This window comes from Thalassophryne amazonica, chromosome 8 (assembly GCF_902500255.1).
Source record: "Thalassophryne amazonica chromosome 8, fThaAma1.1, whole genome shotgun sequence".
Taxonomy (NCBI): Eukaryota; Metazoa; Chordata; class Actinopteri; order Batrachoidiformes; family Batrachoididae; genus Thalassophryne; species Thalassophryne amazonica.
In genome coordinates, this window is record NC_047110.1 from 62334478 (window position 1) to 62478656 (window position 144179).

Below are 144179 nucleotides of genomic sequence, written 5' to 3' on the forward strand. Positions count from 1 at the left end.
GGGAGTCCTTGTTAGGAGTTCTTTGAGAGGACTTTGAGATACACAGAGCAAACGGGCCCTGATTTCTAAAAAAAAAAACAAAAAACAAGATTGACAATTGACAATACTGATCGTACATTTTTTAAATGAAGATGTGTTGTATATTGTCTTTAAATGTATAATTTTGATGATGTTTTGGAAACGATGGTGAAAATTTGATCAAATTAAACTACAAAATAAGTTAACATTAAACAATGGAAATACTGTATATCTCAAGTTTATACTGTGGCATAGCGTTTCCACAGTATAAAAAAATTAGTATCACTTAAAACTTTCATGTAAAAATGTTGTGAGATAAGAGGTTTATTTAAATGATAGCATAAGCTGGTCACAGCATAGGCAATAGTTACATATTTCTGATGAAGTTCATGTCTACACACGTAAATATTAATAAAGACTCACAACCACTTACCTTAGTTTTCATATTTCTGTCATTTTAAGTACTGATAATATTTGGAACCGTGTGAAAGTAAATTATGAGATGTCAGGACAAGATTATTGTAAGAAACAAATGGTCATAAAATTACGTGAAAATATATCCCATTCATATTTATAACTGTCTCTTTCCTATGCACTGAGGTACAACCCAAATTCCAATGAAGTTGGGATGTTGTGTAAAATGTAAAAAATAGAATACAATGATTTGCAAATCCTCTTCAACCTATACTCAATTGAATACACCACAAAGACAAGATATTTAATGTTCAAACTGATAGACTTTATTGCTTTTGTTGCCTGCAACATGTTTCAAAAAAGCTGGGACAGTGGTATGTTTATCACTGTGTTACATCACCTTTCCTTCTAACAACACTCAATAAGCATTTGGGAACTAAGTACACTAACTGTTGAAGCTTTGCAGGTGGAATTCTTTAGTATTCTTGTTTGATGTACAACTTCAGTTGTTCAACAGTCCGGGGTCTCCGTTCTCATATTTTGCGCTTCATAATACGCCACACATTTTCAATGGGGGACAGGTCTGGACTGCAGGCAGGCCAGTCTAGTACCCGCACTCTTTTACTACGATGCCACACTGTTGTAATACGTGCAGAATGTGGCTTGGCATTGTCTTGCTGAAATAAGCAGGGACGTCCCTGAAAAAGACGTTGCTTGGATGGCAGCATGTGTTGCTCCAAAACCTGGATGTAACTTTCAGCATTGATGGTGCCATCACAGATGTGTAAGTTACCCATGCCATAGGCACTAACACACCCCCATACCATCACAGATGCTGGGTTTTGAACTTTGTGCTCGTAACAATCTCTTTTTTTCCGGAGGACACGACGTCCATGATTTCCAAAAACAATTTGAAATGTGGACTCATCAGAGCACAGCTCACTTTCCCACTTTGCATCTGTCCATTTCAAATGAGCTCAGTCCAGAGAAGGCAGCAACGTTTCTGAATGTTGTTGATGTATGGCTTTCGCTTTGCATGGTAGAGTTTTAACTTGCACTTGTAGATGTAGCGGTGAACTGTGTTAACTAAAAATGGTTTTCTGAAGTGTTCCTGAGTCCACGAGGTAAGATCCTTTATGCAATGATGTCGGTTGTTAATGCAGTGCCACCTGAGGTATCGAAAGTCACAGGCATTCAGTGTTGGTTTTCGGCCTTGCCGCTTGCGTGTAGAAAGTTCTCCAGATTCTAAATGTCTAAATGTTGTGCAGCAAACCTTAAACAAGCTTCAATATACTTTTTCTTCAGTAATGGAGTCTTGCATGGTGAGTGTGCACACAGGCCGTGACATTTCAGTGCATTACTTATTGTTTTCTTTGAAACAATTGTTCAGTTGCTCTCCACAAGCGGTCCTTGGCTCTTGGACAACTCTTCTAATAATTCTATTCACTCTGTCAGAAACCTTGTGAGGAGCACCTGGTCTTGGCCGGTTTATGGTGAAATGATGTTCTTTCTGTAAAGGATTGCTCCAGAGGCAGTTCGTCTTTTATGGCTTTTACTCGTTGTAACTCGACACACTAAACAGCACAGCACACTCGCACACAATGATGAAGCACCTCGCGTGTTTCACCGTAACTTTCCCTCGATTACCGTACATGACACAGTACATGCGCAGGCACATCTGTTACCGTACATGACACAGTACATGACATCTCCCCCTTCAAAATGGATTATTCCCCTTAAAACAAACAACCCGTTGCTTACTTGTATTTGGAACAAATCCCATTACATTTACTGTAAATCATTTAAAATCGATATTAACCCATTTATATAACTTCTGCTACAAATTCAACTCAGCAAGAACTTGGATCAGCATTCACAACAATAATGCCATTTCAATACAAATTTTCTCTTTTTTTTTCTCACATTCCACATTCTCTCTTTTTTCACACATTTCACATTCTCCTTTTTCCTCTTTTTTTTTATAACCCCCCCAAAGGCCATAGGTTCGGTCTACAGGTCAAGCCTGTTGACTGGTTTGCACACCCGTCCAGATCTGGTCACAGTCTGACCGGGCATAAGGCTTGCAGGTGGAGCCACACACTGACTGGTGGGAACTGTCTCTGTCATGTCAGAGTGTGTGTCTGTCTCTGTATTCTCGCTGGTTGCTGGTCGGGAAGACTGGGAAACCGGCTCAGGTTGAAGATGGCGGCGATTTTGCCGAAGCTCAGCTCCCTGCTGTGTCTTGATGATGACTGATCTCGGAGTGGTGCTTTCTCTTGAAACCACTGCTGACCGTGACCATGATTTCTCATGGTCCAACTTGGACCTCACCACATTGCCTGGCTGCAGGACAGGTAAGGGTCAGGCTCCATGGCGGCAATTGTAGTAGTAGGCCTGCTTGGCCTTCTCTCGATCGTCCTTCTCCTTCACTGCTGCTCTGCTCCGCCACTGTGGTTGAAGATTCTTCTCCAGGATAGGGAGCGTTGTCCTGAATTTTCTCCCCATTAACAGCTCTGCAGGACTGTAGCCGGTCGAGGAGCACGGAGTGGACCTGTAGATCATCAGGGCCAGCACTGGATTCGCTTGTTTGAGGATCTTCTTGGCTGTTTGCACGGCCCTCTCTGCATGCCCATTGCCCTGTGGGTGATGTGGGCTGGACGTGCAGTGTCTGAAGTCAAATTGCTTCGCGAACTCCTGAAACTCAGCACTAGAAAACTGCGGCCCATTATCAGTCACTACTTCGTCTGGGATGCCAAACCTGGCAAAGACTGCCTTCAACTTAAGTATTGCATGTGTACTGGTTGTGGATGGCATGTGCAGTATTTCTATGAATCTGGAGTAATAGTCTGAGACAACCAGGTAGTTCTGGTGATTGTACTCACATAAATCCATTGCGATTCTCTTCCACAGACGACCTGGAAGTGGTGTAGAGATGAGTGTCTCTTTTTGTTGTGTTCTCTTCTGTTCAAAGCACACCTGGCAAGAGAACACTAGGCCGCTTATCTCTGTAGCGAGGCTGGGCCACCACACTGATGAGTAGGCTCTTTCCATACATTTAGTCAGTCCTTGGTGCCCCTCGTGAATTTTCTGGAGAAAGAATCTCTTTTCTCATCAGCTGCGGGACCATGATCCTGCTTCCCCTGAGGACCAGGCCATCGTGCTCTGACAGTTCTGCTTTGACCTGCATGTACTGTCTTATACCCACAGGCACCTTGCAGCTGTGTTCTGGCCATCCTGCCCGTATGAACTTGATGAGTGACTGCAGTTCAGCATCATCTGCAGTTGCCAGCTTGATCTCATCCATCTTGCTCTGACTAGCAGGGATTGCCCCCACTATATTAGCATAACATGCCACATCACTCTGAGTGTCCGGCTCAGTACATGTGGACAGCGGGCTACGTGAGAGAGTGTCTGCGACGATCAGAGTTTTCCCAGGAGCATACTCTGCCACGGGGCTGCATCTCATCAGCCTCATTAGAAGACGCTGACACCGCAAAGGTACGTTGTCCAGGCTGCAGCTGTTTATGAGCGGCACAAGTGGCTTGTGGTTGGGGATGTACCTTCCGAGGTAATTCACCATGCCCAGGATCCTCTTCAGTTCTGGCAAATTTGTTGGTGGTGGCAGCTGTTGTATAGCCCCGATTTTGTCTGGGTCGGGCCGAATTCCATCCTTGTCAATGAAATGCCCGAGGAAGCGCAACTGGTGATGTCTGATGGAACACTTGTCGCGGTTGAGCTTCAACCCAGCTATCTCGATGCGCTGCATGACCTCCAGACGCTGGTCGTGTTCACTCACTGTGGCCCCGTAGACGAGCACATCGTCCATGAAGATCTCCACTCCTTCCAGCCCCTCCACTGTCTCCATCATCTTCCTCTGAAAAATCTCGGGAGCGCTGGTTATCCCGAACGGCAGCCTCTTAAAGTGGAATCTGCCGAACGGGGTGATAAAGGTCGTGAGCTTGCAGCTGTCTGGGTGTAGTGGGATTTGGAAGAACCCACTGGCTGCATCGAGCATCGAGAAGACAGTGGCACCACTCAGCTTAGCTATAATTTCATCTGTGGTAGGTAAGATGTACTGTTCTCTCTTAACTGCTTCGTTCAGTCTTTTGAGGTCTACACAGATACGCGCTTTACCTGTGCTTTTCTTTAAGACTGGCACCATGGATGCACACCAGTCGGTAGGCTGCGTCACCCTCTCGATGATGCCGGTCCTCTCCATCTGCTCAAGTTCCTCTTTGACTTTCTGGAGCATGGGAATTGGCACGCGTCTGGCTGCGTGAACGGCGTACGGTTGAGCATTGTCTTTCAGCTGTATTCTTACAGGTTCAGTCTTAAGAGTACCATGCTCACCAAATGCCTGCAGGTGTCCCGTGTTGCACACCGCTTCCTCCACTGTCTTCACCAGGTTCATCTTTACAGACAGTGATCTGCTGAGGAGGTTGCTGACTGTGCGGCCACGAACGACGTATGCTGTGAGTGGGTGTCTCTTTCCTTTGTAAGCCACAGTGCTCTGGAACTGTTCTATGCACTGCAACTCACCTCCTGGGCTATCCAATTGGATGTCTGCAGGCTCAAGTGGTGTTTTGAGTCTGAGTGAGTGGTAGGTTTCCTCACAGATGATGGTCACGTCGGCCCCCGTGTCGATCTTGAACTCAGCTGGAGTGGAGCCTACGCGCAGTTTGACTGTCCATTGCTCTGATGATCCCACAACTGCTTTGCTCACTGCCCCAAGGAAATACGACGGTTGCTGCTGCTGCTGCTCCGTGACCTCGCTTACAGCCCTCCTGCTCTTGCACACTTTGCTCCAATGCCCCAATTTGTTACACAAGTTGCATGTGGATTCCTGCGCAGGGCAGTTCTCGTCTCTGCTATGACGCATTTTCCCGCATTTTCCACATTTGCCATCTCCGTTATGTCCGCTATTCCCCCTTTTTTGCTTTCTTCGGAATTTCACGTTTTTGTTGAATTTGTTATTCCCTTCATGCACGAGTCCAGTTTCTGCTCCTTGTATGCTAACGTGAGGCGATCTCCTCAGACTGTCTAACGGTTTCGATCGCCACTGCTAGGGTCAGTTGCTGCTTTAGCTGAAGCTGTTTTGAGACGTCCTTCTCCAGTATTCCAACGACAATTCGGTCGCGAATGTTCTCTTCCCTGCTCGCGCTGAAATCACAGTGTTCTGCCAGTTCATACAAAGCCCTAATAAAAGTCTCTGCTTTTTCACCAGGTCTTTGAACGCGTTGGTGGAAACAGGCCCGCTCGTGAATTACATTCCTGCGCGGCACAAAGTACTCGTCAAACTTAGCCAGCATGCAATCGAAGTCCTCGTCATCTTCATCTTCCCCAAACGTGAACGAATGAAACACGTTCTCAGCCTGGCTTCCCATAGCATAGATCAGGCTGCTCACCTGCACGGCGCCATCTTCATTGCTAAGTTTGGTAGCAGTTCTGAATCTCACAAAACGTTGCTTCCAGTCAGGCCACTCGGCAGGTTTGTCGAATGAAAAGTTCATCGGGGGGTTGAATTTCGCCATGACTCTCCGGTTTGCACTTCTGACACCATGTAAAGGATTGCTCCAGAGGCAGTTCGTCTTTTATGGCTTTTACTCGTTGTAACTCGACACACTAAACAGCACAGCACACTCGCACACAATGATGAAGCACCTCGCGTGTTTCACCGTAACTTTCCCTCGATTACCGTACATGACACAGTACATGACACTTTCCACTTTCGGATCATGGCCCCACAGTGTTAACTGGACCATTCACAAATTTAGAAACCTTCTGTAGCCAATACCATCAGTATGTTTTGCAACAACATGGTTGCAAAGATCTTGAGAGAGCTCTTTGCTTTTTACCCATCATGAGATGTTTCTTGTGTGACACCTTGAAAATGAGACACCTTTTTATAGGCCATCAGTTGGAACTGAACCACCTGATATTAATTTTCACTGACAAGGGTAGGGATGGGTATCGAGAACCGGTTCCTTTCGGGTACCCTTAAGAAATTATTTGATCCACCGACATCAATAAACTTTTTGCTTAACAATTCCCTTATCGGTCCTTCAGAGTGGCTGTTGTTTTGGGGGGTGTTTGTCAGGAAAATAATAATTTCTCTACATTGATTACAGACCTGCAGCGGGTCTGTAATCAACTTTTCTGCAGCGCGGCTTTGCTTTGAACCTTGAACCAATCGAAGCAGTGATTCGCAGATTGAAGCAGTGCTTCGATCTACGATTCGTGGATTCATTGTTTTATTTTGCTTTATCCTAATTTTTCCCTGCTAAAACCCTGAATAGAATATGTCTGTGAGTAATATTTAATATTTTTATGTTAAACCGACCTGTTATGGTCTGAACGGGGCCGATGCTAACGCATTAGCATGTCTATGGCATTTTCAATGTTAATTTTAGCATTAAGCTGTTCGCATCTCAGCACCTTTGTGTCGATTTGTTTTCTGTATAATTAATGGCTCAGCGTTTGTTGTCGTAAAAGAGTCAAATTATAATTTTTTTAATTTATTTTTATTCCTATATTAATAATAATCGCAACAACAATAATAGTCTACATAATAGACAATAATAGTCAATAATAATATACTAATAATGTTACAATACAATTTTAGAGAAAGAGACAAAAAGAACCTAATGAAACAAAACACAACAGAAAAGATAAAACCATCTAACAATGAAAATAAATAAATACATATAGAAATAAATAAGTGTTTCCCGTATTAGCCATTCCTGCTTCAGTCTCCTAACTCTTTTAGTTGGGGGGCACAGGGGAGATCCGTCCTCCAGGGCCGAAGGCAGCTTTTCCTCCGGGGTTAATGCCCTCAAACATTCCACGCTGCCATTGTGTGGTGCAGCACAAATGAAATGGGCAGTATTGTGCTGAAGAGTTGCTGCTTTAATTATAAACTGTACTGTATACAGCATGAGCCCTGCTACCTGCCCGATCGCTGTCACCAAAACTTCTCTACAGACATACACACATACATGCATCCCATCTGCTCTGCCGAGTCCTGCTCTCAGTGGCACGCGCCACGGTCACGCGCTCTCTCACTCGCGTTCACACACACACTCACTGAGCTAAACACAACACATTAGACACATCCCACAACACTACCCCGACCATGGACTAGCAATTAGCAATAATTCCATTCCATATTATAAAGAAAAGTTACCACACAAACTCTGTTAATGTAGGCCTAAAAATGTGAAGAGATAGCTGTGTCCAACCAGTACATTCTAATGTAAATATTAAAGTAGATAGGTTTAACTGTAAGCACAAGTGTCTAAGCAGTGATAAATTTTAGCTCATTATGCAGTGAACAAGTGAGTAGGAATATATCGAAAAATGCAATGACCTTATTAGAAAAAGAGTACATTACACATTAAGCTACATCTCTACGATGATGGGGAATATCTGACTGGTCTTATAATCACAGTACATTCAAATGTCACAAACTGCAAAAATATAAAACATTGTCACTTCAGCTTTTTTTTTTAACAATGAAAAAGTGCTTTGTAGCAAAAATGCAAAACATTGTAAACAAGACTAGAGTCTCAATAAAACTATAACGTCCCTAGTGCAAATATTAACTTCAAAAGTGACTTACTCAGTGACCCAGTCCCCATACCGATTTGGTCTCCTGCACTGACAATCAGGATGTGACACGGGCTGACTCTGGTGGTCCGGCTCCTCCACTGCACCCCCACCATGGTCAAATATCACATGGGAAGGAGTGGATGGAAGGAACCCGATGACATTGGAGTCCTTGGCAGGTGGAGTAGATGGCTGGGAGCTGCTGGGGCCATCACTGGAGGCAGTAGAGTAGAGGCGGTGCAGGCCGAGGTCCTGGAATGCTGGGTCTTCGTCCAAGGCTGGTGGCTGGACCTCAGAAGGTGTCCAGTTCTGGGCTTGGTCCAGTACCCAGGTGTTGTCCAGGGGCTCAAGGTTGTGGTAGTGTTTCAGTTGGTCATGGTGGATGACTTTGACTTTGGATCTTGGGCTCTTTTGGATCTGTAGACCAGATCGTCCAGCTGTCCCATGAAAAAGAAAGGTCCTTCATAGGAGGGGAGAAACTTTTTGACTTTGTTTCTGACATGACGAGTTCCTTTGATCAGATACCACACAGCATCTCCGACTTTATACTGTGCGTGGCAAGCGTTTTTATCATATTGTCTTTTAGCATGTGTGACTGACTCACCCAGGGCTTCACGAGTGATGCTGTGAGCCGGCTCCAGCCGCTCACGCATTTGTTGTACAAACTCTGGGCCTGAAAGTGCACAGTCGGAGTCCGGGGGGAAACCAGCAACACAGGCTTATTTATTTCGCGTCCGAACATCATGTAGTTAGGGGTGAAGCCAGTAGAACTGTGCTTGCTCGCTCTGTAGACCATAACTGCATATGGGATCATCAAGTCCCAATCCCAGTGACAACGTTCTGCAGTGGAGGCCAAAATCTTCTGTAGAGTGGCATTGAAATGCTCAACTTGGCCGTCGGACTGCGGTTTGAAAGGTGTCCTGTGGGTTTTCTCAATGCCAAACAGACGGCACATTTCCTGAAAAATCTCGGATTCAAAATCGTGTCCTTGGTCGCTGTGTAGGGAGTGAGGCATTCCAAAATGACACACCCATTCGGTTGCAACGACCTGTGCCACTGTCACAGCTTTTTCATCAGGGATGGCAAACGCTTCCGTCCATTTAGTGAAGTATTCCTGTATGACAAGCACATAAAAGTGTTTGCGTTCTGTCTCGTTAAGTGGGCCCATAATGTCCAGTGCAATGCACTCCATGGGAGCTCCAACCCTGACAGTTCCCATGGGCGCCTGAGGGGTTTTGTGGGGTTGGGCCCTGCATGCACAAGTTTGTACAAGTCCGGCACCAGAGGGCGACATCTTCCCTCATGTGGTACCAGTAGTATCAGGTTTGAAGTCTGGCCACAGTCCGTTCAATACCAAACTGTCCACCTACTGGCCCCTCATGCAATTGGCGCATAACATCGGGTTGCATTTTGCGTGGCAGGACAATTTGTGGATAGAACTGTGTGTCGTCCAAACAATAAAAACGATGGACCAGGACTCCATCTTGAAAGTACAGTCTTTTCCATTGACTCCAGTGCGATTTTGGTGGCTGGGCTGCATGGGGTGACAGTAGTCCAAGGGGAGCACTCACTGCTGGCCTCTAACCAGGATATGACAGGGGAAATGTCTGGATCAGATGCTTGGGCCTGGTGCAATTCACTGCTGTGGTCAGTACACACCTTGAAGGACTGCCCAAGCAGATACTGATGGAAATGTGATGTGAAATCTACAATGGCGAGCAGCTCTCGTCTTGTAGTGCAGTAGTTCTGTTCACTCTTAGAGAGTTTGCGGCTGCTGTATACCAACACACGTTCAGCACCATCTTGCATTTGCGATAGGATGGCGCCGATGCCTGTGTCACTAGCGTCGGTGTCCAAGGTCATCTCACCATGGTCCAGCGGATAGCCTAAGACAGGGGCGATGGTAAGGCGGTGTTTGAGCATGTCAAAGGCTTCTTGGTGTTCCACATGCCACTGAAAATGTTCATTTTTGTTTGTCAGGTTGTGTAACGGTTCAGCAATAGAGGCAAAGTCTTTCACAAACCTGCGGTAGTAGGAGGCGAGGCCAATGAAACATCTGACCTCCTGGACAGACGTGGGAGTAGGCCAAGTTTGTACTTTGTGGACCTTATTGGGGTCGGTGACTACACCGCGCTTGGACACAATGTGACCCAGATAGGTGACTTGGCGGCGGAACAGGCAGCATTTGGTTGGCTTTAGTTTGAGGTTTGCTTGTTTAAGTCTCTGGAACACTTGGTGCAACCTCTGCAGCATCTGGGGCACATCCTTGGCCAGCACGATGATGTCGTCCAGATAAACGAGGCAGGTCTCCCACTGCAAGCCAGATAGGACGCGGTCCATGAGGCGTTGAAACATCGCAGATGCATTGCATAAGCCAAATGGCATGACGTTCCATTCAAATAGTCCATTTCGTGTACAGAAGGCAGCAGCACGCCGGGCTCTGGGTGTTAATTCAACTTTCCAGTAGTCTGAGGCAAGATCCAGGGTGCTGAACCATTTGGCAGTGGCAAGTGTGTCCAGGGTGTCTTGGATGTGGGGCAGCGGGTACACGTCTGTGATGGTGCGGTCATTGAGGGCCCTGTAATCAATACACAGGTGGTACGTACCATCCTTTTTACGAACCATAACGATCGGTGAGGCCCAACTGCTGTGGCTGTGGGAGGCGAGGCCGCTTTGGAGGCTTTCACAGATCTGCTGGTCTGCATCCTGCTGCTTGTCCCCAGCCATCTGACGAGGTGGTTGCTTTACTGGAGCCCCAGGCCGGGTGATGATATCGTGCTGCACAAGACTGGTCCGGCCCAGGTCACCAGGTCCCCTGGAAAAGCCACTTTCATATGCACATAACAGGTTAGACAGTTCAAGTTTTTCACAGTCATTAAGGTCAACGGAGCTCTGAGCATAAAGTTCTCGGAGGTGCTCCGGCACTGCAGGGGAACTGGCTGGAAGGTCTGCCACTGTGGGGACACTGGGTGGTGGCAAAATTTCAGCCAGTTGGAGGAGGCCTGCAATAGCACCTTCTTTAATAGTCACAGTCTTGTTGCCAGGGTTAAAGAGGCGTAGTGGAACAACATTAGTGGGCTTAGTGGGCTCAGCTAGGGCTCTGGCAATGAGTACTTTATGCTTCTCGACAAAACCTTTTGTGGGGCTAAGCATCATGTCTCCCTGAGCAGCTTTGTTACAATGCACAGTGCCCTTGATGAGGTACTCTTGTCCGGGCTCAACCACAACAGTTCTGGCTATTCTCACAGCGTGCGACTTTGGGATGGCCTCAGGGTGAAAGTAGGGCACTTCCTCTCCAAACAGAACTCCAAGCAGCACTTCATGACCCGCAATGTCTGCCACTAGAAAATCCACTTCGATTTGATGGTTGTTGATGCTGACAGGTACTTTGGCTTTGCCAAGTACTGGTACGTCTCCGGGTCCCACGCCAACCAAGGTCTCAACAATGGATAACTGAAGCGGAGGCCTCATCTCTGGATGAATGGCATTGTAATGATGAAGGGGCAGCACGCTCCTCCGCGCCCCACTGTCCAAGACTGCGCACACCTCCAGCTCGTACATGTGCAGGTGGATGCTCATTTCACAGTTCTGTTCTTTAAGGTGGAGCACAGTGGTCTGGGAGTTTTCTCGGTTGGTGCTTGGAACAAAAGTCTTTACGTTTCTTGGAGAGGAGGAGCACTGGCTCTGCTTGTGACCCCAACCCTTACAGTTGTGACAGCGGATCTCACCCTTTTTAAAGTTCTTGTGCTGCTTTGGAGTTTTAGCAGGGATGCTTGGGACAAAGCGGTTGGTTGAGGGGCTGGCTGCAGGTGTAGTAGCAGGTACAGTCTCATTTTTGTCTATTTCTCTGACAACAGCGGCACGGGGTCTGCGTTCAAGGGTGTTGCGGGCCCCTGGCTGCATCATGCTGGTGACATAGGATGCGGCCCTTTTTGTGGTTTCATGACGGTGTGCTATTTCATACGCTCTGGCTCGTGTAGCTGGACATTTTTCTAACAGTCTTTGGACTAGCTCTGCATCGCCCAAGCCATTTGTGAAAACCTCAACAGCTATAGCATTTTGTTCAGACTCTGACCAATCTCCATAAGCAGCATTCCACCATTCGGAAGATTCAGACGGCTTTCGGTGGCTTTTCTGTTGTGTGACTATCCGAGAAATTGTGGAAGAGCTGGGCATTTCACAACATGTCCTGTGAGACTTCAACACAGTGGTGCTTTTGCTCCGCCGTCAGCTTCATGCCAAAGCCATTGGCATGAATTTCGCTGCAACTCTTCATGGCAAAATCTTCTGTCACAGTGGAATGTGCCGAAAAAGTGCTGATGTCCACCTCTTCCACAATTTCTCGGATAGTCACACGACGGTCCCACATCACCACAGCGTTCACTTTGGAAATGATCCGGTCATTTCAGCGTGTTGATGGTCGACTGGAGCGCGGCTCGCTCTCCACCATTGTGCAGACGTCTTTAAACCGGTTGTACCGCTCCTTAATCTGTGTGATGCCCATAGCATCGTCACCGAAAGCCGTCTGAATAATCCAAATGGTTTCCACCTGGCTGTCACCCAGTTTCTGGCAAAATTTGATGCAGTCGTGCTGCTCCAGTCGTTCAGCCATTTCCTTGCAAAGAAAAAACGACAAGAGACTACACCCATCCTCACACAAAGGCTGCTTACAAACAAATGGCGCAATCGACAGGCGTGAAAAAATTCACGCATGCACACGAAGGTTCAAGGTTGGCTCATGCAAGCACACGTGATTCAAATCCATCAAGTTTTTGAAAAAAATAAAAAGGTCGGATACTTTTCTAACAGACCTCGTATACATACATATATATATATATATATATATATATATATATATATATATATATATATATATATATATATATATATGAAAAGTTCTAAGGCTCACTATAATGCAGTTAATGCATTACTCCTTCATGGGGAGCCTTAGAACTTTTCAGCCTACCCTCGTATATATATATATATATATATATATATATATATATACGAGGTCTCTTAGATAATAAACCGACCCTTTTATTTTTTTTTTAACTATATGGATTTGAATGACATGCGATTACACCAATCATGCTTGAACCCTCGTGCGCATGCGTGAGTTTTTTCACGCGTGTCGGTGATGTCATTTCCCTGTGGGCAGGCCTTGAGTGAGATGTGGTCCCGCCCTCTCGGCTGAATTCCTTTGTTTCACACGCTGCTCGAGACGGCGCGCGTTGCTTTATCAACATTTTTTCTGGACCTGTGAGGAATATCCGAGTGAACACTATTCGAGAAATTAAGCTGGTTTTCTGTGAAAAGTTTAACGGCTGATGAGAGATTATGGGGTGTTTCTGTCGGTGTAAGGACTTCCCACGGAGCGGGACGTCCTGCAGCGCTTCCAGGCGCTGTCGTCGGCCTGTTTCAAGCTGAAACCATCCTAATTTAAGGCTTAATTCACCCAGGACATCGTGAGAGAACAGAGAAGATTCAGAAGAGGCCGGCATGAGGAATTTATGCGGACATTCCACTGTTTAAGGACATTTTTTTAATGAAAGACGTACGCGCAAATTCGCCGAGTCGTTTCCGTGACGACTCGGCAAATCTGTGTGCGCCGCGACAGGAAAAACACCTCCGTGTTGAAAACCATTTGTAGAATTCAGGCGGCTTTTAATGGCTTTCAACAAGTGAGTAACTGAGAAATTGTTTAACAGCTTGGGCATGTTCCAACTTGCCCGTTAAGATTTCCAACGGAGGTGTTTTTCCTGCCGCGACCCCCCGCGGTCGGGTCCAGCCCGACATGCGACTCTGCCCGCACGTTCTTTCATTACAAAATGACCGTTAACAATGGAATGTCCGAATAAACTCCTCATGCCGACTTCTTCTGAAAGTTCTCTGTTCTCTGACGACTTACTGCGTCAACAGAGCCTGAAATGTGGAAGTTTTCAACTTGAAACGGCGAGACGCTGCCGCCTCGAAGTGCAGATCGCCGTCAGGCGCCGTGGACCGTCCTTAAAGCGACACTACCAGACCAAAATCTCTCATCAGCCGTTAAAATTTTTACCGAAAACCAGCTGAATTTATTGAATGGTGTCCACTCAGTTGTGCCTTACAGTTTTGAAATTTTTTTTTATCAAACAAAGCAACAGTCTCTGAGCCATTCCTAAACAATGAAAAAAATTGACGAGCGGGTGGACGACTCCTCACTCAAAGACTGCCCACAGGCGAATGACGTAACCGACAGGTGTGAAAAAACTCGCGCATGCCCACGAGGGTTCAAGCATGTCTGATGTAATCACACGTGATTCAAATCCATATGGTTTTTGAAAAAATAATAAGGTCGGATACTTTTCTAATAGACCTCGTATATATATATATATATATACATATATATATATATATATATATATATATATATATATATATATATATATATATATATATATATATACGGGGGCTGTCAATAAAGTATAGGTCCTTTTTATTTTTTTCAAAAACTATATGGATTTCATTCATATGTTTTTACGTCAGACATGCTTGAACCCTTGTGCGCATGCATGAGTTTTTCCACGCCTGTCAGTGACGTCATTCGCCTGTGAGCCCTCCTTGTGGGAGGAGTCGTCCAGCCCCTCATCGGAATTCCTTTGTCTGAGAAGTTGCTGAGAGACTGGCGCTTTGTTTGATCAAAATTTTTTCTAAACCTGTGAGGCACATCGAAGTGGACACGGTTCGAAAAATTAAGCTGGTTTTCGGTGAAACTTTTAACGGCTGATGAGAGATTTTGAGGTGATACTGTTGCTTTAAGGACTTCCCACGGTGCGAGACGTCGCGCAGCGCTCTCAGGTGCCATCGTCAGCCTGTTTCAAACTGAAAACCTCCACATTTCAGGCTCTATTGATCCAGGACGTCGTGAGAGAACAGAGAAGTTTCAGAAGAAGTCGGTTTCAGCATTTTATCCGAATATTCCACTGTTAAAGGAGATTTTTTTAATGAAAGACGTGTGGACGGGTTCGCGCGTTGGGACGCAGCCGGCGCGGTGCGGCGGCACAGGAAAAACACCTCCGTGTTGATAACCATTTGTAAAATCCAGGCGGCTTTTGATGGCTTTCAGTGGAGTGAGTATATGAGAAATTAACAGCTGGACATGTTCCAACTTGTCCTTAAGGCTTCCAACAGAGGTGTTTTTCCTGTGGCGGAGCGTCGCGGTGGCTGCGAGCCGACGCTGCAATCCGCCCGCACGTCTTTCATTAAAAAAATCTCCTTTAACAGTGGAATATCCGGATAAAATGCTGAAACCGACTTCTTCTGAAACTTCTCTGTTCTCTCACGACGTCCTGGATCAATAGAGCCTGAAATGTGGAGGTTTTCAGCTTGAAACAGGCTGACGACAGCGCCTGGGAGCACTGCACGACGTCTCGCACCGTGGGAAGTCCTTAAAGCGACAGTATCACCTCAAAATCTCTCATCAGCCATTAAAATTTTCACCGAAAACCAGCTTAATTTTTCGAACCATGTCCACTTCGATGTGTCTCACAGGTTTAGAAAAAATTTTGATCAAACAAAGCGCCAGTCTCTCAGCAACTTCTCAGACAAAGGAATTCCGACGAGGGGCTGGACGACTCCTCCCACAAGGAGTGCTCACAGGTGAATGACGTCACCGACAGGCGTGGAAAAACTCACGCATGCGCACGAGGGTTCAAGCATGTTTGACGTAAAAACATATGAATGAAATCCATATAGTTTTTGAAAAAAATAAAAAGGACCTATACTTTATTGACAGACCTCGTATGTGTGTGTGTATTCTCCACTCAGATTGCAATAGCCAATCACAGATTAGCCTTTCTGTCCATTATTTACCTGTATTTTGGCATACTTGTCGCCAGAAAGTTATGTTGGATCCAAAGGGATCCAAAAAGGCTAGGACCAAAAGTTATATTGGATCGGTCCCCACTGACCAATTGCGTTAGAGCTTACTGCCAACAGCTAGCCAATCAGAGTGCGGCATACAATTATTCATGAGATGACATCACTAATGACGTAGCAGAGGTCAGGAACTTGCTGACAGACGCTGGTTGAAAAAATGGCAACAAACATGTCAACAACAGCAGAAAATTGTCTGCCAGTGAGGTTTGCTGAGTTCACAGAGGAGGAACTGGTGGAAATATTGAACTCCAAGGATGCCAAAAACACTAAGAAGGTAGACAAGCACACTACTGACGTTTGAAAAGCATTCATATGCTGTTCACAACAAAATAAATTGATCTAATTTACTTGGCTCTTTGTTGTTTGCTTAATTTGGGAGGGGGGTGGTCCTGCTCAGCGTGCCGCTCTCGATGGAGCGACATCTCTGCTATTTTGGCATTGTGGGGTAATTCTTCGGAGAACATAACAATTGATGGATGGCAAGTCGTCCAACATAGAGAAATACTAGATGAAGAATTCTTCATCCAATATTTCATCCAATATCCAATATAGTTCTTCTTCAAGTTCTTCATCTATTATTTCTCTATGTTGGACTCCTTACCATCCATTATTTGTATTATATATATATATATATATACGAGGTCTGTCCGTAAAGTATAGGTCCTTTTTATTTTTTTCAAAAACTATATGGATTTCATTCATATGTTTTTACGTCAGACATGCTTGAACCCTCGTGCGCATGCGTGAGTTTTTCCACGCCTGTCGGTGACGTCATTCGCCTGTGAGCACTCCTTGTGGGAGGAGTCGTCCAGCCCCTCGTCAGAATTCCTTTGTCTGAGAAGTTGCTGAGAGACTGGCGCTTTGTTTGATCAAAATTTTTTCTAAACCTGTGAGACACATCGAAGTGGACATGGTTCGAAAAATTAAGCTGGTCTTCAGTGAAAATTTTAACAGCTGATGAGAGATTTTGAGGTGATTCTGTCGCTTTAAGGACTTTTCACGGTGCGAGACGTCGCGCAGCGCTCTCAGGCGGCGTCATCAGCCTGTTTCAAGCTTAAAACCTCCACATTTCAGGCTCTGTTGATCCAGGACGTCGTGAGAGAACAGAGAAGTTTCAGAAGAAGTCGGTTTCAGCATTTTATCCGGATATTCCACTGTTAAAGGAGATTTTTTTTAATGAAAGACGTGCGGGCGGATTGCAGCGTCGGCTCGCAGCCGCCGCGACGCTCCGCCACAGGAAAAACACCTCTGTTGGAAGCCTTGAGGACAAGTTGGAACATCTCCAGCTGATAAACAATTTCTCATATACTCACTCCACTGAAAGCCATCAAAAGCCAACTGGATTTTAACAAATGGTTATCAACACGGAGGTGTTTTTCCTGTGCCGCCGCGCCGCGTCGGCTGCGTCCCGACGCGCGGACCCGTCCGCACGTCTTTCATTAAAAAAATATCCTTTAACAGTGGAATATCCGGATAAAATGCTGAAACCGAATTCTTCTGAAACTTCTCTGTTCTCTCACGACGTCCTGGATTAATAGAGCCTGAAATGTGGAGGTTTTAAGCTTGAAACAGGCTGATGACGCCGCCTGAGAGCGCTGAGCGACGTCTCGCACCGTGAAAAGTCCTTAAAGCGACAGAATCACCTCAAAATCTCTCATCAGCCGTTAAAATTTTCACTGAAAACCAGCTTAATTTTTCGAACCATGTCCACTTCGATGTGTCTCACAGGTTTAGAAAAAATTTTGATCAAACAAAGCGCCAGTCTCTCAGCAACTTCTCAGACAAAGGAATTCCGACGAGGGGCTGGACGACTCCTCCCACAAGGAGTGCTCACAGGCGAATGACGTCACCGACAGGCATGGAAAAACTCACGCATGCGCACGAGGGTGCAAGCATGTCTGACGTAAAAACATATGAATGAAATCCATATAGTTTTTGAAAAAAATAAAAAGGACCTATACTTTATGGACAGCCCTCGTATATATATGAGAGACTGAACTCCAAAGAAGGGTAAAAAAAGTAGAAACACATAAGACAGAGCACCAGAGACAGACTTCTGCATTCAGCAGTTCTTGCACAATGATTGCACTACTGGTTAAACATTAAACTACATGTTTCTGTACTGGTTTTTCCTTACTTGTGCAATACCAATGTTAAATCCTATTTTATGATTATTGCATCAAGTTCTGGATTGCAACTTAAAATATGAATGAGTTCATTAAAGCAAATGACCTTCTTGTTAATCAGAAACCTGATAACCAATAAATCAGGACACTTACATTTACGATTCTGGCACTTGCTTGCTGAGCAAAAAGTACTCTGTGCGTAACGAAATGACAGCTGAGATTTTGTACAAGTTTATGTGATAGTTAATTTTTTTTTGTCCTCAATAGCCAAGAAACGGGGGGAAGGAACAGTAAGTGCTCAGACAAAATAATAAAACTCCCCGCAGAATATTAAAAAAACAAAAAACTGTTAATTTGTTTAACCACAGAAACTAACTTAGAAAATGTTCCCTGCTGTTAGCATGGTAAGCATATGAGACACAATGGAGTCGCCATAAAATCTAATCCATAAAATTTCCATTACTCATCAAGTTGCCTCACAGCAAGAAGGTCATAGGCTCACTTCCTGCCTCTTTGTTTGTGGAGTTTGCATGTTCCCCCTGTGTTTGTCTGGGTTTTTCTCCAGCTTCCTCCTACTTCCAAAGACATGCTGGTTAGGTGACTTGGTGACAGTAAATTGTCCGTAAGTGTGAGTGTGTGGGTAATTGTGTTTGTCTGTTTATATTTGACCCTGCAACAGACTACTGGTGTCCTGTCCAAGGTGTACCCCGCCTCATGCCCATTGACTGCTGGGATAGGCTCCAGCCACCCCCCCCCCCACCCCGACCTCTATTTGGAGTGTAAAGATGAAAAATGGCCAGAATAAGAGGTACATTGTTCTTCACCTGTATCTACCAGAATCTATTTTACAGCTGAATTTACAAGTGTATCTCAAAAACAGAAAAGGAAAAAAGAAATATCTCAAAACATTAGAATATTTAAAGTTTGAGTAACTCTCTATTTATGTGGTATAAACACCATGATTTTCTCAGTCTGGTTTAGTATACACGACCACAAACACGGGGAAGACTGCTGACTTGACAGTTGTCCAGAAAACTCACACCCTCCACAAGGAGGGTAACACACAGAAGGTCACTGCTGAAAGGGTTGGCTTTTCACAGAGTGCTCTATCAAAGCATATTCATGGAAAGTTGTCTGGAAGGTAAAGGTGTGGTAGGAAAAGATGCACCAGAGGTTTGGGAAATTTGTCAAGGAAAGCTGATTCAAGGACTTGGGGGATCTTCATGAGGCGTGGACTAAAGTTGGAGCCAGTCCAGCAAGAGCCACCATACAGAGACGTGCCCAAGAAATGGGCTTCAAATGTTGCATTCCTACTGTTAAGGCAGTCCTGAACCAGAGATGATATCAGAAATGTGTTATAAGGGATAAGGTGAAAAAGAACTAGACTGTTGCTCAATGGTTCAAAGTCCTGTTTTCAGATTAAATTAAATTTTGCATTTAATTTGGAAATCAAGCTCCCAGAGTCTGGAACAACAAACCATTTTGAAATCAGACAGTCTTGCCCATGGAGGGGTTTGCTGTTGTGCAATTATGTTTTTACGCCCCTACCAGTGTTGCCTGGCAACTTTGACAGCTTAACATACCAACGAAAGTATTGGGCACAACCCATAGTTTAGTCATCATTTTTTGAGTACTCAATGCTTTGCTTTTAGTTTTTACAATTGTATAAGTCAAGCCTAAATTTGTCATTTTGTCTTTTCAATTTACCCACCGTTTTGTCTTGAGAAAGAAAAAAAAAATCATGTAATGAATTTTTGGATTGTTTGGGCCATGAACGACACATGTTGTATTGTTTGTTTTTGGGGAAAGAAGGATGCGAACATCAGCTGCTTTTCAAGCAGCCTTTGAAATGGGATGGCCAAATTGTGCCACTTATGATGTTGATGTTGTTGGTGATTAGTGTTTGAAGTGTGCAGCCGCTGGATTTGGACACGGCTACAGAATCCAAGTTGCTTGAAATCCAGTGTGAGTTTCCACAGTAAGCGATGATTTGGGGTGCCGTGTCAGCTGCTGGTGTTGGTTCACTGTTTTATTAAGTCCAGAGTCAATGCAGCAATGTACCAGATTTTAGAGCACTTCATGGTGCAATCTGCTGATAAGCTTTATGGAGATGCTGATTTCTTTTTCCAACAGGACCACAGTGGCAAAACTATGAGTAATTGATTTTCTGACCATGGTATAACTGTACTGGACTGACCCAATCGGAAAATGAGAAACACCAGACTCAACCATACAGACATACAGAAGGTCGCTGTCAAACCAGCCTGGTCTTCCATTAACACCTTGGCTGTGCCACACTGCACTGATCCAGCAACATATTCAAAAGCAGCTTCAAACTAATATTGAGCGCACAATTTATCATTCTCTCAGACATTTGACATTTCTGGATTGGGGAATCTTTTTCAGCTTGATTTGATTAATTTAATATTTTGTGACTTTCTTTGTTTTAGCTGTTGGCTCAAATTTAGATTTAAAAAAATGCTTGAGATATTTTAGCTTATATGTAATGAGTCAAGATACATAACATTTGCTCTTTATTATAACACCATCAAAAAATGTGAACTTTTCCACAGTATTCAATTTTGTGATGCACTTTTTTTTTTTTACTGAGAAATTTTGCAGACCAATTCACTATTATACCACTACTTGTCTCGCTTATTTCAGGGGAAAATAAAAAGCTGCTCTGTTCCTTTTACTTGCACACCTTACTGTCACACCTACTTCAGGGGCTGGTTGTCCTACAAAACTCATGTGGTAGATAAGTAACTTGCATAGTGGAAAAGGTCGTCTGTGTGATTTTTTTTTTTTTGCTGTCAGGACATAAGCCCAAAAAATGTTTTTTGTTCGGAGGAAGCGGGTAATGTTCTTCAGGTCCCTTTTCTTCCTCGTCATTGGAATTCTGATCTGTTTCTTCCTGTGGCAAACTGTCTTTAACAGGCAGTCCTCATCTGATGACAGAATACCAGAGCAGTTCTCTCTGGACCTGCCGGGCTGCTCCGCTATCATCACAGGGGATATAGAAGGTAAAAAAGCTGACTTAGAAGTTCTTCTGTCCTCAAAGAGAAGACGGCAGTTATCAGAATCGTTCTACTTGAACATAACCAGAGACTGTCAGGGTTACATTGAAAACAGACGATTTATTACAGAGCCTCTGAGTGAGGAGGAGAACGACTTTCCTCTCGCCTTCTCCATGGTGATCCACGAGCAGATTGAGATGTTTGAACGACTTCTGCGAGCAATTTACGCTCCTCAGAACATCTACTGTGTGCATGTAGACCAGAAATCAACTGAAGATTACAAGAATGCTGTAAAGGCAATTATTTCCTGTTTCCCCAACGTGTTTATGGCCAGTAAATTAGAAAGGGTGGTGTATGCCTCTTGGTCTCGAGTGCAGGCGGACCTGAACTGCATGAAAGACCTGCTGAGTTCACACGTCCAGTGGAGGTACCTGCTTAACACCTGTGGAACAGACTTCCCCCTCAAAACCAACAGAGAAATGGTTCAAGTGCTGAAGACCCTCAAGGGAAGAAACAGCATGGAGTCTGAGGTAACCAACAGCTACAAGAAAGGCCGTTGGGAGTATCATCACAATGTCACCAACACTGTCGAGAGGACAAGCGAGAAGAAGAGTCCACCTCCGATAAGCAGTCCCATGTTCTCAGGAAATGCCTACTTTGTGGTCACAAGAGACTTTGTGAGACATGTGCTGGAGGACATAGAGGTACAGAAGTTTCTGGAGTGGGAAAAGGACACATACAGTCCTGATGAACACATGTGGGCGACTCTACAGAGGATGCCAGATGTACCCGGATCAGTGCCAGCAAACAGCAAGTACGATGAATCTGACATGCTTGCCATTGCTCGTGCGGTGAAGTGGAGCTCCTTAACAGGTGATGTGAGAAATGGAGCCCCGTACCCTCCATGCACCGGGACTTACAGAAGAGCTATTTGTGTTTACGGGGCTGGTGACCTTCCATGGCTCCTGAAACAACACCACTTGTTTGCAAATAAGTTTGATCCAGATACTGATGACGTAGCTATTAGATGTTTGGAGTCTTTCCTGAATTTCAAAGCTCTGAGGTATGAGTCAGTGAAAAAAAGAATACTTTTTTTTTAAGTTTTCTAATTTTTAAGTTTTTGTCAAATGCACCATGTTCATGGAAATCCTGTTTCCACCGTGGATATTACTGAAAAATGCTAAATATTCTGTATATACATTTTTTTTAATTGTATTATAGTGCCACCTAGCAGTTCTACAGTGGTAAAGGTCTCTGTTGGCCTTACTCCAACTATGTTAATTTATTTACGAGTAATATTACTCGTAATATTAATTTCTCCCTCAGCCCCAACCAGTCCCAGCAGAAGACTGCCCCTCCCTGAGCCTGGTTCTGCTGGAGGTTTCTTCCTGTTAAAAGGGAGTTTTTCCTTCCCACTGTAGCCAAGTGCTTGCTCACAGGGGGTCGTTTTGACCGTTGGGGTTTTACATCATTATTGTATGGCCTTGCCTTACAATATAAAGCGCCTTGGGGCAACTGTTTGTTGTGATTTGGCGCTATATAAAAAAAAAATTGATTGATTGATTGATTAATATTAACCAAAAACATACGGTCACGCTGTCACTATATAGGCACTGCTGTCTTACATGCAAAAAATAAATATGAAATATGGGTATCATTACAAAAGTGCATTGAGGCTGGCATATTTGCTTCAGATTGTAGTCATTTTCCTCTACAAAAGACAGTCAACATTTGAATGAGGGGCAAAAATAAAACTTTATTTTCACCAGGCAGGGTTTGAACAGAAAGTCAGCAGTGAACAGTGAAAAAAGTGCAGTCAAAGCTGCTCTACCAAATGCCACTAATTTAAAATCAAAGTAACCTTAAAAATATATTAATTTTTGTCCATTGTCACCTTTTGAATATAAATATATAAACGTATTAAAGCAGAACATGCACCAATCATTTCTAAAACTTGTAAGAGTGCCTTAAATAATCTGTCAATACAACAGTAACTACGAAACACCAATTAACATTTTGGCATTATATAGCAGAACTATAAAGGATTAAAAATATTTCAGACAGCATGTGGTAAAACATGGCCAGCTGAGACGGTATTCCAGCAACATGTTCCACATTTTGTAACAGGTAGCATCATTTCAAAAAGACACTTTCCAGATGCAAAGCGCCAAGTCGCACAGCATATAGAACGCAAACATACGAGCGGTTCTCGACATTCTTCATCACCAGTCTTCCTTCAAATCTTGCAGCACCAGCAGGGTCACTCCGGAAGAGCAGCAGCTGCCACCTCCACTTTGCTGTGCATGTCCTGGTCGACTCTGCAGACAAATGTGATACTTAAGACGTCTGTGTGGCTCAAAGTGAAATGTCATGTAATGGGATGAGAAAAACTAATAATTCCGAGTTATTGACACTGAAGAAGCAGCTAAATTTTTATCTGCGATGATTTGCATGATTATTCATAATTAAATTGTGATTAATCACAAATCTTCAATCCAATCTGCTTCTTAATGTTTGTAGTAATTTTTTAGATCAAGTAAACAGAATTTTTTCTTATCGTTTCCACTTAGGGCAGAATTGTAGACGTAAAACTAGGACACTTAGTGACAAAATGATGTTTTAGTTGTGAAAAATACATTTAATTTTATTACTATTATTATCCTCATTATTACTTTTAATGTTGTTGTAGTACAGTGGTGTCCAAAGCATTCCAGAAAGGGCCACTGGCCAGTGGAGCCACTGACTCCAGGAGGTGATTTCACTGATTAACATCACCTTGAGCTGATGGAATGAGTTCATAATGAAATGCAATGTAAAAATGAGAACAGCGCATGTTATTTGGGACAATCAAAATGAGCTTGGTGAAAGGACGATACCTGCTTGGAAAATCAGTTTGCTAATCCGGGGTTGGAGCTGTGAAGCAGAGAATTTAAGATGAGCTTTTGATGCCACCTTCTCTTTAAGAGCATTTATTATTTTATTCATGTGTTTTTAAGTTTCACATCACTCATTTTCATAACACAGTGATTTGATGGAGTCCATGAATGGGAAATCAATTTACTGCATTGCTGATAGACAGCATTTATAAGCTGTAAATAAGCTGTATAAGCTTATAAATGCTCATTTTATAAAAAGAAAAAGTGATCAGCTTATAAATATTTGTTACCCAATTTCATGGCAAGGAGGAGTGAAAATGTGAAAAAACAAAACATGTAAGTACTTTGTTCAGTTGTTTTAAGACAGGGCAAGTAAGGAAAGAAGTCTGAGCAAAACATAAAATCTCTATTATTTCTATTGTATAAGGTATTTTTATTTTAAAATGTGCACACGTCAGCCCCTTAACAAAGAAGTGCTTCCTGCTGAAGGTTAGCTGCACTTCACAGGTTTAAGTCCATCTTCGCTCTGTGGACAAACAATAATTAAAGTGTTAACTGAGTAGACTATAACGATGCCTGGATCTGATGGAAAGCATATCACTGGATACTGCAGAAAACCGCCCAAGGATGGTTGTGTCTTTGTTCAGTTTTCTACAGGATCATCTTTTGTCAGCACAATCTACTTGAAAACTGCAAACACGTGCTGATTTACCACAAATCAGAAACGTTTGGGGAAACAGAAATTGAAAAATACATATATAAATAAGACAGTGATCCTTACATTTACTTTAACATGTATTTCACGGCACACAGCATGAGCCCAAGATCTTACTTTTTGTGTGGTTCAACTTGATCTTATTTGTTAATATACTGAATTTCAGGCCTGCAACACATTCCAAAAGAAACTGGGATACTAAAGCATTTATCGCCTTTGCCATTCCTTCTCCCAACACTTAAAACATCTTGATATTGAGGACACCAAGCAATGAAGCATGTCATGTGTTATTTTGTTTCATTCCTCTAGAAAACACATATTAGGGTATGCAACAGTTCAGGATTATCGTGTTAACATTCTTTTGTTTCACACACATTTCCACATATTCTCTGTTATTCTCTGGACTGCAGGCAAGACAGTCCTGGAACAAAAGCCTCCTTAAGACACCCTGACACTTGCACGCATTTAACCACCACAATGCTGCGCAATTAGTCGGGTCAATGCGACCCGCTGTGTTTCGCCTTATGCTGTGATACATAAAATAATTATTTTGTAACGGATTAATCATTTGCTCTCAGAATTTGGCTGATGAAACCTCTAATCACTCCGGAATCACAGAGGAAGTGCAGTTGTTCTCGCACTTCTTGATGTGGAGGACGCATTTGAAATCATCTCAAAATTATTTGTAATATTTATGTTGTCATGGCTTGGTAAAACAGTTGCATTTTCATTCTTTCTTATGAGTATCTGTAAATTCTGTTTATTATAGATTTAACATCTCATCATAATTGTTCAGATGAGCTGCGCTGACGCAATGACTCGCACTGACAGTGTTTTTGAATTGTTTGCGTAATGTTCAAGTGAAGTTCACATAATTAATGAATGCCAGAGATTTTGAACATTTCAAAACGTTCTTTGTGCACTTGCACGCGGGATGCAGTCGTGCGCAGTTTACAACAATTTACAACGAGTTTACTTTCTGGCATGGTAGACTGCGTACCAGTGCACGGATCAGTCTTGTTGAAAAATGAATGTCCCAGCCAAAGATGACAGCTTGAAGGCAGCATATGTTCCTCTGAATTCTCAATGTATGTCACAGAAGGGTAGGGAAAATGAACTTTGCCAAGGGCGTGGACACAACTTCCTACCAAGACAGGACCTGGCTTTTGTACCAATTACTGAGAACAGCCTGGAATATTCCTTTTCATCTTTGGTCAGAAGCACACTCATGGATGCTTAGGATGAAAAAAAAGAAAAAGAGACAGCAATCCAAAGTCTTAGTAAATTAAAAGACAGCAAGTATTCGCGGTGAAGCCGCAAAACCCTACCGTCAAAGGCGGTCGGAAAAAAAAAGGGGGGGGGGGGGGGTTGGGGGAGTTTGTCCCCCAGGAAATTTTAAGAATTTAAGTGCCCTGTGGTGTATTTTGGTGCATTATTTGGATTAAATTTGGACTTGAAACAGCTGTTAAATTTCTCTTGTGATCTCATGCAGTATGGCATGTTGTACCATCCTGTAGGACTATATAAAGAATATAACAACACAATAGTTTACAAATATAGCTAAGTCATGCAAAAAACTTTATTGATTTAGTTTGTTATTGATTGGGCTCAAATACTAGGCAATTAAAATCTTAACATTCAAAGAATTAGTTAACTTCATAATGCTTTCAGACTAGAGACTAGATAATGGCTTTCAGACTAGATAACGATACATAACATAATACTGATGAGATTCTGCTTAGGATGAATTCACTTTTGTATGCCATCACAGATGACAATACCATGTATACATACTACTATAGTAAATACATATACAGTCAGCCTATTTGTCTGCTCTGAACACTGACATGGCATCTAATCAGTCATTCTATACCTAGAGTGTCACATTTTCTCCTTACAGAACTACATAAACACAGTATAAACACATCAACCAATGTTCCACATCCTGGTTTCTCTCCTGTGTAAAATCATATTTGAATATCACACTGACTAAATTAATATGGATGTACAAAACATGAATATCAGTTTAAAATATCTACTATACTTTAAGTCAAGCCTTAAAGCCTATTTTTATTCTCTTTCTTATGAATAGTTTTTATTTTTTATCTGTTTTATTCTTTTACTTCTGTTTTTAATTGTGTATTTGAATTTTTTTTAATTTTTATTTATTTATTTTATTTTTTTATGTTGAACTGTTCTATGTGAGGTGCCTTGAGATGGCTTTTGTTGTGATTTGGTGCTTTATAAGCCAATTAAATTGAAATTGAATTGAACAACATTTTATTGAGTCTTAAAGTAAAATATGGAATTTGTCACTGGATCCTTAAACCTTGGACATAATAAACTCTACATAGTGGATCCTTGATCTCTGGACATAAACAGAAATAAACAAAATCTGTAGTTTTTGTCAAAAGCATTTCCTTTCAGACATTTTGGCATGAATGTCTTTCCATATATCTGAGCTGAGCTCTTACAGCTGGCTGTGCTGTATGTGAGCATCAGTTTAATTCATAAAGAACACACAGGATGTCTCATTTTGGGAAGAAAAAAAAGTTTTAGTCGATTGTAGTTTATTTTCTGTATTACAGTGTTTGGAAAGAGGTGTCATTTTATTTAAAGCGGCAATTTTGTGTCAATGGAACGGAGGACGATTCTCGTTTCTTGACTACAACATGACAAGAGTCCCAGTTAGTGACTTTAATCCACACAAAAGCGACTCACGATATTTTAATGGCTTTGAGAGGAGTTAAGAAGCGGACTTACTGCTTCTGAAGAGCAGCGAATCAAAGAACCACGAGCCAGTGGATCGAAGCATTGCTTCAATGGCTCACGCATCAAAGTGGAGTCACGCTGCAGAAACGGTTGATTACAGAGCCGCTGCAGACCAAACCCTGAATATCCGTAAGACTTTATTCGTACATCCGTATGACTCTGAAACTCGGAAAAATCCGTATAATTTACAGACAATCCGTATAGGTTGACATGTATGGATTTGAGGAAATAAAAATTAATGTATTGCTAGTTCTTTTAGACGGCGAGATTTTGCAAAAAGACGGAAATCCGTACAAAGACGGCGAATAAGCATCCTTGCACACTTCGCCCATTTCTTCCAAGAACAGACCTAGAATACTGATTCGTTTGTCAACAATACACATTTTCCCAGTGTGATGGTCCAACCCAGATGCCTCTGAGCCCAGTATGTTGATGCCACTTCTGAATAAGGTTTGATAAAGGTTTCTCAAAGTAATCTCAAAGTAAAGTGAAATAAAGTAAAACCGTCTGACAATCTGAAAGCATGGGTGTTCAGTTTACATGAAATACAACCCCAGTTCCAATGAAGTTGGAACGTTGTGTAAAATGTAAATAAAAATAGAGTACAATGATTTGCAAATTCTCTTCAACCTATATTCAATTGAATACAATTTCAATTCAATTTATTTTCATTTATATAGCGTCAAATCACAACAGAGTTGCCTCAAAGCGCTTCACACAGGTAAAGTCTAACCTTACCAACCCCCAGAGCAACAGTGGTAAGGAAAAACTCCTTCTGACGAAGAAACCTCAAGCAGACCAGACTCAAAGGAGTGACCCTCTGCTTGGGCCATGCTACAGACATAAATTACAGAACAATTCACAGATGAATATACAAGAAATGCTATTGGCGCACAGGACAGGAGGATCGCCAACACGAATACAACTCCCATCTCTGGATGGAGCTGCACCTTAAACAGAGAGAAAAAACAGAATCAGGCATCAGAAAGACAAAAAATACTGTATAATTTGCCAGCATTAAACAACAAGAAAAACAGAGAAATACTAAGGTGATCACCGGCCACTAGCCCTAAACTTTACTAAAAGACCCAGAATTTAGGTAAAGTTGAGGCCGCAGCCCGCTTCAATTGCTAATAAATGAATTAAAAGAGTAAAAAGTGTAAAACAAAACTGTACCAGTATGCTAGCCATATGAAAGGGAAAATAAGTGCGTCTTAAGTCTGGACATGAAAGTCTCCACAGAATCTGACTGTTTTATTGATGCAGGGAGATCATTCCACAGAACAGGGGCACGATAAGAGAAAGCTCTGTGACCCGCAGACTTCTTATTCACCTTAGGGACACAAAGTAGTCCTGCACCCTCAGAAGGTAAAGCCCGGGCTGGTACATAAGGTTTAATTAGGTCAGCTAGGTAGGGAGGTGCCAGTCCATGAATAATTTTATAGGTTAGTAGCAGAACATAAAATCTGATCTCACTGGGACAGGAAGCCAGTGAAGGGATGCCAAAATGGGTGTAATGTGGTTGTACTTTCTGCTTCGTCTCAAAAGTCTGGCTGCAGCATTTTGAACCAATTGGAGACCCCTAATGCTAGACTGCGGTAAACCAGAAAATAGAACATTGCAGTATTCCAATCTAGAAGAGATAAATGCATGGATCAGGGTCTCAGCATCAGCCATAGACAGGATAGGTCAAATCTTCACTAAATTTCGCAGGTGAATCATAGCACCTCATTCAGTATGTATGAGCAACCTGTCACACATGCAGATGGGTTCCATCTACTGGCCAGTGATGATAATGCAGAATTTTTGCCCACTTATAAATCACTTTGGAATTTGCAGGTTCTCCCACTAGCATAAAACTCTAATGACCTATAGTCTAGAAAATATGTTAAATGTTTGAAAATCATGGCTAAATGTGGATTTTTTTTCCCCTGCGCTGAATTTCACCACCACATTACAACCCTTAATAAGTCATGCCCTATACCTACAGTTTACAAATCACTCTCCATTGAAGAAAAAAAAAAAAATAAAAAAAAAATATATATATATATACATACATACACACACACACACACACACACACACATACATACATATATAATGTCTTTCATGTCAATATCACTCTGTGATATTGTTTTACACTGAACCAGAGTGAAGTAACAACTTCTCAAGCCACAGTCAGGGTGCCATCTGGAACAAAACTGATTGATTAATAAATAAATAAATCTCAATTGCACATACCCATATATGGATATCTTCTTTTTGCATACCTGAGCAGAATTTGTGAATGCTTGGGAAAATAAATTTCGCATCACTTGCATTTTAAATTTGAAAAGAAAACATGAGGTCAGTACAGCCAAATTTTTTTTACAGCCAATTCTTCAACACTTTGTCAGATCGTAAAATGATTTTAAACTATCAGCACTGAGATCATATCCGGTTAAAAGTCACATAGCTAGTTAAAGTGTAGGTGACATGATATGTAATTTTTTTTTGAGTATTTAAGTCTAAAATTAAACACTTTGAAATTTATCCTTTCCTGGTGCGCAGTGACTGAAGAGAGAAATATTAGGATTTGAACTACATGCCACTAAAAATCAGGAGCTTTCTGGCGAGTCCCAACATCGGAGAAGAAGAAGGAAGTGATCACAGCATAAAAACCATTATTTTAATAGCCCAATTAATTTATGGATTTTTACAGGCTACTGACAGCCCCGTTTCCACAGAGTGGCTCGGGTTGGAGCTGCACCGTGTTTTCGGTGACAGAACGGTTATTTTCTCAGGTGGTTATTCTCGGCAGGTGGAACACACATATTGACAAGCGTGCATGCACAGTGTCATTCTCCACTCCACACGGAGGCAATACTGAGTATTTTCACATTATTTTATTGTTTTATGGATCATGGGAATTTCGTTGTGTGCAGACTGAGACATTAGGAGCAGATGAGGGACTTTTAACTTGCACAAGATGATCCATTCACAGCAGAGACTCAAACCATCAGCCGCAGACGCAATGAACGCATTACACCTGTAGTTGACCATGCCTTTCGCGGATCAGTACAGCAGAGACTTGAACCATCATGGACTTTTCTTCAGCCAGGACAATAAATCAAATTATTTTCAGACATTTTCATCAAAATTAAGATGATCTCACTCAAACGGACAGGTAAGACTATATTATTTTCTCCTTGTGTGAACGGACGCGAATTTGTGGCATCTGGTCGCGCCCGGTGTGAACGCGGCATAAGGCTGTGTTCTCCACAGCTTATTCAGAAACACGTTCAGACGGGACTTAAAAAAAAAAAAAGCTTCACACGAGAAAAAAAAAAGAGTCTGAAAACAGCTCAACCTCCACTGTGTTTACAATTGATTTGGGCTTGAATCAGCAAGTCCCATTCTTGTGATGACGTAGCAACAATATGGCCACAGCTGATGGCTGAAATAAAGCATAGGCTTCAGACAGTTGTTGTTTATCCTTCACCTAGGCACTTATCGACTTTTGTTGTTCAGGATTTTTTACAATATCAACATTTCATCATTTTTAGTGATTATTTGTGCAAATTTTTTGGTGTCTCCTACACTTTAAGCCCTGGTCAGACCAAATAATGAACAATGGGTCATGTAGCATTAATTTTTTTTTTTTTTGTGAGTCGAGTTAGAACATGAGAACAAGAGGATCCAAGAGGATCCATTCACAGGAGAGACTCAAAAGATCAGATGCAGACGCAATGAACAGATTACACCTGCTGCAGCGGACTGCAGCAGTCACAGATCAGTACAGCAGAGACTGCGCTGGTTGCGGATCAGTAAAGCAGAGAGACCTGAACCATCAGCTACACCTACAGCGACCACGCCGGTCATGGATCAGTACAACAGAAACTCAAACCATTAGCTGGATCTACAGCGGACTGGCGGATCAGTACAGCAGAGACTCAAACCATCAGCTGCACCTGCAGTGACCGCACTGGCTATGGATCAGTACAGCAGAGACTCGAACCATCATGGACTTTTCTTCTGTCAGGACAACGAATTAAAATATTTTCGCACGTTTTCATGAAAATAAAGATGATCTCACTGAAAGGAACAGGTAAGACTATAGCAGCTTGGGATGCAATCACATATGGTACCTACCAAATGTGATTGTATCCAACAAACAAGAGAACCTCCCTGGGTCCTGGATGGGAACCAATAGGCAGACAACCAATCTATTCCCCACCTCTTGAAAGTAACCATCTATCTGTCACAGCCAGGTGAAACTTGGGCAGCCCTTTGGCCTTCTCCAGCCACTTAGGTTTTCAACACTTACACCTACATGCTGGACCATGCACAGAGAAATGACTCATGACTCCATACACCTTGAATGCCACTGCTGAGACAAGCGAACAGCTACAAGTTCAACACTTTCACCATACATGTCTCATGTATTGGTAAAAATTATACTTAAGCTTTGTGCAGGCCTCAGAAATGAATATAACCGGATTTATATGGATATATTTTGTAATAAATTTAGGTCAAAACTGGAATATAAGAATTACATGTTAAAACTCTGCAAGAAAGCATATTTTGAGGCGGTGTCCTAGAAGATCTAACTTAACATTATTGTGTAACTACACAAATGTGCATTTGTCTTTCAAAGTACTTACTTACTAACAATTACAGACTATTGCTTTATTTTTTTTTTCCTTAAATTATGATTCATGCAGCATCACTGAGCCCAAACTAAATTTCCCAAAAGAGTCAATCAAGTATATCATATTGTATTGCATTACTAGAATACAAGCTTTACAATGACATGCAAAATCGTCACATTATGTATGCCAGACGACTACACTGATGACTTATCAGAAAGTCCCCGTTCAGACCGGGGTTACCAATTTGGTTCAAGCTGGATCCGGGCCGAATTCGCCTCTAGACAGATATGTTTTCTGAATCGAAATGACATTATTCAGATTTAACACCGTTTTCAGCAGGATTCACAGAGGCCTAAACACAAATGTGGTAAGAATCCAGCTAGCTCGAGGATCATGATGTCATGCTGTCTACCTACATTCATGCACCAACAGCATCCTCTCAACTGTACAGCAATCAACTTTCTTTTGTTACAGCGTTACGTGCCACACACACACCCATGCTCTCATGTTCAGATCGACACACACACACACACACACACACACACACACACACACACACACACACACACACACACACACACACACACACACACACACACACACACACACACACACACACACACACACACCCTGTCACGTCCAGACACATCTCTTTTTGGCTTAAGCTGGACTGAGTTTGGATGCTTGTGTAGGCTGAGCTGGATTTGAAAACACTCCATTCCAGTTCTAGCTTGACCACCTGAACGAGGCCAAATAAACACATTAGTTCCATTTGTGCAAGCGTGACAAAGGTTTGTCATTATTTGACATCAGCAGGGTAAGTATGCAGTGAGTCATGCAACAAGCTTAGAGTGGAAAAGCAAAATACTCTGTGAAGGTGTGGCCGAGATCAATGCACAGTGCAACCACACACCACAGCAGCTAATGTCTGGACAATGTCCAGTGGATTTACCCCATTCACTTAAAAAAAAAAAAAAAAACAAGAAAATACACACAAACATAAAAAGTGAAAAACATGGTTTCTAAAAGTCATTTAAGTCAGTGTCAGGTGATGCCTGAACTTTCACATCATTAATTATCTTTCCCCAAACTATTTTTTGTGTTACTGATGTAATAATTTTGTGGCAACCAGTATCACTAACAAATACAGCATCTTTTCAAACAAAACAATACATAAGCATGTCAGTATTGCAATCAAAGCACATACAAAATGCTGATTGGATGTTTGGCCATACATTTAACTCAATTTGACTTCACACTGTTCAGAGGTGGCTCAGGAATAGGATTTAGTTACTTAGTAACATCTATGTGGGCTTATTACCAACTTTGTAAATCAACTATGAGAAAGTCATAGGACCATATAAAAAGGAAGCTGTTGATTCTGGCTAAAGGTAAAGACCAAATCACATTTCAGAAACCTGTGAGTGAATGGGGTTATAGTTCATTTCTAAAAAGGAAAACAATCATTTCAGTGTTAGTCCTGTGAAATAGACCAAAAATAATGATTTAAAAAGCTGAGACTAACTCTGTGAAAGTGCATATACCTTTTACGGCTTTTCCTATTTTTTTCGTCGTCAAACCTTAAAGGGAGGCAGGAAATGGAGTTAAGGACAGAGAATTACACAGCCACCAGCAACCAAATACCCAAAAAAAAAAAATACTTATTTATGTGTTTCTTTCAAACACCACAAGAATGAATATATATGCATCAGCTCAAGCCACGTCAGAGGAAGAACAGCATCATCCTTGCTCAATTTTCAGTGTTATTAAAAGTTAATTCTACAAAAATCTTAATTTGTAGTTGGGTAAGTAAATTTAGGATCTAGTTTAGCTTCCTTTAGGTTTAAAAAACAAAGAAAAAAAACATGTCAACTGTAAATGTGCTTTGCCGTTACCATTTTCATTTTAACAAAGTTGTTAAAAGGTCTATTACCATATTTACTCTAATAAATGCCCCGGGGGTGTGAAATTTTCATGAAGGGGGATGTTTACCAACGATCGTTTGCGTACACATACACACATGCATGTTGTACATAGTACAGCCTTACGGTACATATATGTACATGCATACTGCATGCAAGAGAAGCAGCGCAGACTCGAAACGAATGTCGTTTTTCTGCATGCAGTAGCTGCTACACAATTACATAAATGTTAGGTAGGTGTTCACGTGACACCTAACATAAATGTTAGGTAGGTATTCACGTGACAGGAAAGGGTCTGAAATATGAGGCACTGGGACTGTATAAGCAACATGGAAGCCAGAACAGACTTGAGATTTCATGGCAATGAGATAGGACTACTTCATTTTCATTTTACTCTGTTTTCTCAGTAATTCACAATTTCACTACATGGTGGTGGTGGTGGTGGGGGAACTTTTAATAGAGAGGGAGCGTTTATTAGAGTAAATATGGCAAGTACAATTTATGTGATCATTTCACAAATTTTACTCCTAAATATAAATGTCCATTGCTTGTTTCGTAAAATTTTTAGAAAAACATAAAATTGTAGCAATACATCAGTTCAAAAATATGTTGAAGTGTCTGTCCATTATGTCAATAACTGTTTTTGGATCTCTTCAATAACATTTATGAAAAAATTTAAGATGAAGTTAAATAAATGCTTCCTCCACTACATCTATTTTGTAAGAAATAGACAGGAATGTAGGCCTAAATGTGTATGGCCATTACATCAACAAATATGAAAATTACCTTCTGACTGATATAGCCACAAATGAGAAAAAATTGTAACGATATAGAGAATGCAAATTAAAAAATGCACTGATTCTTATATTTACTTTAACTTCTGTTTCATTGCAGACACCATGTACCCAAGAGATTTCATGTTTTGTGTAGACAACATCATTTCATTTGTCAATATACTGTACCTCCGTTCCTGCATTTAAGATCTTCAACAATTCCAAAATAAGTTGAGATGGGGGACAATTTAGGGCTAGTAATGAGGTTAAAAATAAATAAATGATAAAACAGGTGATGTCAATATGTGATTGTAATTATGATTTATTACAAAAAATACTATCCACAAAAGGCTGAGTATTTCAGGAGCAAAGATTGTAAGGGGAAACCCATTTATTCCACAAATACACAAGAAAATTACTGAAATGTTTAAAAACAATGTTCCTCAAAGAAAGATCGAAAGGGATTTTCGTATTTCACCCTCTACACTGTAAAATATAATTAAGCGGTTCAAGGAATCTGAAAACATTTCAGTGTGTAAAGAGTACGGGCACAAGCTGAAGCTGAAAACATGATCTCTGATCTCTCAAATGGTATTGCATCAAGAACATCCTTCATCAATAGTTGATGTAATCACAAGGACAAGGGATTGCTTTGGAAAACATTTGCCAAGCACTACAATACAGTTACATTCACAAATGCCACTTAAATCTTTTCTGTGCAAAAAGAAGCCTTATGTTAAACTTGTCCAGAAGAGGTGTTGACTTCTCTGGGCTTGGAGGCGTCTGGTTTTGGCCATCACATAGTGGAAACATGTATTGTGTCAGTCGAATCAGTATTCCAGATCTTTTTTGGAAGAAATGGATACTGTGTCCGCTGGACCAAAGATAATAAGGCCCATTGTGTCAGTACCCATGGCAAAGGTCATTTACACTTCTGTGATGGCATCATTAATGCAGAAATCTACAGTGATATTTTCAAAGCAACATTTATTTATTTATTTATTGTTTATTTGATGAGGACAATGCACATTAATGAACACTTTGTACATTTTCATGCCTTAGTGTAAATATGCAAGATTTAGCTAAAAGCTACTTTCCATCTGTAGTCCTCAGACACATAAACAATTACAATAAATAAATTAAAACAAAACATGAGATTATGTACAATACATCTCACCTGTGTTGACAGGTTTGATTGTTTTTGAGCCATTTTTTAAGCTCATTTTTAAAAGCATTCAGGGTGGGACTGTCTCGTATCCTTGTTGGAAGGCTGTTCCAGTTTGTACAACCCTTCACAGAGATGGTGTTTTGTCCTGTGGCAGTTCGTCTGAGGGGCACCTCACAGTCCCCTATAGAAGCAGACCGAGTCCTGAGGTTAGGATCTCTATGTCTAATAAATTCCTCCAGAGGAGGAACATACGCCACGCCTTTAAGACGACATCTTTCCCAGGGATATCAATGCATTTTTTTCCCAACAAGATAAAGCAAAACCACGTTCAACACACAATACCAAGGCAGGGCTGTGGTAATAGTTGTTGTGGGTACTAAATTGGCCTGCCTGCAGTCCTGAGCTGTATTCAGTAGAAAATGTGTCGAGAATTTTGAAACAAAAAATGCAATGACAATAAGCTGGTAATGTTAATGTGTTTGCAGGAAGAATGGCAGAAACTAACACCTGAAATGCTTCATTACTTGATATCCTCGATGCCAAATTGTCTTTTCAGAGTTGTAAGAAAGAATAATTAAGTGGTGTAAAGTGATAAATGCTTTGACATCCCAACCTGGTGAAGCTAACCAGAAGGGAAAAACAAAACATGAAATATCTTGGTTTCATACTGTCTGCAATGAAATACAAGTCAAAGTAAAAGTGCAAGAATCAGTGTGCAGGATTTTATTCTATTGCTTTTTAAATGTGCATTGTTTCCATCATCCCAACTTTTCCAGATATAGAGTTGTATTTCAAGATCTGTTATGTCAAAAGAACTACACTCCTCACATATTTTACGACAAATTTCCATCATATTTATAAATGTTTATTAGTTCAAAAAGAAAGGTCAATTTATTATTAAATGTGCCTACAAAAATGGACTGGAGGCAAAACTAATAAATAAATTTTCAAATTACATTTTCAAGTAAAACCATGATAGGTTGATTAAAAATGAAGATAAAGGTTTGAAAATACTACATTTCATTTTCATGTAAAACTATCAAAAAAGTTTAAATATAAATAAACAATTACTTGGTTAAAATTATGGAATATGTTTGAAAGATACCACAGCTAACCTAGAAAGAATACCTGAAAATCACATCAAATAGGAAAAGGAACAAAAATAGAACAAAACATTATGAAAGTAAAGATGTGGAAAAAAAGTGAAAAAAGAGACCACCATTAACACGTTAAACTTCACCCTCATCTACTGCATCAAAAAGCACCAGATCAGTAACTCAAAAGAATAAATGAAACAGCAAATGGGCAATATCAATTATAACATAATTCACTCAACTTCTAGCAAAACAAGAAACAAGTTTTTTTTGCATATTTAGATCATTATGAATGAATATATATGCAGCTTTCAAATCCTATTTTGTAAAGTTGTCTCCATTTAAATGGGAAACCTGAATTTACACAAAGACACCTACTTTGATTTATGAAATGCATACATTTCTGAAATTTTCAAAACACCAGCTTTCATGTGATATATTGCACTTGCGTCTTCTCTAATTTTGGGGCCTTCAAGTATTCATCCTTAGGAGATTCATATATGATACTTTGTACTGTGCCCAACCTTCTGGCACATTGCTGTGATTTTGGGTTGTGTACAGAGTATATACAACAAACATATCACTTTAAAAAATAGCAAATACCTCCTTACTTGTAATCTACAATCCTGTCCAGAAGTATCCGGGAGCTGCAAAAATGATGGGAAACTGCTAATCGCTGTCCAGCTACAAAGTCATGTAACTGTAGCACCACCTACAGGTGAAATATACTGAACATTTTCATATTAACTATAGCTCAACAGACAGATCTCCATTCACTGCAGGGTTCTGGCTGCAAGCCTGTCACACTCCAGCTGCTGATAGATGGTGGGAGGAGATAACACTGGAGATGAATTGATTACAGTCCCCAATAATGAAGTCTAATAATAACATGCTGGCAGCTGTCACAATGAATAAAATACTGATACAGTGTCCAACATTAACCCCACAGGTTTCAAGTAACAAAACAAAAAACAGCCACGTGAACTGGCAAAACAGTTGAAGGACACCCACAGATAATGAATAGTTGTAGGTAACTCGGGGACAGCAAATGAGACTTTAAAAAAAAATCTTACAAGTTTTTATTGGAAGCCTATTCTCAGTGGGGAAGGAAGTTACAAGCACGTTTGAAACACTTAAAAAAAGAAAAGGAAAAAACTTGTGAAAGCAGGATAGTAACACTTTTGCTAGTTTTAAGATAGATTTCAATTGGAAAAAAAATCCTTGTGATGCTTGAAACAAAAGCTTCAATTATTTCACTTATTATTGATTAATTTTTTTTTTTAAGCAAAAAACTAAACATTTAGCCAAGCCAAAAGCCATGAAACACTTATTTAAAGCATCTACAGTTTCAAAAGACATCAATATCTTTAAATAACTTGTGGTTAGTCAACAGATATGTACAGTGTTTCAAGCACAAGTTGTTTTGTTTGGTATTCTTCCCTTGATAAATTACTCAATTAACTAATAGTCAATTTTCTGTTAATCAAATAATCAACTGACTAACACATTTGTACCTGCTTTATTCCTATTCATCTTTAAATTCTTCCAGTATTTGCAGTATTCAGGATAATAGGGAGTTCCATGTTTGAGCTGTATCCACTATTTGCATTCAGCGTTTTACTTCTTTGAGACTTGCAAACAGTTTCTAATGTGTTTGTATTGCATGTCTGAGTGTAACATACTTACTGTTTGATACAATCTGGTATGGACACATACTCCATTGGAACCAGTTCTGCTAGGCTTGTCAGGCTGTACACATATCTGATTTTCTGGCTAAATTTGGAGCTACATTAAAAAAAAAAAAAAAAAAGGTGGGGGGGGGGGGGGGGGGTGAGAGCAGAAAATGTTAAACAGGTCTTTCAAATGAAATCAAACCGCATATGGTCTGTGGGCCAAGATCCCCTCCAGGTCATTACACCAAAGCTAAATAAAAAACAAAAAGAAACTCTGCCCATCCATGATTTGCAAGTTCCCCAAACAGAACTTTTTTTTCTTTATTCTGATAAATGTGATCTTGAAGTTACCTTATGAAAGGTTTTGTAATTGCCAGCAGGGTGCGAATAAACCAAGAGGGATGGACAATTATTAAAGACTTCAGGTTCTTCCTTAACCTGCAAATAAAGAGTGAGAAATGGTGCCAAGAATTATATAAAGAAAACATTTCAAGTTATGATTCAATTTTGTGCGAAAATAGCCATGAAGCTTTGGGCTTTGGTGAATCTTTTACAGGTTCAGCTGTCAAAATAACATGTCAATTTAAGAATAAGAATATTATCAACTTTATTTATCTCGAAGGAAATTATTTGCCAGTGTACTGAAACAATAACAGTAAACAATGAACATTTTTTTTTTTTTTATTAAGACACTTGCACAAGATGTTCAACAATATTGCACATAACTCTGAGTAAGTGAATAACTCTGTTCAATTATGTATTCATGCTGTAGAAGGGGGAGGAGTTTAGATTAATGTATTATACAATATGTATGAATTTTTTTTATCTCGATTCATCACACTTCCTGATGTTTTTTTAATTGCCCCAACAAAAAAGAACACCAATGATCTATTAATTTCTTAATAATCATTTCAGCACGCAGATAGTTTCAGCTTTCAAGGTTGTTGTAAAATGTGTGGACTAAAGACAATTTTCTTATTTTTTATGTTGATCTGCAGCACATGTAAGAAACGTTAATTACTTTTGTTATATAAGTAACTTGCTTTAATAACTGTCATACAAATACCTAAAATGTGTTTGTGAGTATGTAAACAAATAGACATTTGGCACAGTTTTGCACAAACACTGTTATTTAAGCCTTAATGATCTATTAAATGTTTTAGAACTGTAAAAATGGTTGATTCATGATGTTCTGAATCCAGGCTTTAATGTTCAAGCAACAGACTTTTAAAATAAAAATCATCCTCATGAAATAATACAATCATTAAAGGGGTCATATTGTGCAAAATCACTTTTTAAATATAAGTTTACATTTTAATGTGTTTGATGTTTGATGTTCAATATTTCCAAACTACCACAATTCTATGAACCTTTTCACAGATATTTTCTTGCTTAAACATCAGATAAGCCTGACAGAGCTTTTTTCCAGATTGCTGTGACATATGGAACAGAAATACCACCCCAAATGCTATAATTTTACTTCAAATAAATAAAAGATCCTCCCCCACATACACCCCTACTTAGCAGGGGTTGGAATCTCAAGGCTCCTCATGATTTGATTCGATTATGATTCAGAGGGCTGTGATTCGATTATAAAACAATGATCAATGCAACTTTTTTTTCTACACAGGAATTCTTTTTTTCCCCCTCATTGTGTGAATACTTGGTACTTTCATATTTGTAATGAGCCACAATGAATTGATTTCCAGTTCTTTCTTTAATAGCTCAGCCACATTTCCACCCCTGTGGCTCTCACTCACCGATTCTAAATTGTAAACACACACTGGGGCTGGATGGGGTGTGCTGTTGCCACGGTTAAAAATGCCTGTCAAAGTGTGGGCTAATGTACGCAACTGACTGTGTTTGGATTATTACCACTCCAGCAAAGTAAAATAGTCAAAGGTCAGTATCTGTTGCTTCTTTCTCCCTTTACATAAGTACATCATCACACCTTGTACTTGTATGAGAATAATTAAAATAGGAACTTGTATTTTGATAATGCCTAAACTTTATTGCACTGCTGATACTGTAAACTGCAGAAAACATTGCATGAGACATCTGTTCTCACCTTGTGCACGCGCATCTATATTATAATAACCAAGTGTCCTCTGTGTGAGTGTGTGTATGCATGTGTATGGCTTAGATCACACAGAAACTGGGGAGAACTGGCATTTGTCGTTTGGTATGCTTATGTACTTTGGGTCAAGGATAAACGCTGCAAAAAATGGAAAATTGATAGGACTAATATTTTTGGAGAAATTAGCAATTTTAGTGGACATTATGCTGCAATGCACCATGGGAGTTTTGGGTTTTTAAATGTTATTGTGGTTCATATTAGTTTAACAGTGTTGTTAGTGTTATTGATTTATTTTGTTTTTGCAAATCAACTGGTTTTGTCAGTTTAGTTAAGTGTCACGTTGTTGCTACCATTAGTGAAAGAAGTATTGCTTTTGATTAAGTGTCACGTTGTTGCTACCATTAGTGAAAGAAGTATTGCTTTTGATGTCTTCTGCCATTGTCTCTGTGCATGTGTAAAAATTTTAAAAAGGACATGCTTGCAGAAGAATGCACAAAAAAAAAGCAAAACAAAAAAAAACAAACAAACCATAAAGCTCTGTTTGCATGCGACTGGGGAAACTGACATTTGCCGTTTGGTATGCTTACGTATTTTGGGTCAGGGATGAACAGCGACAAAATGGAATGTTGATAGGACTAATATTTTTGGAGCAACTACAGATATTAGCGAACGTTGCTAATTACATTCTGGACTAACACGCCATTCCAGCAGGGGGGTGTAAATAATGTTTATATTAAAAGTGTGCATGCATGATTTTAAGTTTAAAGAAAGTACATAATATAATTGTAAATACGTTAAAAATACATGGATGACACAAGAATGTGGAAACACTTATTTCCATTGTGGTCCATTTAAAAATTAAATGACAAAATATTCGTAATAATAATAACAGTGTGTATATGATAACAAGAACCTAAACATTTATTTTGGGTTTATCATAGTTCAAAAACCAAGTAGTTTTTCATCTCACAGCACAGCTCTGCACCTGTGCTGCACATTGTCGGTCTTCGCCAGACTGCGGAGCGTACTGGTCGCAGCGAAGCTGCATGGCAAATGTACGGATATAAAAAGTATATTATTGACTCAACTTCAGTAAAAGTAGAAATACAGGTTTACATAAAGAATGTGTAAAGTAACCATTAACGGTGGCCTGCAGCTGCGTTTCAGCCCCTGTAATTAACATTTATAAAATTGATTTTTGACATTTGTGAATCAATTCAGAATCATCCAATGTCCACATTGTGATGTATCTACTTTGTAGTGCAGTGAGTCATGCTCACTGTTTGTGAAGTGTCATTCTTACAGTTTATGTTCATTTATTTTTATGTATTAAAATATTTCTGTAATTGTTTTTAATAAGTTTTTCTGAGTTTTATGCACCTTGTTTTTGTTTTCATATTTCACACCGGAGTATTAGTTACACCTGTTCCAAAAAAAAAAAAGAAAAAAAAAAAAAAAAGCCCCTTTAAGCGAGAGAGAGAGAAAAAAAAGGTACCATATACAAGTCGCACCGGAGTATAAGTCACTTCATGCAAACTGAATTTAATTGCCACAATATTTATTTATTATTATTATTATTAGCCTGGTATAGTAACATTAATTAGCTAAAGAGGTACTTAATGTTACTATACCAGGCACAAAACATGAACAGGAACAGAACATGAGAATAACCTCTTTGAGTCACTGCAGTCTGCATTTAGAATGCACCATTCCATGGAGACAGCACTTACTAAGGTGGTGAATGATCTTCTGCTTGCAATGGACTCAGACACCACTACGATGCTAACTAGTCAATTTCATTGTGTCCTATACCATTGTTATGGCCCTTGGCCTTGTGGGCTGGGCATTTGGTTGTGTTTGTTTCTGCCCTCTTCTTTGTCTGCAGGGTGCTCATTTCTGGAGGACACACTATAAAACTCCGCCTGTTCTTCTGCTTATGTCTCCCTCTCTGCTGCTTTGGGTCCTGACGTGCTGCTGCCGGGCTCCGGGGCCTTCAACATGCACCTTTGAGTTTGCTTTTTAATTTCGCATACCATACATCTTTGCACACATACACACACAATACATCCAAACACTTGCCTTCACCACTGACACTGATACTCACACCTCATCTTTGTTTTTGTTAAATAAATTCTTATTTTGTGCATGCTACTCCGGCATGGTCTCCATTTTTGTTATGGCTAGCCGGTCATAACAAATTGGGGGCTCATCCCTTTTTAGGTTTAGTAATATTTGTTGTAGTTGAAGTAATTTTGTCTAAACCGTGTTTCTGTTGTGGATTAGGGTGTTGGACTGGGCACTTGTACGTATTGGATAGCTCTTGTATTTTGTCGGCTTTTGGCCTTGTCTGAGTTACCTGTGCGTTCTGATTGGCGTGTGTTGGGGGAAGCCCATGACGTCATTTTCCTTATTTGGATAGTTTGCGCTTTTTGGAGACGTGTAGATAGTCAAGTTCGGTTGCGTTGTTTGTGCAGCTTGAGGGAACATTTTTCCATGGTTTTGGGACACAATGCGTTATTTTGTGGAGACTTGGAAGGTAAGTGTGAGTCCTCTGATGTGCACTGGTGTTAAGTTTAGACAGGTATCCCCTTGTAGGTTGTAGCGGCGTTTCCCAATAGGTGTTTCACCGCGGGGTTTTTTTTTTTTTAGTGCGGAGGAACGGCGGGTGGAGCTTCCACTTTTTCCCTTTCCCTACTTCGGCTCGGGTGCAGTTCCTTGGTTTTGAGTGGTTGTCAGCGTGCTGGTCGCCTGTAGTGTGCCACTGGGTTGTAAGTGCTTAAAAATACGCCTCACAAAGACTAGGGTTGAGTTTGTAAGTTGGTGGGTAGGTAGTTTAGCGGGGGTTAAAGCCGGTGGTGTACATTAGACGGGTTCTCACTTAAGCTTCTGTTGGTCTCTTGTGGAGTTTCGCCATGGATGAAGTTGAAGATTTTATTGAGTCACCATGTGAAAATGGCTTGGATGTTTGTACAAAAAAAAACATCTTTTAATGTTGGCAGCACATTATAAAGTTGAAGTTGGTACTACTCAGAGGACTAAAGAATATATTAAAGGTAATTTGAAGTCCAAGCTGTTTGAGATTGGTGTTTTAAAGCCTGGTACTGTTGAGCCTGGTGCGTTTGGGGACTTGTCTCTGTCTTCTGGGACGAGTGCCTCTGGTTTATCTTTTGAGCAGCAGAAAGAATTGCTTTTGTTGAAATTGAAAGCTGAGCAAGAATATGAAAGACGGCGTCAGGATTTGGAAATGGCTAAAATTGAGGTGGAGAGGCGGAAACTTCAGCTTCTTGTTGAGGGTAAGCTGGATGGTGTGGAGCGTCCTCTGAGTATGCATGCAGGAGCTACATCGGATGATTTGGGTGATTTGAGGTTGGTTCCAAAATTTAATGAAAAAGACCCAGAAACGTTTTTTTCTTTGTTTGAACGTTTAGTTGAGACTCGTGCTTGGTCAGATTCTACACGTATGTTGTTGTTACAGTGTGTTCTGACTGGTAAAGCTCAACAGGCTTTTTCTGCTTTGAATACTGCTGACTGTGTGGAGTATAGTACTATTAAATCTGCTGTGCTTAAAGCCTATGAGTTAGTGCCTGAGGCATATAGACAGCGTTTTCGGGGGTGGAAACGTGGTGAAAAGCCTCATTTGGAGTTTTTGCGGGATCTGTGTGCTCATTTTGACAGTTCGTGCTCCTCGGCTAATGTCACCACTTTTGAAGGTCTCCGTGATTTAATTTTGTTGGAACAGTTTAAAAATTCTGTTTCTGAGCGTATTGCAACTTAAATTGCTGAGCGTGGAGTTAAGTCTGTGGCGGAGGCTGTGGCGCTTGCTGATGATTATTATCTGACCCATTCATCTGGGAGTAGTTTGGGTTGCTTGGGTCCACGTGGAGGTTTTTCAAAAGGGCCTGATTTTGAGTCTAGAAATGGAAGGTTTTCACGTGAGTCTGAAAAAGTTTGTAATTATTGTCACAAGCGCGGACACTGGAAAAGTGACTGTTATGCACTGAAGTCTCATCTTAAACAGGGTACTGGTAGTGCTAAGCCTGTCATGTGCACTGCATCTGTTGTGAAGGGGCAGGGAGCAGCAAAAGTTACTGTTAAGCCTGAGTTGGAGTCATATTTGCCATTTATTACTGATGGTTTTGTGTCCTTGGTGGACAGTGAAGAGCAGGTGCGCGTAAGAATTTTGCGTGACACTGGTGGTTTTGACTCTTTTATTGTGGCTTCTGCTTTGCCATTCTCAAATAAAAATTCCATTGGCTCAGACATTCCTGTTATGGGGATGAGCATGAATGGTTTGAGTGTGCCACAGCATAACATGATGCTTCATTGTGATCGTTTCCAGGGTGAGGTGGCTGTTGGGGTACTTCCAGCCTTACCTGTGGACGGTGTGGACATGATCTTGGGCAATGACATTGCAGGTAGCCGGGTGTGACCGGCTACCTCCACCTGTCAGTCACTTCCACCTGTGAAGATGACTGATGTGCCTGTACTGCATAGTAAGCCTGATGAGAATGAAGTGCAGTTTCCAGACGTGTTTGGTGCCTGTGTGGTAACCCGTTCAAAGACGCAGAGGGATAAGTGTTCTGATGATGACTCTAAAAATGATTTGACTGTGCCTGTGGCTCCCTGGTCTATTTCTTGCAGTGATTTGGTAAAGGAGCAAAAGGAAGAGGTTTTGTTCTTTTTGAAGAGGTTTGTTCTGCAGTTGAGGTTAGGAACAAGTCTCATTGCTACTTTGTGCACAATGATGTGTTGATGAGAAAATGAACACCTCAGTTATATGAGTTTATTGGTGATCCTGTGTATCAAGTGGCTGTTCCTCTTAAATTTCGGCCTGTGGTTTTACAGATCTCTCATAATCAGTCTGGACATTTGGGGGTCAGGAAAACCTATGACCGTGTTATGAGGTATTTCTTTTGGCCTTGTTTAAAAAGAGATGTGTCCACGTATATAAAATCATGTCACACGTGTCAGTTGACTTGTAAGCCCAATCAGTCTTTGAAACCAGCTCCACTGTGTCCAATTCCAGCTATAGGACAACCATTTGAACATTTGTTAATAGACTGCATAGGCCCACTGCCACCGTCTAAGTCCGGTGCCTGTTACTTGTTGACTGTGATGTGTTTGTGCACTCGGTATCCAGCTGCATATCCTCTTCGTACCATTACTGCAAAGTCTGTAGTCCGTGCATTGTCTCAGTTTTTTTGTTTTTGGGGTCCCACGTGTGTTACAGTCTGACAGGGAAACGAACTTTTGTTCGAAGTTGTTTGCACAGGTTCTTAAACAATTAAATGTGACACACAATCTTTCTTCTGCTTGTCATGCGCAGAGTCAGGGCACGCTTGAACGATTCCACCAGACTTTAAAGCCCATGTTGCGTTCTGTTTGTGTCCAAATGCAGGGTGATTGGGAAGAGGCCTTACCATGGCTGTTGCTGGCTGCTCGAGAGGTGGTCCAGGAAAGCACAGGGTTTAGCCCTAATGACCTGGTATTTGGCCATAAGGTCCGTGGTCCCCTCATTGTTACAGGATGGTTGGAGAGATTCTGACCCTCCCAGTAATTTACTGGATTTTGTGAATGGTTTCAGATATAGACTGTATTTGGCTCAGGAAACTGCTAAGAAAAAGCTTGCGGGAGTGCAGTCTAAAATGAAAAAGCGCTATGACTAAGACGGAGCATAGAGAGTTTTTTCCTGGTGATCAAGTGCTGGCCTTGATGCCGTTGGTTACATCTCCTTTTCAGGCAAGGTATTGTGGTCCTTATTCTGTGCTTAAAAAGTTGTCGGATTTGAACTATTTAATTTCTACACTTGACCGTAGGTCACGCACAAAACTGTTCCATGTTAATCTGTTGAGACCTTATGTTGCTCGTGAGCCTGTTGACTCTGTTTTGAAGCCTGTAGCTCATCCTGTCTATGTCTGTTCCATCAGTATCTCCAGTTGTGGCAGAGCTGGATGTTGCTCTTGCTATTGTAACTGGTTGGTTGAAAAATACAGAGTCTTTGGAAAGGTTGGAAAGTTTTTTGGGCCACTTGGAGCCATGGCAAAGAGATCAGTTGGTGCAGTTAATTTACAGCTTTCCTTGTATTTTTGGTGATACTCCATCACACACCACTTTGGCAAAGATTTTACAGAGTACATCCTGAAAAACGTAATCATCTCGAGGCAGAAGTGGGGTATATGATTGAGAATGACATTGCGGTGCCTTCTGATTCTAGCTGGGCTTCTCCTTGCCTTCTGGTCCTTAAGTCTGATGGGAGTCCACGTTTCTGCACTGACTTTCTTAAAAGTAAATACAGTCACAAAACCTGACTCCTTTCCTTTGCCACGAATGGAGGACTGTGTGGACCAAGTGGGGGGGAGCTTTGTGACCAAGCTGGACTTGTTAAAGGGGTACTGGCAGGTCCCCCTGACAGAAAGGGCCAAGCAGATTTCTTCTTTTATAACCCCTAGTGGCCTATACTCGTACAACGTCATGCCGTTTGGTTTAAGGCGTCATTTCAGCGCCTTATGAATTTGGTTGTGTGGGACTTAGAAGGCTGTGCTGTGTACCTAGATGACCTGGTTGTTTTCGCAAATAGCTGGCAGGAGCATTTGGAGCGGCTTGGAGCTGTGTTTGACCGCTTGGCTCAGGCCAATCTAACTGTGAACCTGGGTAAATGTGAGTTTGCTAAAGGCACGGTGGTATACCTGGGTCGTGTGGTTGGCCAGGGCACTGTGAGGCCTGTGCGGGCTAAAGTCCAGGCCAATGATCAATTTCCTTCACCCACTACAGGAGCTGATGCGGTTTTGGGGATGGTGGGCTATTACAGGTGTTTCTGTAAAAATTTTTCTACTGTGGTAGCGCCCCTGACCGATCTTTTAAAAGGAAAGGTAAAATTTGTGTGGTCCAATCCATGCCAGAAAGCATTTGAGTGTGTCAAGGCATTCATTTCAAATGCACCTGTTTTGGCTGCTCCTAGGTGGGACAGGGCATTTCAGTTGGAGGTCGACGCAAGTTCGGTTAGTGCGGGCACTGTGCTGTTGATGGCAGATGATGAGGGGGTGAATAGACCAGTTTGTTTCTTTTCAAGAAAATTCAATCGTCATCAAAGGAACTATTCCATTATTGAGAAAGAAACACTTACTTTAATTTAGTCTTTACAGCATTTTAGTGTTTATGTTGGATGTGGTCCAGTAACTGATTTTTTCAGATGATAATCCGCTGACCTTCCTCAGCAGCCTGCAGTCTCCCAACCAACGTTTAATGCGTTGGGCCCTATTGCTTCAATCTTATTGCCTTGAAATACGACATATTAAAGGCTGTGATAATGTGGTGGCGGATGCGTTGTCTCGGGCGCATTAAACAACTTTGCCTGGCAGACACCTGTGAAGATTGGTGTTCTGCTCTGTTGTGCCTGTTTGCCACGAGATCTTTGTCTAACCTTCTAGTGTTTTAGGTGCCTAGATACCTCTGTGGTCCAAACGACTACGACAATGTTGTGACCTGGTCCACACATTGTCCACCTTCTAGAGGTACATTAGATCGGCACACTGTTCAAATAGTCTGTGGTTTGACTCCTTTAATGAGTTTAAATTTTTGTATAGCGTTTGTAAAGGTCCCTGATGGGTCCCCTTTTTGTGAGAGAAGGGGGTGTTACGGCCCAGGACCTTGTGGGCTGGGCATTTGGTTGTGTTTGTTTCTGCCCTCTTCTTTGTCTGCAGGGTGCTCATTTCCGGAGGATGCACTATAAAACTCCACCTGTTCTTCCGCTTACGTCTCCCTCTCTGCTGCTTCGGGTCCTGACGTGCTGCTGCCAGGCTCCGGGTCCTTCAACATGCACCTTTGAGTTTGTTTTTTTAGTTTCACATACCATACATCTTCACACACATACACGCACAATACATCCAAACACCTGCCTTCACCACTGACACTCACACCTCATCTTTGTTTTTGTTAAATAAATTCTTATTTTATGCACGCTACTCCAGCATGGTCTCCATTTCTGTTATGGCTTTGAGCCGGTCATAACACAATAATGTCACTTCAAATCTTGTTCCCGTGAAATATGAGGTTCCACAAGGGTACGTTTAGGCCCCCTGCTTTTCTCCATCTGTACAGCACTCCTTGGGCAGATACTGTGACATTATGGGATTACTTTTCATTGTTAACGCTGACAACAGTTGTACATGCCGATAACTGTAGGTAATGTCACGCACATTAAGAGTTTGGAGGATTGGCTTGGTTCAGTGAAAAGCTGGATGTCTGGGAACGTTTTGCTTACAGACAAGACTGAGATGATGGTCCTAGGTCCTGTGAGACATAGACATCAGTTTGAACACATAATGCTAAATCTAGATTTGTGTGTTCCACATCACAGTGACATAGTAAGGAACCTTGGGTTGATCTTCGATCCCACGCTGTCCTTTGACCTACATATTGGAGATATCACTAAGACGGCTTTCTTTTGTCTTCGTAATATAGTGAGAATTCATCCCATTCTGTCTATGGGCAATAGCCTCAGGTGCAAAACATGCAGATTCAAGGAAAGCTTTTACCCAACTGCCATAAGACGGCAAAATACAAATCAATAGATGCAATATATAATGTAGGATATAGAATACACTGTAGCATCTGGTAGCAATTTTATCCCTATAGCATCTTCATATGTGCAATATCCCATGTCCTTTATTTATTTATTGTATGCTGTATATATATATATATACAGATACAGAGACATTTATCGCTAGTTTTTTTTTTTCAAACCAAATTTATCACTATCACACACCTTGGACTTTTATTCTGTGCTTTAATTCTGTGTTTTTATTTATTTGTGCAGTGCACTGATATTTCATTCTGTGAGTGCATCTGTTTTTTTACTCGATGACAATAAAAATGAGTCTATTAACAATGGAACACATCTCAACCTCACTGCATCTAAATTCTGTCCGTTAGTGAAACAGAGGTCTATCAACCTGTGACCACTTTAGTAATCTCTTTGCTTCTCTGTTGATTTACTGCTGGTGAATTACTGCCTTCAATGCCGTCGGTTCCAGCTGACTGATTCTGCTCTCCTCTCTGTCTGAGGTGCCACTGCTGGCACTGAACTCGGGACCAGGTAGGCTGATACGGTATGCTGAGAAATTGGTCATGAATGGCCTTGTATCAATCAATATCCTGCCAATAACATCTGGAACATTATAAATAAGGCACGCTGGACTATAAGTTGCAGTACCACTCAGACTAGTAAAAACAAATAAATAAATAAAACACTGACTCATACTGCAGAAAATGCAGTAATCACAGAGCTTGTAAATAATTAGATTAAAATTTGTAATCACCTGACAGCCTAATTTGCAACAACAACAAACTTACCTCCTGTCAATCTGCTGGTAACATTTTCTGAGCCAGCCAACAGTTGGCATCCTTTTACGAGATGTTGCACCATTTAAATACACAATCATATAGTTTTCAGCAACCAAAAGCTCCAGTGTCCCAATGACATACCTATGACAGAAAAATTCTCTTAGCACTGTTTCATAAATGCTCTCCCACAAGGCAAAATTAATTAAATAATAATTCAAATAATTACTCACTTGAATAAATTGTCCATGATGTATCTGTAATTTGATTGACTGCTCTCAGGCATAAAACAGACAGCAAAGACAATTATGGCATTCAACCCATCTCCATAGTAACCTGCAATGGGGGGAAAAAAAAAAAAATTCAATGAAAGAAAAATACAGAACTTGTTTCACTACTAAAATACTATCTTCACTGTTGTTCAGTTTATAAACTTATGTAACCACTGAACACATGGGCCATTCACCAATGAAAACCAGTTTATTTCAAGAAAATGGAACAAAACAAGACTCCAGCCTCTCCTTTGTATGTGTAACAGAGGTCAGCAGGAGGTGCTGTGCAGAAAAAGTTAGCAAATCCCACTCCACAATGCTGACAGTCACTAGGGCCTGTGGGTTGTAGCCTTGTGGTTAGAGCGCCTGCCTCTCATCCAGGAGGTTGTGAGTTTGAGGCCAGTGTGGGATGAAACAGTGCAGGTTACACTTGCGAGCAAACCCTTGCTGAAATTTGCAGTCTTCTGTTTAAAAGAATCCTTCACAGTTCCATTCCACCATGAAGCTGTGACTGGCGATTCAAGAGATAAAAGTTGCAGTAGCCCCAGTTTCTCCAATCACAGCAACAGATGTGTATAACATCTTTGAATTTTAGTAGTCATTTTAAATAGCCAAATGTCAAATAACACCAAAATTTAAATTTTTCCAGCTTGTAGCAATCCTTTTAAAGCGTTGAAGAAATATACAATTTACAATTAAAATAATTTAATCTGGGAACATACAAATACATGAAACATTCATACAACAGATCAATTTTCTCAGTGTATCTAGCAAAATATTTAAAACTACACATCTGTTCTGTTTACATATAATTTATGAGGACTTCACTGTCATATGTATATGACTGGTACCATTTACCAAGTGTGCCAAATTTTATATTATATACATACATTTTAAATTTTTATTGTGTATATTAATGGGTTCTATAGTTTTCTATTGTCTTCGCATTTGGTTAATTTGTATTGCTTTTACTAGTAATTATGTTATGTTTAACAGTCAATGTTTAAGTACTTTGAATTGTATAATTTAACACTACAAAGTGCTATATAAATAATGCAATTGTAATAATGTTTAAGTATGTTATTCTATTTTTCATATTAGTGCAATACTGATCAAGTGTAGAATAATCACAGACCCTACAGCTGTCTTTAGGGAGGACACCACATGGAGACAATGATGAATTTGGCTGCTTCTTCTATCGAAGAAATTCTATAAACTCAAGACCTCAAAAACTAGTCAGGAGTGTAAATATTGCAATGTATTTGAAAGAAACTTCACACCGTCTCAAACAAAGATTTTTTTGAGGCTTCTGACATAAAACAGCACTAGACTTGTTATTTCACCAACAGCTCTACAAGTATGATACCGAGGACGACCCCCACCCCCCACCCCCAAAAAGGCAGGAGTCATTAGGAAATTTGTAGACGTGATCCTGTTCAGGGTGCAAGATTGTCAGAGATCAATAAACTGATAGCTGCAGAAGGATGGTGTTATGCCTCATGCCTTATTACATTTAAAAGATGAACAAATAAACAATAGCCACTGGAAGAGTTCACAAATTAATTCCTCATTACGATTACTAGGACTTTCATGTATGTATGATATGAGCATGTGATGGCATGATGGATGAAGAAATTAATTCTTCTGCCTCAGGTGTGTACCAGACCAAATGAGACCATTTTCACAGAGGTCTATGAACACTGCTCCACAATGGCAATGGTTTACTTGGCAAAGTGGAATAGCAGTCTGTCAAGTAGGGCTGCCACAAATGATTATTTTGACAACTGACTAGTCACGGATCATTTTTGCGATTAGTCAATTAATCGGATCATACGTAAATTGTGGCTTAATGCACCAGCATACAGCTGCTGTTATATAACTATCATTAGCTTCAAGCTTGAAGTGTTTAAGGTATGTGCTAACTAAAAATAAAGAATTAAAATGTTATCACATTTCTTATTCAAGCATGACATCACTGTTATAATGTTACAACAAACACATACGTGTGCTAAGGCTAATGAACTCATCATTGTTAATATTAACATTTACAGCTAAGTAAATAGCTCACTGTAGACGTTAATGTTAGGGGCTAACTAGCAATTAGCTTACTGAGATGACTCGCGCTTCGTCAGAATCAGCCGAAATGCGTTTCCGAAATGCTCCTGCATCGCTGCTGTACAGCTGTGGAAGACAAGTTCTGCCTTGCAGATTTTGTACTGTACTGTACATGTTTTTCTCTTTAATTTGGTTAAAATGCTCCAGAACGTTTGAGTTCTAACCACCTATTCAACCTTTCTTTGTCATTTATGAACAATGCCAACATATTATAATTATATTTAAAACTTCACAACGCACACAGCAACATTCAATGACGCATCTGTGCAGCATGACATAACCTTGATTACATTTTCCTCATTCTGTACGTCACAACATGCACAAGAACAACAATGTCATATGACTCATAAGTGCAGCGTAATCATGCATAGCGCACTGATTATTTAACCTTTATTTAACCAGGTCAGTCCCACTGAGATCAAGATCTCCTTTACAAGGGAGATCTGGACAATTATAAAGTTTTATATATGTTAAATACATAAATTATAATTCCTCATCCTGTACATGTGAGAACATGAAGAGCAACGTTCAATGACTCAGTTTTATTTTTTTGTACTTATGTTTATTTATGCAACAAAATGCAAATCAATTATTTAAGAATCATACAATGTGATTTTCTGATTATTTTTTTTTTAGATTCTGTGTCTCACAGTTGAAGTGTACCTACGATAAAACTTACAGACCACTCCATTCTTCGTAGGTGGGAAAAAATGCAAAATCGACAGTGGATCAAATACTTATTTGCATCACTGTACCTTTCACGGGTGTTTGGCACGAATTACTGTAGCCGATGTATAACATGTAAAAGTGGAGCCTGTGACAGTAACATGATGGCATATTATTCAGGTTTGGGCCAATACGGTATGTAAAAAAACAAAACAAAAAACAATTATGACATATAACAGTACTGACCTCCATGGCTGATAACCTTCTTGTAAGGCTCAATGGCCTTCATATCAACTCTGTGTTCCTGCTCTCCGATACGAAACACCCGCCAGTGCCGACAGTCCTCCCTCTCTTCCATGGCTGAATACTCATGGACTGACTCCATGCCCTTTTGCAATAGTTCTGTGGTTTTTGGTTTTGGGAGGTCATCTAAAAGAGAAGATGCCAATCAAATATATTTAGTTACTCTACCTGATGTACAAACTGCCAGATCACAGCAATTTTGATTAAATCGTTGACAAAATTCTCAAATCACCCAAACAGTTAAGTGAAATTTGCAGTCATGCATTTTTAAAGAAAGTTTTAATTTGATGCATTCATTACATTTTGCTTTGCTGATTTATTTATACAGGGAAATGGCACTGACAGCAGTAGTCTTTTCCTGTTCCCATTCACACACATCTGTGGATCAAAGAACAGCTCCAGTGGAGTCATTAAAAATTTGCTCAAGGGAGCCTCAGTGGTGTGAGCAAAGGTAGAACAAGTACTGTTAACATTAAATTAACCAGTCATACACTGAAAAAAGGTGAAACATCAGTACACTTCATTCAAAGTACTGATTTACATTGGTCTAATGGAAAATTGTGGTTTCCAGTTTAAACCTGCTGGAATCACTTTACCAAATCATAAATATACATTGTGAAAAACAGCTGTAACAAATTACATCAACTTTTTTTTTTTTTTTTAAGTTGATCCAAAGTATCATTTTTTTCCCCAGTGTATTACCCATCCAGACATATCCTGCCTTTTTAAGGATGAAACCAAGGACCCTCTAGGCTCTATCACTTTAGTAGTTTTAGGGTGACTACTTCCACATCTGTGAAATCAATACATTGGACACACAGTATGCATATTATCTCCTGGAATCAGCACCTACTATGACATCTTAATTTCAATGATTTCATAATAATTTCAGAGGACTTGACTGAGGATAGGGAAGCATGGGTTGAGCTGCTTGGTCTACTGCCATTGCAACCTGGACCCAGATAAGTGGCACAAAATGAATGAATGAATAAAAATCTGCAGATCCTTGGGAACATGGGAATTTTAATTTATGAACATTTAGGTTTGTTTTGATCTTGTCTATGCTGGAATGATGAATGGCTGTTGCCTGACAATGGCACCACAATTAACTATTTAAGATACGTTTCTGTAAGAAAAACACATGAGAGGAAAATATGTGTCACTATTTGAATTTGCCAGTTGGAGTCCCGTGGACTATGATGTTTGCAGACGACACTGTGATCTCTAAGTCAGAGTAAAGAGCAGGATGCATGCCTGTTTCCTCCCACAATCAAAAACATGCTTATTTTAGGGTGTCCTCCTTTCTCTGCCCCTGACCAAGGCAGCATGTCTACATCTGGAGCTGGTCCCTGGGTGCCATACTTTGGCTACCCACTGCTCCTAGTGGTTGGATTGTGTCTAATTATAATTAGAATGAGTTAAATGCACAGAACAAAACTCACTGCATGCATGTACAAAGACAAATAAAAGGAAATGACTATATTATTTGAGTTATGATATTTTATCAGACTTAGAGAATTAGGTATTACTAGCTTAGAAAACAGAATAATTAGAGGAGATCTACTAGAAAAGTAGAAAATTATGCATGGTTTTGAATCCTTAGACTTTAGAATTTTCTTTACTTAAAGACATTATGCAGGTTTGAGGGGCCACCCTTATAGTGTTGAAGTAAACAGAACTAAACTTATTATTAGGAAATTATTTTCTGTCTTCCAGAACATGTAGTACAGTCTCCATCTGTTAACATATTCAAGAAACTTTATGATAAATATTATAATGTTGTCCAGTTACAGTAGTGTTCAGAATAATAGTAGAGCTATGCAACTAAAAAGATTAATCCAGGTTTTGGGTATATTTCCTATTGTTACATGGGAAACAAGGTACCAGTAGATTCAGTAGATTCTCACAAATCCAACAAGACCAAGCATTCATGATATGCACACTCTTAAGGCTATAAAATTGGGCTATTAGTAAAAAAAAAAGTAGAAAAGGGGGTGTTCACAATAATGGTAGTGTGGCAGTCAGTCAGTGAGTTTGTCAATTTTGTGGAACAAACAGGTGTGAATCAGGTGTCCCCTATTTAAGGATGAAGCCAGCACCTGTTGAACATGCTTTTCTCTTTGAAAGCCTGAGGAAAATGGGACGTTCAAGACATTGTTCAGAAGAACAGCATAGTTTGATTAAAAAGTTGATTGGAGAGGGGAAAACTTATACGCAGGTGCAAAACATTATAGGCTGTTAATGTACAATGATCTCCAATGCTTTAAAATGGACAAAAAAAACAAAAAAAAACAAACAAGTGGAAGAAAATGGAAAACAACCATCAAAATGGATAGAAGAATAACCAGAATGGCAAAGGCTCACCCATTGATCAGCTCCAGGATGATCAATGACAGTCTGGAGTTACCTGTAAGTGCTGCGACAGTTAGAAGACGCCTGTGTGAAGCTAATTTATTTGCAAGAATCCCCCGGAAAGTCCCTCTGTTAAATAAAAGACGTGTGCAGAAGAGGTTACAATTTGCCAAAGAACACATCAACTGGTCTAAAGAGAAATGGAGGAATATTTTGTGGACTGATGAGAGTAAAACTGTTCTTTTTGGGTCCAAGGGCCACAGACAGTTTGTGAGACGACCCCCAAACTCTGAATTCAAGCCACAGTTCACAGTGAAGACAGTGACGCATAGTGGTGCAAGCATTATGATATGGGCATGTTTCTCCTACTATGGTGTTGGGCCTATATATTGCATACCAGGTACCATGGATCAGTTTGGATATGTCAAAATACTTGAAGAGGTCATGTTGCCTTATGCTGAAGAGGACATACCCTTGAAATGGGTGTTTCAACAAGACAATGACCCCAAGCACACTAGTAAACAAGCAAAATCTTGGTTCCAAACCAACAAAATGAATGCCTCACAGATGTGAAGAAGTCATGAAAAACTGTGGTTATACAACTAAATACTAGTTCAGTGATTCACAGGATTGCTAAAAAAGTAGTTTGAATATAACAGTTTTGAGTTTGTAGCGTCAACAGCAGATGCTACTATTATTGTGAACACCCCCTTTTCTACTTTTTTTTACTAATAGCCCAATTTCATAGCCTTAAGAGTGTGCATATCATGAATGTTGGATGTTGTCTTGTTGGATTTGTGAGAATCTACTGGTACCTTGTTTCCCATGTAACAATGAGAAATATACTCAAAACCTTGATTAATCTTTTTAGTCACATAGCACTATTATTCTTAACACTACTGTAAATCTGTAGGCCATCTAGCTAAATTTGTAAGATTTTAGTATTTTTTTATGAGATTCTTTGTAGTATTATATTGAAATGTAAGATGTGTGCTTATATATACACTTTTTGTATACTTTTTACACAATAAAATGAATTATGAATTATTATAAATTATTCTGTGCTACAGACAGCAATGCAATCACAGAAATGTGACCGCCACTCTAGTGTGACACATTTTCATTGTGTGAAAAACACACGTACAAGAACCACTGCCTTTTACAGCAATGCTCATTTACAGGCCTGGATTCCAGGAAGTTGAACAACTGGGAAACATGCTGGGCAAGATATTTGTATGAGTCATTCTCAATAGGATTCAGAGTAACCTATTTGCTGATTTAAAAAAAACAAACAATGCACATTAGCAATTGTTAAATTATAACTAATGTCTTCAATCACACAGTACAAATCAAAGTAATTGTGTCAAACAAAACAAAACAAAAAACCCAAAAAGCATCAAGTCAATGGTGGAGAAAAAAAAAGGTTCAAATGATCATGTATTTTTGGAAAGTAATGACCATGCAACAGAAAACATTTACTGTAAAGATGTAATGGAAATAAATCACAAAACTTTGTGGAAGAACTTCGTGTCTACAAAACATTTCACATACATTAAAAAAAAAACCTCAACTGAACTGGATTTTTAAAGCATGCAAAATGAGCTCCACATAATGATTAATAAGTTAAAATAAATGGAAAACTGCTCACCCACATAACTGCATCCTGTGAAACATGACATTACAACCAAACAACAAACATAGGTTTGTCTAATTATTATATGGCAAGATAATGCTGATTGTTTCTTCATACTGTCATTTTTCGGGGGGGGGGGGGGGGGGGGGGGGGAGATGAACAATGACATACACATCATCATTAATTGACAATGAAATAATGTGTGAAATACCAAAACACCCTGATTTGTTTGAGAAAATAAATATAGAATGGACAACAAGGATTCAATGATTCATGCCTGGCAAAAGGCGGCTGACCAAGAGACCTTACCAAAGGAAGAGAGTAACCTGTTGATGGCCTGTAGCCTGTTTCCAGGCAGAGAATGGAAACAATTCTTCCAAGAAAAAAAGCGGAAGGCAGCAGTGTGGAAACACAAAAACAGCAAAGCACATTTTAACTACACTTCAGGCACTCGACTGCCTACACAAACCTTTAAAATTAAGGAAGAGGATGAAAACAGACCAAAAAATGAAACCCAACAATAAAAAAAAATCTAAATATTCTGCAATAATCTATAACACATTTGCTTCTGTTTTATAGTCAGTTAATACACTGATAAGTCTATCTGTATACAACCCTCACCACCATGCCCCCAGCCCTCATCTTATACCAATTTGATACACCATAGACCAACAAAAACATGGTCAAAAGCCAAGTGCATTTTTTTTTCTTCTTCTTCTTCCTATTTATAAGGTGCAAAAACCAGCATGAGCATGGTGGCTTAGTGATTAGCACTATTGACTCATAGCAAGGAGGTCCTGGGATCACTTCCCACCTAGTCCTTTCTGTGTGGAGCTTGCATGTTCTCCCCTGGTTTGCTTAGGTTCCCTCTGGGTGCCCCAACTGATTCCCACCTCCAAAGACATGCAGGTTAGGTGAAATGACTCTAAATTGACCATAGGTGCGTGTGTGCACAAGTATGAATGAGGTTGGCTGTCTCGCTGTGGCCCTGCGATGATAGACTGCCATCCTGTCCAGGGTATATCCAGCCTCCTGGTATAGACTTCAGCCCCCCAAGTAAGCGGGTATAGAAAACTGATGAATGAATGAATGATCAATCAATCAGATATGCCTTACCAAGTCAGCTTCACAACATATATGCGTTCAAATATTAATTGAAAATAAAAATCAAAATTGAAATCAATCTAAAAACTAATGGAAGTAGAGAACTGTGAACAACCTCATAAAATTAACTTGTTCACAGTATCAAACGAAGCCCACACTCTGCCACAGCAGTTTTTTGTATGCATCATATATAAGCGGTAGCTAATATTATGCGATGAAACATGAATTATCAAACCGGTCACTGTGTAGTGAAGAGCACCACAGGACTGGGCAAACATTTAATTCATTAAGGACATTTAGGAGCATTATTGGAGTTCTCCACTGTTCAGAATCATGGCAAGTGACATAGACCATCTGTCACAAGATGGTACATTCCAGAAAATATGTTTTAAGAGCATACTGAAATATACTGGTCTAAATCAATTTTTCTGAGTTAGCTGAACTAAAGAAAAGCATGATACCAACCTCAAACCAAATAAAGATCAGGTGGTTTGTTTGTAGAATGGACCCAAGCACCACCTCAATGGTTGTCATGAGATGATAACACCAGGGAAAAGAATGCTGCTTTAACCAAATAGACATGGAGAAGATCAATGATGAAAGAGATGAGACAGTGGGTGAACTTGGAGGCAGCTGTGTCACTGGTCAGTAGACTGGCAGCATTTGTGTTTATTGGACTGCCTTCTCTGCTTCCTAGCATGAAGAGGATGAAGTAATTTCCTTCCACCCCAGGTTCGCAGCAGAGGAGCACTAAGAGCTGGCCATGGGACAGACTGTCCTACTTCTTCCTGTCAGTGACAGTTACTGACAGAGGTTGGGCAGGAACAACACTCTCCACTGCTTCACCTCAGTGAGTTGTGGTAAGTCCTCCTCCGATAAATGATTTGTGTTGTACATGTTGATGGTTTGGGTACAGAGCCCATCACACGCTAGAAAACCTCTCTTTTCTGTCACCTACTGAACCATGTAAACAGAAATGTGCCACGTTCAAGGTTTAAGGGAATGAGAGATGACAGTCTGATTGGTGAAAATCATGGTATGGCCCAAAACACCCTGACGAATATTTAAGTGACTAAATACAACCCCTTTGTACCTGCACCTTACTTTACACTCAGACTACATGTCACATATATTGCAAAGTAAAGATGGACATGCCCCCAATGCACATGAGGTCTGCAGTTTATACTATGTGTTATAGATCATCAAGATAGGACTCTTCATGTTAGTATTGACAAATGTCTGGTACAAGGTGGTACTTAAGTAATCAAGAAACATTTATGATGTTTACAACTTTATATAGTGTCTTTACCTTCCCAGTCAAACTCATTGCTGTTGTCTGAGGGTGTCTCTATGTCATCTAGGTCCAGCTCCGTATCATCGTCTAGTTCATCAGAGAGACGTGATCCTTCACTGCGGTCAAGCGTAAGACTGATGTCTGGAGCAACAAGCTTCTTCTTTGTTTTCTTTGCACAACCTCAAGAGGATGCAACATAAATGAAGCGTTAAGAATACTACTAAAGATGCTGTGAAGGTCGTAAATATGTACAAATGGCAAAACTCCTATGATTAGTTGTAGGTGACAAACTGTGTAACAGTTTTCTTCATTTTGAGCGCCTCCCACACAGAGTACAGAGCTGAGCCAGTCTCCTGCAGAAAGCAGGAGACGAGAGGGGCAGAAGCTGTGCAACTCGCTGAAATGTTGACAAAATGGACACACACATGGAAGAGGCGAAATATCAAGGCTAGCAAAATAATTGTGTTTGTCTGTATATATCGAACAGTTGATATAATAGTTACCACAACAGGCTGCCACAGACATAACATTGAGACTGTAGTTAAAACCTCCCGTCACCCATTTGGGAGTTATAAGATTAAATTGTGTAACATCTTAAATGTTTGATGCAGATTATGCAAACAAATATCAAAATACAATAAAGCATGTATTTCTCCATGATCACTGATCCCTACGGCTGGTGTGTTTTTATTATTCAGTTGAGCTATGTCTTCTCATTTTAATACAATCTTTCATCAGTATACCAATGCACTGTTTAATAATAATAAAATCAATATTAATAATAATCTGGTCATCCATGGGGAGCTTGGAGTAGAGCCGCTGCTCCTTCGCGTTGAAAGGAGCAGCCAGTTGAGGTGGTTCAGGCATTTGGTAAAGATGCCCCCTGGGCACCTCCCTAGAGAGGTGTTCCAGGCACGTCCATCGTCCATTTGGGAGGAGACCCCGGGGAAGACCCAGGACTAAGTGAAGAGATTATATCTCCACACTGGGCTGGAAACGCCTCAGGATCTCCCAGTCAGAGGTGGTTAATGTGGGCTGGGAAAGGGAAGTCTGGGGTCCCCTGCTAGAGCTGTTGCCCACACAACCCGATCCCGGATAAGTGGTTGACTGATGAGTGATAATAATCTGTTTTCCTTACCGGGTTTCTCCTCTTCAGTGGTTGCAGCAAAAAGCTCATGTTGAAGCTCTTCCTCCTCTGGCAAGGGTCTAACAACAAAAAGGAAAATTTTCATGTATTTCATTCACTACAAAAAATAAAAACACAATGCAAAGTTGTACACTAACATTCAAGGATAACTTTTGATTAGTGGCGTCCCTATCAGGCTTTTTTCTTTTTGCTCCTGATCAAACTCATTTAATAGATTATTTGCAAATATGGTTCCACAATCCCAAATCAGAAAAAGTTGGGACTATATGGAAAACAAAAATGCAGTGATCCCATGTACTTTAGATGTACTGGGGAAGTGATGGTCTAGTGGTTAAGCAGTGGGCTTGAGACCACAGGATCCTCGATTAATCTGGCTAGAAAATCACTAAGAGCCTTTGGCAAGGTCCTTAATCCCCAAGTTGCTCTTGGTGTTGAGTGAGCACCTTGCATGGGAGCACCCTGACATTGGTGTGTGTGAATGGGTGAATGCAATGCATTACTGTAAAGTGCTTTGAGCTTCTGATATAGATGGAAAAGCACTATATAAATGCAGTCCATTACAGTGACTTCTATTTCAGTGCAGAGAGTAGAAACCCAAGACATTTAATGTTGTGTGTGGTTCTCAAAAACTGTGTGACTGTGCTCAAAGGAGATGAATGAAGAACCCCCCAAAATAAAAATAAAAATAAAAAAGGTGGAGAACATGCAAACTCAACACAGAAAGGGCTGAGAAGAAAGTAATCACACGACCTTATCACTATGAGGCAACAGTGCTAACCACGAAGCCACCGTGCTGCCCTTCCTTCCAGCATGGTCACTCAAACTCTGACAACTGCGTACTTGACAAAGATTTGCCAAACACTACCATACTGTCATATTTCTTAATGGTTGATGTACATTAAGTCCAAGTCATATTTAGTGACTTGGAAATCCTTCCCCTGTCTTGTCTCAAGAAAACTTAAAAATGACTTAATACTTATATTTAGAGTAAATTGTCCCTGCCCCCCTGTGCTGCAAGGCCTTAAAAGCAGGAATGATGTATGTTAGCAAATTAAACAAAGTTGAACATAAAACATGAAATATCTTGAATTCATACTGTCTGGAATTAAACAAAAACTAAACATAATGATCATTTAGTTTTTTCCATATAGTCCCAACTTTTTCTGATTCCTTGTTGTATTTTCCTAGATATTACTCTTGCGCAAAGAACAATGCAAGCACATTAAAGTCATTCTGTGCATTAAGAAAAAAAAACCCCTACCTTCAATTCAAGCTGCTCCTTAATGTTTTTATTCTTTTTTTTTTTTTTTAAATCTTTTACAAAATAATCTAACAGATTTTTATGTAGCTCATCACTCACTTTATTGCAGCAGTACAAGTTGAAAATTAAAAACACATTCCATTATTATTATTATATTATTACTACTACATCCAAAGCTTTGATATTAATAAAATGTATTTATGTAGCATTATCAGCAAGTAACAATACCTTGGAAAGTCTTCATCCTGCCACTCTTCCTTCAGCTCAACTCCTTCCATTCTTAAACGAGCTTCTGTTGTGGCGACTGATTCTTGGCGCTCTAGACTGGTGCAAAGAAAAAAAAAGATTACACTTTTTTTGTGATTGCTAAAAGCCAAGCTTTCTGCATTGTGGAAAACATCTGAGGAACCATGGCATGTATGAAAAATTAAAATAAAAACCAAGATAGCGGAGAATTAAGTATCTTGGGGCATTGTTCATGAGTGGGAGTAAATAGGAGCAGGAGATCGATAGACAGATTGGGGTCCAGATTGTACTGGACCATCATGGTTAAAAAGGAGCTGAGATTCTCAATTTACGCTCCTATCCTCGCCTATGTATTGTGTAATGACTGAAACAATAAGATCGCCGATACAAAGGCAGAAATGCAATTCCTCCATCAGGTATCGGGCTTACGCCCCTGGACAGGGTGGGAAGCTCGACTATCCGGGAGGGACTCAGAGTAGAGCCCGTACCTCTTTGCATCGAAAGGAGCCAGCTGAGACTGTTTGGGCATCTGGCGAGGATGCTCCGTGATAGTCTCCCTAAAGAAGTCTTCCAGGCACAGCCAACCGGGACAATGCCCAGGGGAATACCCAGGACATGCTGGAGAGATTACATTTCCCAGCTGGCTTGGGAACACCTTGGGATCCCCTGAGAAGAGTTAGAGGACTTGGCCGAGGATGGGGAAGTTTGGGAAGAGCTGCTGCCACTGTGACCTGGACCTGGATAAGTGGCTTAACATGAATGAATGAATCAGGACATCTACTAGTTCATTTATGTATATTGTCACTTTGCAAATTGTGGAGCAATAATGGAAAATAAACTGCAATAGGCTTTTGGGTTCCAACAGTGTGATTTAATTATATAAATCCAAATATTAAGAATGCCTCAATGGGCATTCTTAATATTTGGATCACAGCCAATCCCATATTTTAGGTACCCCCTTAATACAAAGTCACGCAAACACTGCAGTGCCTCTTTCTTATCACTAGCATGGTCATCTTGGTTGTGATAGAGCAATATGTAATTTAACGAGCCATTCACATGTATAAATATGATATGGCAATTTGAAAGAATACATTGTTATTAAAGCTGTATATGGGCAGGAATCTGGTTCTGCTGGAGGTATCTTCCTGTTAAAAGGGAGTTTTCCTTCCCACTGTTGCCAAGTGCTTGCTCACAGGGGGTCGTTTTGACCGTTGGGGTTTTTCTGTAATTATTGTATGGCTTTTGCCTTACAATATAAAGCGCCTTGGGGCGACTGTTGTGATTTGGCGCTATATAAATAAAATTGATTTGATTTGAATCTGGTGATATGATGCATGTAATGATAAAGTAGTGACAATTCCATATACAGCATTATAATGGAATGCTGTAAGCAAGATGATATGCTGCATTTTTAAACAAATCTAATTTTAGGAAAATTGTCATAGAACACACCACCAAAAAGCTTTACTAGGGAGGAAAAAACTGTAAATACCAGTTATATGTTTGTGTGTGCATGTGTTTGTGTCTAAGGAGACTGTATATATTTTTTTTTGCTGAAAAGTTAACTCCACTGACTTTCGAGCCAGTCATCGGCCATCTTTGTACTCCTCATAAAAGCTGTGTGATGATGTGCACAGTGAGTGTCCAATTGGAACTGGTTCACCATCACATGGTTTTCCAAAATCCAATCGGAGGGCAGATTCACCTCATGTGAAAAGCCAAAGATTGTTCTCAGGAGTGATATGTTACTAGTTGGCCCGTTTGAATAGCCACCTGGGTGCTCCAATGAGTACATACTATTGGGCTCCAAATGCGCCCTGCGCCATTACGCACAGCGATCAGTGAAAGCAGAAGGAGCAGACGGAGAGCCTCTGGTGACAATCTCAAGTGCTCAAACAGTGAGTGTGTAACTACTAGTTTGCATGTGAATGTTACTGGATAACTCTGTTGCTTTTACCATGAAGACAAAAAAAAACGCATAGACCATTTTATATATATTGTTCAAAATGTGCATTTGTGTTTATTGTTTGAATCTTTTTGTTGTACAGTCTTTCACACAAGACCTCAATTTAGTGTCAAAACAGTTGTTTATTATAGTTTGCTGTGTGCTTTGAATAAATGTGTGTGGAAAATTATTTTCCGCTTTACTTTGTCCTTCCTTATTTTTGAGTGTAAACCTTTATTACACTTATAAAACACAACAAAAGCATATATATTATGAAAGCACAGGTTGTTCTGAAAAAAGTGACATAAAATTTGATTGTGGGATGCAGGGGTAAAACATTTCTGCCATGCGAGCGAACTGTCCAAAAAATACTTTATACACTTAAAGTAGACCTGCATTGAAATAAATGTGGTCAGATTTCAGAAAGAAATAGCTGATATGTATTTATAAGACCCTTATGAATGCAGTAAAGTAAATCTGTAAGCCCAAATTTGTAATTCAGCAGAGAAATCTTCGTTTAAAAATGACAAATTTGCAGCTAAAATTTAGCCCTCTGTGAAAACAGTTTGTACAGCCGTATCATTTCCATGACGTCAGGGACAAGACGACGTGCTCCCGCCTTCAGTCCGATCCCGCATTGAAATTGATTTTATCTGTTAGTAATGTTACTTATACACGTCCTGGTTTCAACATCCAAAAGTAAACTGCAATGAATGTGAGATACAGATCTATGTGCTCAGATAAGCAACGACATCGACAGCGGGCGCCGTTCTTCCTCTCCCGCTCTCTGCCTCCGCTACGCTCGCTGTTTTAATGCGAAGCGGCCGGTACACCTGTTGCTGCAAGGACAGACTTCTTGCGGCAAAATCCACAGCACCGCACGTCTCCGCAATCGGAGCCCCATAGCTCCATGGACGCTGAGGGAGGTTTATATATTTTTAATGACTGGGATTCTTTGCGGGTCTCGCCTCCATATCCCGCGATGGTACCAGAGGCAAAAGACAGTCGATTTTCATTGCGACACCATTCAATCAAATGGCATATGAAAAAGTCCCCCAAAATAATTTTCAAGCACAAAAAAAAGAAATGTGTACTCACCAAACGTGCCGCAAGACAATATGAAGTTTTAAAAAAGTAGATCCTTCCGTATAAGACAAGAAAAAGGTGCAGATGCAAACTGACGTAAATCCACAAATTACAACTGGCGTAATGCATGCTGGGAGAGGGTCTTGTCCGTGACGTCTCGGCAGCGTCCATGATGAGAGGGACAATTTGCGGAGGGCTAAATGTTAGCTGTAAATTTGTCATTTTCAAATGAAGATTTCTCCGTTGAATGACAGATCTGGGCTTGCAGATTTACTTTACTACATTCAGAAGGATCTCATGTGTAAATGTAAATCATTTTTTGTTCAAAAAATCTGACTGCATTTTTTTCAATGCAGATCTCCTTTAAACAGAAAAGACAGCACTCTCTCTCTCTTTCTCTGTCTGTCTCTCCTCAATTTCAATGGAGCTTTACTGATATGGGAGACATATGTTTACACTGTCAAAGCAAGTGTTAAGAGTAAAAATGAAGTCCTCTCTGTCTGTCTCTCTCCCTCTCTTTCTGTCTGTCTCTCTCGCTCTGTGTCTGTTTCTTTCTGCCTGTCTCTCTCCCTTCCTCTCTCTCTCTCCCCGTCTCTCTCGCTCTGTGTCTGTTTCTTTCTGCCTGTCTCTCTCTCTTCCTCTCTCTCTCTCCCCGTCTCTTTCTCTCTCTCCCTCTCTCTCTGTCTCTCCCTCAAGTTTCAATTTCAATGGACTTTTACTGATATGGGAAACATGCTTACATTGTCAAAGCAAAGTATTAAGAGTAAAACTTAAGTTCTCTCTCTTCCTCTCTTTCTGTCTCGTTTGCTCTCTCTCTCTCCCTCTGTCTCTCTGTCTTTCTCTCGCTGTTTCCGTGCTGCACAAATTTCAAACTTTTTGGAAACACAAAGCCATTCAGCTGTAAATTTCTAAATGTACCATCGGCGGCGCTCAAGCGAGTAACTCTGGTTTAATACTGAAGGATTGTAATGAAGAATTTTCTCATTCAGCAGAGAGAGAGAAAGTGAATCTCTGTTCGACTGTCCTCCTCAGCTGTGCTCTGAGCTGCTGTTTCACAGCCTCAGGATGTTGAAGCAGCTGATTTTTCAGTAACAATTCAGTTCACTTTTTAGAAAATCTGTGTGTATCGGAACCCAATACCGATCCGGGATCGAATCAGCCCCAACCCTAAAGCGTACCACATCACCACAGTACTGTAGTCGACATTCCACATAACACAAGTACTACACCTCACTTGAGTCTTCCTATGTAGCATTTGTCTGATACAAAGCCCTTTCAGCAGCACCCAAGGATTCTCAGGAGAGACCTGGTGCCAAAGACATCTAGTCGCCACCCAAGTCTCACAACCGTACAGTAAGACAGGAAGCACCTGGACCCTGAAGACCTACACCCCTCATTCTCCAGCACAGATATCAATATTATGAAACACCTCTGTCCAGTGACCTCATTTTCCCAAACATCTCTCAAGGCTCAAGTCTGAGGTTCCAGACACAAATGTCAATGGTGAGTTAAGGGAATCTTTCATCACCACATATAGATACACCTCTGATGAATGAGTCCAGGAAGTCACTGAAAACACGGATCAAAGTCTTGATCCAGTAGAACTGCAAATCAAGACACTCTGACTCCACTCAGCGTCAAGGTTTTTGTGGTGGAAAATGCCCAGCTTTCAAGGCACTTCTCCATATGTTAATGATGTCTCCTACGTTAGAGAAAATCCTCGTCACTATGCTTGTAGGAATTTATAAGATAGCTGAGAGTACTCATGTTTGTGTTCTTTCAACCAACAGAGGATTTTATCAGAGTGGCAAAGGGGTTTCTTCTGTAAACCTCTTAATATCAGCTGCAGCAGCATAACTGTATGGTGTAAGGGGGCTCTATTGTATTCAGCATATTACAGAAGGCCCAAGTGGCAAATTAAATAAAGTAGTGGATGAATTATTTTGATTCGGAGAGAGCTGAAGCTGTGAGTAACTCTGGTGTGTGTAATTGTTCCAGAGTGACATGTAAAAGGACACTCATCTGTGATTCATTTGATAATCTGATTCTGGTATTAAACAGAACCATGTCAGTGTATTTTCATATTCGTTGTGTTAACTGCAATACTTGACCGCATGCTCCACACATATTATTTTCCAGAGTAGAAGTCGCGTTTTATTTTACTAGTTTGGGAAGTCCTGTGATTTATACTCCTGTGAGACTTATACTCCAGACAATATGGTCATCAGTTTCCAGTTACACAAGCACTTCCTTTTACTCCTCAAATGTCATTTGAGCACCTTTACATCATGTAATATCCATCTCTATATGTATCTAGTCAGTAACTACTGTAATATTGCTTGCTATTAAATGTTCAAAGACACTGTGCTACATAACTTGTAGTTTGTAATATCAGAATAAGAGAGTTATGCATGATTTGGCCAATAGATATCAATAGCCTGTTACAAGCTGTTCAGGGAGGCTTCAAGTATATGGAGCTAAATCCTGGACAAAAGTTTTGTAATCTGAAAGAAAAAAAAAAAAGATTGAAAAAATAAATTTTGAAACTGAAAATTCAATGTTTGTTCTTGAATTATCTAATAATTTTAAAAGTATTATTAAAATAAAAATAAGTGTAAGATATATATTTTTCAGTTTAAATAAACTTTTGATTTAGCTCTAATTATTTTGATCAAATAATTTTTCATTTTTTACTCTGAAATATATTTTAACGTGTTATTTTTATCAGTTGCAGGATTAAATTTTTCAGAATCAAATCTTATCTTTTTGGTTTCGTATTTCTTTTTTCACCTTCAGATCTTTTTGTCACTTTCAGATCTTATTTTTTCAGTTTCAAACTTTTGGTCCTGTTCTGGCGTGGCTTCGACTAAGAGAGGGGCGTGGAATTGTGAGTGACAACAGAGCAAACAGTCCTCACATGATGTATTTATTTATTTGTTCAACATCACAATAAGGTACTGATATGTGTTCTGTGTGTCATGTGCTTTTAATGTATTCTCAAGCTGCAAAACTAACTGCCCCATGGGGGACACAAATAAAGTGAAGTGATGAAGTGATGTTATTTATAGCTCCTTGCACTTTTTGTGTGAAGGTCATATTGAAAGGTTCTGTCAATTAAACATATTCTGCAAAACATTTAAAGTTTTCTATTACAAGTGCGTTACACTAAATTTTGACACTGACACTTTTTACTGCAAGCAAATATCAGCCTCCAGTGATGAAAGTGGCCCCTGAAGAAAAAAAAAATCATGACGTTTGGGCTGCCACAGCTAGTGGGGGGTCTGGGGGAAATGCTACATGCAAATTGGTGCAATCTGTTTCAATTAATAAGCTAAATAAGAGCTATTTCTCAGTCCCATTTTCTTGCTCATTTTAGTCATAAAAATCATATTTTCCCATATTGGCAAGATGGCAGAACTATAATCCTCAATCTGTCACATGGATTAGAATACAGTGTTATTACTATTCCATAAAAATATTTGCATTGGACTGTTATTGTTCTCTCTCTACAGTTATCTCAACATTTGACTTTAATAACAACTGATAGTGTCTTAACATGAACAAAAATAAAAACTGATACAAGCTGCACATACTGTTCATTAAGTTAACATCACTTTTAGTTCTCAGGAACACTGATTTGGGTTTAAATTTGATTCTTGTTCACTTATATGAACGGAAAATGCAATAACACTGATTTTTTCATCCACTGATGATGTCAGCATTTCTGGGATACTAACAATTATAAGTGTCATGCAAAACAATGCACAAATGTTTTTCACATCAATATTTGACTTTTAGAGCATGTTAACTGTTTGTCATATTTTCCTCCAGTTGGATATTTCACACCAATGTAAAAGAAGAACCATAAAAAGCAGATTTAGCAGGCTAGAGTTTGCATGGAGACAATTTGAAGTCATCATCATAGATGTTTCCAAAGGATTTTACAGATATGAGCATCATGACATCAACCCACAGACTAAATCCGACGGGATCCAGGAAAAGAAAAATAACCCAGAAACGTTAGCCACAGAAGCAAATACCCAGATTTCTGGGAATTCCTGGAAAACTATCATCACTGGGCCTCAAATATCGCTATCAGCCTCCAAATCTTATTGATAACCAGTATCTTAAAAATCCATATCTAATAAAAACACCTCCTTGCATAAGAGGTGAACACCAGCTTACTTCGCCTTTTGTGCTGAATACAAACAAGTACGAAGTAAATGGTTAACTCATTAAATACGCCCAGTGTTTACAAAATTTGATTTCGTTTTTGTTTCCTGTCAGACAGCAGCCTCTATAATTAAATCATAGTTTTTACCAATTGTACAACTAGAATTTTAATTAAGTTTATACTAGCCACCCTGCCAATTCAGAAGCAGAACATGCTTCCCATGTCATGTACAGTATTCATTTGCCACATGTGATGTGGTGATGGTTTGGATTGGTAAATGGATCGGTCCTGTCTCTCGCTATCTCATAAGTGACTGTTATTAATATCAGACCTGATACCAACATAGGATCAGATTAAGTTCATCCCTAACGTGAATGTGCAACTGCTTGGATTACACAGCAATTATTAGCTTGAAAACAAGTCACCATGAAAATATGTATTTACCACTATTATATTATCTTTATCTCTGTGGTTCAAATGTGTTTTTAACGCTGGAGATGCAGTTCATCATGATCACAGATCTACTACGGTCCGTTACACCACAAATATACCAACTGCCCCATAAATCAGTTCACTGGTTTCTTAAAACAAAATGAAGAAAAAAAAAAAAAAATCTAACAAGCTTGTGTTTGAGACTTAATTTATAAACTACAAGGCTACTCACTAATTCTATTCATGATATCTGTAGCTTTGGAGTACAAAGCTACCTTTGAGGGATTAATCATGAACACAACTGCATTTGTACTCACACATAAAACCATTGGGCATTTGGTTCTTAGAATTTCATAATGCCTCACTTAGGCTAGTTACTTATGTGTAATACTAATCTCATAATACAGTACCTTTCAAATACTACTGATTGAAACATAAATGCCACAGTAATGTAGCTTCCTGAAAAAAGGTCCATATAACCACCATGAACAGAAGACTAGACTGCATGTGTGGTAACCAAAAACAATTACAATACAGAGTCAAACTGAAATGTAGGACAATGCTGAAAAACAACACAGAGTCACTAACTGAGTGGTGAGATGAATCAGGTTGCAGAGAAAAAAAAAGCTGGCTTGTTTGACAAAACTGATTTAACCTGAAACTCCAGATCATTGCTCCAAGGCAGTTTATACAAATGAGATATTTTTCCATGAAAGTAAACTTCAGTGTGCAATCACAACTAATCATCAGGAAATTAAATCCCAATTAAATCACAATTTATTTCAGAAATTTACTCCAAATTGTTGGTGAAAAGCTCCATAATGAGAATGTTGGGCAATTTGACTCATAAAAATGTTTATTAAAGTGATTTTGAAGTTTTACTCTAATTTCTATTATGAAATGAGTGGGTACAAGTCCTGATTGCATCTGAGGGTACCAACATAATTTATCTGTCAGGGAGACAATTGCCCATTTTGTCTTTAGTAAAGTAAGAGTTTATGTTCATCATTCTTTTCTTAACAAACCTATGTTTATTCTACATAATGATTAAATCCGTACAATCAACAACAAAATATTCTGCTTTCAAAGATAGCAATATTATGAGCATTTTATCAAAGATAAAAATGTCTATGTACTACTTACTTCAGGACAGCTTGAAAATGAACGGCAGTGTAATAGTGGATGTTGTCCTACATTTACCTTAACAAATTTTTGTCAGACAAGCACAAATTTAAACTAGAGCACCACACTCAGAGTGCAAACCTCCTCCAACACTTGTTTCCAATTCCATAAATTTTTACCTCTGAAAAAATTTTCAAGGTCAAAGTCCTGGTAAAAGTGGCTTTTCATAATGTAAAATATAAATCAATCAGATGCATATCAAACCTAGTCTATTCACTGACAGTGCCAGTTTGCACCTCATTGTCACAAATGAAAATGATTGATGCACTTTTGATTGAGATATGCAAAATGTACACCAAATGGGCTTCTCAATATTAAATTCAAATGTACACAAAATCCACAATCCGAATCAGATCCGAATCAAACTGTCAGGTTACAGTGAGTTTGAGTCTGCTCTGCACTTTCAAATATGAGACTCATTGGGGCACGTTTGATTAAGATACAACCCCTGGCAAAAATTATGGAATCACTGGCCTCAGAGGATGTTCATTCAGTTGTTTAATTTTGTAGAGAATAACAGACAGATCACAGACATGACACAAAACTAAAGTCATTTCAAATGGCAACTTTCTGGCTTTAAGAAACACTATAAGAAATCAAGAAAAATAATTGTGGCAGTCAGTAACGGTTACTTTTTTAGACCAAGCAGAGGGAAAAAAATATGGACTCGCTCAATTCTGAGGAATAAATTATGGAATCACCCTGTAAATTTTCATCCCCAAAACTAACACCTGCATCAAATCAGATCTGCTCGTTAGTCTGCATCTAAAAAGGAGTAATCACACCTTGGACAGCTGTTGCACCAAGTGGACTGACATGAATCATGGCTCCAACACGAGAGATGTCAATTGAAACAAAGGAGAGAATTATCAAACTCTTAAAAGAGGGTAAATCATCACGCAATGTTGCAAAAGATGTTGGTTGTTCACAGTCAGCTGTGTCTAAACTCTGGACCAAATACAAACAACATGGGAAGGTTGTTAAAGGCAAACATACTGGTAGACCAAGGAAGACATCAAAGCGTCAAGACAGAAAACTTAAAGCAATATGTCTCAAAAATCCAAAATGCACAACAAAACAAATGAGGAATGAATGGGAGGAAACTGGAGTCAACGTTTGTGACCGAACTGTAAGGAACTGCCTAAAGGAAATGGTATTTACATACAGAAAAGCTAAACGAAAGCCATCATTAACACCTAAACAGTAAAAAACAAGGTTACAATGGGCTAAGGAAAAGCAATCGTGGACTGTGGATGACTGGATGAAAGTCATATTCAGTGATGAATCTCGAATCTGCATTGGGCAAGGTGATGATGCTGGAACTTTTGTTTGGTGCCGTTCCAATGAGATTTATAAAGATGACTGCCTGAAGAGAACATGTAAATTTCCACAGTCATTGATGATATGGGGATGCATGTCAGGTAAAAGCACTGGGGAGATGGCTGTCATTACATCATCAATAAATGCACAAGTTTACGTTGATATTTTGGACACTTTTCTTATCCCATCAATTGGAAGGATGTTTGGGGATGATGAAATAATTTTTCAAGATGATAATGCATCTTGCCATAGAGCAAAAACTATGAAAACATTCCTTGCAAAAAGACACATAGGGTCAATGTCATGGCCTGCAAATAGTCCGTATCTTAATCCAACTGAAAATCTTTGGTGAAAGTTGAAGAAAATGGTCCATGACAAGGCTCCAACCTGCAAAGCTGATCTGGCAACAGCAATCAGAGAAAGTTGGAGCCAGACTCAATAAATTTCAGAGAAAGCGATGGCATTCTACAGGTGGCCCCAGAGCAGTGTAATTCAGTGACGCATTCCAGTAACTATTTTACATCTCACAAATGACGATGTGTAAATTACAAGACTGTCTGCTGGCGGTACCTCAAGCTGCTCTCATGTCTGGACAAGTTCAATAGTGAGACTTCTTGAGCAGCACCTCAGCAAGGCTTGTGTGTCTGTTGGCTGATGGAGGTCAGCATGCTCAGCATGGATCAGCACATACTGTAAACACTGTGGTAAAATCAAGCAAGTTTTGATTCTAAATGTTCAGTAGCTCAGATGGACTTCCAGCCACATCGTGATTGCAGGCACGACTGAACTCAGCGTTCAGTTTTCCAGACTTCTGCCGAGTGGTGTGGCTGCTTGGGTAGACTTGGCAGCAAAAGCTGCCAGGTGAGCACTGCTTCAGGAAATCAGCCAAAGTAGGTTGAGTTGCATCAGCACACAAACACATACACGTGGCTTAAGCCTAAAGACAAACCACAGAATTAAACCTGAAAGTCTACACAACAAGCACATCTTCACTGCATCATTTTAACTCCACTGTGGTGTTGTACAGAAGCAAAATTGCAGACCTGCCAACATTTGAACATACCAATGTGGGACACCCATGCGTGGCCGTGAGCGCCAAGGGCGCAGAACCTAACTAGGGGGTTCCAGGGGCATACCCTCACCCACACAACTGCAGGACTAATGGGAGCCCTGCACACACCCATGCAAGACGCGGGACATGGGGGTAATACCGAGACTGTCCTGCCCAATGTGGCACGGTTGGCAGCGCTGAAAATGCAAAAAATTATGCGACTGACCAAAACGTTATGCGCACAACTGTAAGTACCAACTGGCTCAGGGATGCCCAAACCTTGTGTACAACTGTGAGATATGACAATGTTCATCCACAGAAGTTAAAACTGGAAAAACTACCAACATCTATGTGGATGGTCAAACTTCCTAGTTCGAAGTACAGCACACTGAAAATACAAGACACGGAAATGTCATATGGTCAGTGAAGGCAGTCAGATGAGGCAGCTGCAGTCATTCAGAATCTGCTTCAGGGTGATCACATACATACATACATACATACATACCTACCTTGCACTAATTGCAGAAGGTGAGGATGTCTGTGGCAGTCTTCTCCCGGGGTGTTTTTGATCATCCCTCAAACTTCTCGTTGTGCTTCTTTCTTGGAGTGTCTCCTCTGTATTTTGAACTGCGGAAGCTCTGCTGTGTTGTACCTCGTCTGGTTCCTCTTCATCGCCTTCTGCTGATACTCCAGACGACGAGGGGCTCGACGTCAGCCTGCGTGCCAGCTCCCCGTGAGTCCTCCTGGGTGTGACTGTAACATCTGCGCTATTGTTCAAACTCATATCGCTTACACCCTTAAACACGTCGCTCTCAATCACACCCGACGACATGTCTGTCCTGTCGTTCCGGTCTGACAACAATGAAACAACGAAAAACCTGAAAAACGCACTTCACAGTTTTGTGGTAGCGTGCTAGCTTGTGTGACTAGCCAAAGGAACTTCTTGTTGACAGTTTCATAAGCCCCCGAAAAAACGCACCCTCCTTTTAGTATTTTTTTAATTGTGTTAAATGTTTCACAAAAAATGTCACCTTGCCCAAAAACGTCGCAGTGTTAAAGCTGAGGAGGCAAAAACAATGCTCAAGCTCAGCATAAGCAGCAGTGCGCAACGGACTTTCTTCAGACTTTCCTTCCTGCCTTCCTTTACTGTCAGCAACACCAGCTAACAGCTATCTTTAGCAAGCTCATCAGTCAACGTTATCCGGTTATAACATATGAAATTTAGACACTTGTCAACTCAAACGCAACGCTCCGACAATCAGCACTCGAGCCGTGTGAGTCCAAAATACAATGTAGCTTTCAGTATTAACTTCAGACTGTTTTGTAACATTAGCAACTCAGCTAACTACCGAGTAGCACTGTTGCCAGATGCCACGAGAAAAAACAAGCAAATGTCTGTCAGAAGAATCCCCCCAAATTAACCCTATAAAATTGCGTAACATATTTATTATTATAGTATTATTTATTCCACTGTTAAACATGTAAGAGCTATGATCCAAGCTGACACACTCCCAGCATGTATAATCTTTCTCCAGGTTGTCCTCAGCGTACTTCAGTCTGGCTTGAAGTTGTCTCTTCTGCAGAAGTGGAGTTTTTCTTCGTCTGCAACCTCACAGTCCATTCATGTCCAGGGCTCTATAGTCTTCTTTGAGACTACAATTTCTGACTTGGCTAAGTCATTCACTAGTGTCTTGGCAGTTCTTCTAGGGTATTTAGACATATGTCTTATAAGTTTTCTTTCCAGAGTCTTTGAAATCTTTCACTTTCTACCTCTGCCAGTCTTGTTCTGCACTGTGTGGCTCTCTTTGAATTTCTTGATGATACTTTTCACTCCAGTTCTTGACACTTGGAAAGACTGTGATAAGTTTGAAAATCCTTTTCCTGCTTTTAAAGAGAAGTCTAAACTGATTCCTTTTGTTTTTGGCGTGACACTTTCTCAAGTGACAACTCAAACCCTCACTGAAGTTTTTACACTGTGTGTACACTGGCAGATAACCCTCAGTTTTAACTTGATTTTACAAGCTTTGAGCTTTGCAAACTTAAAGCACATCATTGCACAACAGTGGTTTGTGTTGTGGTTCAAAAAAAAAAAAAAAAAAAGTCAGTTCTTAAGGGGGGTAATTATTTTGACCTTGGTAGTTTTTGGGTTTTGTGAAATAAGTTTGTTTCTGTGTGCAAAGTAAAAGAATGTAAGCATCCAAAATACACCCAAGATGTTGAGAAATGATGTGTTCAAAATTCCTTCCTCTGTTAAAAAATGCTTAGGAAATTTTTCAAGAAAATGTTAAATTACGAGGTCTGTCCATAAAGTATCGTACCTTTTTATTTTTTTCAAAAACTATATGGATTTCATTCATATGTTTTTACGTCAGACAAGCTTGAACCCTCGTGCGCATGCGTGAGTTTTTCCACGCCTGTCGGTGACGTCATTCGCCTGTGAGCACGCCTTGTGGAAGGAGTGGTCCCGCCCCCTCGTCGGATTTTCGTTGTCTGGAAATGGCGGAATGAAAAGGACTTTTTTTCCATCAGAATTTTTTCAGAAGCTGTTAGAGACTGGCACCTGGAAACCATTTGAAAAATTTATCTGGCTTTCAGTGAAAATTTTACGGGCTTCACAGAGAATAAGGACTTTAACTACAGGTTTAAGGACCCCTTTAAAGGACGGTCGGTGCGCCGCGCTGCGAGCTGCGACGATGCGGCACAGTGATGCCACTGGATCATTTCTAAGCTGATGGCTCTGTGGATACGAGACCGTCGTGTGCTCTTTCTCTGGTTATCACAAGACCTGGACATCAGCCATTTTCCGGCAGATTTCACTTTTAACAAGAGATTTTGTCATGGAAAGCCGCGCGGAGGCTTCGCGCGTCACGACCGATTCGCTGATGAAGCGAGACAAAGGAACACCTCCGTTTCGGAGTGTTAGAGGACAAGTTGGGACATGTCTATCTCGGCTTTCAGTGCTTACCAGTCGAGTGAGTATAAAAGAACTTGTGGAGAGCTGGACATGTCCCAACTTGTCCTCTAACACTCCGAAACGGAAGTGTTCCTTTGTCTCGCTTCATCAGCGAATCGGTCGTGACGCGCGAAGCCTCCGCGCGGCTTTCCATGACAAAATCTCTTGTTAAAAGTGAAATCTGCCGGAAAATGGCTGATGTCCAGGTCTTGTGATAACCAGAGAAAGAGCACACGACGGTCTCGTATCCACAGAGCCATCAGCTTAGAAATGATCCAGTGGTTTGTGCCGCATCGTCGCAGCTCGCAGCGCGGCGCACCGACCGTCCTTTAAAGGGGTCCTTAAACCTGTAGTTAAAGTCCTTATTCTCTGTGAAGCCCGTAAAATTTTCACTGAAAGCCAGATAAATTTTTCGAATGGTTTCCAGGTGCCAGTCTCTAACAGCTTCTGAAAAAAGTCTGATGGAAAAAAAGTCCTTCTCATTCCGCCATTTCCAGACAATGAAAATCCGACGAGGGGGCGGGACCACTCCTTCCACAAGGCGTGCTCACAGGCGAATGACGTCACCGACAGGCGTGGAAAAACTCACGCATGCGCACGAGGGTTCAAGCATGTCTGACGTAAAAACATATGAATGAAATCCATATAGTTTTTGAAAAAAATAAAAAGGTACGATACTTTATGGACAGACCTCGTATATAGGGGGGCTAATAATTTTGTCCTCATCTGCGTGTGTGTGTGCATATATATATATATATATATATATATATATATATATATATATATGCACACACATGCTGGGATAGGCTCCACACAGAGCGACAGAGAGTCGAGTTGACAGAGTCAACGGTATATGACCCATCAATTCAAAACAAAAATCCAGTTATTTCCAATTGAAGACATGGGGCTAGAATTATTTTCCTTTGTGCACATTGTCATATAGTGTGCCCTCTGAACAGGTGTCTTGTATACAGGTAACAAGTTCAAACAGGTGCAATTAATACAGGTAAAGAGTGCAGAATAAGAGGGCTTCTTAAAGAAAAATTAACAGGTCTGTGCGAGACACAATTCCTGCTGGTTTGTAGGGGGTCAAATACTTATTTTATGCAATAAAATGCAAATTAATTATTTAAAAATCATACAATGTGATTTACTGGATTTGTTTTTAGATTCTGTCTCTCACAGTTGAAGTGTAGCTACGATAAAAATTACAGACCTCTCCATTCTTTGTAGGTAGGAAAACCTGCAAAACTGACAGGGGGTCAAATACTTATTTTCCCCACTGTGTGTATATCCCAAACCTGTGTATGCTGGGAGACGGGTGGTTGTAAATATAATTTCAATGACTACAACTATCACTAATACAACCCCTGGCAAAAATTATGGAATCACCGGCCTCAGAGGATGTTCATTCAGTTGTTTAATTTTGTAGAAAAAAAGCAGATCACAGACATGACACAAAACTAAAGTCATTTCAAATGGCAACTTTCTGGCTTTAAGAAACACTATAAGAAATCAAGAAAAAAAGATTGTGGCAGTCAGTAACGGTTACTTTTTTAGACCAAGCAGAGGAAAAAAATATGGAATCACTCAATTCTGAGGAAAAAATTATGGAATCACCCTGTAAATTTTCATCCCCAAAACTAACACCTGCATCAAATCAGATCTGCTCATTAGTCTGCATCTAAAAAAGAGTGATCACACCTTGGAGAGCTGTTGCACCAAGTGGACTGACATGAATCATGGCTCCAACATGAGAGATGTCAATTGAAACAAAGGAGAGGATTATCAAACTCTTAAAAGAGAGTAAATCATCACGCAATGTTGCAAAAGATGTTGGTTGTTCACAGTCAGCTGTGTCTAAACTCTGGACCAAATACAAACAACATGGGAAGGTTGTTAAAGGCAAACATACTGGTAGACCAAGGAAGATATCAAAGCATCAAGACAGAAAACTTAAAACAATATGTCTCAAAAATCGAAAAATGTACAACAAAACAAATGAGGAACGAATGGGAGGAAACTGGAGTCAATGTCTGTGACCGAACTGTAAGAAACCGCCTAAAGGAAATGGGATTTACATACAGAAAAGCTAAACGAAAGGCATCATTAACACCTAAACAGAAAAAAACAAGGTTACAATGGGCTAAGGAAAAGCAGTTGTGGACTGTGGATGACTGGATGAAAGTCATATTCAGTGATGAATCTCGAATCTGCATTGGGCAAGGTGATGATGCTGGAACTTTTGTTTGGTGCCGTTCCAATAAGATTTATAACGATGACTGCCTGAAGAGAACATGTAAATTTCCACAGTCATTGATGATATGGGGCTGCATGTCAGGTAAAGGCACTGGGGAGATGGCTGTCATTACATCATCAATAAATGCACAAGTTTATGTTGATATTTTGGACAATTGAAAGGATGTTTGGGGATGATGAAATCATTTTTCAAGATGATAATGCATCTTGCCATAGAGCAAAAACTGCAAAAACATTCCTTGCAAAAAGACACATAGGGTCAATGTCATGGCATAGGGTCAGTGTCAATGAGCAGATCTGATTTGATGCAGGTGTTAATTTGGGGGATGAAAATTTATAGGGTGATTCCATAATTTTTTCCTCAGAATTGAGTGATTCCATATTTTTTTCCTCTGCTTGGTCTAAAAAAGTAACCGTTACTGACTGCCACAATCTTTTTTTCTTGATTTCTTATAGTGTTTCTTAAAGCCAGAAAGTTGCCATTTGAAATGACTTTAGTTTTGTGTCATGTCTGTGATCTGCTTTTTTTCTACAAAATTAAACAACTGAATGAACATCCTCTGAGGCCGGTGATTCCATAATTTTTGCCAGGGGTTGTAAAAGTATGAATAATAATCTGTGTTTTCCTCAACCACAAACGAATTATGCACTCACCACAACAAACTTCTGATTGCACAAAAGAAGGAACTTCAAGAAACAATTGTAGGAGATTTGTGCATCCTTTTACAAATCCCCTGCAATTTATGACAGCTGTTAGTTTATTTTACAAGCTTAATTCATCATAATAAAAAGGTTATACCACTTCAATATTAACATAGTGACTTTCTTACAAAGAAAAATGCTCCACATAACGAGTTTTCCCAGCTATTTGTTGAGATGTATGCGGGAGCTTAATAGCCGCTTATTATACCCGGTTCTGGCAACATTGCTAAGTGACGCTGGATATAACTGTTGCGTTCAGGAGTCACGTACTGAGATTACCCCGACAGCGGACTGAGTTTACCCATTTCAACTCTGTGAAAAATGGTAACGTGATCGTTATTGATATCGATTCCCACCACCTTAAAAAAAAAAAATCCTTAAAAATTTTTTTTTGTTCCATAGCTCGTAATATTTACTGACAACATTGCTTTTGCTTTGCTTTCTGGAAAAAGTCATTAAAAAGGACATGCATGACATGTTATGCTGTCCTCCAGAATAAATACTTCACCAGCTATAAAATTATCTTCTGTGAGATACAGCCGAAATAAAGGTACTTTGATAATAAATATAGATTTCAACACGGTTTTGTGAAAAATCAAAAGGAAACTGTTATGTTACAGGTGCACATTTATGAAAACGTGTGTGATTTTTATGTATTTGCTACGTGTCATATTATATATATATAACTCAGTGGGTCTTTACAAAAGTGACTCATAGTTGCCACTAGGTGGCGGCAGAAGCTCATCATATTGCAGTCCTCAGACAGGCGGATGCCTTTATTGATTAAAAATAAATTACTACTAATAATAACAGTAATAATGCGATTTTTTTCAGACGGTCAAACTATATAAAGATATATTGAGGAGAAATTGATACATCACACCTATTTTCATAAAGAAATTATAAAAGGCCGTTTCAAACATTTTAAATAGCAATGGACAGTCTTTACTACTTTGTGTTTATTAAATAACTTAATTAAAAATAAAACATTTTTTATGTTTTCATTGCTGTAATTATCTCTCAAAATTTAACTTCTTCTTTTATTTTTTATTGAGGCGTATTAAGTGAAAGGTGGAAAGTTAAATGAAAGGTGTGAAGTGCAGGAAATTAACTATAAATTGTCTTTTAGGGATATAGTAATAACTATTGTAATTGCTGCTTTGCTGTGAGGCCTCAAAAGTCAGCTATAGATGTAATATAATAATGTAGACAAGTTAATAAATCCTCTGTGTGCATTGGATTATTCAGTATAATTTGTAATTAACACATTGTTATTTACTTAGTTGGATCATTAGTCCTAATCACTGATGGATAATCCAGTCAAATTAAGAGTTAATGCTTCTCTTTCACTTTACATCATGGTGCTGTTTGCTCATGACTAATGTTGCTATTAGCTAACAAATAAAGGCAGATGTTGCCTATTTAACAACCAGGATAGAATAAAATTTGTGTAAGAAATATCAGATAGCAGTACAATGCTGAAAATAGAAACAGATAAATCAAGACTTATGTATTTTTGCTGTATTTTATTTTTAGATTATTCCCTCACAGTTGATGTTGTGCTTTTTGATTTACTAAATTCCATTTTGAACATATGTATATTGGGAATATAAGGGTAACTTTAGCATAAATGGTGTCAGAGCTATGTCAAACAAGGTCACACTTATATGTCGTATTCATATTTAGTACTGTAATACATCTGTTATAAATAAACACAAGCATCATTATCTGCTGCAGAATCTATCTGAATGCTTCACTTAAAAGTAACAGATCCTCTATATTTCAGCATGAATGGCGCAGCACACCCCTCATTTTGTGATGAAAAGAGGGATGATCATTAGGATCAGAGGCGTGCAGCTCAAACCTATTTCAGCAGAATCATCGGGAAGGTTTCACCAACCAATTTCCATAAGAGTGGTACGGTGGGAAGTATTTAGGCTACACGAAGTATATCACTAATGAGAAAAGACAAAAAAGATTCAAGTGCATGTTTTATGCAATCTCTTTCTGGGTGTAGATGAATAATTATTTATGATTGCAAAGACTAAAAGGGAGGCAAGACGATAGTGACTGCAAAGAGACTGGTAAAAAATTTACAGAGGAAGTTAAATTAATATTTAAGGGAAGATGAAATATTTAATGGAAACAAATGAGCAAAACATTTAAAACGGCATGATAAATACTAGTGAGTGGCCCCCGTAATTTGTTCTATTTGCCACAGTAGCCATAAGGCCCCAACTGTGTGAAGATTTAGAAAACAGCTTTCAACTGTCTGTGCTGAGAAATATAAACCTTTGAGTGCCGTAATTCATTTATGTCACAAGGCATTCTCAACCTTCTTTGTGTTGAAATTTACAATATGCTTTCTTTTTTTTTTTAATCCAACATAATACTTTAGGATAAAGGATTTATAACAGCGATTCAGTCTGCTTATGTGCATTTAGATCTACAACAGATGTTGTGAGTTTAACCTAACAATGTGAAAGAAAAACCTAGAGTATGTGCCAGCACGCTCATTTGTTTTCCAAATGTGAAAATAATTAAATCAGCAAACAAATAATTATTCAAGTTGAAGAGAACAATTATCTCAAAGACGCCTCTGAGACTCCGATGTGCATACTGAATTGATTAATTATCCTGCTAAAGACAATGGAGCTCTGTGTTTGACTGCTTCCTTTCAATATACCCGTCCGTCCAGTATGACCTCCATCATATCATCGTTTATTGTTTGTTTAAAGTTGTTACAAATGCCATGCAGTGATGATAGCTTGACATTTTATGTTTGAGTTTGTGTTGGTCTGGAGCAGGTGTTGGCAACTCGTGGCACGTGGGTCAGGCACAGCCCTCAAATTTAAGAAGTCTCAGCAAATAATTATTTTTTAAAAAAACTTCTAAAAATTCTGTTTTTGTTTGTTTGTTTCTTTGTTTGTATCCACCCTTTTCAGGTTTCAAATCCCACAAAACATCAGAGAGGTCACCACGCTGCGAGATCTCAGTAACATTGAGAACTGCATTGAGACGCTCTGATCACGCTGCACTTTAACCGCTGCACACGGACAACACCATTAACATCGCAACATAAAACTATTTTTATATTGTGCCTAAAACTCTCATGAATATTTTCTCTGGGTTTATAGATGTTGTTATTGTGTTTGTTTTATGTAAACATGCGAGAATCACAGGCTGTCTCTCCGTTATTTTCAATGGGAGCTGCTGTGAGCTACGCTCGCTTCCTGATCATGTCGTTCTGGGGGAAAGTGAAGTTTGCTCTTTAACGTCTTGATTATTGTTCTTTACAACACTGTTTGTCCTCTTTGTTCCAGACTAATATATATAATATGTCTGAAATTCGGTTTGCGTTTATTAAATTCCACGGAGATTAAACGTAGCAGACACGGATTATTTGTTATAATTGTTTTAGCTTTCAGGGTATCATGCATGTAGTCTCTTATTAATGTGACGAAAAGCATAAAAAATACATTTTTGTAGTATAATATTAATTTACAATTGTCATCATGTGGATTCTCTATGTTGTTTTGACTGCAGCGACTCTCTGGTGCGCAAGGGATTATGGGATACATGAAAACCCTGGATGTATGTATGTAGCTCACATCCATTAGATTCCTCATGGTACTTACAGCCCAGTCTCACTTTTTTTTGTGCCCCCTTCATGAAAAGCGCCCGATTTTTGTGACACGGTTTTTGTATTTTGCAATTTAGAATCTTCCCCTTCTCCTAGCCATAACCATAGCGTAAGTGTCTACCCTCCTCTAACCCTAACCATAACCCTGCCAGAACCCCCCCCCCATCAACCCACATTTCGTGCCCCCGTCACGAAATGATTTGTGCCCTTGTCACGAAAAGCGGCCCATTTTCATGCCCTCACCACAAACCCATAGATTAATGTAGTTTTTGTAATGCCGCCATGAACTGCTGTGATACTGGGTTGGGTGCTTATTCATTACTGGCACTGGCATTTCAGACATGTGATGATCTGCCATTATATGTTGTTTTTCAGTCAGATCAGAGGCAAGATAAATGTAAAAAAACAAATATTGTATATACTATTTTACATTGACATGGGTTTACATTAATGTAACAGCAGATTTGACACTTCTGAACACAATATTAATTCCTCCGGGTGCTCCGGTTTCCTCCCACACCCAAAGACATGCGGGTTAGGTGGATTGGAATTTTTAAATTGTCCGTAGGTGTGTGTGTGGGTGTGACTGTGTTTGTTTGTATGTTTGTGGCCCTGTGACAGACTGGCGTCCTGTCCTGGGTGTACCCCGCCTCACGCTCTATGACTGCTGGGATTGGCTCCAGCTCCCCGTGACCCTTAATTGGACTAAGCAGTTGAAGATGAGTGTGAGTGTGTGTAAGTATCTCAACATAAATTTATGTAACAAAACTATATTTAAAAAGTAAGTGAATCAGAGCATCTGATGTTGTGGCCCGGACACAAATGTACAGCATCCATTTCAAAATTGGGGGACCTATGTTGAAAAAGAAGTCTTCTGATGGGGTATCTTGCACCATTTGATTGGAGGTAACAAAAGCAAAATTGCCCCTATCACAAGGAGAATTAGGAAAACACAGCAAAATGAAACTGAGCCATGCTAAGGTAGAGATTGGCACCTAAATCATGATTTAGAGAACAGATTTGACCATTTTTAAAAGTTCTTATTCAGTTAAAAACAAGAATTAAAAAAAGATTTTCTTGACTGATGTTTAATTATATTTAAAAATGGACCTTTTTTTAATTTCTGATCATTTCGTCCTGAACATTCTTTAATGGCTCAAAGGATTGTTTGGGCTGCAAAGAATACACTTACAGCCCAGTTTTTCTTTTTTATGATACCATCACGAAATGCGTCACATTTTTGTGACACGGTCAAGTTTTATTTTTAACCCTAACCTTAACCCTCCACCCCGCATCACCCAAAATTTTATGATATGTCACAAAATTATTTCGCGATACTGTGACGGTATCACAAAATAATAGATGAAATCAGCTTTTGTGACCCCATCATGAACTTGGCGTGAGATCGTGTCGGGGGTTAAGAAAGCTGCACACGTTGGCTGTTTTCCAAGGAGTTTTCCAAATGGGACGGCCTAGTCGCACCAAGTATGACGTATGCGACCGACAAATGCAGCTTTAGTGTTATGTGTCGGACGCAGTCGGAGAACCGACCAGCGTTTGACAGGACCCAGTATAAAATAAGCAGAGCACGGTTCAAAGGATAACAGAATTTAATGACATAACAGTGAGTGCTAAATTACTAACAAATAAGTGTGCGGTCTGGCGAGGTGGAAGAACGGTGCGCTCCCAGCAGCACAAACGGTCCGGAGCCAGAACAGTTCGGACCCAAGGACCCCGCCGACACCCCCCAGGTGGCCGCGACCAACCGAGTCTGTGAAAGAAGAAACCATCATGTGAGTCCACCACTCCACACACAGAGAGACCACTCAAAGGTGTACATAAACAGCAAACACTTCCTGGCTTAATCACCAATCAGCTTCCCACCCTGCAGGCATGGAACACCCAGTTCAATTCTCCACTGCAGTGGAAGCTGATTAAACGACTAACATAACAGCTCAATATAATAAGGTGTGAGGGACACCACATTTACTGACTGTACTCATGTTAGTCACAAAACCTAAAGTACCTCAGGAAGTGTGCTGACGAGCGTGAGACCTCACCCCCTCCTCTTTCACAGACCATGGCATCAAACCTGGTACGGTCTCTGCATCCATGATGATGAGATGGTTCTCTAGACGTCGATCTCACCCGTCTGGTCACAAGGTCGAGTCTCTGGCAAATACACACTGTGTACTCCAGACTTAAATGCAACCATGCCCCAATCCATAAAGATGCACCACAGCTGTGAGTCCTGACGAGCTGCACATGACCAGCCTCAGGTGATCAGGGTGAGGTCCTAATAACTCAGCCACACAGCCACTCAGTCCTGAACGCATGCCACCTGGAAGGAAAAACAAAAGACAGAAAACAGAGGACAGAAACAAAAGCCAGCCAGGCACCCCAGCCACAACATTTAGAATGGTGCAGCCTTTGAATTGGGACACTGTGTGTGTGTGTGTGTGTGTTTGTGGAGGGGGTGTTGGCATGGTGACTGTTGCTAGGTAAACGGCTAGTCAAAAGCTGACATACATACTTTTGACTTTTATATGTAAGATGTGCCTGGTCATTTGACGGTGACAGCAAATTGTTAATGACCCCTGCTGGTCTCTATATCCTTGCACATTATTCGTGGCTCATAAAGAGGAAAAACTAATCATGGACCTTTCTCAAAAATTTTGTGACAGTCACCTGTAATTCTATTCTTTCTTAAATTTCCTATTACATTTATTATGCCTTTGTCTGTGTTGGGCTGTGGATTCACCTGTGGACAGACTATTACTTACTTCTGAGCCAGACAGACATCATTACCTCTGTGAATGATGAGAAGGCAGGCTGAGCCCAACAGCTTTATTTCTCAGCTCAACTCAGTGAACGCAAGCCATCACATCCTGTTAACAATTCCATGGCTCCACCATAAAGATAAGCTCCCTCAATCTGCTCCATTTGTCTCAATCGCCTCTGAAGGGTCATCAGTCAGCATCAGCTGGGACGGGAGTCGTCCATATTCACTTGTGATCGACACTGTTGTTTAAATCATACTCTTATACTGTTTTGCCATGATGAGAGTTCATGAAATATTTATTTTTAATATTTGCATATTCAAGATGATGTAATCAGTCTTTCCCGCTGAGCAAATATTAGTCTGTTTCATGTGGAATCTTTCAAATGACAAGATGTATTAAGTCAGAGGCTCTGACATTTTAACCACAGTGAACATAAGAAGCCAACTGTCTCTGTCAAAACCGATGGAGGTCATTCCATGTGGATCGGCTCACCTTACCATTTATTAGTTACATCCGAACGGCTCGTTTACATGTGAGCTCAGGTTGATATTTTATGTATAAGCACACATTCTGTCCAAGGCCTTTTATTCTATTAACCTGTCCTGTCTTTAACCTCGTAGTGAAAGAGCAGACTTTTCCTGCCCAAATTAAAGGTCCTCTGAGACGCTGTGCATGTGTGAACTAATGATGTAGTACACCATACAAGCTGGTATCTTATCTGGAGGGCCAGAGTAAGATGTTTTGGTTAGAAATAAATGATATATCATCACTGTTTGTGTGTGTGTGCTAAGAAAATATGTCTTATATTTTCTGTGTTTAGCAGTTACAAAGCCTTTCATTTACAAAGCGTGTGTTGTGTTGAGATGAGATCATTCGTGGTGAGATTGTGGTTGAAGCATATGATGCTTGATGAGCTGTGCCCGCAGGCTGATAACCTCCAAGCAGCACTTTGCATTTCTTTGAATATCTGAAAACTGTCATACAAGAAAGCTTTATTTAGGAATGCCTCCACTTACTAAATGTACAATTTAGAGTACCTTGGCCAAAGTGATTAGAGCAATTCAACTTTTTTTTTAATTATTTTTTATGCGGTTGTCAAAATGTTCTTTTACCACAAACATAAATACAGTTTTCAGCCATGGGACCATTCAACAGTGTAATAAATGGGATAAAAGCAGTGATCAACATTAATTTTTGGATATATTCTGGATTAATTCATCTTAAAAATTCAAATTAATTACAAAACCTTTCCTGTCAACAAAATTATAGAACAGAATAGTCTCTATTGTCATCGTGGCGGGGGGTACAAGGAAATTTTTTATATTATATATATATATATATATATATATATATATATACACACACACACAGAGTGGGATAAAAAAGTATTTAGTCAGCCCCTGATTGTGCAAGTTCTCCTATAAGATGAGAGAGGTCTGTAATTTTCGTCAAAGGTACACTTCAACTGTGAGAGACAAAATGAGAAAAAAAATCCAGGAAATCACATTGTAGGGTTTTTAAAGAATTTATTTGTAAATTATGGTGTAAAATAAGTATTTGGTCAAGAACAAAAATTCAACTCAATACTTTGTAACATAATCTTTGTTGGCAATGACAGAGGTCAAACGTTTCCTGTAAGTCTTCACTAGTTTTGCACACACTGTAGTTGGTATTTTGGCCCAATCCTCCATGCAGATCTCCTCTAGAGCAGTGATGTTTTGGCGCTGTCACTGGGCAACATGGACTTTCAACTCCCTCCACAAAGTTTCTATGGGGTTGAGGTCTGGATACTGGCGAGGCCACTCCAGGACATTGAAATGCTTTTTACAGATCCATTCCTTCGTTGCCCGAGCAGTGTGTTTGGGATCATTATCAAGCTGGAAGACCCAGCCACTTTGCATCTTCAATGCTCTCACTGAAGGAAGGAGGTTTTGGCTTAAAATCTCATGATACATGGCCCTGTTCATTCTTCCCTTAACACGGATCAGTCGTTATGTCCCCTTTGCAGAAAACAGCTGCAAACCATGATGTTTCCACCCCCATGCTTCACAATAGATATGGTGTTCTTGGGATGCAACTCAACATTCTTCTTCCTCCAAACACGTTGATGTTGTGTGGGCCGCCAGAAGAGGAGGTACTGCTGGCCCACCACCAGAGGGCGCCCTGCCTGAAGTGCGGGCTTCAGGCACAAGAGGGCGCTGCCGCCACGGACACAGCCGGGAGTGACAGCTGTTACTCATTACTTCCTGACAGCTGTCACTCATTCTTCATCATCTCACTCCATAAAACCCAGACGTCATCTCCACCTCATCGCCGAGATATCGTACTTCTTTGGAGGTAATATCCTCAGCCGTTTGTGTTACAATATAATTTGTATATTGTGAGTGTTTGCAGGAGTACCGGTACCTCTGTCGGTGGAAGCTGAGAAGGCACTCTTTTCCCCTGAGGAATCACTGCGGTACTCTGCAAGTTTCTGAGTGAGAGGTGGAGGTGGCATTCCCACCACTGTTGTTACAGGGTGTACACACACCCACACTTGACTGTCTTTGTTCTCGCCAGCAGTACCAGATCCGACAGTCGGGGACGGTGATCACCTGGGAATTCGGGACTTGGCGGCTCCAGTATTCACCAGGTTCAGTGGCGGCGGAAATTGTGTGGTTCCGGCTCATCTCAGGACAGACGTCTTCTATCCTCGAGCCTGCCCACACGTCACCTTTGTAATTTGACTGTAATTATATTCTGAGATTGTCTGTATTTCGTTGTGCACATTTCACAACATTAAATTGTTACTTTTTGGCTCATCTATTGACCGTTCATTTGCGCCCCCTGTTGTGGGTCCGTGTCACTACACTTTCACAACAGTTGAGTTGAGTTTTAACAAAAATGTTCTATTTTGGTTTCATCTGACCACATGATATTCTCCCAATCCTCTTCTGGATCATCCATATGCTCTCTGGCAAACTTCATACGGGCCTGGACACATACTAGCTTAAGCAGGGGGACACGCCTGGCACTGCAGGATTTGAGTCCCTCTCTGCGTCGTGTGTAGCCTTTGGTACTTTGGTCCCAGCTCTCTGCAGGTCATTCATCAGTTCCCTCCGTGTAGTTCTGGAATTTTTGTTCACCGTTCTCATGATCATTTTGACCCCATGGGATGACAACTTGCGTGGAGCCCCAGATCGAGGGAGATTATCAATGGTCTTGTATGTCTTCCATTTTCTTACAATTGCTCCCACAGTTGATTTATTCACACCAACCTGCTTGACTATTGTAGATTCACTCTTCCCAGCCTGGTGCACATCTACAATGTTCTTCCTGGTGTCCTTTGACAACTCTTTGGTCTTGGCCATGGTTGAGCTTGGAGTCTGACTGTTTGAGGCTGTGGATAGGCATCTTTTATACAGATAACAAGTTCAAACAGGTGCCATTAATACAGGTAACAGGTGGAGGACAGAAGAGCTCCTTAAAGAAGAAGTTACAGGTCTGTGAGAGCCAGAAATCTTGCTTATTTGTGGGTGACCAAATACTTATTTTCCACCATAATTTACAAATAAATTATTTAAAAATCCTACAACGTGATTACCTGGATTTTTTTTTTTTTCTTATTTTGTCTCTCATAGTTGAAGTGTACCAATAATGAAAATTACAGATCTCTCTCATCTTTCTAAGTATTGTGTATGTACATATATATATATATATATATATATATATATATATATATATATATATATATATATATATATACGAGGTCTCTTAGATAATAAACCGACCCTTTTATTTTTTTTTTTAACTATATGGATTTGAATGACATGCGATTACACCAATCATGCTTGAACCCTCGTGCGCATGCGTGAGTTTTTTCACGCGTGTCGGTGACGTCATTTCCCTGTGGGCAGGCCTTGAGTGAGATGTGGTCCCGCCCTCTCGGCTGAATTCCTTTGTTTCACACGCTGCTCGAGACGGCGCGCGTTGCTTTATCAAAGTTTTTTCTGGACCTGTGAGGAATATCCGAGTGGACACTATTCGAGAAATTAAGCTGGTTTTCTGTGAAAAGTTTAACGGCTGATGAGAGATTATGGGGTGTTTCTGTCGGTGTAAGGACTTCCCACGGAGCGGGACGTCCTGCAGCGCTTCCAGGCGCTGTCGTCGGCCTGTTTCGAGCTGAAAACATCCTAATTTAAGGCTTAATTCACCCAGGACATCGTGAGAGAACAGAGAAGATTCAGAAGAGGCCGGCATGAGGAATTTATGCGGACATTCCACTGTTTAAGGACATTTTTTTAATGAAAGACGTACGCGCAAATTCGCCGAGTCGTTTCCGTGACGACTCGGCAAATCTGTGTCCGCCGCGACAGGAAAAACACCTCCGTGTTGAAAACCATTTGTAGAATTCAGGCGGCTTTTAATGGCTTTCAACAAGTGAGTAACTGAGAAATTGTTTAACAGCTTGGGCATGTTCCAACTTGCCCGTTAAGATTTCCAACGGAGGTGTTTTTCCTGCCGTGACCCCCCGCGGTCAGGTCCAGCCCGACATGCGACTCTTCCCGCATGTTCTTTCATTACAAAATGACCGTTAACAATGGAATGTCCGAATAAACTCCTCATGCCGACTTCTTCTGAAAGTTCTCTGTTCTCTGACGACTTACTGCGTCAACAGAGCCTGAAATGTGGAAGTTTTCAACTTGAAACGGCGAGACGCTGCCGCCTCGAAGCGCAGATCGCCGTCAGGCGCCGTGGACCGTCCTTAAAGCGACACTACCAGACCAAAATCTCTCATCAGCCGTTAAAATTTTTACCGAAAACCAGCTGAATTTATTGAATGGTGTCCACTCAGTTGTGCCTTACAGTTTTGAAAAAATTTTTATCAAACAAAGCAACAGTCTCTGAGCCATTCCTAAACAATGAAAAAAATTGACGAGCGGGTGGACGACGACTCACTCAAAGACTGCCCACAGGCGAATGACGTAACCGACAGGTGTGAAAAAACTCTCGCATGCCCACGAGGGTTCAAGCATGTCTGATGTAATCACACATGATTCAAATCCATATGGTTTTTGAAAAAAATAATAAGGTCGGATACTTTTCTAATAGACCTCGTATATATATATATATATATATATATATGTGTGTGTGTGTGTATATATGTACATATGTATGTGGAGCAGTGCAAAAATGGAGGTATTTTTGTGCGTATATATCTATATTATAGTAACCAAGTGGCCTCTGTGTGTTTGTGTGCGTGCGTGAGTATGGCTCGATCATGCTGAAACCTGGGAGAGCTGACGTTTGCCATTTGGTATGCTTATGTATTTTGAGTCAAGGATGAATGCTGTAAAAATGAAAAGTTGATAGGACTAATATTTTTTGAGAAATTAGCAATTTTGGCTAACTAGGAACCAATGGACATTGTGCTGCAATGCACCATGGGAGTTTGGGGTTTTAAATATTATTGTGGTTCATGTTAGTTTAATGGTGTTTAGTGTTATTGATTTATTGTGTTTTTGTAGTTCAGTTGGTTTAGTCAGTTTAAAAGATTGGGTTGGTTGTCGTCTTGGGGGTGGGGGGTATGGGAGTAAGTCTCTGGGTGAGTGTGTGTTCGGGAGACCTGTAGTGTCTCCCGAAGGGCAACGGGTCAAACGGGGGGTAGGTAGGATGTGAGGGGTCTTCTGTGATGGCTTTGGTTCTCCTAAGGTAGCAGGATGTGGCAATGTTTTCAAAGCTGGGCAGAGGGCAACCGCTGATCTTTAGGGCAGTGTGAATGACATTCTGCACCGCCTTTTTTCCGCGGCTGTGGAGCCTGCATACCACAAACCCAGACAGTATGTCAGTACGCTCTCCACTGAGGAGTGATAGAAGGCCAGCAGCAGCTTGTAGACACGCAGGAAGTGTAGCCACTGCTGAGCCTTCTTAACCAGAGCCCTGATGTTGGAGGTCCAGGTGTTATCTGTGGAGATGTGGATGCCCAGAAACCTACAGATGGTGACAGTTTCCACCTGTTCTCTATTTATAGGAAGGAGGGGGTGGTCCTGTCTGTTCTTCCTGAAGTCCATGAAGAGTTCTTTTGTCTTATGAACGTTCAGGGTCAGGTTGTTCTCTGAGTGAGCACCAAAGCGACAGTTCCTCCTCCTCTGCCCTGTACACTGTCTCGTCCCGTCGCAGATGAGTGCAACCATTGTGGTATCATCCGCATGCTTTATAATGCAGTTGGTTGGGTGGACTGGAGAGCAGTCATAGGTGCACAGGGCAAGGGCTCAGAACGCAGCCTTGAGGGGAACCAGTGCTGAGTGTGAGTGATATGGCACCATTAAATAAAATAAAGAAAAGGCATGAATGAGTGATTAATCATTCTTTACAACAGAAATTAATATTCAGGAACTGTGTGTGTGCTACTCACCTTATGTTGCATGAGGAAAATCTCCTTTTTCTCAATAACTCCATATTTTGCAGCTCCACATTCCCTCAAACCTAGTTATTAATGTGTTTTTGTGTTTTATATATATATATATATATATATGAATGAAAGAATAATGTGCTTTGTAAGCCCTTTTATTTGATTATGTTGCCACGGATATTTATGGGACATACGTTCAAGAGGTTTCAAATGTAAGGACAGCAAGCTGGTAAGGGTAAGAAGAATATAATGTGGAAAGCATGACTATTCCATTGTCCTGGTCTGTCTATATTTTTGTTTACACATTGCCTGTTGCAAGGCCACAACTCTTTCTAATTTTAGTATTTTAAACAGACAGATCTGCAGATCTTTACAAGAAAGAAATTAGATTCCTCCATCTGGTATCTGATCTTACAATCAGGGTGAGAAGCTTGAATATTGCAGCTACTTCTTCTCATCAAAAGGAGCCAGCTGAGGTGAAGATGCCTCCTGGTCATCTCCTTCGGGAGGTCTTCCAGGCATGTCCAACTGGGAGGAGGTTCCAGGAAGACCCAGGACATGCTGGGGGGGGGGGGATTATATTTCCCAGCTGGCTTGGGAACACCTCAAGATGTCCCAGGAAGAGTTAGAGGACTTGATCGAGGATAGGGCTATGTGGGTTGAGCTGCTTGGTCTTCTGCCACTGCGACCTAGACCCAGATAAATGGCACAAAATGAATGAATCATTAAAAAACCAACAGATGCTTGGGAACATGGGGATTTGAATTTCTGAGCATTTAGGTTTGTTTTGATCTCATTTCTGAATGATGAGTTGGTGCAGCTCGACCATGGCACCACACTTAACTTTTGAGATAACTTTTTTAACTGAGAAAAAACACATAAATATCATTTGTCAATATTTGAGTTTGCCAGCTGGAGTCTTCATGGACTATGATGTTTGCAGATGACACTGTGATCTGTAGTCACAATAGTGAGCAGGATGCACTCTGTTTTCCTCCCACATTCCAAAACATGCTGATTTAGGCTCTCCTACTGTCTCTGCCCCTGACCAAGGCAGCGTGATTACATCTGGAGTTGGTCCCAGGGTGCTGGAATATGGCTTCCCACTGCTCCTAGTGATTGGGTTGTGTCTAACCATAATTAGGATGGGTTAAATGCGAAGGACAGATTTCATTGTACGAATGTAGAATGACAATAAAGGCCCTTATTATGATTATGTTATCATTGGGACTAGCCTGTAGAGGTGGACATACAGTACACTCTGGAGACAAGAGGAATGAAAGTCAGTAGGAACAAAAAAAGTACACATTTGAATGAGGGGGAGCATGGTGGAATAGTGCAGTTGCAAGAAGCAGAGGTGGTGAAGGTAGATGAGTTGAAATACTTGGGGTCAACTGTCCAATATAATGGAATGTGTGGTAGAGAGGTAAAGAAGAAAGTGCAGGCAGGGTGGAGAAGAGTGGCAGGAGTGACTTGTGACAGCAGGGTATCTGAAATTGTGAAAGGGAAAGTTTACGAGGTGGTAATGAGGCCAGCTATGCTGTACGGCTTAGAGGCGGTGGCATCAAAAAAACTGTTGCTGTGGGATTGACCATCATGGACAGAATTAGGAATGAACACCTCAGGGACAGCACAGGCAGGATGGTTTAAAGGCAAAGTCAGAAAGGTGAGATTGAGATAGTTTGGACGTGCAGAGGATGGACCCTGGGTATATATGGAGAAGGATGCTGAGGGTGGAGCCACCAGGCAGGGTAGTTTAAAGGCAAAGTCAGAAAGGTGAGATTGAGATGGTTTGGACATGTGCAGAGGATGGACCCAGGGTATATAGAGAGAAGGATGCTGATGATGGAGCCACCAGGCAGGAGGAGAAGAGGGAGGCCAAAGAGGAGGTTTATGGATGTGGTGAGGGAGGACATGCAGGTGGTTGGTGAGACAGAGGAAGATACAGAGGACAGGGTGAGATGGAGGTGGGTGCTCTACTGTGGTGACCCCTAACAGGAGCAACCAAAAGATTTGAATTTGCCAGCTGTCACTCGTGACTGTAAAATGCTATTATCTGGCTCAACAGGAGCGCAGGCATAAAACTGGTTTGTTGTCTGTTTCTATGGTAACACGACACGTTGTGGTCTGGCCCTAAAGCAGACTATTGACAAATAGGTGCAGTCTTTATACACATGCAGTGTAAGGGTTGTTACGCACAAACAACACAGGTTCATAGGTGGCCAGTGTGAGTGTGCAATTCACAAACAAAAACTCAAATAAATGGCCAGTTTACTGCATTACAGGTCATCTAGAGAAAGCTGGACATGGCATTTTTCTCTCAACAACCACAAACACAAAGAGGGCTGCAGTTTAAAGAAGTCTTCAGTGTACAATCACACAAGTATTAAGTGGTAATTTACAGATAAAGGAAGCATTCTCAGTGACAAATTTGGGGCAGATATTTCTAGTTTGAGTTACAGTTTGGCTTTTATGGTTGCAAACAAGTGCAAAAGGAAGACACACTCGTGCACCAAGAATCCCCCTGCTTGTAATTTCCACCAGGGTATACAGGTGGATCCTTGGGTACCACTGGGATGACTTTGTTACTTAGGAAGACTCACATGAGAAATATCACTTGCATTGGAAGGGGATGTCGGCCAAAATAGCTGACCTCCATTTTAACATTTTGGCCATGTGGTGCATTTCTTTTGGCATGATCTAGCACGTAGGTGCCTCAGTGTTGAGGATCACAGCAAATGGAAAAAGCCAAGGGGTTGTCTATGTTTCATTTAGTTTGGAAAGACAGATGGTTGCTTTCGAGAGGTGGGAATGGACCTGTTTTCTGGTGGTTGTCATCCAGGACCCACCAGCACGTGTTCCCAGAGCAGACCTGACATGACAGTCAGATCCATATGCCGTTTGACAGTTACACAATTTTTGCCTCTGTACACCACCATGATGGAGTTGAAACAATCAAGATGCCCAGTTTAATTCAAGGGTTTAACCATTTAGGAATTGTAGACATTTTTATGTATAGGCCTTGTAATTTCAGACAGATGCTACCACATTGGGGTATCCAAGTAGTAAGCTTTGACTGTCCTGTATGAATCACGCCTGAAACAAGAAAAAGTTGCAATTCTTTGTCTGGCTGCTTGAGGATGGCTCCAGAACAAAACGGTTTCCCATTGAAGTCCATGCTAAAATGTCCAAGTTTAGAGGAGAAATAAAAATGTTTACAGCCTAATGCAAAAACCAACTATGGTCTCTATAGCTAGTTTAATCCTTGATGACAACTGTACAGGGGTGAATGTTTTTCTAACATCTTAGTTAAAGGTGTTATGTGTCGACGCGGATTGAGGAGCGAACCTGCGTCAGACAGAACCCAGCGCATAAAATAACCAGAAAGCAGTTCCAACAACAAAAACAATTTATTTTTCACCTGTGCCTAAATAAAATGTACAAAACCAAAACCAACGTCCTTCTGGAGGAGTGACTGCTGGCACGCTCTCCAGCGCCCGCAAGGAGAGAAGTCCGGCGCTCCTGGACCCACTACCACCAGACAAACACCCCCCAGGTGGACACGACAAACTGACTCTCTGTGAAGCAAAGAAGATGTGAGGTAAGTCAGCAGTTACAACAATGTCTTTCAAAAGACACACGCTATCAGCAACACATTCAGGTCTGTACTTTTTATCTTTATGCAAATGAGCAGCTTCTCACAACAAGTGGAGGACCACTTATCCTGCACGCCACAGCAGTGAGAAGCAAACTGCACAATTCTCATCACAATTCAAGTATACTGTGTAACAAAACACCAAGTTACTATCAACAATTAGTCAAATACTTAATTACCTTTAATGTGTGCTGACAGCATGTGTCCTCACCCTTCCTTGCTTCACGGCTCGATGTGTCAAACCCAGGCGCGGTCCTCAGCGTCTCACAAACGAACATCACAAGGTAGAGTTCCCGGCAGTTCTGCTTGAATCACACATGCCTTAAAAGCAGAACGCCATCCAATTATCTGCTTCAGCTGAAAGTCTTTAAGGTTGTATGTGAGCACCATTCACAGGTGCTTCACATGATGTTGATGAGGGTGAGGATTCTTCAGCCAGCACCTTCTCCACAGACAAATCAGTTTCCATGCCACCTGAGGAGCAAAGAAAAGAAAAGAACACCAAAACATCCAGCCACACCCCCCAACACACAACATAAAGGCATTTTAAGCCATAAAGTTATGCATAATTAGGGGTGTGGTTGCTTCAAGGGACAGTGAGTGTTGTCACTGTACCGAGTCCAGTGGTGGGCACATTTCCACTAATCCGCTAAATATCGAAGCTAATGTTTTCATTATCGGATTAGCTTTTCAGATAACTTTGAAAACCATCATCGGACTAATTATCTTCCAATAAATTTTGGTCTGATAATTTTTAGATCGCTAACATGTTTTTGCAGGTGAAGTGAATAAAGCTTTAACAGTTAAAAACCTTTATTAAGTCTGATATCAAAGATTTTAGCGCTTACCTGTTAAATGTTTTATAGCAGATAAACAGCTCTATTCTCTGTAAACAGAGGAGAGCTGGTTTCAGGAGAAGCCGCTCTATCCTCTGCAGTCAGAGGAGAACTGGCCACAAGATAATTGTTCTTGACACCATACTAACTCACTAGCAATATCACCCAAGTCATCCAGAGGCATACAGTTTTAACTTATGGTTAAATTTTTAACCAAACTAATTTCGGACATGTTATTTAAATTAACGTCACTTCTGAAGTTTTATAAAGTGAAAATATCAGCTATATGTTTTAGTTTTAAAGTATTGCACTAATTTTGAAGGTTTTACAGTGGATTGTTCTTAAATTTAAACTCTTCATTTCCAGTATCCAGTTAACATTTAGTGTAAAATGCATTACCTTTGTTCCTTCTGTTACAGTCCCAAGCAAGCATGGACATAAGTATACACACAAGGACAGGTGTAAACCTATCCCTTCCAATCTCACGGCCAGTGAGGGATAATAATTTCCCAAAATCGTACTCTTTTTAGTAAAGTGGCACTTCGTAAAGACTCGTGGTGCATCCTGATCATTCGCAAGTTCAAACGTGACACAGGTACAATCACTTGGGGTGTTCAGTTCAAATTTGGTGAAAGTCATTTATTTTGTGCACAGGAACGTGTAAGTGATATACACAGGGACGGACACGTGCGTGCATGCACAGAGTGCAATTCTGTGTTTCCCTTCTGGGCCTTACTGCAGGTGGGGAATAATTAATCAGTAGACTGGTAAGAATAATCAATCTGTCAATTTGCACTTTTCTACAATGCTAGAGAGATTCATATACTATACTGAAATAAATTAGGAACTGAAAGTGATTTACTCTTACTACTGTATATTTATGCAATAGCTATTGAAATATAGGTACAGTACATCCTTTAATATCCTTTTAAAACTGACAATAATATAATTTATAACATGAATCTAAGCCATCTAAAATGGTTCATGAGTCATTGGCCCCTTCTTCCATCTGGCACAAAGGACCACATAGTGCAGTGCAAGTGTTACTGGAACTTTCCACCCGATGCACAATATTTTTTACACCCACCACCCATGTTGCTTCAATAGCAAGCTGAATTCCACTTATTTTTGTACCCATGGCCATTTTGTCTAAAACCAAGTTGTGCTCTGTTGTTGTACTGATACGATGATATTGTCCATCACCAAAAAGTGTTTTCATCTTAGACCAAGAAAAACCTGGTCTGAAGCCCAACGCTGTATTTATTACATCCGCCAAGGACGTAATAAAATCTACAGGGTATATTTGTCTGTCTGTCTGTCTGTTAGCAAGTTTACATTAAAAGTACTGCACAGATTTTGAAGCTATTTTCAACACAGATACATAGGCCATGAAAGACTTGAGTAAATTTTGGAGGTGATCCAGATATGGTTTCTGGATCAAGATCTCACTTTATATATGCTTTGAAAGATTAAACTACTTCACAGACTGGGCCTCATGTATCAACGTTGCGTACGGCGATATTTGAGCGTATATGGGGTGTACACCAAAACGGCTGCACTACTTGGCATTTATCAATGTGGTCGTTGGTGTACGCTGCGCTGAAAATAAACACCAGGTCGAGAGGTGAGATAAATTATACACCAAAATGAACCAGCGCTGGAATCCACATAAAAATGAAGATGATCAACATGATAAACAGTGCCATTATACAAATCAATGCATATGTTACATAAATAACACTTTCCTGATTATACTACATAATAATCAATACAAATCCCGCTGTTGCGGGATTGTTATGGAGCACGATCCGTGGTCACAGCGCTGACTGCAAAGAAAGCGCTGCTCGCCCTTTTCTCCAGACTTTGAACCTGGCGCTGAGCTTAACTTTATGTGGTGTGATTGTTTTAGACTATGAAATTGATAACAACTGTAGTTCCGTCATTCCCTTAATTTGCCCGTGCTGCAACCAGGTTTTGTCGTCTCCATTCGGTTGTCACAATAAAATAAATACAGAAATACATTTAAAAAATAAAGAAATCTGACAGATTAGGCGTGTCTTATTAATTGAGCGAGCAAATATCCACATGTCAAGAATTATTGACGTGAAAAGAGAATACAGTGGTCCCTCGCTATAACGCCGTTCACCTGTCATGGCCTCGGAGTCTCGCGGAGTATTTAGTCCAATTTTGCATGCCTTTTTTTTTTTTTTTTACAGTGTTCTGTGCCCAGAAGAAAAAAGAGCGCCAACAACTACTCATAACTGTGTTTGTCACATGGAAACAAACACCTGCAGCCAGGTGTGAGTGGAAAAAGGCGCAGCGCCAGGACGCAGAGGCGCGATCTGTGACATACTGGTCAGTCACTATTAATAATTTCTTATGTGTCCGACCTCGTTCGTTGATCGTTAAAATTAATTCGTTAGTTCTAAATGCCATCATAATTATTTATAGGAAAACGTTCTATTTTTATTTCTCAAACAAATGTTTGGGCCTGAAAACAGTTTGGTCTTATTTTTCTACTAAGGTTTGAACTTTGAGAGTGTTTACACACGAGAAAAAAGTGAGAAAATGTTCATGCCTGATTGAGAAAGTGTATAAACTGTGTAGTGAGGGGTTTTACAGCTTTGAAACGTCTATAATAATTGTAAAAAATAACGCTGACTACGTCGCGGTTTCGCGTATTACGGGCTCTTTTTTAGAACGTAACTCCAGCGATTAATGAGGGACCACTGTAACACTTTATTGATTATATACTACAAAACGATATGACGGCCGCTTTTGACGCTCTATTGGCACGCGTCGTGATTGGTGGAGTTCTTTTTCATTGCCGTCTTTCCGGCTTCTATGTCGTAAAATGAGGGTGTGTCTGAAGCAGAGTCTAAATATTTATGGGCGTGTTTATTATAATTACGATCGTTTTCACCCGCCGCATTTATCAAGATCACGTCAGGCGTACGCCAGAAATGGGCAGGTGCGCACTGCTTGATACATGTCATGGCAACTTTGGTGTATTTCAAGTTTACGCCGTAAATTTACGCCACAAGTGCGCAACATTGATACATGAGGCCCACTGTCACCAAATTTGCAACACAGATACATATTAGGGCATGGAAGACTCCACTGAATTTTGGAGGTGATCCAGATCTGGATCCAGATTCAAATTCTGGCTCAGGATTTCACTTTATAGAGGATTTGAAGGATTACCTCAAAATCTACTTTATGGATTCTCACCACATTTGCACCACAGATAGCTATTGGGGCATGGAAGACGCCACTGAATTTTAGAGGTAATCCAGATCAGGATTGGCATATGTCAGAAATCTCTGTTTGCTCTTGTTTATTTATTTATTTAAGTAGCATACCACTCAGATGCAGATTACATAAGTGAGTTCATGACACAGGGATGTTTAAGAGCACTTAAGAGAACCTAGAAACTGAATTGTATACAAAAATTAACAATGAAATAAAAGCAAAGAATGCAGATTTCAACATGAATAGTAACACACTACACTTTGATACAAAAACATGCAAACAGGTGGCCTAGAGGTTATAGAGGCAGGCTTGTAACCTTGAGCAAGGGCTTTAATCTCCAAGTTGATCAACAGCTGTGGTTGGAAGTTTACTTATTCTCATCAGCGGCATGAAAGTCAATGTAATTCTGGGCTTTTAATGATGTCCTTGAACTGTTCAGCATCCATCATTAATGACTTAAAAAAACAACAACTGAATGTATTTTTCTATACCTGCTTAATTGGAGTAAGCAGGTATAGAAAATGAATAAATCAATGAAAATGAATGAATTGTGTAATTTCTGGTTTTAAAGTTGATGTCACTTTGGGGCACTTGTTTTATAGTCCAAACTGCAAAATGTACAATGTTAAAATGGTCAAAACAGCATTTCAACACTTCCCTGGGCCCTTAAACTACATACTTATTGTAGAACCTTTGTCAGAATGCCAAGAATCCTTCAAATCCGTCATGATCCTTCAACGTCTGCCAACACACAACCCTTTGAAGCTCTGCTTTAATTTACTGCACCAAACAAAGCACACTGCTAACTGTCAGTGCCTTTCACGAGTGATAAGAGAAAGCAAAATAATAATATAATATAATTATAATTACTCTTACTGTCACTTTTTTATGATAAATGTTTAAGTTATCAGCCACACAAAACAATAAATATTGTTCACTGAAGCTATTTTTCCCAGTTTGACTTCAAGCCCTCTGAAGAATTTATTCGCTATTACAGCCAAACATTGCAACTACAAAAATACTTTTCCTTGTCTTTTAAAAGGATGAAATATTTTCTCTTCTATGTATTTCGAGAGACACTGACCTAAAAAGGTTGATCAAAGACTGTTGGAACTCTACAGCCTGCAGCAACCAATAAATTGGTCCATTCCATGTTTTGCACTGAGAAATTATTCTCTAGAGTACTAACATTCTTGGTAGCAACTCAATTAGCAAGAGACAGATGTAGCAAGAATTCACATTTATGTTTCATAGACATTTCAATATTTTATTATTTCAGTGCATGTTAGCGCGGACCCTTTTATGCCACAGAAATGATAACTATTTGGTAATTCTCACATAAAGTAATAGTTGTTTTGGTACACATTGCGGATTTGAAGCTACACTCTGTTTAAATCCCTGCCGGCTTTTACACAATGTTGAAATGGCCGTGAGCATGTTTATGCTTTAATGTAGCTGTTTAAAGCCAACATTTCTTATTATGACTGAGGCGAGAGACTGATCCTTCTCGCCGTTCAGTGTAAAGAGAAATGTCGACAAAAGTAAGCGGAAAAATTCTACCTCAGAGAACAAAAGCATGTATTTATGTTACCTTGTGTGTAGTTTAGATGTTTAATGTGAAAGACTTCAGGTTCATGTCACACTAATGTGATCTAAGGTGATGTATTGTTTAAAAAAAAAACCTAAATCCTAATTTTCCCCCCAAACAATCTATTCCTGTGCCTGTCACTTTAAATGGAAAGGTGCTGCTATTTTTGACCATACTCTCATGCGCGCCACTAGCTTATGGCAAGCTAAAAGTGGACACGCTCGTTTTGGCCAAACAACTATACAGTTTTTGCATATTCTGTGTAAGTACACGCCACCGGCCGACGTGCTTGATGAATTCCTGCGCAAAAAGTAGTTCCCAAACCTGCGATGACAGTGCATTTTCATGGGTAAAAAAAAAACTTCGGGAGTATATTTGGCACAAGAACTTGTGTATCTCGTGTTTTTACACGTAAATGATCATAAGTCAATAGTCTCACTCATCCAGCAGCATCTTCTCATGTCGGCAAATTCAGCACTGGGTCAGGCGAAAGTAGTCCGGTGAGCTATCCCACAATGCCAAAATAGCAGAGATGTTGCCCCAACAAGAGCAGCCCACTGAGCATGGTGATTTTTGCAGCCCAGTCTGTTTTTTTCATACTTCCGTGACAAAATGAGTAAAATTTTCGTGACAGGGCTTTTTAAACTCACTATTCCTAACCCTACTCCTACCCCTAACCATAACCTAATCTTACTTTCCCCCCCACCCTAACCATAACCACCCCCCCCCCCCACTTCACTTTTAATTCTGTGCAGCCATGAATTAGAATGAATTCGTGCTGCGTGACGAAAATGAGGCGCTTTTCTTCATAATTCACGAACCAATAGATTAATGTATATTTTGTGCTGCTGAATCACGAGACCAGGCTGGATTTTTGACACCCCTTCTCCATTTGGAGAGGTGCATGTTCTTCTCTCATAAAGCTGCTCAGTAGATGTGTTTCACACAGCAGAGAGAAGTCCATATACTTTCAGTAATTCTCATTTCAAAGTCGTTTTTCTTTTGTGTAATGCCCAAGTTTTGCATCTCAACATGTAAAAAAAAACCCCTCAGCTTATAGAATGTATATCACATTTGCCTAAAACGGTGTATGTAGATTACTGTGTCTAAATCTGACAAACAAATATACTTTTTATTGTACTGGGGGGTTACAACAAAATTGGGGTGCTCCTGCAGAATTATTGTACACCATACAAAAAACAAGACATTTTACAAAGTCTGTTAGAAAAGTATCTGACCTTTTTTATTTTTTCAAAAACCTGACGGATTTGAATCACGTGTGCTTGCGTGAGCCAACCTTGAACCTTCGTGCACATGCGTGAATTTTTTCACGCCTGTCGATTGCGTCATTTGCTTGTAAGCAGTCTTTGTGTGAGGATGGGTGGAGTCTCTTATCATTTTTTCTTTGCAAGGAAATGGCAGAACGACTGGAGCAGCGCGACTGCATCAAATTTTGCCAGATCTGGGCGACAGCCAGGTGGAAACCATTCGGATTATTCAGACGGCTTCCGGTGACGATCCTGTGGGCATCACACAGATTAAGGAGCGGTACAACCGGTTTAAAGACATCTGCACAACGGTGGAGAGCGAGCCGCGCTCCGGGCGGCCATCAACATGCTGAAATGACCAGATCATTTCCAAAGTGAACGCTGTGGTGATGCGGGACCGTCGTGTGACTATCCGAGAAATTGCGGAAGAGGTAGACATCAGCACTTTTCCACCATTCGGAAGATTCAGACGGCTTTCGGTGGCTTTTCAGTCGTGTGACTATCCGAGAAATTGTGGAAGAGCTGGGCATGTCACAACATGTCCTGTGAGACTTCAACACGGTGATGCGTTTGCTCCGCCATCAGCTTCGTGCCCAAGCCATCAGCATGAATTTCGCTGCAACTCTTTTCATGGCAAAATCTTCTGTCACAGTGGAATGTGCCGAAAAGTGCTGAATTATTATTCTAAAAACATGGCTCAGCCCAACTCTTTTAAGACACTATCAGGCCGGCAGGAGGCTTAGCTCACTGCTGCAGCAGTGTGGAATGTCCACATCCCAAAAGTTAGGTAATCATCACCAATTGCCCACAACAGCAGTCTAAAGTGGTGTGTCACAAAATTATGCATCAGATAACTGCTGATTACAGGGGATGAAATGAACACAACACCCCGTGCTCACAACGGCAATCCATGTGCAAATGTCTGTAGTAATAACATGTTACAAAGCTAAAATGTATTCATTAACATCTGAAAAACTGTCTTCTATTGAAAATTGTGGCAAACCTTTCATGGGATTATACATGGATGCATATCCAGAGGAGATTTAAAGAGGTCAGCAAACCATGAGTCTTTGAATTGCACACACGACTGCATTCTCCCACCCCCACTTCACAAATAACACAATCTGCATTGTATTTTAATTTTAGTTTGCATTATAGCCTGGCATAATCAAAATAACTGCATAGCCAAATCCTCATTAAAGTAGACATTAGTTATTCCAAGAGGCACTGACGAAATAATAACAAAGCCTCTATAACACTGCCATCTGTACAAATAACAGACTCTTGCTTTTGCAAGAGTGAATAGTGGAGCAGTGCACTTTGGCGCCATGCTGTACAATGCGTCTCACCTGGTCATGCTAATCTCCCCCCACACCCCCAGCGCACAGCTACGCCCTGCCACTGTGCATAACCACTGCCCTTTGAGATCAGTTGAAAGTGTTCTGCCCAAAACAGAAAAAAAAACTTGCCTTGAATTTTAAGTTCAGCCTGTAAATTTAATCTGGCATCAAAGTGACTACACAGACAAATCCACATTCAATCAGAAATTATTTATTTCAAGATGCAGTAAGGAAATAAAAACCAAAGCCATCTGTAAAATGAAAATAAATGCTGCATATTACCCTCTATCTTCACAAATTACATCCGATTATTCACTTTTGTGATCACTATTTGTCACAATGTCACAAATTTTTTCAACATTGTTCAAACCTTCACGATAGATTACAACACTGTGCAACACCACTAATACCCCAGATTACTCACTACAGTAGGCCCCGATAGGATATCTGATTGTTTTTGTTTTGTTTTTTACCCACTATAGGAAATAATTTGCCAGAAATCAGCAATGGGAGATCTGCTTAAGAGCAGAGGAAGACTTTGTACATATAAATAAATAAATAAACTGCATGAACATAAACTTTCTGTACTTGAGATTTTTTATCAATAAAATGTTGTCTGTTTTATCTGCCGGGAGAATAATTCTTCTTTGGCTTGTCCTTGGGGTTTGACACGTCTTCAGCCACGCCTCCTTGCCAGTTCTTCAGCCTGGTACTTCTCCAACCCAGTAAGTGCAGGCTGCAGCAAATTAATAACAGATAAGGATCATCAGAATCACTATTGTTGAAGAACCTGCTCCCATCTCCTGGTCTGTGACCACATCCGATTGTGAAAAGTAACTGTACTGAGTATCATGTCCTCTTTTTAGAGCAAAGTAAGCCCCTTTGGCTGCTCCCTTGTTTTGATTGGGATCACTGCAGCAAATCTGTATGTTGAGTTGGCACAAGTTTTACACCGGGTGCCCTTCTTGACGCACTTCCATATTACATGGAGACTGGGCAGGGGTGGGATTTGAACTGGGAACCTTCTGCATTGAAAACAAGCTCACTTAACCACTTGGCCACTTGTATGTCCTCTTTTGAGAGCATAGTAAGTAAATAAAAACAAGTAAATAAAAATAATGAAATCACCATTTTACTCATGCATGCACGGTAGTGTAGTAATGGCATAACTAGGCCATGGCGATGGCCAACTTGAAGCAGGTTTCAAAGGATTATGGGAAATCTATGACCTTAGCACAAACAATCTACAGCAGTGACATTTCTGTTGAGACAATTAAACAAATGTGGGAATTTGGTGTTGAACAAGAAACTCCAATGATATTTGACTGTAAAATCCAGATTTAAAAGAAATACAAAGTTGCCCAATATGTCCACTTTATTAAGAAGTCGCACGCATTGACACAAACACACTAAATAAATAAAATTAAGTTTTAAAAAAATCAGTGTTTACTCATTTAAAGCATTTTTCTTACTGATTCTTTAAAAGTCTCACATTGTGGTTACAATAGATGGTGCACTTCAGTTGTCTTAAACAATACAGATGTGTTGTTCTTCACAAGAGATTAGACACTGTCATTAATATGCACGGCCCCTCATGTCTATGTTAGGTAGTTTGATATTAACCCTCAGAAACATCGGTGACCCTTCGCATGAAACCATATGGTTAACAGTGAGCGATCTCCCTGCTGTTCAAGCATCATTTACCTCAGAAAGACATGAAAACAGAGGACTTTAGAGAACAACATGACATTGACTGGCAAAATAATAATAACAATAATAATAAATGAAAAAACAGCTCACATAATAGCTTATGTTTTTTCTTGTTCTTATTAGCTAACCTTATTATTTAAATTTAAATGATAATTATCTGACCATAGATAATTGCACATATTTGTTTATGTTTTATTATACAGTAGATATCATTTTCTGGATTTAAAATTTTCCTTATAGTCTGTATGCATACCAGAGAATTGCAAAGTATCACATAAATAAAAGCTTACATTCATGTCATGATGTCTTATGACATATTACTAATGTCTCTGCAGCATTTTTCTAAACATATTGCTTTGCATATTGCAGAGGTGACAAAACACATGGCACTTATGCTGTTATGCAAATATGACAGTGGAACCACAGCACAACAGCAGCTTTATACTCTCACTGTACATGTGCTTGGAACAGCTGAGAATACCAGAGTGCATAATTAACTGCCAATGAAATGTTCCCTGCAGTCACTCTGCTACTTTATTAACAAAGTAATGCAATTATTTTTAATTGGCCACTTCATTGTAAACCAAATTAGATAAAATGACACTAGCACATTGTTCAAGACTCAGACAGTGTGTTAACATCTTTACCTTTGTTTTCCAAATGTGTCACAGTGAACAATCTCACACTGCAGATTTCTGGCACCCGGCTGGTTACTACAGTGACTACAAAAACATTCAGATACTCAATTGCGGCATACTATAGTGAGTAATATGTGGTAATCTTGGCATTGCAGACCATTGTAAGACATCATTGCAAGGGAGTGGGGGTAGATTAGCACGACCCGGTGGGATGCACTGCAGCTAGTCAGGATGCACTGCATCACCTTGCCGAACAGCACAGCCCCTCTCATTGGATTGGTAAAAGCACAGCAGAGGTTTCAATACCTGACCACACACACCATGCATGTGTTTTATTTGTACACATGGCGTTTTCATGGCACATGATTTTGTCAGTGCCTCTTGCAGTAAATTATGTCTGCTTGAATGTGGATTGGGCAGCTAAGTTATTTTGATGATACCAGGCTACAATCTAAGAAATTAAAATACAATGTGGTTTATCTGCAGTGTGCTGCAGTCTGTTTGGAATGGACTCTGCCACGGGAACAGGCCTACTGATGGCATGAGGAATGCTGGATGACCCCTGCCGGTGGAATAAACGCCTGCATGGACTTCTCATCAAATGCATCTTCTTTTGTCATGTTATGTTGTTTTGATTTTGTGTTTTCTGTTTCTTCTGTTTTGTAAAACTTTGCAAAAACCGTGTAACTGTTAGAATGGCCTAAGCAGAGGGTCACCCCTCTGAGTCTGGTCTACTTGAGGTTTCTTCCTCAATATCATCAGAGAGAGTTTTTCCTTACCACTGTCACCTTTGTGCTTGCTTGAGCGGTTGGTAAGGTTAGACCATGTGTGAAACGCCTTAAGGCAGCTTTGTTGTGATTTGGGCTGTATAAAAGTAAATACATTGAAATTGAATTGAAATGATGTTATTTGTGAAGTGAGCCTAGCGGTCAATGTGTGTGGAGTTCAAAGACTCACTGTTTGCTAACCTCTTTGAATCTTCTTAGTTATATATATAAATTGGGTAGTGTTTATAAAATAGGTAGCTGACATTTATCAAGGGTGGTAATAAATTAAGCAAAGCTTGTATAATGAGTTGGAATGGTGTGTGTGTATGTATGTATGTACCGATTCAGTGAGTGTTGGAGGTCACGGGCCGATGAAGCCAACAGGACCACATCATCTGCAAAAAGCAGTGATGAGACCCTGAGCCCACCAAACTGGAACCCCCCCCGACTATGCCTCGATATCATCTCCATGAATATCACAAACAGGATTGGTGAGAACCCGAATGTGTGTGTGTGTGTGTGTGTGTGTGTATATATATATATATATATATATATATATATATATATATATATATATATACACTCAACAAAAATATAAACGCAACACTTTTGGTTTTGCTCCCATTTTGTATGAGATGAACTCAAAGATCTAAAACTTTTTCCACATACACAATATCACCATTTCCCTCAAATATTGTTCACAAATCAGTCTAAATCTGTGATAGTGAGCACTTCTCCTTTGCTTAGATAATCCATCCCACCTCACAGGTGTGCCATATCAAGATGCTGATTAGACACCATGATTAGTGCACAGGTGTGCCTTAGACTGCCCACAATAAAAGGCCACTCTGAAAGGTGCAGTTTTATCACACAGCACAATGCCACAGATGTTGCAAGATTTGAGGGAGCGTGCAATTGGCATGCTGACAGCAGGAATGTCAACCAGAGCTGTTGCTCGTGTATTGAATGTTCATTTCTCTACCATAAGCCGTCTCCAAAGGCGTTTCAGAGAATTTGGCAGTACATCCAACCAGCCTCACAACCGCAGACCACATGTAACCACACCAGCCCAGGACCTCCACATCCAGCATGTTCACCTCCAAGATCATCTGAGACCAGCCACTCGGACAGCTGCTGAAACAATCGGTTTGCTTAACCAAAGAATTTCTGCACAAACTGTCAGAAACTGTCTCACGGAAGCTCATCTGCATGCTCGTCGTCCTCATCGGGGTCTCGACCTGACTCCAGTTCGTCGTCGTAACCGATTTGAGTGGGCAAATGCTCACATTCGCTGCCGTTTGGCACGTTGGAGAGGTGTTCTCTTCACGGATGATGCGAAGGAGATGTGTTGCACTGCATGAGGCAAATGGTGGTCACACCAGATACTGACTGGTATCCCCCCCCAATAAAACAAAATTGCACCTTTCAGAGTGGCCTTTTATTGTGGGCAGTCTAAGGCACACCTGTGCACTAATCATGGTGTCTAATCAGCATCTTGGTATGGCACACCTATGAGGTGGGATGGATTATCTCAGCAAAGCAGAAGTGCTCACTATCACAGATTTAGACTGGTTTGTGCACAGTATTTGAGGGAAATGGTGATATTGTGTATGTGGGAAAAGGTTTAGATCGTTGAGTTAATCTCATACAAAATGGGAGCAAAACCAAAAGTGTTGCGTTTTATATATATATATATATATATATATATATATATATATATATATATATATATATATATATATATATATAAGATTCAAGATTCAAACAACTTTACTGATTCCTAAAATGGTAATTCATATCACACCCAATTACCTCAGACAAAAATACAGCAATTAATCCACAATTATTACTAGTTGAACGTAATAATGGCACACATCAGAATTAAGACATCGCACATATACATTTGATTGTTTATGTACGCTAAACTTCCGTCATCTAAACTGAGGCAGTGGGGTGGCCACAGCAGTCTCCTGCACAGCCGCGAGCTTGGGATAAAATGGAAAGCTGCAGCAGCTGAGCCGCACTGCTTCCTGGTGGGGGAAAAGGAGTGGCAGAGCGGAGGCCTGGGGGGGGAGCAGCAGAGTCACAAGGGGGGCGGTGATAGAAATCTTGGTACATCCTTGGTAATCCTACAAAGGGCATGCCACAGTCTTCAGAAGAAGACATTTTTAGAGGTTAACAGATATAGTTTTTATCATGTTGCTATACAAAGACTGTATACATACTGTACAAACCCTGTGTGATGACACCCATATGTTTTCTGTGGAGACCCAGAAGACCTAATATGAAGCCCATATCTGGCCATCGCCATGTTGGCAACGTTGGCAGCACTGAGTCTGGCTATGTCACCATGAATCGATAAAGAACTGGAGCGTGGCTGCCTCAGTGTGTGACAAAAGAAGCCTGAACGTATCCCTCTCTTCAGGTCCAAAACGGCTCAGCTCACATGCTAAGCTCAGTTTGGGTGTTTATTAAATCATATTTTTATGGACTGCACAGTCATAAGTGTTTGCTTTGGTGTGGGAATTAAAAGTTATGGGCTGCTCACTTTCTCTTTCTTTTATCCCCAAGTGCCGCGCAACAGAGCTGATTAACCGCACCTGCCAGTACTCATCCACACCTGTATATAAAGCTTGTTTCATTGTTATGCCCTGGCCTAGGGGGTGACCCATGGCATAACATTAAGGTGACTCTCCTCCTCCCCGCTCCCATGGATGACCAAACACCAAGGGTCTGCAGTCCAAAATATAATGGATTAATTATTCTTAATCAAAAGACTTCAGGGTGAGAAAAAGGCCAAAATAACAAACAAAACAATCTTTCAAGCACATGCTCTTACCTAGTGATCAAATAAAACAACCAAAAAAATAAAAATAAAAAACAGTTGTCTTACCTAAACTCTAAGGAAAGAAACAGCAGAAAATGTGATCCAAATAAAACAACTTCTCACCCCAACTGAAAAAGAATTTGGACTGCTTTCCAAAGCAAGTGGTTACAACATTTACAAAAGTTAAAAAGTAACAAAAAGACAAGTGTCCTCAGACACACACACACACACACACACATTGGTTGGGAGAAGGAAGAAGGTGGAGCACTGGAGGTCGGTTTGAGCCTTCCTTTTAAAGTGGACACCTCCATCACTGGGCCAATCAGCCGGTGCCATCTGGAACAAACTTGTCTGGAAAAGGAAACTCGCACACAGCACGCAGGATGAACAGCACTTCACCGAGGTGGGGAGGGTAAACACTTGTGCACCACACACACATACTAAATATGACGCCAGGGTCGCAACATTCATCCACTCCATCTTCACCAGAAACTCAGTTTTCACCCTGTGGTAACCTGGCCTTTGCATAACTCGCTTCTTGGCTCGTGATGCCTTTTTTCTCCTTTGTTCCAGCCTTCTTGCCTGCTGTCAGCTCCATTTGCGGCCGCCTGGTTCTGGTTCCCTGCCATTCCACATGTTGTGGTCCAGCCTGTGTCTCTACCAACATCCTGGCATTTTCATACCAGTTGATCAATAAACCGTTATTTTGTTTTTTTTTGTTTGTTTTTTTGCCACAGCTCCCTGCATTTTTTGGGTATATCCAGACGACGGTACACAAAGCCCTCAGCTCACAAGGGGACATTACTTGGACATCAGTAACAACAAATACAAACCCTCAGTGACCAGAAGCAGGCACTCTCTGTATCTCAGCTTTGCACTAAACTCTCCGCACTTACAAACCAGCGCACTCATATAACGTCCGTTTCCTCACCATCTCCACCATCACCTACATCACCAGTTCTTTCACAACCTTCAACTTCCCACAAACCCATCATATACAACCCTGAACCGTTCTCAGGCTCTGAAGACACATGCAGCTTTCTTTGTGCATTGTTCTCTAGTTTAGTTTAGTTATGCCACAGATCAAAGCAAGATAGCTTACCTGATTAGTTTTCTCTGAGGGGAAGCCTTAGCATGGGTGGCAGCCCTCTGGAGCCAGCGCTCACTGATACTTAATACGAGCAAACCTCGCTCTATGGTACAGGGAGTCCCAAACAGGAAGTGCCAAATTTTGTGTCTATAATGAAACAGGAAATGTCACATGTCATACACTTCTTGGATCGACACTTCCTGGATTGACAGATGAGATCTCATGGAATCTCGTGGGAACTGAGTGGGAAGTTTATACTGAAACAGGAAATGCCTAATTTTGAGTCCACAGTGAAACAGGAAATGTCAAATGTTGAACACTTCCTGCCATGGGTGGAGCTAGAGCAGAGGCCAGGGTTGCATTGGACTCCCATGAAATCTGACTGGACACAGATGATTGACATGTCACCGCACCACACGTCTGGTTGAAAAGAGCTGCATTTTGAAATCAGTGAGTCATATTGACTGCTGGGTTCCTCCTGTCCAGTAGTTTGTGCTGTGTACCACAAAAAGTTCAAATTCATCTTAGTAGAAGAAGAAAAATGTTTGCCTCAGATTTGAACCGAACACATCGTTTGAACCATGGACTAATAATGACATCAAAGTTATATTGGTGTGTAGATGAAAGTCTTTTATGCCAGAAATGAGGTCCAGGTTGTTAAAAGTGGCATTTCTCCTTTAATTCAGCTTGCCTTATATATGCATTTGTCTCCAGTGATTTTTAAACAAGCAGGCAGCTGTTGATTAAATAACCTCTTAATTTTGCTGTCTGAAGGACTTAAATAACCTCTTAATTTTGCTGTCTGAAGGACTTAAATAACCTCTTAATTTTGCTCTCTGAGTAACACCAGGATGATGCATTTCACTTCAAATACACATGCCACGGAGTGTTCTCAACTGTACTCAAAAATATTGGAACACTCGGCATTTCACATATTTCAATTTGTTTATGTCATTTCAAATACAAATAAATAAATCTAAAGTTAGCTTCCTTAAACTCAAACTGAAAGCAAATGTCTACAACTTGATATACATGAATTAAAAATATAAAATCCAGCTTCCTGATGAATTGGTGAGGAGGAGAATTTCCTTTAAAAGAAGACCTGAACGTTCAACTAGAATTTGCCAGAAAGTACATCTGAGATGCAAGCCTAGATTTGATGTTTTGGTGAAAGAAACTTTGGTATTTCTTCATAATTGATGTAAATAAAGTCCAAGACACACTCATTGATTTGGAAATGTTCAGGTTTCTATCCCCTGACTTGTCTAAAGAAAACTGACAAACTGATTATTATTTAAAGTTATTATCAAGTTTTAGAGATTTGCTTTCAGTTTGAGATTGAGGAAGATAATTTTAGAAATTTTTATTCTTTATATTTTTTGTATTTCCTGTATTTGAAATGGCATAAACAAATTAAAATGTGTTAAATACCAAGTGTTCCAATACTTTTGGAAGGCACTGTATCCTAACCTTATGATGAGTGCCAATGAGTGTGGTATTATTACTGTTTTGTTTAAGAATGTTTAATTTTCACTGTTGCTGCACTTTGTGTGAAATCATATTGTATATCATACTGATATGACAATATTGAGATATGATAATTTGGCCATATTGTACAGCCCTACTGTCAACTAGTTGAAATCTTTGAATTTTAATTTACATCTACATCTACAAAAAAAAAAAAAAAAAAAACTTAAAGTGGCAGGGGGTTAAGAGGGTGAAAGGTAAAAAAAGAAAAAATGCTTAAAAAATGTGTGGGGTCTGGGTGGGGCGGAGCCCCCACAGAAGATGAAAGGCAAAAAAAAAAAACAACAAAGGGAAAATGCTTAAAAAGGCAGGGAGTTGGGGAGCGGCCTGCCTACTGACCTGCTCCTGGGTCTTCGTTAACATTCAGGGGGACCTGACGTGGAAAAGCTTGGCAGCAGAACCAAGGTCCCATCATCCCCAAAGAAAAATGTTTATAAAGGCAGGGGGTCAGGGGGAACTCTACCCCCCAGAAGCTGAAAAGTTTTAGCCATGCCAATGCTCCAAATACTCAAAAAAAAAAGTCTGAAGGACCTAAATGACATGGTGAGCTGCTGAAGAGTTTTGCTCTTTCATGTCTGCGACATATACATATTACATATTTAATAAATTTACAAAAATAAAAAATAAAAAAACATGTTTCACATTGTCATTATGGGGTATTGTGTGTAGAATCTTGCAGGAAAAAAATTAATTCCATCCATTTTGAAATGATCCAGATGGAAAAGCGCTATATAAATGCAATCCATTTACCATTTATATACCTTCTGGATACACTGTATCTATGTATGTATGCGTGTGTGTGTATATATATATATATATATATATATATACGAGGTCTGTCAATAAAGTAACGGTCCTTTTTATTTTTTTCAAAAACTATATGGATTTCATTCATATGTTTTTATGTCAGACAAGCTTGAACCCTCGTGCGCATGCGTGAGTTTTTCCACGCCTGTCGGTGACGTCATTCGCCTGTGAGCACACCTTGTGGAAGGAGTGGTCCCGTCCCCTTGTCGGATTTTCATTGTCTGGAAATGGTGGAATGATTTGGACTTTTTTCCAGCTCTCCATAATTTCTCTGATACTTACTGGACTGGTAAGCATTGAAAGCCGAGATAGGCATGTCCCAACTTGTCCCATGACACGCTGAAATGGAGGTGTTCTTTGTCTCGCTCAAACAGCGAATCGGTTGTTATGCACGAAGCCTCCGCGCGGCTTTCCATGACAAAATCTCTTGTTAAAAGTGAAATCTCCCGGAAAATGGCTGATGTCCAGCTCTTGTGATAACCAGAGAAAGTGCACACGACGGTCTCGTATCCACAGAGCCATCAGCTTAGAAATGATCTGGCGTTTTCTGCCTCGTCGTCGCAGCTCGGAGCGCACCGCACCGAACGTCCTTAAAGCTGTAGTAACACTCCTTATTCTCTGTGAAGCCCGTAAAATTTTCACCGAAAGCCAGATAAATTCTTCAAATGGTTTCCAGGTGCCAGTCTCTAACAGCTTCTGAAAAAATTCTGATGGAAAAAAAGTCCAAATCATTCCGTCATTTCCAGACAATGAAAATCCGACGAGGGGGCGGGACCACTCCTTCCACAAGGCGTGCTCACAGGCGAATGACGTCACCGACAGGCGTGGAAAAACTCATGCATGCGCATGAGGGTTCAAGCTTGTCTGACATAAAAACATATGAATCAAATCCATATAGTTTTAAGAAAAAATAAAAAGGACCGTTACTTTATTGACAGACCTCGTATATATATATATATATATGTGTGTGTGTGTATATATATAATGTGAGATATGTGTGCAGACTTTTATGATGTACGAGGCTGCAGTTACTGCAGCACTCGTCATTGTGGGATGTAGCTGAAACTATGAATTATTTTGATCAATGTAAGACATAAAAGTGAAGGAAGAAGAAGACAAGCAGAGGGCTGATCAGAAGCAGTGAGGACATCAGACAGTTTACCTCAACCGAGAGAGTTTTGGGGTTTTGGATTTCAGAGTTGGCACTGCACTGAGCAGCAGGGGAGCACCGGGGAGAAATATCGTGATGGCTTTCCTAACCACAGCCCTCTCTCACAATGGATCATTAGCATTCTGCCAAAGATGGATGGCAACTTTCTGCACGGCTTGCTGGCCGTGAGTGTATGAGCAGGGCGCAGTCCTTCCTCTGGTCCCCTGGCCTGCCTGCTGACCTGCTCCTGGGTCTTAGTTAACATTCAGGGGGCCCTGACCTGGAAAGCTTGGCAGCCGAACCAAGGTCCCATGATCCCCAAAGAAATTAGAGGTGGTAACAACTTGCTAACCTTCCCAGACCATGTAAATGTAATGGATGCAGCCGATCGCACGGCTTGTGTTTTCCGTCCCCTCTGTGTCTCCCCATCACCGGCTGTGGTACATCGGGCCCAATTTGTGTGGACTTGACAGCTCAGATGTGACAAACGATGGCTCGGTCTAAAAGAAGGTTACATTTAAACACCGCATAGGTCAATGAGGTAGGAGGCCCAATGCTAAATCACTGTCATGCAAACTAATGACACAACATTATAAGACAACAGAGCACGGTCAAAGATAAAGTGCAGGATGTCATTCTGATAATCAAGCAATGTCTGATTCAACCACAAATTCATCTTGATTTTTGCATAGACATTCACGTTTTTCCGTCTTTGCTAAATGAAAACACTGGCGATTGACAAATGGGCTTGCTGTGGCTGACTCTTTTGTGTGAGAATATCATGGCATTGTGATTTCTGCTTATGTCAGTGTAGCAGTGCAGGAAATTTATATTACTGTGGAAAAGCCTCAGGCATTGTAAAATTCATTCAAGCAAAATGCAACAAAAATTATGAAGAAACTACAGTCAGGTCTGTAAATATTTGATCAACGAGACAGTCTTTACAATTTTGACTATAATGAAGTTGAAATTAAATAGCCAATATGTTCTTATAATGGAGAATATTAGCTTTAATTTAAGGGGTTGAGCACAAAATATCGCCTGAACCATTTGTGGTGCTGTGGTTACTGTGTGCTCCAGACCAAAGATGATAAGGACCATTGTGTCAGTGCCCTTGGCAGTGGTAATTTACACTGCTGTGATGGCAGCATTAAGGCAGAAATCTACACTGAGATTTTTAAAGCAACATGTGCGGCCTTCAAGATAACATCTATTTCAGGGATGTCCATGAATTTTTCAGCAAGACAATGCAAAACCACATTCTGCACATATTACAAAGGCATGGCTGTGGAAGAAGAGGGTATATAGATGCTATAATTACCTACCTGCAGTCCAGATCTGTCCACAATAAAGTGCTGTGAATCTTGAAGCAAAAAAATACAACAATGACAAACCTAATAACTGTTTCACACCTTCAGACATGTGTGCAGAAAGAATGGGACAAAATAACAACTGAGATGTTTAATTGCTTGGTATCTTCAATGTTAAAAATTCTTTTAAGTGTTTTGAGAAGGAATGGCAACTTTACAAAGTGTTAAATGCTTGAGCTTCCCAACGTTTTTTGGAATGTGTTGTGTTAAATGATGGAATGGTTGAATATTAAGAAATGAAATGAAGCTGGTGACGCAAAATATGAAATGTCTTTATTTTACTGTCTACATTGAAGCAGAAGTCAAAGTAAATGTAAAAATCACTGGATTTTTGTTTATTTGTTTGTTTGTTTGTGTGTTTATATTTTCTCTACCATTCCAAACGTTTCTGGCTTGAGGTTGTAATTTAAAGGTCCCATCAATGATTTAGTGTGAATAGACGTCACACTAATACAGCAGCATCTCAGAACAAAACACCACTAATAATAACGGGCACATGTTGCCAGTCTGGCTGCAAAAGCAAGGAAGGGAAACACTTTCAACACATCTATGCTGTGTCTCTTCATTCACTGTACATGTCACCATTTCACCACTACACACAGCTCCTCACTCAGGGGGAGGTGGAGTAACAGGAAGACAGAGGTTGGGAATGAGAATGAGAGGAACACTATTAGCCAGTAAACCAGTGTTGATCCGTATGTCTGGTATTTATTTTGTGTATTTGTATTTATATTTATATTTGCAAACTGTTTTTCTTTTATTTCACTTTCACTTTTTTGTGTGCTTCTTACCCCGTGTGCTGCTATACAATGCTGCTGGATCCTCAGTTTCCCTGAGGGAGTCTTCCCAAGGGATCAATAAAGTTCTATCTAATCTAATCTAATCTTTACATTAAAATAGTTGTTGGTTGATATGCTATGTTAATATTTATGGCCTTTGATCATTTGTATATTACTATAATGTAATTAATAGTCATTATTTCATTGTTTGTTGTCTTTGTGGAACCATGCATTGAACTGTAAACATGCAAAGTAATGAAGTTTTTAATTAATACTAAAAACAGATTTCTTTTCTCTGTCCTTGTAATATATTATTTATTTAAAAATGAATATTTCTAACAGTCAAAATCTGCCTTTTACAAACATACTATTTAAACCCTCTTTTATGCATTGGCACTAAGTTAACTGTGGCTTTTGCACAGTACTGTACTCACAATTGGTTGCCTGCTCCCTGTAACATGATAAGGACTCCTTTAAGCAAATATTAAATTCTTTGGTGTTAAGATTTATTAACAGCCGAGGAAACCAAAGCACGAGTTGTGGCATCTTGACAATTCTTTTAGTAATTCTTAAAAGAACAAACACCCCAAGGCTCACTTGCTTCGTTGCTTCAATCAAAACAGAATCTGCACACAGCCGAGAGGCTGCAGTTAAACTCAGGTACTTCCAAATTCTTTAATATATCCTGCAGGTGTCAAATTAGTTGGAACTACAAGATCAAACCCTTCTGACATCGTCCGTGTCATTACGATTACTGTAGACTGATTTGTTTTCTATCTAAACCTATTTCAAAAAGCCTGGTGTGTCTTTATCCAAACACTGAGACAACATGGCAGCTAATAATCAGCGCCGGCACGACTGAACTCCACGTAGCTGGAGGTTATGTGGACACGGAGCTCAAGGACAGCTCACACGCTCAGATTAAACAACATTCACTCTCTGTCAAACACCCGCCTCCCAAAACTGCCTAGCCAGAGGAAAATGAGTCCCCCCGCACGACCCTCGCTGTGGATGACGGGATAAAACGCGAGATGGTTAGCGCCTGAAGGAGACTCGTGATAACGAAATAATCTTTAATCTCTGTCCCTTCCAGGCACTCGCAACACCTGTTATTTTCGACGGCGCTGCGAGAGAGTGTAGCACACAGATTCATTTAAAGCCTGGTAATTATTGCACTAATTATTCACTTTGGTGTGAGGTGATTATGGCCCTCGTTCAGGTGAACACTCGCCTGCCTGCCTTGCATGCCAGCTGAGGCCGAGGCAGCTCCATGAGACAGTTGTTCCACTCCTTTTTCCCTTGCAGGTATTTGACCTCTTGTCATGTTTGCAATCTGTACTTTGTGGAGAGGAGGGGTGGAAAACAGCCAGAAACTTTTAATTGCTTGACAGAAACAGCAGTGAAAGGCACAGGTTTGACCATCTGTTCAGCCGACTACCGTCTCTTATAAACAGGTTGCATGTTTCCCACTTATTCTGTTGGATGGATCTACTGGGACTTTGCTGTTTCTTAGTTGCTACGGTGTCTGGCGTTAGCGCCAAAGCATTATGTCTCTAAAATTAACGGGTACTCATCATATCCTTTTCTTCCCCCCCCCCAATCTTATCAATAATTAATACATCAAAATATATTCTTTTCATTTGCGGAGATGCATTTTTAATCAGAGCTGGTGGGTTTGAAAGCCTTTAAGAAAAATATTTCTGCTCTTTGACTGGATTTTATTCAATTAGTAGAAATACAACATCAAATATAAGGCCCCCATTAACTGATCTTTCATGTTTAAAATGAGCGTCATTAATATTGTATCTCTGGTCATATGAAAACAATTATTCTCTGATGCTGTGGGGTGAAAATCAGTAATTGATTTCCCTGTATTGAACAGATTGTGGTGAGGTTTTGAATAGAAATTAATTATTTTCAGACAATTGTGTGTCTGTGTCTCATCACACACTATTTTAATATGAAATACTATTTCACAAAGTCATCAATAGAATGTTTTATTTATTTGACAGTGGAACAACAGAGTTTATTTCTGTTATCTCATGATTATGGTCACTGAATTTTGGGACTTTAAAAAAAATTGTACCACTTATTGACAGATTTTATTTTCCAGTGTAAACCAAACACACTGGACAAGCAGTAATTCAATTCAATTTAATTCAATTTATTTTATTTATCTAGTGGAAAATCACAACAGTGCTGCCTCAAAGCGCGTCACATGAGTACGATCAAACTCCCCCAACCGCCTGAATAAGCACACAGGCAGCAGCGGAATCAGGGGTTTTAGGAAAAACTCCAACAGATGAGGGAGTCAGCAGACCACAGGCTCTCCAGCCACAATCAGAAGTAATAAAGTTTTATCCACCTTATTCCAAGCCCCCATGAGACCTTGCATGAATTATGGATGAGACTTCCGGTGTCACAGACTGAGTGGTCCCCCTAAAAATCGATCCCCCCCCCCGATAACGCAGTTCACGGATTAACACCTCGTTTCTGCTTCAAACTGCACTCTAGTCATCATCTATCTCAGCGACAGATATCTGAAGCTTGAGTACAACAGTCATTTCCACATAAATTCAGCATTATTTCATCATAAAAGGCAACAGAGGCAATCAGAGTGCTGCACCTAAATGAGCTGCTAGCTGATGTGTTCACTGCGCATCGGGCATTTCTAAGCGTCACAGAATTTCACCTTGTTTCTGCTTAAAACGGCCTCATTTCTGCTTAAAACTGACTTCAGAATGATTTGAGAGGTTTTACCTTTATCATCTGATGATTAATAATCCCATTAATCCATTTGATTACTTTGGGTGAAAAGACTCCGTCTCAGACATGCTGCTGTGGTCTGAAATGATGCATGTGCAGATGCAAAAGGCGGACTGATTTTTAGGGGCAGACCATTCGGTCTGCGACACTGGTAAGAACTGGAACTGGCGTTTGTTTATGTTAGCTGTTCACGTGAATCCACTTTCTGCGAGGATTAGAGACATAAACAACAGCTGTCACAGCTCAAATGAGACATTACAATCCTGCTGTGTACACATATAGAGGTGGGAGGACAACATGAAGTGGCCTAAGATAACATACTGTAGCATTTTTAGCTTCTTTCTTAGCTCTCGCTTTGGACAGAGGACAACTAAGGTTTTGAATAATTAGGTCCCATCTTATCTTAGGGACCTCTTAGTACCATATCACCCCAATAGAGCGCTTCGCTCTCAGACTGCAGGCTTACTTGTAGTTCCTAGGGTTTGTAAGAGTAGAATGGGAGGCAGAGCCTTCATCTTTCAGGCTCCTCTCCTGTGGAACCAGCTCCCAATTCGGATCAGGGAGACAGACACCCTCTCTACTTTTAAGATTAGGCTTAAAACTTTCCTTTTTGCTAAAGCTTATAGTTAGGGCTGGATCAGGTGATCCTGAACCATCCCTTAGTTATGCTGCTATAGACTTAGACTGCTGGGGGGTTCCCATGATGCACTGAGTGTTTCTTTCTCTTTTTGCTCTGTATGCACCACTCTGCATTTAATCATTAGTGATTGATCTCTGCTCTCTTCCACAGCATGTCTTTTTCCTGGTTCTCTAAATACTTAACTGTGATATTTGCTTTATAGTGTCTGTATGACTCACTTCTTGAATCCAGTTTTTTGCTTTTTGTAAAACTTTCTGTGCAGCCAGTTACACAGGTTGTGTTAGCAGCATGTGCTTTAATAACTTTAGGCAATGTTGCTTTAATTGTTTCACGAGGCTACCACATAGTGAGATCCTTCATGTGTTCACACATAATGTCTACTCACATCCCCACTGTCCTGCTGGCCTGAGCTTGTGATATTTTAAATTGGTGTGCCAAACAGGCCATGACAAAGGTTTGTCTTAGTTTCATCAAAGTCATTACAATTTGGGTTAGAACCAGCATTGATGGTGAAGTGTTTGAAATTCTGTGAGTGGAATCCCTTCATACAGACAGGAGTCTGCATCACTCTCTAAGATGCAGTCAGCTACAGGGTGTGGTGGTCCTGGTGGTGGTGGGCCCTTTTTGAATTGTGACCCTCCATTGCTGGGCATCATGTGATGACTTTGTTACTGCAAACAAGCTCCTCACCCTGATCCATCTCATCTGGTTCAGCTGAGGGCAGCGATACAGGACATGATTATCAAGAAGTGATGCATTAAGGTTTTCATTACAACACTTTTATGACACCATTAACCTTCCATCAACCCCACAACTTCCCACTGAACTGCATCACCTCTGTGCTCCAGAAACCAAGAGAAAATCTGGTATATAATAACAGTTACAATATTAAATTCACATTAAGATTAAACTATTGCACTGTTGAACGTTTTATGTCTGTACTGCAGTTATGGTATTTTTAGATTCACACTGACCAGCAGCCCAAACACACGTTACATTTTAACTGTTCAGAAAAGGGTAATACATGTGGCTGCTTGTGATTAATATTACATTGATTTGTCCTCCAGACACATGAAATCATAGGTGTTATTCTGGTGACACTGCTGTCAATCATCTTTATCTTCTCTTCTGGTCTGTTATATCCCAACCACAAACTAAGATGTTCCTCTGTGGGCTTTTTGTCAATAAAGTGAAAAGAGCACACGTATAACCTTTTAGGTGGCCTTTTCAGGTTGAGTTTTTTCAGCTACATCCTTCTGGGTTCCTCATCTCTCATTCGACGCTGAGAACTCTTAGCCCAGCTGCATGTTAAAAACATCTCTGTTGTAACCACTGATTTAACTTTGTTTGGTTGTTAGTACAAACGTGATCAGTGCAACATATTCCCGAGCTGCACAAGGACATTTTTTAAATGCTACGTTAGCTGATCATTGTTTAGAAAAGAAAACAATAAACTTTAAAATAAGCCAGTCCGGGAAACTAAATCCGCAAGAAAAAACAATGGCTCACTGCTACTTCCGGTGTCTAACAGGAAGTTGCACCCATAATCGCTTCTACAGCAGCACCCTCAGGAATAAGGTAGATAAAGATTTGTCTCTACCTGCCAGAGAAAAGGTGGCTTTTCTTATTTAAAGGGGTTATACTAATTTGAGAATGAAGAGCTGCTAAACTGCCTTTCATTGTCTAATGATAATAACAATAAAGATCTATCTATCTATCTTATACTGGGCAAAAAAAGCCTTCTACCATGCAGTATGTACAACACTGTGGATATTTCAGTGGCAGTGGATATTGCACATTATTATCACTTTACCAGGACGTTGCTGGGCCAGTATCGTAGATTTACGTTGACGCTACCTGGCTATACCCGCACGGTGTGCGTAAACAAATGACGTCATAGCGCGCAACCCAAGAACTGTCCGCAGAGGAAAAGATGAAAAGGTGAGAAGTGTGTGTTGGTCCCAATATGGATATTCCAGATGATTTTCTCATGGATAGTACGACAATGAACAGCAGCCAAAGCAGCCAGCTTGATGAGGACGTACTGCTGAATTTGGAGAGCAGCGTGCGCGCCAGCCGACACAACTAAAGTTAAGTGAGCGAACTTTTTATGTACGCATTACGTGTTGTGTATCTCAGTAAAAAGTGATAATAATGCAAATAACATGCTGTTTTTGTGCGGTATGCATTTTCAGAGGCCCGACGTTCATGCCCAGTCGCCCGCAATGACAGATATTCGCCGGAGTTAGACGAGGGCGAATATCCAAAAGCATGTTATTGTATTATTATTATCACTTACTGAGGCATTGCTGGGCCGGTAGCATAGATTTACATTTACGCTACCTGTTGGTACCTGCCTGCAGTAACGGGCGGGTATCCCAATACCCACCCGCTGTGCATAAAGTGATGATGTCATATCATGTGCAACCCAAGAACTGTCCTCAGACGATAACATGAAAAGGCGAGAAGTGTGTGTTGGTCCCAGTATGCATATTCCGGATGATTTTCTCATGGATAGTACGACAATGAACAGAAGCCAAAGCAGCCAGCTTGATGAGGACGCCCTGGCGAATTTGGAGAGCAACGCGATACCAGCCAACACGACAAAAGTTAAAGCAAGCCAACTTTTTATGTACGTGTTTGTTGGGTGTCGTGCATTTTGAAATGACACTAAATATTGTTAATGTGATTCCACGTGTTGTGTAAGCAAATGACAGATATTAACCCTTGTCTAACTCGGGCGAATATCGGTCATTTTGGGCAACTGGGCATGGACGTGAGTCTCTGAAAATGCATACTACCCTCCAAAAGCATGTTATTGTATTATTAACAATTATATAACGGCTGAGTGGTTTCTTGTCATTTGATTGGTGCTTTGTATGTCACATGACATGGATTAATTCATCCCATTTGTTGTGTGGGCCACCAGAAGAGGAGGTACTGCTGGCCCACCACCAGAGAGCGCCCTGCCTGAAGTGCGGGCTTCAGGCACGAGAGGGCACTGCCGCCCCAGAAGAGCGGCCGGGGTGACAGCTGTCACTCATCGGCTATGACAGCTGTCACCAATCATCTGCTCCTCACCCCTAATAAAAGCAGGACGACACCTCCACCACGTCGCCAAGATATCGTTCTACCAAGGAGGTAAATTCTCAGCCGTGATTGTGCCTACGCACGTACTAGCTGTTGTGGTTTTTGTGATCTTTTGCAGGAGATTCAACTCGCTATTTCCAGCGGGAGGCTTGGGGTTCGTGGATTGACGAGCAGTGAATAGTTTTCACTCCTCACTCCGAACCACGTAAAAATAGGAGATTGATTCTGCACTGTGTTCTGGTGTTAAGGTGGAGGTGTTTTTCCCACCTGACTATTAAAAGAAGAACTTGCTGACTGTTTTTGCTCTTCGCCAGCAGTACCAGATCCGACACGCGGAGATGGTGGCCACCTGGGGGACTCGAAACTTGGCGGCTCCAGTATTCTCCTGGTTCGGTGGCGGAGGAAATCGTGTGGTTCCGGTTCTTCTCCAGACGGACGTCTCCTATCGTCGAGCCTGCCCACACGACACTCCTTTGTACTCATTCTATAATCTGCTGTGTGTAGTTGTGGCATTCACAACAGTAAAGTGTTCCTATTTGACTTCTTCTATTGTCCGTTCATTTGCGCCCCCTGTTGTGGGTCCGTGTCACTACACTTTTCACAACAGGATATCTCGGCCACTCCGAGGGGCGTCACCTAGCAGTTGAAGAGCCAATGGGAGAGCAGGGTGCACAGGCATCTGCAGGAGGCGTGATTGGTGAGTTGCAGCACATCCTCACCGCCTTTACTGCTCGGTTGGATCAGATGACCGAGCAAAACATCCTCCTGAACCGCAGGGTGGAGGCTCTCTCCGCACAGGTGGCAGCGAGTGCTCAGGGCGCTGCTGCAGCTCCTCCTCCTGCCAACCCTGTGCAGGATATAAACGTTCCACTGGTCGTTCAACGACCCCTCCCACCATCCCCTGAAGCTTACATAAGCCCCCCAGAGCCGTACGGAGGTTGTGTGGAGACGTGCGTGGACTGTCTTATGCAGTGTTCGCTCGTCTTTGCACAACATCCCGTCATGTACGCGTCTGATGCTAGTAAAGTAGCTTATGTGATTAATCTGCTTCGAGGAGAGGCACGCGCTTGGGCTTCGGCGCTTTGGGAGCAAAATTCACGGCTCCTTCATACGTACACTGGGTTTGTGAGGGAGTTCAAAACTGTGTTTGACCACCCTAACAGGGGAGAGACCGCTTCAACTGTGCTGCTGTCAATGAGACAGGGACGCCGGAGCGCAGCCGCTTATGCAGTCGACTTCCGCATTGCGGCTGCGAGGTCCGGCTGGAATAACGCTGCGCTCCGCGCCGCCTTCGTAAACGGACTGTCGTCGGTCCTGAAGGAGCACCTGGTGGCCAAGGACGAACCGCGGGACTTAGATGGGCTTATCGACCTCGTTATACGGTTAGACAATCGGTTGGAGGAACGCCGTCGGGAACGAGACGAGGGGCGTGGCCGGGCATGCGCCATCCCTCTTCCTTCCGGGTCCGAAAAAGGTCCGCCCTTCCCACGCTCCACGGCCTCTACGCTCCGTGTGGCTACAGCTCCCCCTGCTGACGAAGCTATGGACACGAGCAGGGCCACATTCAGACCACCGAATAGACAGAGGAGGCTCCCCCGTGGGGCGTGCTTTGACTGCGGCTCAATTGAGCATCAATTGAGAGACTGCCCCGAACGGTTAAACACCAACGCCCGCCCCTAGAAACTGGGCTTAGGGTGGGCCAAGATATTCACGTGGGACACACACATATTTCCACATCTCTTCCAGTTACAATCCTTAGCGGGGATTTAACCCTTCAGGCCCCAGCACTGGTAGACACAGGGTCAGAAGGGAATCTGCTAGACAGCAGATGGGCCAGGGAGGTAGGGCTCCCACTGGTGGTGCTTCCTTCGCCGTTGCAGGTGCGAGCACTAGATGGCACCCTACTCCCTTTAATCACACACAGGACACTACCAGTAACTCTGGTGGTGTCAGGGAATCATCGGGAGGAGATAGAGTTTTTTGTGACTCCCTCTACCTCCCGTGTGATTCTGGGGTTCCCATGGATGTTAAAACACAATCCCCGGATTGATTGGCCGTCCGGGGTGGTGGTTCAGTGGAGCGAGACCTGCCATCGGGTGTGTTTAGGATGCTCGGTTCCTCCCGGTTCCCAGGCTAAGGAGCAGGTCAAAGTCCCTCCCAATCTGTCGGCGGTGCCGGTTGAGTACCACGATCTTGCTGACGTTTTCAGCAAGGATCTGGCACTCACCCTTCCCCCGCACCGTCCGTACGATTGTGCCATCGATTTGATTCCAGGCATGGAGTTCCTGTCCAGCAGGCTGTACAACCTCTCCCGACCTGAGCGCGACTCGATGGAGACCTACATCCGGGACTCCTTAGCTGCCGGGCTGATCTGGAACTCCACCTCCCCGATGGGAGCAGGTTTCTTTTTTGTGGGCAAGAAAGATGGCGGTCTTCGTCCATGCATTGATTATCGGGGGGCTGAACGAGATCACGGTTCGCAACCGATACCCGTTGCCTTTGTTAGATTCGGTGTTCACCCCCCTGCATGGAGCCAAAATATTTACAAAGCTGGATCTTAGGAACGCATATCACCTGGTTTGGGTCCGGAAGGGAGACGAGTGGAAGACGGCATTCAACACCCCGTTAGGTCATTTTGAGTACCTGGTCATGCCATTCGGCCTCACTAACGCCCCCGCGACGTTCCAGGCTTTGGTAAATGACGTCTTGCGGGACTTCCTGCACCGATTCGTCTTCGTATATCTGGACGATATACTCATTTTTTCTCCGGACCCTGAGACTCATGTCCGACATGTACGTCAGGTCCTGCAGCGGTTGTTGGAGAACCGGCTGTTTGTGAAGGGCGAGAAGTGTGAGTTTCACCACACCTCTTTGTCCTTCCTGGGGTTTATCATCTCCTCCGACTCCGTCGCCCCGGATCCGGCCAAGGTCGCGGCGGTGAGAGACTGGCCCCAACCTACGAGCCGTAGGAAGCTGCAACAGTTCCTCGGCTTCGCAAATTTTTACAGGAGGTTCATTAAGGGCTATAGTCAGGTAGTTAGCCCCCTGACAGCCCTGACCTCACCAAAGATTCCCTTCACCTGGTCGGATCGGTGCGATGCCACGTTCAGAGAGTTGAAACAGCGCTTCTCGACTGCACCCATCTTGGTGCAGCCCGATCCCAGTCGCCAGTTTGTGGTTGAAGTGGACGCCTCTGACTCAGGGATAAGAGCCGTGCTATCCCAGAGCGGAGAGAACGATAAGGTTCTTCACCCGTGTGCCTATTTTTCCTGCAGGTTGACCCCAGCAGAACGGAACTATGACGTGGGCAATCGAGAACTCCTTGCGGTGAAAGAGGCTCTTGAGGAGTGGAGACATCTGTTGGAGGGAGCGTCAGTGCCATTCACGGTTTTTACTGACCACCGGAACCTGGAGTATATCAGGACCGCCAGGCGGCTGAACCCCAGGCAAGCCCGCTGGTCACTGTTCTTCTGCCGTTTTGACTTCCGGATCACCTACCGCCCCGGGACCAAGAACCAGAGGTCGGATGCCTTGTCCCGGGTGCATGAAAATGAAGTCAAAACCGAGCTGTCGGATCCACCGGAGCCCATCGTACCGGAGTCCGCTATCGTGGCCACCCTTACCTGGGACGTGGAGAAGACCGTCCGGGAGGCCCTGGCACGGAGCCCGGACCCCGGAACAAGGCCAAAGAACAAACTGTACGTCCCACCAGAGGCCAGGACTGCCGTCCTGGACTTCTGTCACGGTTCCAAGCTCTCCTGCCACCCAGGGGTGCGAAGGACCGTGGCAGTGGTCCGGCAGCGCTTCTGGTGGGCGTCCCTGGAGGCTGACGTCCGGGACTACATCCAGGCCTGCACCACCTGCGCCAGGGGCAAGGCGGACCACCAAAAGGCACAGGGACTCCTTCAGCCACTTCCTGTGCCTCATCGCCCCTGGTCCCACATTGGTCTGGATTTCGTCACGGGCCTCCCGCCGTCCCAGGGCAACACCGTGATTCTCACGATAGTGGACCGGTTCTCCAAGGCGGCCCACTTCGTGGCCCTCCCGAAGCTCCCGTCAGCCCAGGAGACAGCGGACCTCCTGGTCCACCATGTCGTACGTCTGCATGGGATACCAACAGACATCGTCTCAGATCGTGGTCCCCAGTTTTCCTCGCAGGTTTGGAGGAGTTTCTGCCGGGAGCTGGGGGCCACCGTGAGCCTCTCGTCTAGGTATCACCCACAGACCAACGGACAGGCAGAACGGGCTAACCAAGAGCTGGAGCAGGCCCTGCGCTGTACGACATCCGCACACCCGACGGCTTGGAGTGAACACCTGGCCTGGATCGAGTATGCGCATAACAACCAAGTGTCCTCTGCCACCGGCCTCTCCCCATTTGAGGTGTGTCTGGGGTACCAGCCCCCTTTGTTTCCTGTGGTGGAGGGAGAGGTCGGTGTGCCCTCGGTCCAGGCCCACCTGTGGAGATGCCGTCGGGTGTGGCGCACCGCCCGTTCGGCCTTGTTGAGGGCCCGGACGAGGGCGAAGACCCATGCAGACCGCCGACGGTCCCCGGCCCCCGCATATCAGCCCGGGCAGGAGGTGTGGCTATCTACAAGGGACATCCCCCTCCAGGTCGATTCCCCCAAACTCAAGGACCGGTACATTGGGCCCTATAAGATCCTCAAGGTCCTCAGTCCTGCCGCAGTGAGGCTCCAACTCCCGGCTTCACTGCGGATCCATCCGGTGTTTCACGTGTCGAGACTTAAACCACATCACACCTCGCCCCTCTGTACACCCGGCCCGGTGCTGCCTCCTGCCCGTATCATCAACGAGGAGCCGGCTTGGACAGTGCGCCGGCTCCTGGACGTCTGTCGAATGGGCCGGGGTTTCCAGTATTTGGTGGACTGGGAGGGGTATGGACCTGAAGAATGCTCCTGGGTGAAGAGGAGCTTCATCCTGGACCCGGCCCTCCTGGCCGATTTTTACCGTCGCCACCCGGACAAGCCTGGTTGAGGGGGGGGTCCTGTTGTGTGGGCCGCCAGAAGAGGAGGTACTGCTGACCCACCACCAGAGGGCGCCCTGACTGAAGTGCGGGCTTCAGGCACGAGAGGGCGCTGCCGCCCCACAAGAGCGGCCGGGGTGACAGCTGTCAGTCATCAGCTATGACAGCTGTCACCAATCATCTGCTCCTCACCCCTAATAAAAGCAGGACGACACCTCCACCACATCGCCGAGATATCGTTCTACCAAGGAGGTAAATTCTCAGCCGTGATTGTGCCTACGCACGTACTAGCTGTTCTGGTTTTTGTGATCTTTTGCAGGAGATTCAACTCGCTATTTCCGGAGGGAGGCTGGGGGTTCATGGATTGACGAGCAGTGAATAGTTTTCACTCCTCACTCCGAACCACGTAAAAATAGGAGATTGATTCTGCACTGTGTTCTGGTGTTAAGGTGGAGGTGTTTTTCCCACCTGACTATTAAAAGAAGAACTTGCTGACTGTTTTTGCTCTTTGCCAGCAGTACCAGATCCGACACGCGGAGACGGTGGCCACCTGGGGGACTCGAAACTTGGCGGCTCCAGTATTCTCCTGGTTCGGTGGCGGAGGAAATCGTGTGGTTCCGGTTCTTCTCCAGACGGACGTCTCCTATCGTCGAGCCTGCCCACATGACACCTTGATTGATTGACTTTGTACTCATTCTATAATCTGCTGTGTGTAGTTGTGGCATTCACAACAGTAAAGTGTTCCTATTTGACTTCTTCTATTGTCCGTTCATTTGCGCCCCCTGTTGTGGGTCCGTGTCACTACACTTTCACAACACCATTTGTGTTGCATTGCATTCAGAGTGCGGCTTGGTTCCATTTAGAGTGCAAATTTGGTTCCATACATTTGGTACCATTGCACTCCCACGTGCACATGTGATCACTCACGCACACGTGCGCGCACATCCTCGCACGTTCCAGCTTTCACCTCATTAAATATTCGTACCATTGAACTCATAAACATTCATTATTTGTATAATATTGCACGTGTGGCATGTGACATGGCTATTTGGCTCCAGTGGCATGAAAATGTCACTGTTAAAAATCTGTTACATTCCATATTTTTGTTCATAGGAAGGTTATAATTTGTTGAAGTAAATTATATACCGTATATGCGTTGATCACATATTGTGACAAAATACGTTCCTTTGTAAAAAGTTGGAAGTCCGAGTAAAAAGAAAAGTAATCGTTTGCCAGTCCTCCTAAAGGTTGGGTGTTGGTGTCTGTGGAAGCACGGCTGAAATATAAATGCTCCTTAACACCATTTCTGCTGATTGCTTTGCTCTCTAGGCAATGTCAATTTTGTGGAAGTACTTGCAGATTAAGTCGGCAGGACATCAAGAGCCCTTGTAGAAGCTGCTATCTTGTGTTAGTGCAGAGACTGAAAGCCCTTGTCTATTACCGGAGACACCCCAAGGACAGATGTTTTAGGCTTACAGGGGGTGATGGAGAATAATAGCACATTAGATTCCTAATGTCTCTCAGATAACCGACACGGGGGAGACAGAACTCTTGGGTAATCCAGATGCATGCCTCTTTTGCTCTCTCCCTCATTTCCTCCGTTCTTTCTTGTCATTCTTAGCTCTGACCAGATTCGGGCCCTGTCCGCCTCTTGAGGTGCTGAATCGTAGCCCAGAGCTACAAGCCACACAATCCATTCATCAAAAGCACGACCCTCTCCAGTGAGGGCCAGCACGCTATAGACTAATGAACTCACGCTACCTACAGATGTGCACCGTACGCCTGTACGTACACAGGACAGCGACTCCTCTGCACACAGCTCAAACACGTTATAACATGACGAGTCTTCGGTGTCTCTGCTGAAGTCCTCGTGCACAGAACAAAATGGAAAGATGTAAACCACACGGTAAATCGTGTGGGACTGATTTTTATTTTTGGTGTGACATAAATTGTTCATTCATTCGTTAACTTTTTCCTTGCAGACTTGCAGCGAGTAAATATAGTGACATAAAGCCGATATGTAATGAACAGTAATGTGGCTCCTTGAGCCTCTGGGGTAAAAAAAAAAAAAAAAAAAAAAAAAATCATCGTACATCAAATGTAAATTGTGGATATGTGTGTGTGTCTCAGGATGAGTGTTGGATGAGCTACACACATTCCTACCTCCACCCCCACTTCCGCCCCCCCACCACCATCCCCATCCCCAACCTCAGGCCAAGGGTACACCTTGATGAGTGGATAGGGAGGCTAATTCAGTCCTCAGGCTTAATTAATCCTGTGTCTGATTTGATGAATGACTCCCAAATTGTGCTGTAGTGGTGGTGTGTATGTGTGCGTGTGTGTTTTTTTTAATGGACCGGGCTGCAAATCACTGCATTGATGCGAAGCGAGGAGAAAGTCAAAGTCGGGACTTGCGAGAGGCTGGACTTGGGGCTTTGTTTGCAAAGTTGTTGTCCTCTGTGGACAGTTGCGGCCCTGTCCTCTGACGTCGTGCTGGCTGCACAGAGCGATGTTGCGCTGCAGGGAACGTGTGCTTATGGATTTCTCCTCGCTGAGGTCAGCAGGAGTCCGCAGCCTTTGTCTCACACTGAGTTTGTCAGTTTTGACAAATATGATTTGTTGTCTTTATACACAGAGCGTTACATGCTTCTGTTTTAATGTTAATATCTACCTCAGGGGGAGCCAATATATTACAGTGATGAATCCCATGTTTGACTTTCTAATGAGATGTGCCCAAAGTATTGAAAGAACCCACAGTTTTTCTTTATGATAAATCTAAATTCTTACGCTGAATTTTTCCAGTTATTGTCGTTATCATATATGTAAACTGACATACTTAAAATATATAGTTAACTAAAAACAAACATTTATTTAACTAACCCCTTAACGCCTGAATTTGTATAGTTGTATATAAAAAAATGTTTTGTGTGTGTTTTTGCCTTTAAGTAGATGGTAAATAATGTTGAGATTATTAATTACACTTTTGCACAAAAGATAAATAGTAATTTTGGTATTTTTGTAATAATTTATGTTATAATGTTATAATAATAATAATGGTATGTTGCAAATTTGTGACAGCAGGCATACTGGTCAGTTTGGTATGTTGCATATTTGAGTCAAATATTGTAGCATATATGCGACAACAGGCGTTAAGGGGCTAACTAAAAAAATATGTTAAATAGACTGGCTTTAAGTACTATTTCTTATCATATGTATACATTTAGAGCTTAGATAGAAGGGAAAGTTTTCCTATATCTGTGCTGTTTGTTTGTGAGATGATTACTCAAGAACAATCTTCTTTTTTGGGGGGGGGGGGGGGGGTTATCCTGGAATAGACATTATGATGTTTTGGGGATATATGGTGGAGCAGTTTTGCATGGAGAGAAAGAGACAGTAAATCTGTAGGTTTCTTTTCTTTTTTGTTTTTTACCTTTTTGTGTAACAAAATAGTGCATGATAATTAAAATTATTTTTCAGTAACTGTTAAGAAAGGAAGTTGGCCATGCCCTGATATAGAGTCCATTGTGTTTTTGTGATCCATGCAAAAAAGGGAAAAATGCTTCTTTTTCATATTTAAATGAAGTCAAGCCAGTTTATTTCTGTAGCACATTTAATGCCGAGAACCAGCGTGCACAACTAAAAATATTATAAAAAGAAAATTAAAACAATAAGACTGAGAAAAAAATAATAAAACCTAGTAAACATATAGGACAACATGTTCTAATAAAACAAAAATTCCACAATTACACATTTGATTTGGGCATGCACTCTAATGGCTGCAATATTATTGTTTGTGTGTGTTTTAATTTTCTTCTTTGAGTTTAGAAAGCCAACAGATTTGGACTCTATCCTCCTTTTATCACAAAGGATTCTGTTTTACATATGCATTGTCCTAACAGAGGTAGCACTTAAAACTAACGACATCATAAATTTTTCTGGCTAATATGGCAGGCGTAAAGGGAGCTTTGGTGGGTGGGGTGATTGTCTGAATGATTTGAGAGGAAAGATGATGAGATTCGGTGGCCTAGCCCAAGCAATGAACTTGATTAAACTAATCTCATCTCTATCAAAGCATCGCTGTGATCCCCATTGTGCCATTATTCATGGCAATGGGATAATTACACTGAGATGCATGGGGCCAGACAGATAGCATGGTGAGGCGGGCCCTCAGACCCTGGGCTATGCCTCTACAAGCATGTGGTTTGTTCATTTTAAACACAGATTAATTATGGTCAATGGGATGGTTCACATCTGTCAGTCTTAGTGAGAAAAATGGAAATGATTGCCCTCAAGATAACAAAGGGTGTATATTAAGTCATCTGCTATTTCAGCGGGGATGAATAAAATCAGCATTTTAATTTTGAAATCAGCACAGTGGGCCCTGTCTAACACCAGACGCAAAGCCCAGCACAAGTGTCATTTGTTACTTCATTTGTTAGTTTACAACCGACACTGCTGTCATGTTTCATTTCCAGCACCAACATCTTCGAAATAACAATACAACTCATTCAGACATACTGGGCTAAAAAGAGGTGTGGTCCGGTACAGAGCAGTTCCAAGTGATCTTACACATTAAATCAAACCAACAGTCCAGCACTGCACAGGGTGCAACAGTCAGATGTGCCTTGCATAAGCGGCTTCCCAACACATGTACGTTCGACTTGCCTGCACATGTATCATTGGCAGTCATCTGCATCGGTGTAATATTAATATGATGCATTAAATGCACTGTATTTATATAGCGCTTTTCCATATGCATCAGATTCTCAAAGCGCTTTACACATCAATGCCTCACATTCACCCCGATGTCAGGCTGCTGCCATGCAAGGTGCCCACTACACACCGGGAACAACTAGGGGATTAAGGACCTTGCCCAAGGGCCCTTAGTGATTTTCCGGTCAGGCTGGGGTTTGAACCGAGAATCCTCTGGTCTCAAGCCCAACGCTTAACCACTAGACCATCACCTCCCCTGTTATGTATTATAGTCAATGTAGGGAAATAATGCAGGAGAAAGATTAAAAACTCTAATTTTACATAAATCCCCAGCCCCTGCCTCTCTCTCTCTCTCTCTCTCTCTCTCTCTGTCTCTCGCTCTCTCTCTCTCTCTCTCTCTCTCTGTCACAGAAACGTGATATTACATCCCTAAAATACATGGCAAAAGTGAATTGAAAACAACCAATAAACACTTGCGTAAAAATAAACCACATGCTGCTTCTTCAGTGATTCACCTCAGAGAGCTCGGTGGCCACTTTCCGCTGTGCACTTTAACAAGTTAGTGCTATTCTGCTTTTATGCCAGAAATTATTTCATTTGTTTCTGTTTCCTCAATGCCACAGTGCCATGTGCCTCACATTGTCCCACTTAAACAGATGTTTAGGTGCAACTTTTTTTTAAAATGATTAAAAGGCTACATTTGACATTTTTCAACCGAGGCTCCATTTTTACATAATTTGGGGGTCATCTTTTTACTCAGCACAAAATTGAATTTAATCGCTGCATTACTGATTTAGAACACGAGCGCAGCCTACCTTACAGGCTAACTGGATAATTAATGTTATTGGATGGGGTGGAAAGAAACACTCAGAGGAAACCATAAACTATTTTTTTGTTGCTGCTGAACAGGTCATTAGAAATGTGAAGTTACACAGTTTGCCTACAGAGATTAAAGCACACAGGTTTACCTCGCTAAATGTAAATAAGTTATTTAAGATGACCGGTTAAGGGCCTTTCACACTGAACACTTCAGGCCAATCTGTCAACGCTTCCCAATCCATCGGATGCGTTTCCAATGCGTCGTGACGTCAGAAGCTTTGCTTCGGAAGCGGCAAGGGGGCGGAGATTGCTACGTCACACTGTGGCTGTTTCCAAAAACTGAAAAAAGTTCAGTGATCGCATCTTGAATTTGCGTCGCCTGAACCACAAAAAAGCTTTAAAAACAGCAGTAGAATGATTCTCCCATCACCCTGCTGGGAGAAGCTTTTTTCAGCGACTTTTCAGAGTGACGCCAACCGAGGGAGGACTGACGACTTGGTGGAACCGCTACAGCGGGCCGACCCACACGGAGAAGCCGGCCTTCAGGCATCATTCCTGGGCAGACCGAGGCAGGCAGCCGGGGTGATGGAGCAAACCCACTCAGTCCGAAATCTCCCACTTTTTGGATATATGCAAAGTCCCAGTTTGCCCAACAGAGTTTAGTTCTGCAGCTTTATCGAGGTGAGAATAAAATAAAAGTAAAACGTGACGTTTCTGCACTGCTGTGAAGGTTTATTGATCGGCTAACATTAGCTTAGCTTTTTAGCACGGTTGATCCGAGTGAACGCTTTAATTTGTAAATGGTTTAGTCTTTGTTATTTTTACCAAATAAAGCTACAGCTTTTTTTGGAGACTACAAATTTCAACTTTAAATAACTTTTTTTCGGGCATTTTTTTCCATCTTTTTTCCATTTTTCTTTTCTTTTTTATAAATAAACGGTTTAGTGTTTCTTTATATTTAAAGAAATATTTTTATTTGTCCCGATCAGAAACATTTGCTGTGCAGATAACCAAACTTCCGTTGATGAGCGGAACACCACGAAGTCCAGTCGAAAGAAAACATCTCTGCTCTTCAGCAACACCACCAGAGTTCAAAGCTGCAGAAGAGACCTTCATCTGGTCCCGAGAATCCAGCACAACATCACCTGCTTCTAAACACCCGTAAAAGGCTCTTTGAACAGCAACTATTTTATTATTTTTTAAAAAGCTGTTTCATTTTATATTTTAACAATAAATGAACGAATCATTAAAAATGTCCACAAATCAAAGTCAAAAGACATTTGCACAGGTAGAAGCTCTCCACTTATAGCGCTCAAATTCATATTTTAGAAATGAGTCTGTCCTGATAACAACATTAAAGGCAATTACATATTTTGGCGAAATTACAAGTTGAAATGAGCATTAAAAAAATTCATCATGAGGTTTATGTCACAGAAATCCTACTTTACAATCTCACTGCAGTCATTGTTAAATTATTTCCTGTTGGATTTATAATAAACATTTGTATTTATTTACAGTGTTTGTTTTTCTGGTTGAAATGAGATATAAATAATCTACCAGACTTTAAAAAATGTACAAATTTCCGTGTTATTTTGTCTAAAAATAAATGTCCGAGGTTCCTTATGTTAAACAAGAAATTATCTAATCTGAAATAACAGGTGGGTTTTAATTTACAGATGAAAGGTTTCTAAAGAACCATTTACTGATTTATTTAGCTATTTTAATTACTAATTTAATTTCAACTTTTTTTAACAGTAATCAGAAAAATTGAGGTAATAAACAACAACAACAACAAAAAACATTTCCAAGGATTTTTCTTCAGAAAACTGCTCTATAAATGAGCAGTCCTGTGACACGTTTCTGATTTGTACAGATCAGTGGTTTCTGCACCGATCTGTTTTGTACAGATCAGTGGTTTCTGCCACTAGTCTTCCGTGTTTTGGCCCGACACGTCATTCCTATTGGACAGCGCGAAGCTACGTCACAGCTCAGAGCATTGAAAGTTGGATTGGGTTGAACTTTGACCGCGTCAGCCTGCCGACAAGTGGCAATGTGTGCTTCCATCAGAAGCGTCACTTTAGCTCTGCTTTTGACGCGACGCTTCTGACGCATCTAAAAAGCAATGCGTCTCATTGAAAATAATGCTTTTTAGACCGATTTTTGACGCATTTGACGCTTCAGATGTGTTCAGTGTGATTGGCCCATTACACAGCTGCCCACTAGTATCTCTCTGGGCCAGGACTGTTGGAGAGTAGTTGGAGATGCAAACTAGAGACAAAACATGCAAATTTGTGACAGTTTTTCAGTTGGAATCTCACTGAAATGGTGCTAACCACAAATTAGTGCATGGCACCCGAATGTGGGTGACATGCTGCATGGACTGGGGCTGAAAATAGGGCCAAAAATTGCGAGTAGTCCACATAGTGTATAGCACACGAGTGCTGCTCGAATGGCGCACTGCACTCTCACAAATGCCAAGCGCCACTTGTGCAGCCTTCACGGGTGCAATGATTTGTGCATGAATGCCATGCGGCACTCTCACAGATGTTGAGCCCCGCTCCCATGGCGGAAGTGATGACACGTTTCTGAACAAAGTGCTTAGGATCACTGTGGGCCACTATTATGTGTAAACAGACTGTGGAAACACTTCAGACTGTACCCACAGAAGGCACATCCCTGTAAATAATAATTAAATAAAATATTTAATTAAATATTTTATAAAATAAATAATAAAAAATGATAATGAATAAATAATATAAAAAAGAAAGAGTGTGGACAGCATATTCAACTTGCAGAATGATGTCTGGGAGCTGCACCTCTTCAGTATTATTGTCCCTGCCAGATCCGCTGGAAACACTCCCCGATGTGCTGGAAGGGCCACCTCTTTGAGACTGTGCACCTCGCCCTCATCCTCCACACAGGTGTCATCCAACCCACTGTCTCTGTGTGCACAGCGGGTTGTGGTTGGCCTGGCAGCATTAAACTTATTTTAAAGAATTAATCTCCATAGCACCTCATTCTCATTCTCTGTACAGGTGTTGTCCAGCCCACTCTTCCACAGGCGGACTGTGTGTGTGTGTGTGTGTGTGTGTGTGTGTGTGTGTGTGTGTGTGTGTGTGTGTGTGTGTGTGTGTGTGTGTGTGTGTGTGTGTGTGTGTGTGTGTGTGTGTGTGTGTGTGTGTGATGGAGACCGGCAGGAGTCGCTGTGCAATAGCAGTCAGTAAACCTCATTCCACAACATCTAAAAGAAAGGATTCTCCAGCCACAAGGCCAGAGCCCTGGGTTTTAGCCTTCTGGTTGGAAAGCTGTCAAAGCCCAGTGAGATACTTGCCTTACCTTAACATCTCAGTCTCCAGCTGGTGCTGTTGGCCACTGAGGGATTACGAGTTGACTGCCGAGGATGGGCTGGATCTTACATTCAAGGCCACACATTAATTTTGCAGACTCAAACAGAGTCTGGCGGGACTACATTGGGCCTCACTCCAAATAGATTAAAATAAACTCTGTCTTTTTCTTCTTCTTTTGACTGATCCTGTAATGAGTCACCACAGCAGATCATCAGTTTCCATCTCACCCTGTTCTCAGCATCTTCTTCTGTTACATCAACCACCTGCATGTCCTCACTCACCACATCCGTAAACCTCCTCTTTGGCCTCCCTCTTCTCCTCCTGCCTGGTCACTCCACAAAAAGAAAAGAATATTCATCTCTGCCACCTCCTGTCTTTTTGTTAGCACTACTGTCTCAAACCTGTACAACATAGCTGGTCTGATAAACATCTTGCTGACTTTGCCTTTCACTCTTGCAGACACCCTTGTTATGGCTGAGCTGGGTGAAACCCAAATTAGGACTCAAAAAGCTAGCAGCTGAGTGAAGGAAACAAAGTAATTTATTTGAATGATGATACAAAGGAACTGGAAATGTGCAGAAGACGCTGGAGGCAGGCGGCATAGGCTGGACCAGAACAGGAGAGTTGACAGGTAACTGGAACCAGGTGGCCACCCACTGAGTTGACTGCCAGCTTTCTCTACCCTGTCTGTACTCTCTTCTTCACCTCTCTACCACACTTCATTACTGTTGGATTGTTTACCACAAGTATTTAAACTCATCTACCTTCACCACCTCTACTCCTTGCAACTGCATATTCCACCATGATACTGATACACAAATACAGTATGTACTCTGTCTTTCTCTGACTTTCATTCCCCTTCTCTCCAGAGCTTATCTCCACCATCCCAAGCTAGTCTTAACTTGCTCTCTACTCTCAATACAGATCACAATGTCATCTGCAAACATCATAGCCTGTCATAGTGTTAAATTCACTCTATCATCGTGATAAATCAAGTCATTCAGCATCTATTTTACTCTGCAAACTTCATTGTGCAATTATTACTCTGCTGGCTATGCTATCTGCTTGCTAATAAGTGCCCTTCTAGGTATTCATTGTTGTGTCACCTATAGAAGCATAGCAATTAATTAGTTTTTAAGAACATCAAACTTTGGTGTTTATTTGTAACCCCAAGCTTGCAGTATCATAATAAACATGTTTATGCTGCTAAAACCTGCTTCAATATATTAAACAAAAGTCCAGTGTTTACTTAGAAATGTTATTTTCAAGTAAAGCATTTTAAAATTAATAACACATAAATAATTGAGTGTTGTAATATTTATGTAGTGAAATCAGAGGCGTTTGTGGCACCGTAGTAACGCCTACACACCACAGCAGTTTAGAATGTATTTTTTTCAGTGCAGCATGCTTTTATTATTTATCAGCTCATAAGGAAGTAAAATACAGACCATTTTTTGAGCTGGAAATAACTATGTACAAGAGGATACGACAACAGGTTTCATTCCTTCATTGTGTTTTGATTTGGACGGGAATGTCAAACACGTCAACATTTTTTTTTCCATTTGCCACAGGAGGGTGATTTTTAGAATTTTCCTTTTTCTTCCTTTGAGAATTTCTGAGCAAAAACAGAGATGATGAACAGACACGAGCATGATACACCATCCAGTGTAATTATCTCCTGGAGTGGTGTGTGTGAGTTGTGCCGCGGTCAGTGCTGTGCTGCCCACGGCGACGCTCTGTAGCTTGTTTTCCCTTTATCAGCCTCGAGGATGTTTAAATCCAGTTCATCCTTTTTAACTGTGTCCCAGAGGATTGGCATAAAATCACAACCGCTGACCACATACCTCCAACATAATGATATTATTTAGCTGCACATCAAACATCTTATGTCTGTTTTTAGTCAAGACCCTAGAGGGGTTTGCAAGACCTTTTGTGTGTGTGTGTGTGTGTGTGTGTGTGTGTGTGTGTGTGTGTGTGTGTGTGTGTGTGTGTGTGTGTGTGTGTGTGTGTGTGTGTGTGTGTGTGTGTGTGTGTGTAGTTCTGTCCCCGGATGGAGAAATATCTCTATACCTACATGGCCAATGTCACTCACATTGCACATGTGAATTTCGAATAATAACATTTCTGCCTGACACCACGTTGAAGGTCAGTCAAAGTCACTGAATAGACTGAAATCACATTTCTCACAATTACTTCAAAAACCATTAATATGTGGCTGAGTGATGACATCACCAAATGGTAGCTTTATCGTGGCATCATCAAATGACAGTGCCGTCATGATTGCATCACGAAACAAGAGCAATCACAGATTTCTGACGTCCACCAATACATACCCGGATCACTGCCAAAATTCAGTGGAGTCTTCCGTCCCCTAATATCTAGCTGTGGTGCAGCTTTTGTTGAGCATCCATGAAGTAGTTTTGAAGTAATCCTTCAAAGCCTATATAAAGGCAAATCTTGATCCAGAATTCAGATCCAGATCCGGATCACCTCCAAAATGTAATGGATTCTTCCATGGCCTAATATCTATCTGTGGTGAAAATTTTGTGAAAATCAGTGCAGTAGTTTTGAGCAGGGGTGGTGGCCAAGTGGTTAATGCACTTGGTTTCAGTGCAGCAGGTTCTGGGTTCAAATCCCACCACTGCCACATTTCTCCATGTAATGTGGAGTTGCGTCAGGAAGGGCATCCGGTGTAAAACCTGTGCCAATTCAACATGCAGATCCACCTTGGATTTGCTGTGGCGACCCCGAGTGCAAACAAGGGAGCAGCCAAAGGGACTTAAAGTGCAGTAGTTTTGATGTAATCCTGCTAACAGACAGACAGACAAATTAATAAATAAAGACAGATGATTTTATTACATGCTTGGCGGACGTAATTCTGCCATCATGGTGTTATGCAGAAATCAGTGTGATTCATGTGCACTTGAGATCATGCTTCTAGATCTTTTTGTGTTGACATTATTGTGGAAAATGCTTTTTGTGTGAATAATTTAAAGCTACTCTCTGGAAGATTTAGGGTTGTTTCTTCAAAGAAACTGAATATAGCATTTATGACCATGTGTTTATTTGTGTATAAAAAAAACATATCAATGTGTTTTTTGTAAGCAGTTCATATCTACAACCCCTGGCAAAAATTATGGAATCACCGGCCTCGGAGTTGTTTAATTTTGTAGAAAAAAAGCAGATCACAGACACAAAACTAAAGTCATTTCAAATGGCAACTTTCTGGCTTTAAGAAACACTATAAGAAATCAGGAAAAAAAATTGTGGCAGTCAGTAACGGTTACTTTTTTAGACCAAGCAGAGGGAAAAAAATATGGACTCACTCAATTCTGAGGAAAAAATTATGGAATCATGAAAAACAAAAGAAGGCTCCAACACATCACTAGTATTTTGTTGCACCACCTCTGGCTTTTATAACAGCTTGCAGTCTCTGAGGCATGGACTTAATGAGTGACAAACAGTACTCTTCATCAATCTGGCTCCAACTTTCTCTGATTGGTGTTGCCAGATCAGCTTTGCAGGTTGGAGCCTTGTCATGGATCATTTTCTTCAACTTCCACCAAAGATTTTCAATTGGATTAAGATCCGGACTATTTTTTGACCCTATGTGTCTTTTTGCAAGGAATGTTTTCACAGTTTTTGCTCTATGGCAAGATGCATTATCATCTTGAAAAATGATTTCATCATCCCAAAACATCCTTTCAGTTGATGGGATAAGTAAAGTGTCCAAAATATCAACGTAAACTTGTGCATTTATTGATTATGTAATGACAGCCATCTCCCCAGTGCCTTTACCTGACATGCAGCCCCATATCATCAATGACTGTGGAAATTTACATGTTCTCTTCAGGCAGTCATCTTTATAAATCTCATTGGAACGGCACCAAACAAAAGTTCCAGCATCATCACCTTGCCCAATGCAGATTTGAGATTCATCACTGAATATGACTTTCATCCAGTCATCCACAGTCCACGATTGCTTTTCCTTAGCCCATTCTAACCTTGTTTTTTTCTGTTTAGGTGTTAATGATGGCTTTCGTTTAGCTTTTCTGTATGTAAATCCCATTTCCTTTAGGCGGTTTCTTACAGTTTGGTCACAGACGTTGACTCCAGTTTCCTCCCATTCGTTCCTCATTTGTTTTGTTGTGCATTTGAGATTTTTGAGACATATTGCTTTAAGTTTTCTTCTTGATGCTTTGATGTCTTCCTTGGTCTGCCAGTATGTTTGCCTTTAACAACCTTCCCATGTTGTTTGTATTTGGTCCAGAGTTTAGACACAGCTGACTGTGAACAACCAACATCTTTTGCAACATTGCGTGATGATTTACCCTCTTTTAAAAGTTTGATAATCCTCTCCTTTGTTTCAATTGACATCTCTCGTGTTGGAGCCATGATTCATGTCATTCCACTTGGTGCAACAGCTCTCCAAGGTGTGATCACTCCTTTTTAGATGCAGACTAACGAGCAGATCTGATTTGATGCAGGTGTTAGTTTTGGGGATGAAAATTTACAGGGTGATTCCATAATTTTTTCCTCAGAATTGAGTGATTCCATATTTTTTTCCTCTGCTTGGTCTAAAAAAGTAACCGTTACTGACTGCCATTATTTTTTTTCCTGATTTCTTATAGTGTTTCTTAAAGCCAGAAAGTTGCCATTTGAAATGACTTTAGTTTTGTGTCATGTCGATGATCTGCTTTTTTTCTACAAAAGTAAACAACTGAATGAACATCCTCCGAGGCTGGTGATTCCATAATTATTGCCAGGGGTTGTACATGGAAGCGGGCCACCTCATGGAGGCCGCCATGTTGCAAAGCATTGGTCTAAAAGGGACATACTTACTGTCTTATGCATTTTGCAGAACAGCCAGGACACAGAAGAAAAAAGACGGGGAATCCATGGCTTGTCTCCTATACACTGCCTGCTGGTTGCTAATACAAACTAACGAGTTTGAAAACCCTCATTGTGAAATAGAGGATCATAGATATTGCTTATCACAAAACAAGGCAAAGCAAGGCAAGGGAGCATGAATGCCTGTTGCCAAGGAAGGAAAAATGTGAAGGGGAACAAAATTGTGAGCGGTGACAACATAACGCAGTCTGATAACTCGCCACTAAATGATGCTAAATCCTACAAACTGTAGCTTTAATGTCACATAATGTCATTTTGTTGTGTGGTACAGTAACTTCCATTTCTGTTGGCTATCGATAAAACGGTTTAACGATAAAACTTGCACTTAATTTTTGTTATCATTACATTCATACATTCATGTTTGTGATAGATGTCTTGTAGATTAATAGTTTGTGGTGACCACTTAGCCTTGTCTGTATGATCATGATATGTGCAAGTCTGTTTATAAATGAGTATTGACTAAATTTACTCACTTCGTTTGATCGTGAATTTTTGTGATCAACTTATTAATAATTTGCGATTGCTGTTGCTGTGTTTTCAATATTTGCAAACACATGTATGAAAAGATGGCACAGGATAAGACTATGAATTTTCTGAATGGTTGTTTACTGTTTTGGTGAGATTTAGATGGACTTTTTATCATCACAATAAAACTTTAAACCTGTTCACATGTGTATTTGACTGTAACACGTACATGTATAATAAAGACGTTGTGCCCAGATGTATGCAGACGTGTTTATTTTCTTCCTCAGGCATTTACGAGGTCTATTAGAAAAGAAACCGACAGTTTTATTTTTTAAAAAACTATATGGATTTGAATCACGTGTGATTACATTAGCCAAGCTTGAACATCCGGACATTCCACTGTTAAAAGAGATTTTTTTTAATGAAAGACGTGCGGACGGATTGGCTCATCAGCTCGCAGCCGGCGCGCCCGCCACAGGAAAAACACCTCCGTGTTGATAACCATTTGTAAAATCCAGGCAGCTTTTGGTGGCTTTCAGTTGAGTGAGTATCTGAGAAATTGTTTAACAGCAGGGCATGTTCCAACTTGTCCTTAAGGCTTCCAACGGAGGTGTTTTTCCTGTGGCGGGCGCGCCGTGTCGGCTTGCAGCCAATCCGTCCGCACGTCTTTCATTAAAAAAATCTCCTTTAACAGTGGAATGTCCGGATAAACTGCTGATTCCGACCTCTTCTGAAAGTTCTCTGTTCTCTCACGACGTCCTGGGTCAACAGAGGCTTAAATTTGGAGGTTTTCAGCTTGAAACAGGATGACGACATCGCCTTGGAGCGCTGCGCAACGTCCCGCTCCGTGGGAAGTCCTTACAGCGATAGAAACAATCCAAAATCTCTCATCAGCCGTTAAAATTTTCACCGAAAACCAGCTGAATTTCTCGAATGGTGTCCACTCAGATGTGCCTCACAGTTTTTGAAAACATTTTGATGAAGCACAGCGCCAGTCTCTCAGCAACTTCTCAGACAAAGGAATTCCGACGAGGGGGCTGGACCACTCCTTCCACAAGGCGTGCTCACAGGCGAATGACGTCACCAACAGGCGTGAAAAAACTCTCACATGCCCACGAGGGTTCAAGCTTGACTGATGTAATCACACGTGATTCAAATCCATATGGTTTTTTAAAAAAATAATAAGGTCGGATACTTTTCTCACAGACCTCGTATATATTGAATTAAAAGTGCATATTAATTAGCACCCCTCTCTGTGCAGTAATACTTAACACTTGGATTTATTCCAATGCTGCAAATGCTTTCAGATGAAAATGTTTATTGCTATGTTGTTTCTTGGTCACTTTTCACTGAACCAGGATTTTACATGCACTAGAATAATAGTCACGT

The 144179-nt window shown here is 41.1% G+C and overlaps 2 protein-coding genes across 6 annotated transcripts; one reads left to right on the forward strand and one right to left on the reverse strand.

The window, feature by feature from the left end:
- Nucleotides 1-20842: 20842 nt before the first annotated feature.
- On the forward strand, nucleotides 20843-22197 carry LOC117514917 (beta-1,3-galactosyl-O-glycosyl-glycoprotein beta-1,6-N-acetylglucosaminyltransferase 3-like). The gene has a single exon (XM_034175488.1). The coding sequence runs from the start codon at nucleotides 20914-20916 to the stop codon at nucleotides 22195-22197; it is 1284 nt and encodes a 427-aa protein (XP_034031379.1). The 5' UTR covers nucleotides 20843-20913.
- A 636-nt stretch (nucleotides 22198-22833) lies between these two features.
- Nucleotides 22834-75048, reverse strand: bnip2 (BCL2 interacting protein 2). 5 transcript variants are annotated; one of them, XM_034176473.1, is made up of 13 exons: nucleotides 74233-75047; nucleotides 62513-62608; nucleotides 61015-61082; nucleotides 59892-60056; nucleotides 53437-53619; nucleotides 50371-50473; nucleotides 50150-50281; nucleotides 39073-39159; nucleotides 38735-38833; nucleotides 37660-37695; nucleotides 33636-33671; nucleotides 23974-24010; nucleotides 22834-23415 (listed from the first exon to the last, which is right to left on the reverse strand). In XM_034176473.1, the coding sequence occupies exons 1-12, from the start codon at nucleotides 74553-74555 to the stop codon at nucleotides 23986-23988; spliced, it is 1353 nt and encodes a 450-aa protein (XP_034032364.1). In that variant the 5' UTR covers nucleotides 74556-75047; the 3' UTR covers nucleotides 22834-23415; nucleotides 23974-23985. The 5 variants fall into 5 exon arrangements, with proteins under 5 accessions (XP_034032364.1, XP_034032363.1, XP_034032366.1 ...); XM_034176472.1 differs by lacking the exon at nucleotides 23974-24010 and having other exon boundaries at nucleotides 74233-75048; XM_034176475.1 differs by lacking the exon at nucleotides 37660-37695 and having other exon boundaries at nucleotides 74233-75045.
- Nucleotides 75049-144179: the final 69131 nt, after the last annotated feature.

Excerpts from the sequence above, each read along its gene's own strand:
- LOC117514917 (XM_034175488.1), top strand. The coding sequence starts at position 20,914 with ATGTTTTTTGTTCGGAGGAAGCGGGTAATGTTCTTCAGGTCCCTTTTC.
- bnip2 (XM_034176472.1), bottom strand. The coding sequence starts at position 74,555 with ATGTCGTCGGGTGTGATTGAGAGCGACGTGTTTAAGGGTGTAAGCGAT. Across the intron at positions 39,160-50,149 it reads TACCAGCAGATTGACAGGAG|GTTAAGGAAGAACCTGAAGT; the intron begins GTAAGTTTGTTG and ends CTTTATTTGCAG. Across the intron at positions 23,416-33,635 it reads AATAGGAAAAGCCGTAAAAG|AGTCGACCAGGACATGCACA; the intron begins GTATATGCACTT and ends ATTTGTCTGCAG.